Below are 138732 nucleotides of genomic sequence, written 5' to 3'. Positions count from 1 at the left end.
TAAAAGGCTAAAGGTGTGTCTAACAATTCCATTTGAATCTCTCTGGGACCTATTTTTTAGATGGCACCATTCTCATTCCTGAGCCATCTCACCATGAGGCAGATCAGGGGTAGGAAAGCCAAGCAACAAATGCTTTCCCTTTCTAACCTCCAAGTATGTTTGCCCGTGTCTCATTAGAACCCTCGTGTTTTCTGTCCTCATTATACTTGTTGTGACAATGACCCATGAACATGTCTAGTACTTTTTATAGCTCTGTGCTTTGGCTTACCCGATTATGAAAACCTTTTCCTCTCTTCCATCCTTTAGGGCTAAACTCAAAGTTTTCATGAAACAACCCAATCCTTAAAGTCCAGAGTATACAACGGGTATATCCGTTGGGCTCCCATTTTATGTAACTTTTACACATTTTACATCATCTTGTATTAACAGTTAATGGTTTCACAAATGCTTCTCTCTTAAGATTGAAGGGCAGTTAAGAGGACTTTTATATTTTTAATTTAATATTTTCTTGGCTGAGGGTGTTATAATTCACTAACTTGATAAAAAATGTTTATGAACCATCTCATTAGATCAACAAGTTACAGTTAACATACGTATCTGGACACACAGTACTTCCCTCTAAGCCAGCTCTCTCACGGGCGTGTGGCATACTCCAGCAGAGTACCTGAAGGTCCAGGTAGGGTGTAGAGCCAGTGGATGTACAAAAAATAGACGAGATAGAGAGTGGGGACAGGGCCATTCCAGGATACTTTTTCTTTGTGCTGGGTTCAGGTAGGTAGGTCAGTTACCAAACAAAGGATGATTTGAGAGGCTTTAAAAGTTTTCAATGGACAACTGACATTCACTACTATTAGTGGCTCATCCAATTCCACCTTTCCTCAAAAGGCAAAGAGGTCTGGGAGAGTAGCGTGGTTTTGCAACTCATCGGCCAGCTGAATGCAAACTGGTGAGTGCATAGAATAGTGCAATGAACCAGCAAATGCCTGGATGTTGGGTCACTGGGGTTTTCTGAGCAAGCAAAAGTGAAGAGAAAGATTAGAGCCCAGGAATGAAACACTAGGAGAGAAGGAGGTGTGCAAAGAGAAGTGAAGTATGACTAACTTCACAGGTTTGCCTGGCGCTGGCAGGACTCGAACCTGCAGCGGGATGACTGGTAGCAGAGAAAGAGGTATTTGCCACAGCATTGCCAGAATGCAGAGAGGGAATGTAGGGTTGCCATTAATTATGGCACAAGTTAGGGTAAGGGAGAGAAAGAAACCAACAAGAAATATCATCAGGGCATAAGAAGAAAATAGCCAACTGTGGAACAGCTGAGACCAGTGAAGCAATTCAGATATTCATCAGAGTGTAGACAGGGCATGAAGCAATCAGAAGGCAAAGGACAGAGGCAAGACTGGTCTGAAGAAAGGGGCCGTCTTGTGCCAGATGTTAGCCCTTCCTTCTTTACCTTCTAACATCTGTATCTTCCTGTCTTGGCTCTCCTCATGCTTCCATGCAGTCAGACGCCACCCATCTCAGTCTTAGAAGCAGATAGTCACACAAGACATGGGATCTCAACCTCTGATGCCAAACTGGGCCTGTGCCCCTACCCTCATCCCAAACCACATAAAAATGAAGGAATTATTTCATCTTTCTTTTTATTCTCAAAATATGGGAATACAAAAGTCCTAGGGGTATTGGACTGTGATGGCCCTTACGGGGGGCTCTCCTGCTTTGGAGGAGTCAGAACTGAGTCCCCAGGAATGTGAATGCATTACATCAGAAGGACAGCAGTAGCTACTGTGCCAAGTTCAACAGCCCAAGTCACACCCCCGCCATAGACACAGCAAGGGCCGGGCTCTAGCTCCTGAAGAAGAGGGTAGGGAACTGATAAATGATTTGAGGTAACGATAAAAAAAGCCTGCGCAGAATGGTCTGGTGGGAGAAATGCTGAAGGTGAAGGACAGGGATCTTCCTCTCCTTTCTCCTACTACTGAAGGACAGAGGCACGTGACCCCAGCAAGGGACCAAAGTAGACAGCAGCTACTTGGATCCCATTAGGGAAAGGCCAGATCACTCCAGCTCACAGGCTTTGGCAGGTGGTGGGATACTGGCCATAAGAACAGAGACAAACTGTTCCAACTTTTCTGCAGCTTGTCTTCCAGCCTCCAGTACTTCCTCATGATTGGCCTTCTCCTTGGTTTCATAATCCAAGACAACTTTGTTAGTGATGAGGGAGAAGCCAAAGACTCGAAGTCCACAGTGCCTTGCAACTATAACTTCTGGAACTGTGCTCATGCCTGATGAGGAGAGAGAGGAAATCAACCATCAGGATCCTCAAAGGACTATTTTCCTCACCCTCTGGCCTCATCTCCCTTCATTACCTCATTGACAATTTAGTATCTCAAAAAATCATCCAGAGAAGCAGCTAATTTCCTGTCTGGCTTGGGTTGTTCTGTATTGCTTCAGTGAGTGGGGCCTCAGAGGGCCTTACACATCACTTATAAACACTACGATTACTTCTCTATCTGCTTCTGGTTATTCTGAAGTCAATTCTAAGGATGAGGTTCCATCTTCCAGCCAGAGGTACACAAAGTGGTCTATAATACTATTTTTTTAGAATAATCTTTAGAAGTAGTCATGGAATCATGGATGGGTCATTAGCATTACGGCTGTTAAAGCCCGAGGTGCTGGGTGGGGAGGTTTAATGCTGACAAGACACCAAATCTCAACACCTTTCAAATCACTTTAACTCAATCTTCCCTTAAGTTAGATCCTCTCCCAATTCACCATTGAGGTCTATCATTTTTTACTCCTTTCCATCCCTATTTTTACCACGCCCCTCCCTCTTCGAGCCTCCAGCCAAAGTTCCCCTGCTCACCAACAGCATCTGCCCCCAGCTTCTGCAGCAGCCAACACTCTGCCACAGTCTCAAAGGAGGGGCCTGCCAGCATCACATAGGTGCCTTCCTTTAGCTCTCTCTGCTCCCCCATCTGTTTCCAGGCACTGTGAGCCTTCTGCCTCATATCCCGGTCATAGGCATTGGACATGGCAGGGAAACGAAGTCCGAACCTAGAGCACAGGTTAGAATCTCAGATTCCTGGAACCACATGAGCCCGCTCCTGATTTCCAGACAAATCCTTAAACCTTACCCAGCTATAAAAAAAATTACAAAGCAAGATACACACCTTTCATCATTGGGCCCCATAAGAGGATTCACACCACTGAAGCCAGGTAAGTTGATGTGATCACGGATTAGCATGATATCTCCGACCTCAAACTCAGGGTTGAGTCCTCCAGCTGCATTGGTGACCACTAGGGTGTCCACACCCATAAGGTAGAAGACCCTCACTGGGAATGTCACCTTACAAAGCACAAGACAAAAGACCATAAAGTGTTCTTAACAATGTCACCAACCCACTCACACAGATAGGCAAGATACAGATCAGGAAAGAAGAGAAAGGAAAGGCCTAAAACCTATCTAGCCCAGGAATCTAGGTAATAAAATAGGATTAAGAACTCTCTCCCCCTCCTTCCAGATCCATCCAGGCTTTGACCTGACTTACCTTCCAGATGGAGTAGCCTTCGTACATGTGGAATCTGCCCTGCATCACCACACAGGCCTTGCCATTCAGGAATCCAAACACCAGTCGACCAGCATGACCTGGCACTGTATGCAAAACAGAAAGGAGAAAGAATAGGGTGATGCCTTCATAGAATACATATCCACTGAGCGAGCACCCACTACCAGCCAACTCATTGCGCCCAACATGTGAGGATGTAATTAAGCCGAAGAAAACATTCTTCTCTCTGCTTTCAGAAAGCTGAAGTCTGGCAGAGACAGAAATAAATCAATCATAAGCCTACAAATAAGCATATAAATACATCTTGAGATTGGGGCTATGGGAGTAAGGATGTTCAATGTGAAGCATGCATGTAGCAGAGGAAAAGCAGGAGGGTTTTTTTTTTAAAGAAACTTCAAAAGGATAAGAAGGCCATACCACAAGAGAATGAAAGTGAGTAAAAAATAAGAGTAAGTGGGAAATAATGACTGCAGTAAATGTAGTCATTACATATTACTTTTCCAAAAATTTAAAAATTCTCAAAATGTCTTTTTTTTTTTTTTTTTTAAGATTTTATTTATTCATGGGGCGCCTGGGTGGCTCAGTGGGTTAAGCCTCTGCCTTCGGCTCAGGTCGTGATCTCAGGGTCCTGAGATCGAGCCCCACATCGGGCTCTCTGCTCAGCAGGGAGCCTGCTTCCCCCTCTATCTCTGCCTGCTGCTCTGCCTATTTGTGACCTCTCTCTCTCTGTCAAATGAATAAATAAAATCTTTATTTTATTTATTCATTTGACACAGAGAGACAGAGAGAGAGAGAGACAGCACAAGCAGGGGGAGCGGCAGGCAGAGGGAGAGGGAGAAGCAGGCTCCCAACTGAGCAAGGAGCCTGACGAGGGGCTCAATCCCAGGACCCTGGGATCATGACCTGAGCTGAAGGCAGACACTTAACTGAATGCGACACCCAGGTACCCCTCTTCTTATTTCTTACCCTAACTAAACCATGGTTTAATTGACTCTTAAAAGGGAGCTCATGGTATATTCTAGCTTCCTAAAGAGGCTACTGACCAGCAGGCAAATGGGCAGAGTTTGGAACCATCTAAGTCACCTCCATTATGACCCACAAAACCATCGTGTAGGAATACAGGCCCCTAATGGGGCCTGCAGGGATGTGGGAGTGCCAAATAACTCCCCACACAGACATAAGAACCACTATTACCATTTCCCTTCTCTGGCATTTCTCCTCTAATGGACTAGACCACCTAACCAAGAGGGAATGGGTGGTGTGAGAGAGGGACCAAAATCAAGAGGAAAAGTTGATGGATGGTCAGAGACAGAAGAGCTTATAAAAAAAAAGTAAAAAACATGCCAGTAATAGAGCAGAGATAACAGAGCTAGGAAAACGAAAGTATAAAAAAATAGGTTGATAAAGAAAAATGAATCCACTTATCACTTAGTATGGCACCCTTCTTGGGGTGGGAGGGGCAGGTGGAGCCAATGTCATTGCCATCTCCCTTAGAAAACTTTGCCCTTTGCCTTCCCTCTCTCTCTTTTTTTAAGGATTTATTTATTTGAGAGAGAGGGTGCACAGGGGGAGGGTCAGAGAGAGAGAGTCTTAAGCAGAATCCCCACTGAAAGTCAGCAGGATTCTGGGCTCCATCTCACAACTCTGAGATCAGACCTGAGCTGAAACCAGGAGTCAGAGTCAGAGTCTGGGTGGCTCTGAGCCACCCAGATGCCCTACCCTCCCCCTCTTTTTAATCTTTCTTTCCCCAACCCCCCATTCCCACCTCTATGCTCTGGTCTCCCAATCTTGCTTCATAGGGTCTGAAAAATACCTGTGCAAAGTCTTAACTCCTAGAGAAAAGGGGAAGGGAGACAGGAATTTAAAACATGAGTGAGGGGCACCTGGGTGGCTCAGTGGGTTCAAGCCTCCACCTTCTGCTCAGGTCATGATCCCAGGATCCTGGGATGGAGCCCCGCATCAGGCTCTCTGCTCAGTAGGGAGCCTGCTTCCCCTTCTCTCTCTACCTGCCTCTCTGCCTACTTGTGATCTCTGTCAAATAAATAAATAAAATCTTTAAAAATAATAATAATAAAATAAAATAAAACATGAGTAAACAAATCAATGGATATTAGTTATCTGAGAATTAATAAGTAAACCAAATAAACCACTCTTGCCCTTATTTTACCTGGTCTATCTGCCCTCCCCTCTTTTTCCCCCAGAGAACCGGCTAAGGTCACTAACCTAAAATTCATGAACCACAGGTAAAAACAGAGTTTCATAGGTAGTAAATGGAAAAATGTCAGTAAATTAAGAGGTTCAGCCAACATGGGAGAGTAGCAGTAGCAAAGGGAAGTGCATGGCCGCTCCAGGAGTTGCCCACAGTTGGGGGTGGGGGAGCTTAAACCCTGAAGGTTAATCCAGTTTATTACTTACAAGTAATAGAAACTTCCCAGCCTCATTTATTACTTTCATGAGCCTACTCTCAGTGTGAAAGGGGACGAGCAGGAGCAGATCGTGACTCCCAGGCATCTTGTAAAGTAGATGCGTCACCTTAGGTGTAATCTTTACCCACTCAAAATCCATCCCATGTTAGCAGTAAGGATTTGGGCATCACCCCGAATTGTTATTTTCCTTACTCATAAATTGAAGGCATGGCTTCCTCCCTTTTTAAGTAAACTCTTCCCCAACAGGGGATTCGAAGTCCTAACCCTGAGACCAAGAGTTGCATACTCTACCCATGAGCCCAACAAGTACTCCCTACCTGCCTCTTTTCTGAGGGGTAGGCTTAGAGTTTTCTAGCTGCTATTAAGATGCTGGATATGCCATCCTCAGACCCCACAGAGCTCCATGTGCATAGGGGACATCAGCTCCTTTCCCCTTCCAAAGGGTGAGTGTCAATCAGGTCTTGCGTATCCATGCATTATCTGTGTATTTTGTCTACAAGAACATGGCAGTCTGCGTGTTCATTTATTATTGGGCACCAGTGTGCACCTTATCCTGGGACAGGAGCTAGAGCTGGGGAGATTGGGAATGGTGGGGTTTCCTTGACTGTCCCTAGGAGTACTACTCTTTCCATTTAATCTGCAGACTGAAAAGAAATGAGAGGGGCTGTGCAGATGCAGTGACTACATAGTGTGTGGGAGTAAGGAGCATGGGAGTGAGATGCTGCAAAGCTTTATGAAATTCAGAATCATTACACCACTGGAAATATGTCATCATGTGGTACCATTGCCACACACCTGCCCTGTCTATTACAAAATTTCTTTTGGGGGGATTTCCTTCTAAAGTCCCTCTGATTCATGGTGGTCTCTTTCCACCACCACCCCCCCTTTTTTAAAGACAGAGAGAGAGAGCGCGCATGCACAAGCAGGGGGAGCAGCAAGCAGAGGAAGAAGCAGGCTCCCCACTGAGCAAGGAGCCTGATGCAAAACTCGATCCCAGGGATTATGACCTGAACCAAAGGCAGATGCTTAACCAACTGAGCCACCCAGGTGTTCCTCTTTTCCCCCTCTCTTAAACAAGCTGTCCTTAGTCAAATGCTGTAGAGGCCAAGCAGGTGCAGGCATGAAAGAAGCACGCCTTTCTCATCAGTATCCCTTGGTCCAATTCCTCCCCACCCCTTGCCAGCACCTGTACTTTGGGGAAAGTTTGGAATCTTGCTGTAGTCAAAGCTTTGGGTCTCCGTTAATTTATTGGCCAGATTCCCTAGCCCAGAGCCACAGATAATCGCCACTTGAGGTCGGTGCTTGGTTTGGCACAGAAGCCATTTACTCGTTTCCTGATAATCATCATACGTAAATCTAGGAGAAAAGGAAAATCAAGGTAAGTTTCTCTCCCAACCCAACACAGACTAAGGACTTTCCGTGCAAAAAGGCTGGGAGGTGTGCCAGGGTGGTAGGGGACACAGAAGCTAGACAAAGAACAGCCCCAGAGGGGGGGATCCTTGCTCTCAGGAAATACCACACTAAGTACCCACCCACTCCTCTTTCTGAATCAGACCCACCGAGAGAAAAGTCTGGCTGGAAACTCCCTCCTCATTCCAGAGCCTGGCAAAAGTTAATGATACTTGTGTTTCCACCTTGACCCCAAGCCCCAACTTCAGTTTTGCTACCCTTGGCAGGTTTAGTATCTCTCTCTACGGCAAAGATTTAGAGAGGAAGGGTTCATAGAGTCTACAGAGAAGTACAGTAAAATAATCAAATCAAGGAGGCTAAAATGGCTGGGTCTCAGGATTAAGACTTCTTTAGGGCAGTGACAAGCCCAATACAATCCTTCTATCCAATCTATCACTGAGGATACTCAAAATGTAATTAAGACTACCCTGTGGGCAGGGATAAAAGGCAATGGGAACACTCCTAATAAAAATCTATGTGCCAGGGACGCCTGGGTGGTTCAGTGGGTTAAAGCCTCTGCCTTCGGCTCAGGTCATGATCCCAGGGTCCTGGGATTGAGTCCTGCATTTGACTCTCTGCTCAGCAGGGAGCCTGCTTCCTCCTCTCTCTCTGGGTGCCTCTTTGCCTACTTGTGATCTCTGTCAAATAAATTAAAAAAAAAAAATCTATGTGCCAGTTATTTCCCCCACATCCATACTGCCTGGATACTCAGACCAACACAGATCCTGTTCAATGGAATTACAAAAGGTAATTTGCCACCAGCAACCAGATTAAGCACAAAAAAGCAGCTTTGGTTGTCAACAGCTCCAACAGAACTAAATGCCTCGTGTTTCTCAACAGCAGCTGGTTACAAATTCTGTAAGCCCACCCCTAGAGATCCGTAATTCTGGGGAGAGTCCCAAGGATCTGTATTTTTTACAGAAGTGTCTTAGGTAATTCTGATTCAAAAACCAGGTTTAGGAATTTATGGTCTAGAGGAATGCAAACTCAAACTGGATTCTAGTCTCAATTTTGCCTGTTTAAGCAAATAACCTGTGTTTCAAGTATAAAGCAAAGGAACGTCATCAGCTCCACCTGTCTTACAGGTGCAGTCTGAAAATGATTTAGAAACTTATCAGTAAGCTCCAAAGGCCTTACACTCCATAAATCAAGGTTCAGGACCACAGCACTTTCTCCCACTTTCCCCATCTGTGTTCTCCACCCAGCTCTCTCCCATCACCCTACTCTTCACCAAGGTTCTCTGCTCTTCAAAGACCTAACCATAGACACTTACTCAGAACCCATGCATACCCAAGAACCAACTGAGAATTCTTCTCACAATTCCAATCCAATTCTCAAACACCCAACTGGAAAAAAAAAAAAAACAAAGATGGGGTGGCAGGGGAGGGAGGGCTGCGACTGGGACTGAGATGTGACAGAGCTGAAGACAGCTAACCAAACCTTCAAAGGAAATCTTTTATTTAAAAGCAGAGGCTTTGAAACCAGATGACTCTACAGTTGAACAGTCTACTCTCAGGGTAGTAACTGGATAAAGGATGGGGGGTGGGGTGGATAATGAGGCTGGGGCCACAGGATGATGCAAAGAAGCAATGAAACGGTTCATCAAATAGAATCCCCAAGAGGTGCAAAAGAAATGAAAGTGAGAAGCCCTGGACATCTAGCATATCTAGCAACAGTTTATACAACTTCTTCATGGGCCATCAGTCCCCCAAGAACATCCTGGATCTCAGTGCATCCAAGAGCTACCGTGATCCCCAATGCTGGTGACTTGGAATGCAATTTCTGGGACCAAAGCAGAGTTTTCCAAGGTGCGAGGTGGGAGGAATGAGCAATCTTTTGCTCAGTTCAATAAGTAAGGATTTCCTTCTCTCCTTGGAAACTCCATCCCCAACTTACTTTAAAAAAAAAAAAAAAAAAAAAAAAGGGAGGTGGGGCGCGCGCCTGGATGGCTCAGTCGGTTAAGAGTCTCAATTCGGATCATGAGGCTCAGTCCATGAAGTCGGGGTCCTCTAATCTAGTCTCCCCGAGGGCTCCCTACTCAGCTCCTCCCAGTTCCTCTACCTCTCCCCTCTGCTCCTGCGCGCATTCTTTCTCTCAAATTTTAGAAGTCTTAAACTTTTTTTTTTAAGTAGGCGCCACGCCCAAGGTGGGGCTTGAACTCAGGACTCTTGAGATCAAGAGTCACAGAGTCTCTACCGCCTGAGCCAGTCAGGCGCCGGGACTCGAAGTTATTTTAATTGGATCTCCAATTTGAAGGGAAGGGAGGCGCTGTGTGGGACTTCAGGATCTCTCCTCTGAAAACGGTCAGCAAAAAAAAAAACCTCGCAGCTTTACCTAGACCCTACAACGCACACCTGTGAAAAGCACACGGGGTGGGAAGACCTCTTCCCGGTACGCGTGTCAGGGTGGCTGGGGGACAGGACGTATGCCCCCCTGACACTTGGATCTCAGTGCGCGCGCGCACACCCACACAAACACACCGGTTCCTTTCCCGAGTAGACTACACCGTATTTACACTTCACGGGTCCCCTTCATGCTCCTATGACGCCAGCCCTGCTCGATTCCTGCCACCCCAGTACTGCGCCGCGCGGCCGCGACACCTGGCTCCCCGCCAGGCCTCTCTGCATTTCCAGGGCACTCGTTCCCCCTCTTGGCCCGCTCGGGGCCCCGGTACCGGGCTTCCACATCTCGGGGACAGCAGTTTCCTCCTCCCAGATTCCCCGGGCCTGGTGTCCGTCTCACCGCTTCTCCATGGCGCCGCCGCCGCCGCCCTGTGGAAGAGACCGCCCTTGGCCTCTCGGATGCGGTCCGCGGAGCCGCTCGGCGTAGCGCTGAGCTGTACCGGCCGGGAGCGCTGTGCCCAGTCAATGCAGTTACTCGCAGCTGGCCCTCAGCCCAGCCCGGAGTCCCCAGCCAATGGCAGCCGAACACGCAAAGCCAGCCCCATCTCCATGGTGACACACCCAGATTCAATCGCCCGAGGTTGGGCTAACTACACTTAATCTGAGTTCTCCCTGCACGGAACCTGACCTCGCTCCACCCCACCCGCTGGAGGCTTCTAGCACTGCATCCCAGCCCCCACTTCCGTTTGCAAGGCCGAAGTTTCCCTTAAGCAAGCCTCTTCGGGAAGAGGGTTACAAGCCAGGTCACAAGCCGAAACCCTTTGTAACTCCATTCCGGGTTGTGTCTAGAGCGAACCGCGAGAAATTTGAAAAGACAAAAATTTAAACCTTATATCTTGCAACTACAGAATAAAATTAAGTGAGCCTGTATCTGAATTGGTTCAAAATTTGCAACGAGGATGCAAGGCAAACACAAATTTATTGGGGGTCTTAGGAATTGCAACTTGGGAGACTTGGATTTGGGAGGAAAACCAAATTGTGCTCCGCTGAAGGGAAAATGTTAAAAAAAGGGGGGGGGGGCGGGGAATTCCAAGAAGATTTACATAAATTGTTTTGCCAAACTAGGATTGTCTAAGAGAGTCTAATTTCCGTTGAATTTCCAGTTTGCTTTCCGAGGCTTCAAGAAGCCAAGATTGTTGCAGTTTGGCAACGAACTATATTTAAAGTTTATGCTCTGTGCAGAGATGGATCTACATAAGCCCCACTTCCCTAAAAGCTTCCTGGTTCCACTTTTCCTTAGAGTAGTGATTCCATTCCAGGTTTTCCACTTCGTATTTTTTCCCTTTTGACCAACATCTTTCCTTGGAAAGCATTGATGATCAGCCACTGGGTCATCTGTTACCCACCTAGCTCAGAACGTTCATTCCTAAAAGGTCATGCATGTCCCAAAGAGGAGGGAAAATGAAATGTTATAGATGATGAATGTCATGGAGAGTTTACAGTCACAGCAACAAAGAGGTTTTTAAGAAGCAAGTCTTAGACATTGTCCTCATCTTAAAAGTCCATGGAGTTAAAAAAAAAAAAAAAAAGTCCATGGAGTTGATTTGTCTTCAGGGATTGCCAATGGTTAGCTGTAGGTTGATCATTTTAAACCTCTGTGTGACCATAATTTTGACATCTTGAATGGCTAAACAACAGTGAGAAATACAAAGCATCATTGATTTAATTATAATTAAAAAGGAGCATGTAAGTATAATAATAAATATGATTATTTGTAATCCAGATCTTAGAAGGGCTCCAAGTCCTGTGGGGAGTCCACTGAAAAGGGGACTGAAAGAAAACTTTAAACTGACTTAGAGGACTGAAAAGAATTCTTTTAATGATGACAAGTTTAAGTATTTTGGTGGTTTTCAACTGAGCCTGTTTGTGAGGTGTTAAGCTAGGTGCAGCACGAAGTCGTGGGGATGGCACAGACTCCTTGAGCAGCCAGCAAGTAATCCAAAGCTCTTCTGTCATCTGGTACAACTCAAGCAAGGGAATCTAGAGATCACTGTGCTCTAATGGTCCTCACAGTGGATCTGGCTATTCTATTAACCATCCAGGACAGATTCCTAATCCTGACCTCATTTGTGGCAGGTCCTGCCAGAAAAAAAGATCATAAAATTCTAAGGAAATCCATACCTTCGTTAGGATTGTATCCTATAATACAGGATGTCCATAGCGATTGTCCAGAGTGATGATCTTCCTATTTGTAGAAGTCATCATCTGTGAGGTCTTTTTTTTTTTTTTTTTTTTTTTAATTTATTTGACAAACAGAGATCACGGCCAGGCAGAGAGGCAGGAAGGAAAGCAGGCTCCCTGCTGAGCAGAGAGCAGAGAGCCCTATGCGGGGCTCAATCCCAGAACCCTGGGATCATGACCTGAGCTGAAAGCAGAGGCTTTAACCCACTGTGCCACCCAGGCGCCCCATGGGAAGTTGTTTAATGGAAATCATTTAATGGAAAGAGCACTCTTGTGTCTTTAGGGCAGGAGAGATCCATGTAACCAACTGAAATACAGTGAAGGGAGAAACTAGATATTCTAGGAGACACTGTCCTGTCATTCTCTGACTATGATGAGGGAGCAGAAGGCAAGCTGAGGACAAAGCATAGGCTGACACCCCACAATGTACCTCTCCCCAAGTGGGATCTGTGTTCCTCAGGCACTCCTGGTTCCTGACTGCCCTAAAACTAAGGGAAGGAAAAAACAAATGGTTTTAATAGAGATCACCGTCTTGCAAGACATGAGTCTCCATCAGTTTACCAATGTCTTAGTGATTTACAAGAAAAAGAGCATTCTTATCAATAGCCTACCTCCCAGAGACCCATAACTCAGTTTCCTGGAGCCGTAACATCACCCTCCCTTCCTTGAGTGATGTGGGAAACCAGGACAGAAAGGAAAGTAAACAAAATTAAGTTTCTTCTTGATCTGCAGCCCATTGACAAGAACCTGATGGGCAGAGTATGACATTAATCCAGGAAATTCCCAACTGTCTTAAGGTTGATGACTTACTAGAAGAAAAAACAAGCCTAGCTTGACAGTAGCAAGGCCTTTAGCATCCCGAGAATCTTCTATAGCATATCAAAGTCCTTTTGGACACCTCCCCTTTTCCTTGCCTCCCCCAACTCCTAAGTATATGATCAACCATTCCTCACAACCCAGTGCAACAGCTCTTTCTGCCCACAGGTCCCGTCCCTGTGCTTTCATAAAATCACTTGTTTGCACCAAAGACATCTCAAGAATTGTTTCCTGGCCATTGGCTCCAGATTTCAATAATATTCAAAGACTACATCATCTAGGCAGTAAAATGTCCAAGGCTGACACTTGTAGGCATGGACAAATGCCTACATATATCCCATAGGATATGGGGAGCACAAAATATTTCTTTCTAAGTCTGATTATCTATAGACTCATCTGTAGGTATGGAGGGTAAGATAGGAGAAAACCAGGGGTCTGTTTTGTTCAAGCAGCCAGATGACTGCTTCTTTTGATAGCAGAGCTTAGTTGAAAGACTCTTTTGCAAAGGGGTGGCAGGTAATTCGTTATGAAATTTAAAACAGTGTTAGAGGGTGAGTTTATGGTTAGGTCAGTAAAATGAGATCTCCAACCACTATGAAGTTCAGCAGGGACTCCCCAGGTAGGAATAGCCTTTTTTTTTTTTTTTTTTTAAGATTTTATTTGTTTATTTGACAGAGAGAGATCACAAGTAGGCAGAGAGGCAGGCAGAGAGAGGGAGGGAGAAGCAGGCTCCACACTGAGCAGAGAACCAGACATGTGGCTTGATCCCAGGACCCAGGCATCATGACCTGAGCCGGAGGCAGACGTTTAACAACTGACCTACCAATGGACCCCTGATAATTTTTGGTAATGACTTCAAGTTGTATTGTTTACCTCATGAAACCATCTAATCGGTTTTCTAATGTGTCAAATCATGTACATATTGCAGGACATATCTCTATAGGCAATCAGGGAAAATTGTTAGAACCTATCCATAGATTTCACCTGGGGTCAAATTTACAATCTATTCTGTTCATTTCTTTCTAGTTTGCCAAACAAATTTGTCAACAAATTCAGGAGAAACGGATGTTGCAAGTGGTAAGTGATAGGATAGGGACTGACTTAAAGCAGCTGGGGTAGTAGCTGTATCAGCCAAATGATCTCCTTTGCTTTTCTCCATGTTTGTCTTAGAGTGTCATGGAATTTTAATGACCAAGAGATTTGGGCAGTTGGGTAGCACTTAAAGATCAAATATATCTTAAAAAATTTTTTTTCATTTTCTGTTCAGAAGTCAAGAAACCCCCTTTATTTCCAGATACCAGAACCATGAGTATACAAAAACCACGAGCAATACCAAACGCCTATCTACTATTGATATGATGTTAGCAGCTTTATTTTTACCTAGAAAATAGGCAGTAGGTATTGCCAGAGAGTTCTGCCTGCTGAGCAGAACTGGCCTCTGGTATGGGTTTAGCCTCAGTGGTTTCAGTTAAGGATATTACGGCATCACTGGCTCAGTAGTGACTGGTTTCACCTTTTAAGTAGGATCTGTCAGTAAACCACATTAATTCAGCATTCTTATTTTTTCTTTCTAAAAATTTTATTTATTTATTTATTTATTTATTTATTTGAGATTGAGAGAGTGAGCAGGGGAGGAGCAGCGGGAGAGGGACAAGCCGACTTGGCGCTGAGTGTAGAGCCTACTCGGGGCTCAATCTCACACCCCTGAGATCATGCCCTGAACTGAAATCAAGAGTCAGACACTTCACCAAACGAGCCCAAGCGCCCCTAATTCGGCATTCTTGAGAGGCACTTCCTGTTTATCAATTCAAGGGGTTAAAAGTTGGTTCCTCTGTGTTAAACGGTCATGAGAGTTTTCATCACCTGGCAGAGAAAGAATGGCAGGAAATCCTCTTGAGGTTTTTCATCAGGCTCAAATGTGGAAATATTTTCCTCTTTTGGGAAAAGATATGTGTGCCTCATGGGCCTCAAAGACATCTCATCCTAAAGGATGAATAGCTGCTGAGGTACTAAAATGAATTGTTGAGTCCCTTGGATGAAACCCGTCTGAAAAGGGACTGGTAATGATTTTAAAACAGTTATAGGTATATTAGAAACTCTCAGCACTTGAGTAGTTCCAGGACTCTGAGGAGGCGGATGGGGTTAAGGACAGACAGCGTTGCCCAGTGTCCACAAGCTTTGGTCACCTCATCTCCCACAGCGAAATCTATCTCCTCCAAAGGATTGACCTGGAGGGTGGCTTGTTTTCCTGGGAAAGATGCCGTGAAATTTGAGGGCTAACAATCTTGTCATAGCCTCTCGAGTTTGAAGCAGTTCATCCAATGCTGAGGCTTTTTGCAGTACTGGCAATCCCTTAAGGGGTGATTTGCCTGGAGGGTTTGGTAAGAAAGTTTAGTCAATTGCTGTAATTGCAGGCTGGTAACCTGGCTTGCTTATATTTGAGTATTTAGGGCTTGTGTGGGTTTCCTTTTGGTATCATTTTGAATAGCCCACCAGAGCTGCCTGGCAGTAATTAACTCGGTCATGAGGTTGGTTGCATAGCAGTGCAGTTAACTTCCAGTTTTTGATCTGAGTTGCAGGTTCCTCTTACAAACCTTCAATATAAGCAGAATTTAATGGGCTGGAAGAATGATGGTCAACTTTTTCAGTGCCATGTAGTGGTTTAAAAGATTTCTCAAATCTTTAAACAAACAAACAATTCATCAGATGTTTGGACACATTTTTGGATTTTTTTTTTTTCCAGTCAGTAGTATGGGAGAAATCACTAGGAAACTTTCTGTGGAGTCTTTAGCTAATTTTGAGGCTTCCTTCACGCCTAAGGCCTTTTTGTGGGGAAGTCCAATAAAGAATCTTTTTGCATCCATTCTCTGCCAAGTCTTTCATCTACTAACATGTGAAAGAGCTGATAAGAGAAAGAGAATCCTGGTGCACCTGGGTGGCTCAGTGGGTTAAGCCTCTGCCTTTGGCTCAGGTCATGATCTGCTGCCCCCCACCCCCCACCTGCCTCTCTGCCTTCTTGTGATCTCTCTCTCTCTCTCTATGTCAAATAAATAAATGAAATCTTAAAAAAAAAAAAAAGAAGCCTGGCTTATAAATTTGGACTATAATCAAGAATTCTCTAGCAAACCCAGTAGGGTTTTCTTTAGGGTTGGGGAACTGCTTGGTAATAGCTCCAAAAGAGTTCAGCTTTAGTCCTAGGAGAATGAGAGACCTGGGGCCCTAAGATGTCATCTCCTGGCTTAACTTTAAAAGGGGGTACATCATGGCAGGCCTGTACATCATGGGACATCTCTGTGGCTCAGTTGGGTAAGTGTCTGCCTTGGGCTCAGGTCATGATCCTCGAAGGAGTCCCACCTGGAGCACCCTGCTCAGGAGGAAGCCTGTTCCTCCCTCTGCCGACAGCTCTCTCTGCTTGTGCTCTCTCTCTCTCTCTCATTGACAAATAAGTAAAATCTTAAAAAGAAAAAGGGGGGGGTTCCCTCCTGAGGAGCCTCCAGATAATCATTACAGAAAGCAAGTTCAGCAGGCAAAGGGACAGGAATAGTGTATAGGTAAGCAGGGTGGAGCAGAGGGAGGGAGGGATGGAGCAGCAGAGGATTCTTCTAGTTTAGTCAATCTCCGAGATAATTCAGAATTTGCCTTAGTTTAGAACTACTATCCTAGAAAGAAGGAATTTTTTAGTCATTAACACGTTTTGAGGCCCTGAAATGCTAGTTAAAATTAACTTCCCATTCGGGTTGTTGTTTAGCCTTGTATCCTTTCTCTAATTGATTGCACAGATAAACTAATTTAGGAATCCTGAAGGAGCTCCGAGTTGGCCAATTAAATTTTAAATCATCCCAGGTAATCATTGTCCAGACAGATAGGAATTTGCAGGATGAGGGCCCATAATACTTATACTTAAAACCAGCACTATTTCCAGAACGGTGCCTAGCAGCCTTGCTTCAGAAAGCAAACTTCCCCTTTTCAAGAGAAACTGAGAACAACAGCGGGCCACAGAGGACACTCCAATAAAGCCAAACCTCAAACTTAAAAGTTCAGATTACAAGAGGACTCAGCAGACTCTGACTGGGACCACTGGGGAGTTAAAGGAGCAAGATGGACTCTGTACGTACCTTATTTGAATATACAGTAGAGACAGAGAAGGGAGGTGAGACACTCAGCAGGCCCACTTCTGACACCATGTAATGTCAAACAAAATTTGCAATGAACTTGCAAGGCAAACAAAAAATGTATTTGGGTAACCTCCCAGTATGATGTGAAAAGAATATTTCATCATTCTCTTGCTTTGTTTCCAAGTTTGGGATAATTTTTCTCAAGAGCCCTTTTTCATTCTCCCAACACATTCCCCCAGTTCAGACAATCACATGGCAAACAAACGTATAGAATATCGTGGATATATTCTCCACCTTCCCAGCCATCCTTTTCTTGACATATTCTTATCCAGGTTTATCCTTTAGGATGTGGCACCCAGAACCAAAAATTAAAAATCTCCACATATGCCTTGAACCATGAAGGCTACAGAATAATTCAGACTCCCATAATTTCAACACTATCTCAGCACAGCTCATAGAATGAACAAAGATCACATTAGTAGCCACATGGTATCTCATTGGCTTATGTTAAGCAACTGAAATCTTCAAAGTCTTCTCTATCTCGAATGCTCCTTTTGTAAAAATCTTTCAAAATGCTGAATTTACTCCTCCTGACACATAAAATTATTCCTCTTTTGTATTTTCTTCCACCTATGCATCCCTTTCTATTAGAACTCAGTTAATATTGAAACTCACCAGACTTCAAATATGTATTACCTCTGTTTGGTGAATATTGCATACACACACACACACACACACACACACACACACACACACACATATGTGTGTGTGAATAAACATTCTTTTTATTGTTTTATTGTTAAATCAGTCTGGGTGGGTTTTGTTTTTAAAGATTTTATTTATTTATTTATTTATTTATTTATTTATTTGACAGAGAGAGAGAGAGAGATCACAAGCAGGCAGGCAGACAGAGAGGGGGAAGCAGGCCCCCTGCCAAGCAGAGAGCCCAACACAGGGCTCAATCCCAGGACCCCGAGATCATGACCTGAGCCAAAGGAAGAGGCCCTACCCACTGAGCCACCCAGGTGCCCCTCTTACACATGTTTTATAAAACAAATTGATGGGATGTCTGGGTGGCTCAGTGGGTTAAGCCTCTGCCTTCGGCTCAGGTCATGATCCCAGGGTCTTGGGATCAAGTCCTGCTGGGCAAGGAGTCTGCTTCTCCCTCTACCCCTTGCTCATGCTGTCTCTTGCTATCTCTCTCTCTCTCTCTCTCATATAAATAAATAAAATCTTTCTTTTAAAAAAAGAAGCCCCAGCAAGCCAGCACATACAGTTGCTAGACATATGAGTAAGGCCATCTTAGACCATTCTGTTATTTCCAGTCACCCATTACATATTCATGAATGAGCCCAGGTGAGACCAGCAAAAGAACCATGCAGCCAACATGCAAAATAACAAGGAGAAAACACATATCACTTTGTTTGGGGGTTGTTCATTATTTGCAATAGACAGCTAAAGACAAGAAGTATTCCTTTCCTCCATGCCAGCAGGGACTTTTCCCACCTCTTTTATGGCCCTTCTCACAAATTACTGCCTTGCTTTATGAGTATGAATCTTCCCACCACTACAGATTGTAATGTCACTAAGGGCGAAACAATTTATTGGCCTTAGATTTCTCCTACAGGACTATACTCAGAACTGTAGGTATTAGATGATGAGTCCATTTGCAGATTAAGTAATGGCGCCTTGGAATTCAAGTCCCAAAGGAATTTATTATAAGGCAGTTTTCCTTGTGAGAGCACTTAGAAAACCACTGTCCTTCCTTAGTTCTGTTCCACACATATATGGATGGAGGTGAATCCGGCATTGAAAAGGATCTAAGCAGGACATATTCAGGGATTATTCCATCAGACCTCCCATCAAAGCCTCACATTCCTGTTCACAAGCATGTTCTGTTGGACATTCCTGTCCAACAGAACATGCTTCTTACTGGTTAACATTTACATCTCATCATGGGATGCATGGGTAGCTCAGTTGGTTAAAGTCTCTGCCTGCGGCTCAGGCATGATCCCAGGATCCTGGGATCCAGCCCCGCATCAGGCTTTCTGCTCAGCCGGGAGTCTGCTTCCTCCTCCCTCTCTCTCTCTCTCTCTCTCTCTCTGCCTGCCTCTCCGCCTACTTGTGATCTCTGTCAAATAAATAAATAAAATATTTAAATGGGATGCCTGGGTGGCTCAGTTGGTTAAGATGCTGCTTTCAGCTCAGGTCATGATCCCAGGGTCCTGGGATTGAGTCCTACATCGGGCTCCTTGTTCGCAGGGAACCTGCTTCTCTCTCTGCCTCTGCCTGCCACTCTGGCTTCTTGTGTGTGCTCTCTCTCACTCTCTCTCTCTCTCTCTCTGACAGATAAATAAATAAATAAATAAAATCTATAAATAAAATCTTTAAAAAAAGATGTGGTTCATATACACAATGGAATTTTACTCAGCCATCAGAAAGGATGAATACTCACCATTTGCATTGACATGGATAGAACTGGAGGGGGATTATGCTAAGCAAAGTAAGTCAAACAAAGAAAGACAATTATCATATGGTTTCACTCATATGTGGAACATAAGGAATAGTATGGAAGACCACAAGGGAAGCTGGGGGGAATCTGAATGGGAAGAAATTAGAGAGGCAGACAAACCATGAGAGACTCTGGACTCCAGGAAACAAACTGAGGGTTACAGAAAGGAGGGGGGTGGGGGGATGGGGTAACGGGGTGATGGGTATTAAGGAGGGCATCACGTGTTGTGATGAGCAGTTGCTGTTATATGCAACTAATGTATCGCTGAAAACTACATCAAAAACTAATATATGTTGGTTAACTGAATATAACAAAAAAATAAATAGATATCAAATATGACTTTGGTGAAGGTGGAGAGAGTCATAAAAGGACAGGTTTTGGAATGTAAGTATAACTAACATACAAATAATGAACACTGTTACACTGTAGAGTGAACACTTGGGTTTGTGTGCCAGAAACACTATAAAAGAGCAGCAGACTGGCCTGTCCCCCTGTAGAGCTCCAGTCCCTTCCCCATTTGAATCCAGATGTTCCTTAGTTCATTAGGTGTATGTGGGGCCTAGGTGGTGGGAGGATATCAGCATCTAAGTAGAACCTGCCCTGGGAAAGTTGTCTAACGATCAGAACCCAGGTGAAGTCTCCAGCTCCTGCAGCAGCCACAAGTGCTAGGACAGCAGCGATTCCTTTATCATCCCGTATTTGGGGTGGGTTGTACTTCCTTCAATGTTAGGCTCAGTGGAGAGGCTTCTGGCTAACCTGGCCATGGTCCTTGGAGTTGTCTTTTCAATTCCCTGTCACCTCCCAGATGTAAGGCAATTACCATTTGAGCTATGACCTGGGGAAACTCAGTGTGGTTACGTTCCTTGTGTGATAGAGACACAGCCATTCCAGCATGGTTTCAGTCAAGGATCCTCTACATTTAATAGATCTGAGCTAAAATTGCCCATCTGTCTCAATCAGATATTTACCATGACCATGAGCTGTTACTACCTTGTGTCTTTGTCTCCCAGTATTTCCTCATCCTATGACAATGGGGTCCTTCCCAACTGTACTTGCTTAATTAGAGGAAATTACTTTAGTAACACCTGAAACAAAGACTTTTATTCTATCATCCATCATTAATCCCAGAATAATAGTCAACTCATCCTACACTGACATAATTAAAGAAATCCTCCTAAACTATTCTTTACATAACAAGGGATCACTCACCTTGACTTCTGAACCTGCCCAACCTGAAACACCCAATCAAGTTGAAAGATGTGGGGGGATCCTGCTGTTTAGGTACCCATTTGGTAGAGCACTTTGGTAGGCTTGAAAATTGCAGGTGTCCCCTACTTTTTGCAAGTTCAAGTTATGCCACTTTGGTTTATGAAACACCTACATTAGTACAGGTATACCTCAGAAATATTGCAGGTTTAGTTCCAGACCATTGGAACAATGATAATACCACAATAGAGTGATTCAAGTGAGTTTTTTGGTTTCCCAATGTGTATAAAAGTTATGTTTACACAATATTATAGTCTATTAAGTGTGCAACAGCATATCTGAAAAAGTACTTACCTTGATTAAATACTGCTAAAAATGCTAACCATTAATTAAAAAATTAAACCCAAAGATATATATACCTTGTCATCAAAATCTACAAAAGAAAATACAGATGGACATAAAAATTTAAATGTAATATATTTTTGGAACAACACGGCATAGTTGGAGATAGAAAGTTATAATTCAAAGGAGGTAAAGCCAATGCAAACGTGCATTCAAGAAGGAGCATAAAGAAATGATTTAATGTTCCTAGGATCTGTTTCCACCTAACAAGTAACTGAGAAGGCAAAAGCCCTTGGTATACTGACGCAAGATATTTCAGTAATGAGGCTTAATCATTTGTTAATAAGTAGCTCATATGTTTGAAAATTTCATAATGTCATAATTTATTACTGTTGCTTTTGAAAGGATGGATTTCATGAGGCATCCAATTAAGAAATAAAATTTCCCACCTGGTAAGAAAAAGGCTAACTAATCATCTGAGCTTTCAGCAAGTTGTAATCACTAATTACAGATCACCACAACCAATATAATAATAATGGATAAATTTGCAATGTTGTATAATTACCAAAAGGTGACTCAGACACGAAGTGAAAAAATGCTGTGGGAAAAATGGCGCTGATAAATTTGCCTGACACCGGATTGCCACAATCTTCAGTTTGTAAAAAACCTCAATACCCGCGACGAGCATTAAAGCCAAGCACCCTAAAACTTGGTATGCCTGTAAATGTTTTCCCTAAGCGTAAGAAATCCGAAGAGCCTTTTTGCTTTAAAAAAAAAAAAAAAAAAAAGGAAAATAGCTTTCACTGTTCCGCCGCTGACTCCGGTGGAGGCAACACGTCTAGAAGGGAAAGTGGCACCACCCAGCTCCTTCCCTGGGAACTACACTCACCATGAAGCCACCATAGATTTGAATTGTCTTTGAAGCTCTGTGCTTTTTTTCTCTATGTATTTTGTTCATATCTTAGCAAGATGTGTCCTACTGTATCAGAAAAGCCTAAGAGATTATTTTGGGCGTTTGGGACCACTCAAAAAATTTTCCATAATAATTAATGATAATTGTTTCTTCCCTTTATTTACTTCAGCTTAGGAAAGATTTCATAAGACTTCTTTCGGAAACAGGTGTTTGGGGAAAGGGGACCTGTAGTCTTAATCAGCCATGCAAGCTGAGTATGGAGGAATACGGATGAACCGGAGAGTGAGTAGGATTGGCTCTATGTTTAAACGCCCGAGCTGCTCAGGAGCTTTTCCAGTACTTGTCAGAATAACCTCCATTAGCAGTATCCGGGTTGGGGCAAAGTTGTGACTAGTCTAAAAACGGTCTCATCTTGTCAGACAAAGTAATTAAAATATCCCTATACTTAATCGGGTCAAGAAATGGAGTAAAACATGAGATATCTTTGTAGTGGTAGATCCAGACTCATTAAAGAGGTAAATTCATAACAGGGATGAGGAGTGGGAAGGTGGAGTTTGCAAGACAGGTTCCTGGAGAAGCCAGGCTTGGGTTTGGTTCCAGAAGTGACTCCAGCGAGAAAGGCTTGGTAACCTTAACGTTTCAATCCATTTCGTACTGGTACATCTTTACTCCCAACTTTTTCCAGGTGTCTTTGCAGCCTGCGTAAGCACCACCGACCTCCCTCCTCTTGGAGCTCCGCCCCAGCTCTGACACTTTCACTGCCCGCTCCTTCAACCACGCCCCCGGCTTCTGGACCAAAGTTCGGACCAATACAGTTGCACCCCACGGGTCACAGGACCAGAGAGGCCAGCCAATGGGAGACCAACTGTAACCGCAAAGAGGAGATGTCTTTTAGTGGCATCTTTGGGCCAATAAGGAGCAATGATTCCGCGCCCACTGTGGGCGCGTAACAGAGGACGCGCGGCTTCCTGAAACACGTGACCAGCCCGCTGAAGCCGCCTAGCCCCACCTCCTGGTCTGGAGGTAACGCGATGGCCACGCTTCCAATGGCTCGCAGAGCCTCTCGTCACGTGCAGTTTTTGCAGGCCCAGCGGCCTCCGGGAGGTCATGTGACAGTTGACGTTGCCGCGGCGCTCCCCAATGGGAAAAAAAGAGCTGCCTTGGCAGGACCAAGAATTGATTTGTGGCCACGAATAACAGCACGGCCGGGGCGGGGATAGCCTATCACGTGCATGCGGGACGGAATCGGGCGGGGTGGGCCACTGGTTGCGGGGCGAGCTGGGCGCGAGGCGCGCAGGCGCCCTGGGGACCCGGTAGCGGCGGCGGCGGTGGCTGCGGAGACGGCAGCGGCGGAGAGAGCCGGATCCTTGGCCGAAGCAGGAGGCGGTGGCGGCGGCGGCCATGGCGGCAGACGGAGAGCGATCCCCGCTGCTCTCCGAGCCCATCGACGGTGGCGCCGGCGGCAACGGATTAGTGGGGCCGGGCGGGAGTGGGGCTGGGCCCGGGGGAGGCCTGACCCCTTCCGCACCACCTTACGGAGCCGGTAAACATGCCCCGCCCCAGGGTAAGCCGGGGCGGGTCCGAGGTGTTCCCGGGGGGTACTCTCGAGCAGAGGGAGGGGGCGGGGCCTGGGGCGGAGGCGGGGCCCCAGCGCCAGGTGCGGAGCAGTTGCACCTGTGACTGGGTGAAGCTGTCTTTTTCTTTCGCAATTGCTAAGGAGCTTGGGAAGGGAAGGGGCTTCTAGGGAAGCACGCATTATAAGCCCGCCGAGCTAGGTCAGCAGGGTTGCGGACGAAAAAGAGTTCCTTGACCCTTTGGAGCATCAGTGAGGTGCCTGCAAGTGATGCCACCCTCCTTTTTACTTTCCTCTTCAGCATTTCCCCCGTTCCCTGAGGGACACCCCGCCGTGTTGCCTGGGGAGGACCCGCCCCCCTACTCCCCTCTGACCAGCCCGGACAGTGGGAGTGCCCCTATGATCACCTGCCGAGTCTGCCAGTCTCTCATCAACGTGGAAGGCAAGATGCATCAGCATGTAGTCAAATGCGGCGTCTGCAATGAAGCCACTGTGAGTTATACATATCTATGAAATGGGCCCTGTTTCCTAGATCCGCTTTCTGATCCCTCGATTCTAGACCCTGACCTTCAGGTGTTAGCCAAGTGCTAGTCATGAAACCCCAGTTTCAGTTCCAGAAGTCTCACACTGTCAATTCCCCAGAAGCCACTCAACTGAAGATAATGTTTACCATCCTGTACCTTCATACCTGTCCTGGATACTTAAGCCTAGTTTTTATTTGTGAATCTCATGTTATAATTTCATCTGTCTGTCCTGGCTAAAATCTTATTTCTCTGATCTCTCCTCAGAAGGTGTTTTTGGAGGAAATGGAAGGGATTGGAATTAGAGGTTTGCTTACCGATATCCTCATTATTCTCTAGCCAATCAAGAATGCACCTCCAGGGAAAAAATATGTTCGTTGCCCCTGTAACTGTCTCCTTATCTGCAAAGTGACTTCCCAGCGGATTGCCTGCCCTCGGCCTTACTGGTAAGAGACATAAAGTGGAGAAGAGCATCAGTGGGAAAAATTGGAAAGCTGTAAAAAGGATGAATGTTTGCAGAGAACCTTGAGTTGAAAGAGCCTCATGTTTATTTAGAAAGAGGAAAATACTGCGGACTGTTGTATCTTTTAGAATATTATAGCCATCTTTCACATCTGACAATAAAAAGATTGGGGTGAAATGGTGTCTTATAGGAAATAGTCTAGTGAGCTGGGTGAATTATCATGAGATAAAAGAGAAATTAGAGATCTGAAGTTTAAATTGTGTTATTCCTCAAATCCCTGGGGATAGGGTTGGGGTGGTATGGGGTATAGTACACATACAGAGAAGTAGAGGAACTTAGGCCGGGAGTGGAGGGTGTGGAGGAGGGATAGTGTGGGGACCTTTAGGATTAAAAGTTATTTAAACGTAGTCATTTTCTTCTTTACAGCAAAAGAATCATCAACCTGGGGCCTGTGCATCCAGGACCTCTGAGTCCGGAACCACAACCTATGGGTGTCAGGGTTATCTGTGGACATTGCAAGAATACTTTCCTGGTGAGGAGGAATATTGGGAAGTCTTGGGAAGGAGGGGGAGAAACAGAAGTAATCATGAATGTATTTCTGAGTTATGATAATTAATCCTAAAAAGGCTTGTTCTGATTTCCCTTCTGTTCATTTCCTACCCTCCCCTGCCCCAAGGCCTTCATCAGACATGGCCCTGCTTCTATTAATTGGTTCTCCCCTTTTTGTTCTCCATAGTGGACAGAATTCACAGACCGAACCTTGGCCCGTTGCCCTCACTGCAGGAAAGTGTAAGTGATTGGAGTGGCATTGTTGAGTGAGTAATTGTTGACATATGTGGGAAAATCTGCAGGGCCTTTGCAAACATCCATTTGTTTGCCTCCCCACAGGTCATCTATTGGGCGCAGATATCCACGAAAGAGATGTATCTGCTGCTTCTTGCTTGGCTTACTCTTGGCCGTCACTGCCACTGGCCTTGCTGTGAGTAATCTTGATCCAGCCCCTCTCAGTCTTCAGCCTCATCTCCATAGCCTAAGATTTGGGAAATGGCTACCTTAAAAACAGTGAAAGATTAACTGAGGGGGTTTTGTTTTAATGTGTAGGTGAACTGAACTTGAACGTAATTGATAATCTTCATTGTTACTGTAGGAGTAAAAATCAGCCGTCTTCTTTATGCAGAAGATAGGGCAGTGGAGAATTGGGTTAGAGTTGTTGTAAAGAAACCTGGCTCACCTGTCAGAAAAACTGACAGATGTCTAGGATTGTATAACTTACGTACCTGCCTAGGGGAAGGGAGCGGAACAAGGCTAAGAAGGTCCCTGAAGATGGATACACATGGATAGGGAACCAGGGATTGAAACTCCCAGTCTGTTACTATGATTTCTAGAAAATGTTAAGAGATCAACAGTAACCCCATCTTCCTTCTTCATCAGTTTGGCACATGGAAGCATGCACGGAGATATGGAGGCATCTATGCAGCCTGGGCATTTGTCATCCTGTTGGCTGTGCTGTGTTTGGGCCGGGCCCTCTATTGGGCCTGTATGAAGGTCAGCCACCCTGTCCAGAACTTCTCCTGAGCTTCATGACAACCCACAGACTGTGCCTGGCCCCTCCCTGGTGGGGACAGTGACACTTCAAAGGGAACCGTGGTAAAAGGTTCCCTCGGCTTCTGTAAAGGGAGCCAAGCAGCTGCCTTCCTTTTCCCTGGGGAGAGGTAGGAAGGAACCAGGCCCTCACCTAGGTTTGGAGGGGTAGAGAAGACCACTGCTGGCCATCTGCTTTCCTCCAAGGGCTGCTGTATTTAGGGTAAAATAGACAGAATGTTGCCCCTAAACCTGGGTCCCAGAAGAGGGTTCTAGCCTTGTCCTTCCTAATATGCTCCCTGAGAGCCATTCCTGTCCCTTAAACATTCCAGGGCAGGGTGGGGGTGGGTAGCCCTGGGGGTTCCCTCCCTCTTGTGCACCATTAGGACCTTGCTGCTGCTATTGCACTTCACCAGGGGCTGGCTCTGGCCTCAGTACCCTCAGTCTCCTCTCCCCCCATTCCGTGTCCTGGGGGGTGGGGTCAGCCGCTGCTCTGTACAGAACCACAGGAACTGATGTGTATATAACTATTTAATGTGGGGTATATTCCCCTAGTCCTGTATTTCCCTTAATTCCTCCTTCCAACCTTACCCCCTAGTTGGAGTATTTAACTGGGCTGGGTAGGGTTGCTCTGTCTTGGGGGAGGCTAGGGATTCATCCTGTGCTTGTAAATAAATACGGTCATGACTACCCTTTTCTAGTTGTTTATCTTTATATGTAAAAAACGAGGGGAATTTGTAGCCCCACAAAGGGGTAGAATACAAAGACAGCAAGGCTGAAACTATGGCTCTTTATTTTCATGTGGACAGTTCAAAGGAAGTCATCAGTAGCTTTTTTTAATGTAAAAAAATTCGGAGGTTTAAAGAAAAGCATCAGTAGTAGGCTGGTTGAAGGATTTGTATTGTTAGAAGGGAAATACAGTGCACGTTTCTAGAGAGCAGTTTTTAAAGATGTTTTGGGGAGGTTAAGTTTTAAAGCTAAATTGGGGTAAGCCTTTCCCAGGTTTAAAGTAATTTAGGGATGGTGTCACAGTGCTAAGTATAGGGTGATAGGACAGTGGTCACTACCCAGGGCCTTGGAACGGATCTTGCTGTCACACAATGCAGGTAACAGAGAGTGAGACAACAAAAAGTAATCAAGGCGCCAACCGACATTTTTGGATCGAGCATTCATCATATAGGTCCAAAAGGTATAGGCATAGGCCGTGTTGGGGTAGAGGTGCCGGAAACTGTCAGCCAGTGGCACGGCCTGTAGTAATTCCCCAAAGCCTTGACGCTCTTGTGGAGTGAAGCCAGCATTCTTTTTGTTTCCCTTGGGGTTGCGAAGGTCGATTTCTTCATGAGCCACATTGAGGTCCCCACATAGCACAAGGGGCTTGCGGGAAGCTAAACCCTTCAGGAATTTGCGAAAGGCTTCATCCCAGCGCTGCCGGTACTCCAAGCGTACCAGACCTCGGCCTGCATTAGGTACATAGGCTGTTACCAGCACAAATGCATCAAATTCAGCCACGATCACTCGGCCTTCCTGATCATGTTCCTCTTCACCTACAGAAATGATGAAACAAAATCAGCATAAATAAGTGTAAGAAGGGGCCTCTGGGTAGCTCAGTTGTTAAGCATCCGCTTTCCCGCTTTCAGCTCAGGTCATGATCTCAGCATCCTGGGACTGAGCCCCATGTTGGGCTCCCTGCTCAGCAGGAAGCCTGCTTCTCCCTCTCTCACTCCCCCTGCTTGTGTTCCCTCTATTGCTGTCAAATAAACAAAATCTTAAAAAAAAAAGGTGTAAGAAAAGGAAAAGCAATTCACATTAGGGGCTGGAGTAGGGTATTAGCCGTTGGATTGTAAGAGCTCAAGGATTAGGAATGAACAGGGTCTCACCAATGCCATAGGAGACTTTCAGGGGGCACTGGCGGGAAAGCAGGCCCACACCACTGTACCCCTCCTTGTCTGAAGGAGCTGACCAGTACTGATGGGATAGTCCAGGTAACTCTTGAAGTTCAACTGGTAGTTTGTTCTCTGAACATTTGGTCTCTTGGAGGCAGAGGATATCTGGAGCTTCTTCCTTTACCCACTGTGAGTGAAATAAAAAATAGAAAAAGTACTATCAATTCAGACATTCACTGAAGACTCTGTGCCAAGTACTGGAACTACACTGCTTAGACACAATCACTATGCTTAAGAGTCTAATAAGAACATGGCACCTAGGTGGCTCAGTTAAACATCTGCCTTAAGCTCAGGTCATGATTTCAGGGTCCTGGGATGAGCCCAGGGTTGGGCTCCTTGCTCAGTGGCGCGTCTGCTTCTCCCTCTCCATTTGCCCCCCCAACCCTTTGTGCACTCTAATAAAATATTAAAAGAAAAAGTCTAGTAAGTCTAACAGCTAAATTCTATAACTGGCAACTAAAAGAAAAAATGAGTATTACATGCAACGCTGAAGAGACGGTATTTCTTTCATAGGCAATGGATAGCCAAGTTAAGATTTTTAGGCATATTTTTAAAATTTAAACTCCAGGCCACAGGTGGGGCTCCAACTCACGACGCCCCAAAATCAACCAGCGAGGCACTCCTAAACCGTAATTTAAATGGAAGACCTACTGGAGATGAAGTGAAGCAAGTCCAAAAACAAGGTGCATGGCAAAGAGATGAAGCCATTAATTAAAACTATAGAAATGGAGTTGAAAAATTGGGCATTTCTCAAAAATACAGTAGTTCTATAACTTGGTGAAGCTCCTCTTTTTAACTTTCACCAAAAAAAAAAAAAAATCTACACACAAAGGGAAAATAAAACTTACACGTTGGGACTAAAATGTTAAGGTGATTAAATCCCAAGATCGTTCAATACGAAAGACTGTCCCTTCCCCCTCCCTGAATTTCACTCACATCTAAACCTTTCTTCTTAATCCAGGCTCGAAGCCCATCCACATTCCAGGAGCAGATCTTGAGGGTGGCCGATTTACCATTGGGCGAGGTTTTCTGATCTGGGGGGTCCTCATACAAGACTGGCCCCTCTCCTGCCTCTTTTTCGTTTTTCTTTGCTCCCGCCTTACTTTTCTTGGCTTCTGGCTCTACAAAATAAGTAATACACTATGATAAAAAGTTGACAAAAGGCAACTTCGATCCGCTTTACTATAGACCCACTGAGAGTTGTTACGACTTTCTTACAATCTGCAAGAACACACTGAGTACGTTCCCACTTCCCGTTCACTGAAGGAATCAGAAACCCCCACGGCAGCCTCTAGGGATATGGGGCTCATTTCGTTCTCTTACCAATCTTGGGTTCTTCCCCGTCTTCTACCACGGCTCCCTTTTTCCCACGCTTCGGCATCACTGTAAGGAAAGCCTTTCTGAACCAGTACCACGTCGCCCACCGAAGCAGTATTTTTACCGTGTTCCCTGCAGACAGGAAGAGGTCGTGAAGTCAGCTAAGGTTTGGGAAAAGACTCCTCCCTGGGGCGTCCCCGCACTAGGTACCGCCTTTCAAACCAGATTATCTCTGAATCCTTTCCCCGCCTCCATGCACCACAGGCCCTTCAGCCCCTCACCCACAAGACTAGATCATTTCAGGATGCCTTGTGCAGTCCTCGTGAGATCCGCCCTCCGGCCAATCGAGGGCCTTAATTCAGGGTTTTGATTTAGGCTTGCGGATCAGAGTTCGGGAAGCCCCTCTGCTCGGCAAACAAGACCAACCCAGTATCTGACCTGCTCCGTTGCCAGCCTGGCTCCTCCTTACCCGAGCACAAAGAGTCTTGCACGCTGTGCCCCCACGTGGGTAAGGAGGATGGTCACGTGACCCGGGGAGCACCGCCTCAGGCAGAGGAGCGCGTGTGGCTGGTCGTCTGGGGCCATGTGACAGAGAGGCTCGGCCTTTCCCGCTCCCCGCCTCCAAGTCTCCCAGGGACTGAAGGCCCCAGCCTTTCATTCTTGGGCTGTTTATGGTGTGCCAGATGCACGACTCGTTCTACCATCCCGACCGAAGACTCCCCGTGCTGGGCAAGAGCGGGAAAAAAATCAGTGGAGATGTCTGGGCTGGACCACGGGAGAGAAGTAAAGGAATGGCTAGGAATGTAAGGAGCAGATGCCGGCTCAGCGTCCCTGGCAGTTAGGAGGACAGATCCTTGAAGGGGCCTTGATGGGTCGCCGGGACGACGGGGGTGGGGCTGGCGCGGGCGTGCGAGCCTTGGAGCCCTTTGGGGCCCGTCTCGGTGCGCGTTTCTGCCTGGCACCTGGCGTTTTGAGTCTCCCTGCGCGCTCCGGAATCCGCGGTCCGGCGCGGCCTGGTGAGGGCCCTGCGGCTCCTGTGGTAGCCAGCCCTGCCGGCGTTTTCTCTCAGTCTCCGCCATGCCGGCGGTGCTAGGGTTTGAAGGCAGCGCGAACAAGATTGGCGTGGGAGTGGTGCGGGATGGCGCGGTGCTGGCGAATCCGCGGCGGACTTACGTCACGCCTCCGGGCACCGGTGCGTGTGGCGGGGCGGGGGGGCGAGAGTTCGCCGCGCGCTGCTCGGCCGGGCAGCACCTACCGTCTGAGCGCTGTCTAGCAAAGTAGGGCGTGGGGCGCACTGTCCGCTTGTAGAGGTTTTTGCTCCGAATCTCTGAGATTATGTGACAGAATGAACATGACAGGCTGATGGTTAGAAGAGTCACAGGCACTTGGACCTGTATCTTCTGGGTTTCTTTTGCTTTCATTGAGTGTTTTTTATATACTAATCGTCAGCTGGGTGCTAGATACAAGAGTAGATATTAGGAACCGCTCTGGAGTTGGACCTAAGAACAAAACTTTGCAGTATGATGAACAGTATAATAGTGGCAATCAGAATTATCTAGAATGAGAAGGAGTGTAGAGACTTTCACCTTGGGTGTTAGACAGGAACAGTAATATTCGTGGTCAGTATTTGGTTTGGGGCTTGTGTTCCTGACTCTTTAAATGGAAATAATAATATCTGCATTATTGGGTCTTGAGAAATAAGTGAAACTACTAAACATGTTACAACTAACTCATCTAACAAATGTTATTTCTAAGTTATTATGTTGTAATTTTTAAAAGATTTTATTTATTTATGTGAGAGAGAGAAAGTGAGAGAGCATGAGAGGAGAGAAGGTCCGAGGGAGAAACAGACTTCCTGCAGAGTTGGGAGCCCTATGTGGGACTCGATTCCAGGACTCCAGGATCATGAACTGAGCCAAAGGCAGTTGCCTAAAGCCACCCAGGCGCCCCTCTTACATTGTATTTTATCCACCATCCCTTAAAACTCCTGCATATAAAGGAGAAGGAGACTGACTTGCATATACCTGCAAAGCCTCCCTGAAATGATGATGTTGTGATGGGTTACTTGTTAGAAAATACATATCTTGTGTTTAGTCGTCACTCCTTTAGGCATTTTGGCACCAGGATTACAAAGGTAAATAGCCAGTGCTTTACGATGCTCATGGTTAAACTAGGGAAACTACAAATAATTATAATGCTCTAATTGTTATATGTCTAATGTGGTATGTAGAGTATAAAGATGTGATTGTGCATGGGGTTTGTAGGGCCACAGAGAAGATCACCAAAGGGTGAAGTGAAAAGTAGCTTTCACTTGAATTGAGTCCTAAAGGCTGAGTAGAAGTTGGGTATGAAGAAGTGCATTTCTGGAGAGCTGGTCAGCCTAGCTGAACAGGCTAGAAAGAGTGTATCTGAAAACCTGGAAGACAAGATGCTTGAGGAGAGTGAAAGGGACTCTTCCTACACTGTGTAAATGTTCAAAACAAAACAAAAAAACCAGTCAGTTGTTTTGCCAGTAAAATGGGTTTATTTAGGAATAGTAGAGAATTGCAATTTGGATCAGGGAATCTATAGCAAAACCATAGGCAAGTCTACCTGCCTTTGCTGTAGAAAAACCCTGTGATCTCTGACCTGTGTCCGTCTCCTAGGATTCCTTCCGGGTGATACTGCTAGGCATCACCGAGCTGTTATCTTGGACCTGCTACAGGAGGCACTGACAGAGGCTGGATTAACCTCCCAGGATATTGATTGCATTGCCTACACCAAAGGTATAGCTGGGATAGTGGTTGACAATGGAAGAATATACCTGGAGCCTGGCTAGGTTAGAATAGCCTGCTGCTCTCCTTTCCTACCACCACTACCCCTACCTCACCTCTTGCATCCCTTACTTTCCCCAGCTCTGTTTTTCCCAGTATCCATAGGATTCTAACTCCCATTTCTGTCCCCCTAGGCCCTGGCATGGGTGCCCCACTGGTTTCTGTGGCTGTTGTGGCCCGCACTGTGGCCCAGCTGTGGAATAAGCCATTGCTGGGCGTGAACCACTGTATAGGCCACATTGAGATGGGCCGCCTTATCACCGGAGCCACCAGCCCAACTGTGCTGTATGTCAGTGGAGGAAACACACAGGTATTTGGAGTACTCTATCGTTCCCTCGTAATTTCTAAGGCACTGTGCCAGCAACTTTCATGTACTCAGTGTGGCACCTGCGAGAACAAAGCTGGACTCATCTGAACCTAAAATGTTATGCACTAGAAAACCCACAAGAAAGTTTGCAGTATTGCAGATTTGGACAGGATGATCACGATATTGGATGGCACTTATTTATTTAAAAGATTGTACTCATTTATTAGAGAGACGGAGAGAGAGCATGAGCAGGGGAGAGGGGGAAGCTGACGACTTCCCCCTGAACAGGTTGCTCAGTGTGGGGCTTGATCCAAGGACCTTGGGATCATGACCTGAGTGGAAAGCAGAAGCTTTAGTGACTGAGACACCCAGGCGCCCCTTACATGGTTTTTATATATGTGGTTATAAAGATAAGAAATTTCCAATTTAGAAAAAAAAGAATAGTAAATATTGAAGCCTTCAAAGTAATGAAAGGATTCTTTCTTTTGTTAATCTGAAGCTTATTTTTTCTCTATATCTTAGCAATTAAACCTAAGGGGCACTATGTGATTTGTTTCTTCACAATAATTTCATGTTTTGTTTTACTTTACTGGTAGTAAATAGAAGTTGTTAATTTAAGAGTGTGAAAACAGAAATAATTTAAAAAACATTTTATAAGTGGTAGAAGGCATTTTAAGTTTATAGGTGAAGCCAGAGTTGTTTGGAGTACCACGCAAGACCCTTTCCGGTTGTGATTGGAGAACTCTAGTCTTTCTTTCCCATGGAACACCTGACAGGGTTATTTTGAGAAAAAGTGATCATCCCCGGGGCGCCTGGGTGGCTCAGTGGTTTGGGCTGCTGCCTTCGGCTCGGGTCATGATCTCAGGGTCCTGGGATCGAGCCCCGCATCGGGCTCCCTGCTCCGCAGGAAGCCTGCTTCCCTCTCTCTCTCTCTCTCTCTGCCTGCCTCTCTGCCTACTTGTGATCTCTGTCTGTCAAATAAATAAATAAAATCTTAAAAAAAAAAAAAGTGATCATCCCCAGCTAATGAAAGGCTTAAAATTTTATTTTGTGACATAGTTATTTAGGATGAAGCACATATTCCTATAAAAATGATGTGGGAACTTTTATAGGTAGAGGACATATAGCTGGCAGGGGCCTGAAGGATGGCATACAAAATTAGGGACTTGGGGTATGCACAGTAGCAATGGAGGCTTGCAAGAGTTACTGAAGAGAAGCAGTGATGGTTTTCTCTTCTTCCCTCTTGAAATGTGTTAAGGTGGGAAAACAGGGAGATGATTGGGTAGGGAAGTAGACAACACAAGTAGAAAGGCAGAATTTTTTTTTCCCCTTTCCCTTTTGTGGCCAACCTTTTAACAGCAGATTACAATCTATATCAGAATGGAAGGAAATCCTTAGCAGCATCAGAAAGGGAAAGGACTTCTTATGGTCTTAAGGAGACACTGAATGTCAGAAATATACGTGTCAGTGGGTAGTAAATATTCTCTGGTAGAAGCTGGTCATATGTGAAGAATGAACATAAGTTGTTTGCCATGCTGAGTTGGGTGTGTTATTAGTGTGATCCAGTATAGGATTTTTGGAGGTTTTCAACTCTGCCTTTTGTGTTGTTTCCAAATAACACTGCCCTGGTAGAATAGTCTAGAAGGACTCTGGTTCCATGCCTCCAAGCCAGAAAGCCTGCTTAGTCCATAGTGTCAAGACTGCCTTTAAAGGATATATTGGGAACCTCCAAGCTAGAGAAATGTATTTGAAATGAGAATTGCTTCTACCCTGACCTAGGATGCCTTCTGTAGATTAGGAACCTGCTCTGGGAATCCTCAAGGTACCTATAAACTTCAGAGATAAGAGCTATGAGAAAGTACCTATTCAGGGTTTGGGTGAGTTCTTTTGTTCCATTTTTACTGGAAGCTGCAGCGGCCATGTTGATCCTCTGCTATGTTCTTCCCCAAAGCCAAATACTCCTCTTTACAGACTTGAGGTTTCATGGACATCCTCATCACCCTTAGGTGATTGCATATTCAGAACATCGTTACCGCATCTTTGGAGAAACCATCGATATTGCTGTGGGTAATTGTCTGGATCGTTTTGCTCGAGTGCTGAAGGTAAGCCACTGGGGCTAGAGAAAACATAAGGTATGGATAAATTTCTGGGGAGCCATGGAAATGGAAGTAGGAAATAGTGAATTAGTTTCTTATGCTTTTTGAATATCTGATTCCTTCCTCTTTTACCTTCTGCTAGATTTCCAATGACCCCAGTCCAGGCTACAATATTGAACAGATGGCAAAGCGGTAAGGGAACATAAGAGGGAGAAGGCTGACTGGTGGGTCTTCCGGGATTTCCCTCTACATACAGTAAGGAGGTTTGGGAGCACTTTGGAGGTTGAGCAGCCAGCTGACTAAAGCCTTCGTGCCTCATACGCTCACTCCCACACAGAGGCAAGAAGCTAGTTGAGCTGCCATATACTGTGAAGGGGATGGACGTTTCATTCTCGGGGATACTGTCTTTCATTGAGGTGAGTGTGGGACAAGTGAAGAGAGAGCACTGCCATGCTTTTTAATGAGGCGTATCTGTTTTGCTCACCATTGTATTTCCTGTCTATAGTGTAGTTCTGGTCTATATTAATGATGCTGACTAAATTCATTAAGCAAATATTTATTAAACATCTGTGTGCCAGGCACTGTTCCAGGCAGTAGCAGTACAGCATAGAGCAAAATAAAAATCTCTTTGTACTTGGCACTTACTTGTCTTGGGGGGTGGTAGTGACAAAGAAACAAGCGGGGGCGGAAGATAATAACACAATAAAACGGGTCAGATAATGATAAGCATTAGGGAGAAAGTTAAGCCGAGTAAGGGGTTGGGAGGGAAGGGGATGCCAGGGCAGACATTTGTGATTATTGAATCCCGAATAAATGCTGCCCATTCCATAGCTCAGTGCCAGTGAAAGGCAAAGAAAGGCGGTGTAGACATGCTGGTAAGTGGAATTGTAGTGAGACACAGTAATCCTCCAGGCGCACTAATTTTTGTTCTCATGTCATCCCCAAACCATACTTGATTTATTTATTTATTTATTTTCTTTAATTATAGGATGTAGCCCAGCGGATGCTGGCCACAGGCGAGTGTACTCCTGAGGATTTATGTTTCTCTCTGCAGGTAATGGGATAAAATGCCAGGAGATAAAGTTGGGTCTGGAGGAGCTTTTACGTAGTAGAACAGAACCAGGATCCCCTCTGTTGTTCTCACTTTATCTGTCCCCCACAGGAAACTGTGTTTGCAATGCTGGTAGAGATCACAGAGCGAGCCATGGCACATTGTGGCTCCCAGGAGGCCCTCATCGTGGGAGGTGTGGGGTGTATGTATCATTGAACTGTGCGCCTCTTTCCTGTTCTTGGACATTAGTGTCTTCCTCCTGCTAGTCTAAATCTCTTAAGGGTTTGGGAAAATTAGAAGTTTCTGCTTCCTAGCTTGTCCCCAAACCCCTACTTCATAATTGTAAGTAAACACACATGAGGTGTACAGCTTGACCATGCAGAAAGGGCTGCCTAACCCCTACCTCCTCACAGGTAATTTGAGGCTACAGGAAATGATGGAGACAATGTGCCAGGAACGTGGAGCCCGGCTTTTTGCCACAGATGAGAGGTAAAGGCCCTTTCCCTTTCTTGATTTTTTCTTTTTTTCCTCCAATTACTATGATTCTTCACCCTTGAATCCCAAATTTCATGTCTTTGTTCTTCCTAGATTCTGCATTGACAATGGAGCCATGATTGCCCAGGCTGGCTGGGAGATGTTTCGGGCAGGACACAGGACCCCCCTTAGTGATTCTGGGATCACGCAGAGGTGTGTATCCTCCTTGCAGGGGTAGATAGAATTATATGGGAGGCAGGCAAAAATCAGCAGGGAAGAGGGTCCAGAATCATGAGGGTAGAGAAGAATGGAAGCTTCTAAGGGATAGCTGTCCACCAGGTTTTCTGTTTTTTTTTTGTTTGTTTGTTTGTTTGTTTGTTTTTTTCCACAGGTATCGGACAGATGAAGTAGAAGTGACTTGGAGGGACTAACAAGGTTAACAGGATCAGAGTAGGTAGTGCCTAAGTGGAGCCTACGGGAACTTGGGCCTTAATCTCTGTCCTGACCTGAGTGTCCTGGCAAGGCTATGGACTCCTGTCTCCCATCGTTTGAACCTCAGGTTGACTCAGCAATAAACTGTTTTTGGTTTTGTATGTTGGTGATTGGCTTGTGTTAATCAAGAATGACACAGGGTTGGCACTGGATAAATTCTTGTTGGTGGGGGAATGGGTAGGGAGGTAAGGGTCAGAGCAGAGCCTTGGCCGACTGTTCAGGGCTGCTGCTTTGAAGTTAAAATGGAAGTTAAAAAAATTTAAAATGAAGTTAAAAAAAAATTTTTTAATATATATATATATATTTTTTTTTTAAAGATTTCATTTATTTGTTTGACAGAGAGAGATCACAAGTTAGTAGAGAGGTAGGCAGAGAGAGAGGAGGAAGCAGGCTCGCTGCTGAGCGGAGAGCCCGATGTGGGCCTCGATCCCAGGACCCTGAGACCATGAACCTGAGCTGAAGGCAGAGGCTTAACTCACTGAGCCACCCAGGCGCCCTGGAGGGGGCCATCTTAGGTGCTCTTCTAACATCCTCTTAATAATAATAGTATCATTACTAATACTATTTTAGTGTCCTGCTTCATGCCAACTGCTTTGTGTTTGTCATCTCATTTAAATTCTTTGAGGTAGGTTCTTAGGACTTGCCTTAAAATACCCGGGAGCCAGGTCTCATTTTGTACTAATTTGTAACTAAAGAGCAAAACTGTTCTCCATGCACTTACTCCTACATACTCCACACACTTCCAGGGGCAGGCCTGTAGGGGTGCCCTGGATCCCTCCCTCCCTGCCCCAGCTGCCAGAACTAATGTCATCGTGGGCTTTATCTTGTTTGTTAGTCACCATGAGAAGTCGCAAACTACCAAGGCACCTTCAGCTCTGCACTCTAATAACCATTACTTTCCACGCCTTTTTTTGTTTCTCCTGAAATCCTTTTGTGCTCTTTGGAACTAATAGCTGGTTGTTCGTAAAATTTCCTATATCCTCAAGCTCTCTTCTGAAAGTTCTCTTTACATTCCTGCTCAGAGCCCCAGTTTCTCCTGAGGACTCTGCTTCTCTTACCGCCTCTAGTGGTACTGTTTTCTCTCCCCCACATCCTTTGTACCACTGACACTGGAGGTGGTGGTGGGGGTGTCCTCATTTTTCCTCATTCTGTGTTGTCTGTTCCCTCTCATCCCTACCACACCTTAGCTTTGAAACACATGTCATTTATTAGACTAGACCATGCCACAGCTGCTCCTGTTAAATCTTGATTTTAGGTGTGCCTGGGTGGCTCAGTTCGTTAAGCATGTGCCTTCAGCTCAGGTTATGATCCCAGGGTCCTGGGATGGAGTCCCGAGGTGGGCTCCCTGCTCAGCGGGAAGTCTGCTTCTCCCTCTTCTTCTGTCCCTCCCCATTACTTGTGCTCTCCCTCTCTCTCAAATAAATACATAAAATCTTTAAAAAAAAAAAAAAACCCAGATCTCGATTTTAGTACCTATGTGGATCATCCTTCTAATGCTCTGGTCTCAGCTCTGTGCTGCTCCCATGATCTGTCCCTCTGCCCCTCCTGTAACCACTCATTCCCTTGGTCCTAGTCTAGACCTATAGCCCCACCATATCTCAATCTCAGACATCCCTTCTGTCTTTCCAGATCATTTCCTTTAGTGCACTGAGTCTAACAATTCATCTCTTTATCAGGCCCTGCAATCTTTTGATTTTCCTTTCCACTGACCTCATCCCCTGTGTGTCTTCATTCCCCTCCTGCTAAACTCCAGTTATGAGCACTTCACTACCAATGCCCTCACCTCTCTTGCCCTTCTTGCTTTTGTCACACTTCAACTCTTCACATACTTGATTCCTAGAGCCATGCAGCTGAAAGGGCTAGCGAAAAACAGCCAGGCTAACTCGTCTTGCTTTAAAGGCATCATCCCGAAACTTAGGCCACCTCACAGTATACCCTAGTCCTTTCACTTGCCTTCTTTCCAGTAACCATTTTATACCTTCTAGCCCCTCAAATCTGTGTCTCCCCTGATTTTCACTCTTTGGCTCCTATTTTAGTGAGAAGATAGAAACTATCAGAACATTCATGAGCTCCCACCACTACATCCAACCACCTTCCAGTATTTATTCCAATGTACTCTGCTTTCCCTTCTGTTCCTGTATTAGCAGTATACTGTTAATACCTGTTACTTTAGGGACGCCTGGGTGGCTCAGTGGGTTAAAGCCTCTGCCTTCGGCTAAAGTCATGATCCCAGGGCCCTGGGATTGAGCCCCACATCGGGCTCCCTGCTCGGCGGTGAGCCTGCTTCTCCTCTCTTTCTCTGCCTGCCTCTGCCTACTTGTGATCTCTGTCTGTCAAATAAATAAAATCTTTTTTAAAAAAATACTTGTTACTAAAAAAAAAAAAAAAAAAATACTTGTTACTATATACTCAGTTGGGATTGATTTTGCTCCCTGGAGGACTTGGTTGTCACAACTGGGAGACAGGGCTACTGGGTAGAGACCAGGGATGCTGCAAAATACCCTGCAATGTACAGAACAGCTCCTCACACAAAGAATTCTCTAGGCTAAAATGTCATTGAGAATCCATGCTGAAACAAACTGTCCATGCTCCTGTCCAACTACTTTGATGGTCCATCCCATCCTCTAGCCTTTCAGGACATCTCTCAGTTCTCTCTCGTTTTCTGTAGAGTCTGTATTTCCCTTTCATCCTAGAGCTTCCTCTCAGCACACAGTTATGCTTTCATTTTCCTCATCTGAAAACACATGATTGCCTCTTGCACCCATTTTCCCCTTTCAGTTGCTTCCCATTTTTCTGCTCCATTTTATAGCAAAACATCTTAAAAAGAGTTGTTTCCAGTTCCTCGCAACCAACTCCCTATGAAGAAGTCCACTCCACCAAGGCTGTCTTTTTGTTTGTTTTTGTTTTTTTATAAGATTGTATTTATTTGCAAGGGACAGGGAGAGAGAGGGAGCACGAGCACATACGTGTGTACTTGAGTTGGGGGAGGGGCAGAGGGAGAAGGAGAAGCAAACTCCCTGCTGAGCAGGGGCTCGATCCCAGGAACCAGAGATCATGACCTGAGCCAACCAGGCGTCCCCACCGTCCCCACCGATGGCTGTTTTGATGGTCACCAGTGACTTCACATAGCTAACTTTAATGGCCTATTCAGCTTCATCCCATGTAAGCTATCAGCAGCTTTTGACACTCCCTCCCAAGTAAAGAAGAAGCATTTTCTTTACTTGGCTTTAGGACACATTCTCTGGTTTGCCTCCTAGCTTACTGACTGCTCTTTGTTTGTCTCCTTTGATGGTTTCTGCTCATTTTCACAAGCTAGTAACTCTAGGGTTCAGTCCTTGGACTGCTTCTGTACACACATACCTTCAGTGATTTTGTCCAGTCTTCTGCATTAAAGCCATTTCAATGTGGGTGACTCCCAATTTTTTAGCCCCAACCTGAACTTCTGTTCTGAATATTTAGCTGCCAATTGGCGCCTGATACCTCAAATTTAACATCCACAAAACTGAACTTATTTTCCTCCCCATCTTCTTGCTGCTAACTTCAACAACCCCATCCTTCTAGTTCATATCAAAGTGCCCTGGTGTTACTTGGCACCTGTTTTTCATCTCCTCCAGTTCATCAAATCACACTGACTTTACGTTCAGAATATATCCAGAATCCTGTTTCTTCTTACTTCCATTGCTCCCACCGTAGACCAAGCCAGAATTCTCTGTCTCTGATGTGGCAGTAGCTGGTGTATCTGCTTCTACCACTGTCCACTTAAACTCCATTTTCAACACAGCAGCCACAGTGAATGGTATTACCATAAAAGCCAGATTATGTTACTCTGCTGCTCAAAACCCTCTGTGTCTTGCTGTATTGCAGTAAAAGCTAGAGTCCTTCAAAGGTCTGTTACACCTTCCAGATCTGCCCTGCATCTCCCCACTTACTTCTTTGACCTCATTTCCTGCTATTCACCTTGATCATTCTGTTCCAGCAATAGTGGCCTTTTTGTTTTTCCTTAAACAATGAAGATCTGCCAGCCCCTCAAGGGTCTTCATTCTTTTTTTTTTTTTTTTTAATGTATAGTGTATTACTTGCCCCAGGGGTACAGGTCTGTGAATCGTCAGGCTTACACATTTCACAGCACCCAACCACCCTCTCCATACCACCCTCCCCACCCCCAGCCAACCCTCAGTTTGTTCTGTGAGTCTCTTATGGTTTGTCTCCCTCCTGATCCCATCTTGTTTCATTTTTTCCTTCTCTACCCCCAAACCCCACACTTTGCCTCTCAAATTCCTCATATCAGGGAGATCATAAGATAATTGTCTTTCTCAGAGGACCTGGGTGGCTCAGTGGGTTAAAGCCTCTGCCTTTGGCTCAGGTCATGATCCCAGGGTCCTGGGATTGAGCCCGGGAACCTGCTTCCTCCTCTCCCTGCCTGCCTCTCTGCCTACTTGTGATCTCTGTCTGCCAAATAAATAAATAAAATCTTTTTTTAAAAAAAAAAGTTGTTTAAAAAAAAGATAATTGTCTTTGATTGATTTATTTTGCTCAACATAATACCCTCTAGTTCATCCACATTGTTGCAAATGGTAAGATTTCATTTCTTTTGATGGCTACATAGTATTCCATTGTGTATATATATCACATATCCATTCATCTGTTGATGGACATATAGGTTTTTTCTATAGTTTGGCTATTGTGGACATTGCTATTATAAATGTTCAGGTGCACGTGCCCTCAGGGTCTTCATTCTTGTTGCTCCCTCTGCTCAAGAACTCTTCCTCAGCTAGAGCTTGTTCCATTAGTCTCATAATCTTTAAGTCTTTGCTCTATGTTTTTTCTTTCTTTAGTGAGGACTTTCTGACAATCCTACTTAAAATTACACTCCTCCAGCACTTTTTAGCCCCCTTCCTGTTTTATTTCTCTTCATAGCACTTATCACCTTCTAATCTAATAGTTTTTTTAAAAAGATTTTATTTATTTATTTGACAGACATCACAAGTAGGCAGAGAGGTGGGCAGAGAGAGGGAAGCAGGCTCCCCACTGAGCAGAGAGTCGGATGCGGGGCTCAATCCCAGGACCCTGAGACCATGACCTGAGCCTAAGGCAGAAGCTTAACCCACTGAGCCTCCTAGGCACCCCTCACCTAATAGTTTTATTTGTGTTTGTTGTTTGACTCCTCCCGTTAGAATAGGAATTCCATTATCTTGTTTTATTCATTGCCGTGTAATCTCCCAGTACTTAGAATAGGGTGGACATTCAGTTAGCATTTGCTGAATGAATAAGTTGCTGTGGAGGTAAACCAGAGATAATCAAAGACTATCAAGTAAGACTTGGGCCAAAAGATAAAACAAATTGGGATTATATGCACTTGGGAAAAGAGTAAGTTACTGGTTACGTACTAAGTAGAAAGTGCTGATAAACACTTTTTTCATTGACAAGGAGCGACCCATAAATGGTTTGAAAATACACTGAGACATGGACATTTATAATCAGAAATTTGGGGGTAGAAGACAGAGTGTTTGGGATAGAGGTAGAAAGGTAAATTCTTCTCTATGAATATATTTGAGGACAAGAATGATCTCTGCCTCTCTAGGCTTGGGGAGTTAATTTGGTAAATGGGAATCAAGCATATTATTTTGTATTAGCCTCGGGTATTGTAAGTTTTTATTAATATTGTGGGATGGAATGGATCTCGGAGGGGGACCTTTTTTAGCCCTATAGACCCAGCTGGTTCTGCTTAGTAGGAGACTTCTTTAGGGAGCTTGGGCTCTTGGCTGAGGCTTCTTAAGATAGCCTCACAGTTTGTAAAACCAAGAGACTAAAATCATGGCTCCTTGAGTCCCGAATTGTGGACTTCTCCTAGCTCAGTCTCTCCCAAGTCTCCTAGTGGCAGTACAGGGTCAGTGTCTGCTGCTGATTTCCACAAGTGAAGACACTGGGGGATTGTCAGGCCCCTGGACAGCATCCAACTGAGTCATATATAGGTCCCCAGAGCAGGCTGACTAAAGGATCAGAGGTAGGCTCCTGTTACAGAAGGCAGTGTGAGAAAGGGAACCTGTTTCTCAGCTCACCTAGCCTTGAGACTAGCTCTGCCCTGGAGTATTTGCTCTGTGGTTTGGAGTTTCGCCAAACTCATGACTATGAGGGCCGCATCCTGGAAATGTTGTTGCAGGACTTCATGAAGATACATGCCACTCAGACTACACAATTAGGAAGAAAGCAGAGGACAGGTGAGCACCATGGTCAGTTCCTACTCTCAGACAGTTTCCCTATTTGCTGGCCCTGTTCCTGTATACCTACTTTGATTCACCTGTAAGTCCTGCTCAGAGGTGTGGCCTGAAGGAACAGGAATATTGAAAGAAGTACGTTTCAGTTTCCCCCTTTAGTGGTTCTTTTGCTTCTGCTTCTCTGGTATAAGATCACAATACCACTTTGTGATACCAATATCACAAAGGCTTCAAAAGCCTTTCAGCTGCAGAAAAAAGAAACCCCAAATTCAGCAAGGAACAGAGATCAGCTCCTCCCCACCCACTGGGGGATTTTAGAGAGGATTTTAGGGAGAAACCAAGAATATTGGGCTTTTCCATTTCACAGCGCAATGAGGGAAGCTGAGAACCCTGATTCCTGTGGTGTCTGCTTTGCCAGGGAGCATCCTTCCTCAAGGAGGCCTACTCTCTCTACCCTTCCCCTCCCGGATTTGGGAAAGCTGGTTTCCTTTTATGGCTAGAGCAGCAATTAGAAACTCAAAAGCCTGTAAGAATCAGACATATAAGAGCAAAGACTAAAGTACCAGGTGAGAACTGTGACAAACATAGGAATACCTGTCCTGTTCTGTGGGGCAGCAACTACTTGGCTCCAAGTGAGTGTGTCCCATGGGATGGAGGCCTCAAACTACCGTTTGCATGTTAAATATTGGCAATTAGTTTTAAAAATTGTAAATTCTGTATGATCTGAACTAAACTTGTACAGCTAAGCTCCAGTCCAGAGGCCACCAGTGTTCAACCCCTGGTCTAGAGACTCCCTCACCAGAAGTTCTTGACATGGTCCTGCACACTGTTCAAGCTTACTGAATAGGACAGAGCCATGTGATAGGTGCCCGCCTGGACTGAAGAGCTCCAGTTCACATCTGCTGAGGAAGGTGGGTTGCAGAATGACTAGAGGTGGGGCCTCATTTCTCAGGCAGGAGAGGAAATGAGTTACTGTTGGTAGTTCTGGATTTCTAAAGGGTGTCCACCTTGAGTTGTATCTCACTTCCTCATCCCCTTACCGGCCTGCTCACTTACCAGGTTTCTTGTAGAATGTATAGAGCAGGAGCAGAAGGATAAGCAACATAGCAATGAGTACTGCCCACCAAGTGAGAAGGAACATGAGCAGGCAAAGCAAAGCCCAGGAGGGAGAGCCAGGGATGGTACCGATGGAAGGAAGGACACCAGATTGCAGAGGGGAGTGAACGCCGCCTATCCTTTGTCCAAACCTCAGTGCCACCCACTCTTGTACCCCAAGGATGCTCCTCCAACTTTCCCAGGTCCTCCTAACCCAGGACCTGACCCCGTGATAACAAGTGCCCGTACTAACCAGGCAACCACCTAAGGGAGGCGTGGAGACAAAGTTGACAAGGGCATAGGAGCAGAGGAAAAGTTGGAGATGATAGGGGTGATGTTCAGATCAGTTTTGGGAGAGATGTAAGGTCAGGAGGTCAGTCTGCAAATGAATCATGGGTTTGAGGTTTAGAGAGACAAGGACATCAAATTCTGGCTTCCTTCCCTCATACTCCATTCCCTACTCGTCACCGCAACTTCATGCACACCACCACGGAGTTAGCAGACTTTTTTCCACTTTCAGAACTAAAGATAAAGAAAACAGGCGTGTCAGGGCCAAGCCCTAAAAGTCAGAGGTAGGGCAGTGAAGGGCAGGAGGGGACAGGTGATTAATGAAGGCCCGTATGGGAGTGGAGGAGGAGTACTCACCAATAAGAATAAATACTACAGCAATAAGGAATGTGAACAGATAGCCTCACATAGTTCATGGGTCCTGCCTTAGCCTTTCCCAAAAAAGCCAATGATTGGGTATAGTTTATTCTGGCAGAGCTACTTTAAGAGGGCACGGCAATCACTGGGGAACGGTCCCAGGAAGAGAGTGATTGCCCCCTTCTCCTTTCGAGAGGTAAGAGGGAGTGAGCAAAGAAGAAAGAGTTGAGGGAGCTTAGGGGTCTTAAGGGGAAGAAAGGATGGGAGTAGAGTGCAGTGAGACACCTGGTAAATGAGGGATGGGAAGATGGGAGGCAGATGGAAGAGAGTTATTCTCCCTAAACTTTGCCTTGATATACAGACAGACTTTGAATTTTTCTATACGAGCTTGGACTGTCTCTTAAACACTGGCCAACCACAATCATCACCTCTCTACATTGTCATCTAATTACTGGTTGCTGAGTTGGAACGCTCTTGTACTCCTCATCCTCCAAAAATTATGCTCTTAGGATAGCCCTAGATTCTACCTACATTTTCTCCTTTTTCCTCCAAGACCCTTGGTAAGATAACAACTAACCTGGAAGACTTCAGGGGTTGAAACAAAGCAGGAAAGGACAGAGGACAGAAGAGCATTGAAGATTAAGGGCAGTCATGAGAGGGACAGAGACAGACACCATCCATGCTCATGCCTGAGGAGAAGGGCAGGCAGAGGCAGAAATCAGTGCATTGCAAACGCAATGCATTCCCCTCATATTTTCACCTAGCTTTCCCAGAAGTTGCTTGACATACTAAATTTTATACTATCTTTGAAGGTTTTACCCCGTCCACATAAATCCCCTTAGGTCATCTTTGAAGGTTTTACCCCGTCCACATAAATCCCCTTAGGTCATTCTTGGTTTTTGAGCACCTACTCTGGCAGGCGATGGACTAAGTCAAGTTTCTCTCTCTCATCTCCTCCTTAGGTTCACTCACCTGATGGTGATTAGAGAGTGCATACAGGCAGGACCCTTGCTCTGCCTAACTGTGGAAATCCTAGCCACACTGGTATTCTGGCCCCAGGCAGCTCCCATCCGCACGCCCACGTCGGTCATATTTCCTGGAGCTTCTCCAGTCATACAGGAGCCTGGAAATGAGCCTGGGAACAGACATTCCTTTGTGGGGAGAGAACCACATCACAGAGCAGTAGGACTATGTAGGTACCATCAGTGCCAAAAGGGGGAATGGAAGCTTGTTTGAAGGTGCTGGGGTGGGGAGAATACCAAATTTTATTTTATTAATAAAAAAAAAGATTTTTATGTATTTTTTGAGAGAGAAGGAAAGGGCATACAAGGAGGGGGAGGGGCAGAGGGAGAAGCAGGCTTTCCGCTGAGCAGGGAGTCCCACAAAGGGCTTGATCCCGGAAGCCTGGGATCAAGACCCAAGCTGAAGACAGACACTCAACCGACTGAGCTATCCAGATGCCCCAGGAATACCAAATTTGATAATCAAAGACCACCACACAATTTTTTAGTGAAATGAGGGATGGGAAGAAATGGTGAAGGAAGGCGAGGGGCTACCTGTACATAAACTATTTTTAATGTGATTGATGAAGTCTCCTGCTCATTTCATCACTTATACCCTCAGCCCTCAGAGGCAGAAAGCAGGGCTCCAGGTCATTCTGCCCAGAAGGCTGGAGTGGAGGGCTTTACTGCTTGTGGCAGAGATCCCCAGGTAGGAAAGTGTGTTCACATGATGGCAAAGATAGCTGTCGCAGGGTCCTGGAAACAACAGTGGAAGCATTAGTGGTGAGAGAAGGGGTAGATGGTGAGTATGTCCCATGCCTTGGTGACCTCACCTTGAGGTCTCCAGAGATGCTGGTCCCTGTGAGTACCCCAGTGGCTAAAGAGAAAAAGATGGAAAACATGCCAAAGAAACTGCCCTCTGGACCTCACCACTGTGGGACCATATTTTCCAAGAAAACGCTATTTATGTAAAAGAACAGAGAAAAACTGGGGTTTTGAGGGGACAAGTCCCAGCTTCCCTACATAGTCCTACTGCTCTGTGATGTGGTTCTCTCCCCACAAAGGAATGTCTGTTCCCAGGCTCATTTCTGTCCCTGGGCTAATTTACAATCTTGCCTTATTTGTCCCAGCCTAAGTCACTGACAGTAAACTGGATACAGGTGTTATCTAGCCCAGACAGACGGAATCAGAACTCATGGGGTCTTTTCTGGGGAGATGTGGGCTAATGAGGTGCCCTGCTCGGGGGAGGTGACATTTTGAGGCATGCATTCCCTTTAATACATTTCTCAGCCAGCTTCTGGTTGTCTCACCTGGGCACCCAAGGAAGAAAGTGGCTGGTCAGGTGGGGTTTGTGGGGAGGAATGTTCTAGCAGATAGTTGATGAAAGAGAGGATTGCAGGGGGGCGCCTAGGTGGCTCAGTTGATTATGCGTCTGCCTAACACAGGGTCCTGGGACCCAGCAAGAGAGTCTGCTCCTCTGATTTCCAGCAGGGGAGTCTATCCTCCCATAGCCCCTTCTTGTGCTTTCTTTCAAAGTCAAATAAATAAATATTTTTTTAAAAAGAGGGGGATCAGGAAGATTGTTTGGAGGAATACCATGGGTGTTAAAAAAAAAAAAAAAAGGAGAAGTGAGTGGTAGGGAAGGAAGAGCTCCCACCCCCACCTCCTCACTCTCTTCTCCCATCCTCTTAAGTTCCGTTTCCCATTGACCTCTTCCCATAAAGGAGTCTGGCTAAATGGGTGTCCTTTTCCCTCTTGCATCAAATTTCAAAGTGTCCCTTCCATTACTAGAAGGGTGGATCTCAAGATTGTGAAAATCTGGGAGCTGGAAATGGCATTTCTCATCTGGTAGTCTTGTCTAGTGCTCATCCTAGCAGATCCCTAGAATACATCCTTATTTTTCCCTGAAAGAGTTGTCATATGGAGTCTGTTCCAGCAAATCTGTGCACTTTCAGGTTGGGTCCCTGAGAATCTGCTCTGCCAGCTACACACACACACACACACACACACACACACACTTCCAGATCTCCTCACATTTGGCCCTTTCCAGATCTGTCCAGCTCTTACAGCCATCCCCTCAGTTACTCTTACCCTCACCTTGACTCCGTGGCCATTGCCTTAGACCTCCACTCCACACTGCCCATTGCCAAGCATAGAAGGACTGTCAGGGTCACCAGGCCCACCAACACTAACTCATTTTCCAGATCTGTGTTAGGTAGCTGCACCCATGCTCCCGGAAGGGCAGAGACTTTATTGACTGATTTGATGCCTCCACCTGATTCTTAAAATGACTTGTCCAGGCTGGAGTCACAAAAAGTGCAGGCTGATGGTCAGCGGATTTGGGAAAAGGGCATATCAAAGAAGGGGATGAACATTACCTGGAGCAGGTTTGAAAAGATCTCTGTGAAAACTGCCTTGTTCATAGCCATGACTTGTTAGCCAAAGTGAAGGTGATCCAGATGGAACCGCCAAGTGCTGGCCCCAGGCTTCTTTAAATAGGAAATAGTGCCACCAGAGAGGAGAGAAAAGAGGAACAAGTCTGGTCTCACCCCTCCCTGATGTGAAAGCCATCCTATCACCGCTGTGTGAGGAACAGTCATGCTTTGCTCCCTGGTTGAGTCAGACTGGACAAATCTTTTTATTGGTCAGCTAATCCACCCCAGCAGCCACGCCCCAAACCCCCATCCTTATCTTCCAGGGAGAGGGGGAAAGAAGAGGCATTGCTTATTCCCTATATTTCTTCCCCATAAAGATACCTAGAACTGTAGCAAACCCCCAGATTTAGGGGTCTCAGAGTAAGAAAGAGGTGTTATCCTGGACAGAGGGAGCAGCTGTTGGTGTCCCACCCCAGTGAAAATGCTCATGGCCCCCCAGAACATTGGCTCCCCCCAGCAGCTGAGATCACTCCACCTTCCACTGTTGGGTCCTCATCCCAGGAATCTAGGTGAGGATTAGACTCACCCTGACTCTCTGAACACGGCAGGGTTCGGCTTCTCTTTCTCACCACTGACCCCACTTCTGGACAGGGAGGAAATCCTAAGCTGTGGGGTGGATCACCGGTGGTAGGTATCCCTGACTCCTTCCCCTTCACCTCTGCCCTGGGTGGATCCAGCCGGGTTATGTGTGCATTTCATGTCAGTACTATTCCCTCCAGAATCTCAGCTTTATCGTGCACAGGAAAACCAACAGCCAAACCCTAGAACTGACCCCAAACACATCCTTCGATTTTCTGGTCCCATGCTCCCGCAGGTCTGCGCAGACCTCCACACTCCTCCACCCCTTAGACCCGTCCGGTGAACGCAGCCTTTATAGCCTGGCTCACTCCCCCATCCCTGCATCCTCCTTGGCTTCTGAATTTGCCTCGCTCAGCGCAAGGACGTGACCTACAGGTGGAAGGGAGGAGGTCATCTCGGGACGAGCCCCGGGGGATTGGATGTCAGAGTTTGGGCGCCTGGAGCCCAGTCCCCAAGCCCGCCAGCACCGGCTATAATTAGTTGGGTGGGGCCGTTGACCTGGTTGCGGGGCAAGTTCCCTCTGCCATATGGTCCGAAGCTAAGAAGGTTTAAGTGAGAGGCAGGAGGAACGCTGGTTTCTCGGGAGGGTGACTATCGGGATGGGCTGGGGGCAAGCCGGGTGGGATACACTGAGGGTACTGAGTCCGTACACAGGCTCCTTGCACGCTTCGCTGCGCTTGGTGAATCCCAGGGTCGGACAGCATAGCCTAGGGGCGCGAGCCTTGGGATTGGGGATGGGGAGTGGGGTTTGAAGTAGGGAGAGGGACTGTCATGTTGCCGGTTGGAGGCAGGAGTTCCTCCGGCCTCTCTGGGTCCAGCTCTGAACCCCTCCTCTCTTTCCCTGCAGCAAAACAGCGAAACCGACCATGAGCGTCTCGGACTCCGCACATCATCCCTCCGACCCCGGGAGCGTCTCTCTTCCTGCCCAGAAGGACTTCCTCGGCCTCCCTTTACCCGACCGGAGAACCCCTTCCTGGCCTCCTTCCCCGGACGAGGATCCCGGTTTGCCCCCCTTTCCTCTGGAAGGGACTGTCCCCAGGCCTTTGGCCCCGGGGAACCTTCCATCTCCAGCCTTGTCCCTAGAGGAAGAAGAGGAGGAAGAGACTGAAGACGGAGACGACACAGTGGAGCCGGAGGGACTGCGCAGCGAGGAACACCCGAGTCAGTTTTTCGCGGAGGCACAGCGGCTTCGGGAGCAGAGGTTGTTGCTGGACGAAGAGGTGTCCGTTGCTGGGCGAGTATACGGGGTGCATCGGGTAATCTTGGCTGCGATTAGCAGCCTCTTCCGAGACAGGCTGCTGGGCGGCAGAGGTCCACAACCGCCCCTCAGCCTCAATGTGACCGCCAGGGCCTGGGAGGCCGTGCTGACCTTTGCCTATGAGGGGTTCCTGGGCCCTGCCCCGGGAGGAGATGTGCTGGTCGTGGCGGAGGCTCTGGGAGCACCCCGGGTGAAGGTCGCAGCCCAGTGGAGATGTGAAGGGGTTGGAAGTGCCAGGGAAGACGGAAAGCCGCCCAGCCAGGTGGAGGAGCTGAGGGAGAACCTGCGCAGTATTGAGCTCCTATACAAAGAGGGTGTCGGGTGTGACCTGGAGCTGGAAGCAGGCGGCTGTCGGCTGCGAGGTGAGGACCTGGGTGGCATTACATTACTGCAGGTGCAAATATGCAAGATGCAAATGTGCAAGATGTGGGTGGTTTGAACCCTACCACAGTGGTTTTGATCCCTGTTGCAGTCAGAATTTCCCTGGGGGTGGCCTTTGGTGCCTTTCCCGACCCACTGAGAGTGAGGCATGCGCAGCTGAGTTGTTTTCCTGGGAGCACTGACAAATTTAAGATGACCCTTCAACGTGTGGCTTTCCCTGTGCCCAGTAACAAGGGATTTCCAGCCAGCTGGCTGGTGTTAGGAGTATAGTCTAAGCCAGGAGAACAAGTAGAAAGTGATTGACTTAAACAGGGATTAACCAAAGGCCCTTCTTGGCATCTTCTATTTAGGACACAGGAAAGCCAGAGGAATATAGTGGGAAAACTCACTGTGTGTCCTCTCACCTAAGTGTGCTTGACACCATGGTAGACAGGAGTCCTACAGCTAACAACAAGATCTGGTTTTGTTTATCCACAATCTTAAGACTACTTTGAAGTTAACTGTGTTCATCACTAGGAAAGCTAAGGACAGTTGAATAAATTGAGTATTATTCAGATTCTACTAACTTAGTGAGGTACGGGGGTCCAGGAATTTTTACACACGTCCTCTCTTTTCATTCTTGCTTTAAACTAGTGAAGTAGGTATCATTATCCCTAGGTGCAGGGGGAAAGTGGTAAACTAAGAGATGATAACTGGTGAGAATAGGGATATTAGCTGATATTCAATAGCCCAGTCTGCTTTCACTAGGCCATGCATTCCCTTCTGTGCAACCAAACCAAAGACATATAGTATCTGACAAATGGGAATTAGAATGCAGGCACATACAAATTTGAAATTAAAAGGTATTGGTTCAGAGATTATCTGGTTCAGCTTTTATACCTTACTGAGAGACCAGACTTTAAGACAGGTCCAAAATCACAAAGTTACTGCTCATTGGAATGACTGGAACTCAAAGTGCTTCTGGGACTCTCAGAGGAAAAACCATCCAGTCTTAGCTTGGACTGCTGTAACAAAAATACCATAGACTGGGTGGTTTGACAATAGAAATTTATTTCTTAACAGTTCAGGAGCCTGAAAGTCCAAGATCAGGGTGCCCTTATGGTCATGTTCTGGTTAGGGCTCTCTTCCAGGTTTGCAGAGGGCCACCTTCTCACTGTATCCCCACCTGGTGGAGGGAGAGGTTATCTTGCTAATGTCTATTCTTATAAGGGTAGTAATCCCATTCATGAGGGTTCCACTCCCATACCTAATTACCTGCCAATGGCCCCACCTACAAATATCACCACACTGGGGACTATGGCTTCAACATATGATTTGGATGGGGGGGGGGCGAGATTCAATCCACAGCAGGTCTCTGTGTGCTTGTTATCATTTCTGATAGTAGTAACTGGAGGGGGGATTTACAATTTCATAGTTATAAAGTTTTCTCTAGGGTTTGGAATTTAAACGTACTTCTATCCCTGCCTTCATTTCCCTAAGAAACATTTCAACTTAATGGTGGAAACCTACCATGTAAAATTCTAGGGAATAATGATGAATAGGAGGGAGAATACAAGTGGCCATAACCCTTTCCCTGTGGCCCTGAGCTACAGGTTGGTTGACTATATGGGAACTGAAAAGGCTTACCTGCCTTGAGGAATGCAGATTTTCTCAAGCTGTCACTGATAATCACTTCTCAGGAAGCACTGAGGCACTACTGACTGCTTAAAAAGATAGTGGAAAGCCACATCAACATCACCTGTCCTTTGAGAGAGGCCAATGTGCCACAGTTGGTCAGAGCAGCTGGAGGTTTGTAAGCTTTTCTGGGAGTTCAGCCCTGTTACCTGCCTCAGAGCACTTCCAATAGCATTTCCCCCTTTTTTCTTATGAAGCATTTCAAACACATAGCAAATTAAGAAAATATTAATATGAGCACTCAAACACCCATCTCCCAGACTTAATAGTTAACATTTTTCTAAAAAGATTTTATTTATTTATTTGACAGACAGAGATCACAAGTAGGCATAGAGGCAGACGGGGTGGGGCGGGGAGCAGGCTCCCTGCTGAGCAGAGAGCCATATGCGGGACTCGATTCCAGGACCCCGGGATCATGACCTGAGTGGAAGGCAGAGGCTTTAACCCCCTGAGCCACCCAGATGCCCCTTATGATATTTGTTTCATCTCTTTATTTATCAGTGAAGTTTAAAGTAAATCTGACATTTTGCTAATAAATACTTGGGTCTATGTCTCTTTAAAAGAGGACATTACCATAATACCTTCCTTATGACTAATGAAGTGAATAATAATTCCTTAGTATTATCTAGTCCATGTTGAAATTTTCCCACTTGTCCAAAAAACGTCTTTTAGAGCTGGTTCTTTCAACCTAGGACCCCCTTGAGGATTATGCTGTGCTCAGATACATATCTCTTATGCTTCCTTTACTCTTGTGAGGACTTGACTTAGCTGAAAAAACAGGATTAGTTAGCTTGTAGAATGCTCCATTTTCTAGATGTGTATGTGTTTTCCATTATGGTTTTAACTTGTTCCTTTAGTCTCTCAATTTCCTATAAATTTGAATTGAGAGCTAGAGCTTCGATTAGATTTAGGTTAAATACTTTGGTCATGATACTCCATGCCAAATGCCAAATATCTTAAACTGAGTTGCATTAGGAAGCATATGAGTTTAGTGATTTAGTAGCTTTGGTTAACCGGATAGTTTGGTGTCACGGGGGCCATTCAGACAGGAAGGGTATGGATACCCGAGTATGCTCCTTGCAGCCTGACATCATTGCCATTGGGTGGTGAGATCAGCTCAGATCTTATCTGTTGGATAGAAAATAAATCACTTCCTTTCTGTAGGATTCAGTTTCCTTCTCTTAAAAGGAGCAACAGAACTGGATGATTTCGAAGGCTTCCAGTTTAAAATGTCATGATTCCATGAATTGTACTGACATGGGCAGGAGGTGTGCAGAGAAAAGCTGTAAATGGGAAACCTTAAGTAGGAGATGGCAGTTAGAGGAGGTTAGGTCACAGCCATTCCTGCACGTGGTACTATTTTCTAATTAAAACTGGAATAACAGAATAACTGAAGCCAGTGGCTTTTACGATGGCAAAGGAAAGAACTTTATTTTGCTCACAATACAAACTTATATAAATTTCACATTGGTCTTTGCAGTTTGTTTTTTGCCCCCTTTTAGCAAATGTTGTCTATAGCATCTACTCAACTTGATCCATCAAGGCTCTTTTTCTAATTGACCTAGATTAAAAAAAAAAAAAAAACACCACAAAACAAAAAACTAAAGCAATGTTTATCACAGTGTCTTTAGGCCACTCACATGAGAATCATGCAGGATGCTTGAAAATGTAAAGATACAAATTTCTAGGGTCTCCATGCAGACCTACTGAGTCAGAATCTTTGGGGGTTTTGGGGGTGGGTCCCTGAATCCTGCATTTTAATGAGCACCCCATGGTATTCTTTTGCACACCACAGTTTGGCCTGTGGCCTTGGGTGGTGGCCCCAAGTTGGGGGTGTGAAGCTGGGATCCTGCCTGGCAATTTGCAACACTCTGGATTCCCCTCTGCTTCTTCTTGCAGTGCACCGAGCAGCCCTGGCCTGTGGCAGTGAGTTCTTTGGCGCCATGCTCCTGAGTGGGATGAGGGAATCCCAGGGCACAGAGGTGTCTTTGCATACCATCTCTGCCCAGGACCTGAGACTCCTCGTCTCTTTCGCCTACTCTGGTGCCGTGCGGGCAAGGTGGCCAGGATTACTGAGAGCTGCCCAGGCTGCTCTGCAGTACCAGAGCTCTTCTTGCCTTGCTCTGTGCCAGAGAGCCTTGGCCCGGGGCCTCAGCCCCGCACGCTGCCTGGCACTGTTCCCCATAGCTGAAGCCCCTGGATTAGAGAGGCTTTGGAGCAAAGCCCGTCACTACCTCCTCACCCACCTGCCTGCTGTGGCTTTGTGCCCCACTTTCCCTTCTTTACCATCTGCCTGCCTGGCCGAGCTCCTGGATAGCGATGAACTACACGTGCAAGAGGAGTTTGAGGCCTTCATGGCTGCATGGCGTTGGTTAGCTGCCAACCCTGAGACCCAGGAGTCAGAGGCCAAGGCCCTCCTTCAATGTGTTCGCTTTGGCCGCATGTCCACCAGGGAGCTGCGGAGGGTACGGGCAGCTGGGCTGCCTCCAGCCCTGCCCCCTGACTTGCTGCATCAGCTCCTGGTGGAGGCTGCAGTTCCAGGTCAAGTGAGGCGGAGGGAGCCTGACCAGGCCCTGGTAGTGATTGGCGGAGATGGGCTCCAATCAGACATGGCCAGAAGACAGCCATCCCGAGGAGTGTGGTGGGCCCGAGCCTTCTGCTGCGGTACAGGATTGGTTCGAACTGTGGAGTGGGGACGGCTCCCTGCCCTGCCTGCCCCAGGGCGTTTCCGGCACGGAGCTGCGAGCCTGGCAGGAAGTGAACTCTATGTGTGTGGGGGACAGGATTTCTACAGTCATGCCAACACCCTGGCTTCAACTCTCAGGTATGGGCCCCATTGAAGAGCAGGCCTCAGGGTGGGCAGCTGAGGGAAGTTGTTGGCCCAGCCAACCATAGAGTCCTGGGGTCACTACTCTCACCTTTCATTACACTGTGTCCAGGTGGGACCCCAGTCAAGAGGACTGGGAGGCGAAGGCGCCTTTGTGCCAGGCTCGGAGCTTTTTTCCCCTGGTGGCCCTGGATGGACTACTCTATGCCCTGGGCGGCCGGAACGGTGATGTTGCTCTCGACTCTGTGGAGGCATATAACCCCGAGCTCAATGTCTGGAGGTGAGCAGGAAGGGGCTGTTTCTAGACATCAGGGAGGGACTAGGGGGCTTGGAGGGGAAGCCGAAGAGGATTTTCGCCTGATCAGGTGCCCTGTTTTCCCTCAGGCCAGCTCCTGCCCTTCCAGCACCATGCTTTGCCCACGCAGCCGCTGTTTTGGAGGGCCGACTGTACGTGAGCGGTGGCTGCAGCAGTGCTGACCAATACCTGTCCTCCTTGCTGCACTATGACCCCAAGCTGGAGAAGCCAGGGACACTTCTGAGCCCTATGGGCATACCTCGGGCTGGCCATGTCATGGCCGCTCTGGGGGGCCGGCTGTATGTAGCAGGTGGGCTAGGCAAGACAGGGGACCTACTGAGCTTTGAGACCTATGAGCCAAGGACTGATAGCTGGACTCATCTGGCACCTTTGCCCTCCCCCCATGTGGGGGCTGCAGGTGCAGCTCTGCAGGGGGAGCTCCTGGTGCTGGGGGGCTACAGCCACCGTACTTATGCCCTCTCCCACCTTATCCATGCTTACTGCCCTGGCCTGGGCCGCTGGCTCTGCCTGGGAACTCTGCCGAAGCCTCGGGCTGAGATGCCGGCCTGCATCCTGGAGCTGCCCACTGTGCAGCACATAGCTTTGGTTCCCACGCGGCACCAAACCAAACCTGCTGGGTGAGTGGGGAGCAGCAGGGGCTGAGGGGGTGGAGGAAGGGATCAGAAATATCATGAGAGAAGGACACAGATGATGGGGGGAGAAGGAGAAGGCTTTAATCACGATAGCATTTTATTCTAGCACAATGTTTTATAACTCACAGACTGCTTTTGTATATATGATCTCTGTTGAGCAAAAGGTAGCTCCAGAACTCCTGGAAAAAGGGGGAGGCAGCTGAATGCCTGGATAAGGTGAGGAGGCCCAGGAGCAGCTCTACAAGGTTTAGGGACCCTGACACAATTGTTGGTAGGGCAAGTGTATCTAGTGGGGAAGACAGTTAAGAAGTAGTCAGTGTGTAGGGGCCACGAGAGGACAGTCAGCAAAATGCTGATTCTGACCCATGGATCAAAATGAAAAATGTGGAAAGGCCACCCCTGAAAGAGTATGAGGAGTGTGGGGAAAAGGACTGTAATTGTCATGCTCTTCCCTTTTTTAGGACTTGCTCCTTTCTACTCTCCAATCCCCGGGACACCTAAACCCTCTTGGCAATATTCTTTCTCAGGTAACTTGCAGGTTCAGTCCAATGTTTCCTCAGCCCACACACTTCAGGCTGCCCCTAACAGCCTCTTGGCAACCTGGTGCTGCAAAGGAGCCTGAGTTGCCCAGGAGATGAGGCGGGAATGCTGCGTGTGGGGAAGAGGAGGATGCCCGGGCAAAGGAGCCAGGTGTCTATAGTGGGAAAGGGATGGAATGAGGTTTGAGGGGTGGGATGGAAAAAGCCAGAAGGCTGACTGGCTTCTTTCCTTCCTTTGAGGTGAGTTCAGGGATCAGGAGTGACAACAGGACAGTTGTGGTATGAGGTCCTAAGTTGTGAGAGGAGGTGGAAGAGAGGAAAAGTGAGAGACAAAGAGGACTCAGAAAAGTGGTTTCCCCCCTTTCTTTCTCTTTCCTCTTGAGTTTTTAAGATTCATTTCCCTTTTTTTGGCCAGGCAAAGTTAAGTCAGATGCTTTCTTTCTCCTTTCCTCTACCGTGCTCTTTCTTCCTTTCTTTTTCCTTTCCTTTTTTCTTTTCTTTCCTTTTCCTCCTTTCTTTTCTCTTCTCCCTTCTCGCACATAGTGATCAATCCCCTACTATGTGCCAGGCACTAAATGAGGCACAAGGACACAGAGATTGGAGAGCTCCTGACCAGCAGGTAGACTTGTGGGTGGACTTAGGAGTAGGGACACTTATCTCCTTCCTCTCTTCGCTCGCTCTTAGAGGTGTGAGAACTCAGACAACAGAGGAGTGAACTCTGCCCAGGAAAAGCTTCTGCTAAGGAAGTCGTCATCAAATGGGTGTAGTTTGGATTGGATTTTGAAGACTCCTTGGAAACTCACCAGTCAGAAAAGGGGAAAGGCACTCCAGTCAGAGAAAAGGAGCAGGTGGGACATGTAGCGCCCTGTGTCTCTCTAGCAAAGGGAATGCCAGTATTCCAGATGGTTCTTTGGAGGCTTCTGCTGCTGTTTCCAGCCCACCCTCTTCTCTGGAGCTTTTCTGAAGATAGTAGCTTGCACTTAATTATATATTCTCTCCATCCACATCTCTCCTAAGTCTTTCCTGTTTGGTATTTCCATTTCTGACCCCTGAGCAGCTCAGGGCAAAGAAGGGCCAGTTCTTTGTATAGGTCAGTTTTCTATTACCATTGTTCATTAAGATTCTCATGCTCCTAAGGGTGAGATAAAGGAGTCTCTCTTGTGCCTTTCTTCATCCTGGCCTGGAGGTGCTTGACATACTTTTTTTTTTTTTTTTTGAGGTTTCATTATTAAGTTCTTTTGCCCCCCTATATCTCTGGTTTGGAGCATAGATGAACATAAGGAGGGATAAGTAGGATATATATGAGAAAAGGGAAGAAAGACTGAAGAAACCAGAGAAGAAGGAAATTGAAGGTTCTGAGAAACTATGAGGATTGAGTTTTTAGGATGAACTTCTGTGAACATATTTTTTGTGGTTTGTAGGCAAAGGCAGACTAAAATAAAGGTTTCATAATTATTGAATGATTCTTGTCTCAGTTTTTCTATTATAAAAATCATGTAAAAGTCCCATGTAATTTGGCTTCTATCTCCACCACACTATTGAAACCACCTACCCTCATAGTCACCATGATCTACTTGTCACTTAATAATATAAGGCCATCCTCATTCTTCCTTATCTTTCTGCAGGATTGACTGGCTTGAAAATTGGCTCTTTCCTGAATATTTCTCCTCCCCTGGTTACAGAGAGCACACTCTCCTGGGCCTTATCTTACTTCTCCAATCCAAAGAGGCGGTAGAGGGGATATCTGGCTGGCTCAGTTGGAGTAACATGTGACTCTTGATCTTGGGGTTGTGAATTCAAGCCCCATGTTGAGTGTAGAGATTATTTAAACAAACAAACAAACAAACAAACAAATAACCTTCAAAAAATTATTAAAAAAAAAAAAAACCAAAGAGGTGGCAGAAAGCTATATTATCCAAAAGAGCATGGCTCCATTCCAGGAAGAGCTAACAGCCAAGGATCCAAAAGTATGTGGATAGGGGTAGTTAGTTACAGAAGTCTCTAGCTTTTGCTATTTAGGATTTTGTTTGTTTGTTTTTAAAGGTAGGCATCCCACCCAGATGTGTATGCAGCCTGATTCAGGGTTTGAACTCATGACCCTTAGCTCAGGAATTGGATACCTAACCAGCTGAGTCACCCAGGAACCCCCTCATTATTGGGTTTTGGGTTGAGGAAGGAGTGAGAAGAGAGAAGAAGGCCTCTGATTTGTAGCAGGACAGTGGTCAGTGGTCTACTCCTCACTGAGAAAGTCCTGATATAGGGCAGGTAACAGGTTGGGGCCCTAGCCAAGTGGTCTGAGATTCAGACCCCAGAAGGGAGGTGGAGTGAGAATCAGGAATGGGATGGAAAACACTCACACAGAGTGGTCAATCATGGGAATCCAGGGATTAAGCTATAGTTTGGTGAGTGTGTAGAGGCCCAGAACTCTTACCTTTGGTACATCAGATAATGAGGATTTTAGATATTCCCCTACTAGGTCCCTCCATACTCTTCTTTCAACCTTTGTGGGTAAGGATGAAATTTCTGTATTGCTCCTATCTTTTCAAGACTGACTCAGGACCTGGATAGGACTAGGCATGCAGGCTGATGTCTGGTATCAGTAAATACATTGGACTACCAGGATCCTTGGTCTCCTGTGCCTCATTCTAGGTTGTCCATGTTCTTCCTTTACCTTGCTTTATGTTCATTGTCTTTGAGAAATCTTCCCTCCCCTCCATGTAAAGTCATAATAACCAACCTGGGTTCTAGTCTGATTTTTTTTCCTGCCTTCCTCCCCTATACTTGGATGAACCACCGTCATGACTTCAGATTCATCAGGCTTTGTTGATACTATCAGTTTTGCCTTTGTCCTATACACAAAGCTTTGAAATCATTTAAGCTTGTTCTCCCCTTATCTTTCTTCTTTACTTGACTCATCATGTGATTCTGAGCTACTGAAATAGAAACCTAACTGGTTTCTTATCCCAATGTTTTATCTGTTAAAAACATTACATGTATTATGTCCTAGATACCTGGAAAGTTTAAGAGGAGAAAAAGTTTAAAATGAGAAAAAAAGGAGGGTGAAAGTTATGTGAAAATCCTAGCAGATACAAAACCAAGTATTCTTATTTGCCCAGAAAGAGCCAGGGCTGAAGAAGCCACAAGGCCAGAAAACTGGAAAACTGCCCAGCAAGATTGTTTAATGGAATAATAGAAAGAGGAGATTTTAGAGATCATGTCATTCAAACTTTTCTTTATAAAGTGCAGGAAGCCAAGGTATGTGGCACAGTCTAGGTAACGAGGAGGAAAGCTGTTTATGAGAGCAGTTTCCAGGTGACATATCTATACATAAGGACCAAGAGGCTGGCTTGGACAAGCATCACAGTTTGGGGTCTATAGGCAAGAAAGTCCAAACTACTCTTTCAGGGCCTAGACTGCATTCCAAATCTTAGCCAACCCCTGGGATCAAGGGGCTACATGTGGAAGAGTGTAAATGTATCATAGTTCTTGTTAATACAGGACCAAAAAAACACACACACACACACACGTATATACATATGCAGCGATATATGTGTATGTCACTAGCAGTGAGATTATAGTCTTTTTTCTCCCCGCCTACCTCTCTGCCTACTTGGGATTTCTGTCTGTCAAATAAATAAATAAAATCTTTTTAAAAAAACCCGAAACTTAGAGGAGTGACTTTATTTACCTAAGGTTATATTGTTTATAAATGTTAAGTGTGTATTCAAACTCAAGTAGAAGGAATTCAAGCCCATTTTCTATCTTTTTTAAGATTTTATTTATTTATTTGAGTGAGAGAGTGAGAGAGATAGAGAGTGCAAAGGGGAGGGGCAGAGGGAGAGAGAGAGAGAAGCAGACTCCCTGCTGATACAGGGCTCCATCCCTGGACCCTGAGATCGTGACCTGAACCTAACGCATATGCTTAACCAACTGAGCCACCGGTAGCCCAGATCCTGCTTTCTTTAATTATGTCACCTCTCCAATGTAGATCCGCCTCTCCAGAATGGTGGGTTTTATTTATGAAACCCATTACTGGATACTACAAATGGGAGCAATTAAAGGTATAAATGGCACTGGAGGCTTAGAGACATAGTTCTGAGGAGTCTGATATAAAAGTGCTGTAACACATACTAGTTGTGAATTTCAAAGAAGCTCAGCTAGAGCACAAAGCTCTTCCTTCCAGTAGTTTGTTTCATTTGCTAGGATGTATTGAGCCAGGGATTGTTGCGAGTATAGTATATCAGGTGAAACTTTTCAAACAGAGGACCTTGACTGGCCGTTTTACCTTATCAGCAATATCTGGTCTTAGTGCAGACTCAAGGACCAGTCTCTTACTCAGTTCAGGGTTTATGATATCACCTTACCTTATTTTCTTCTGCAGCCTAGGTCACACAGCTCATCAATAGCAGAGTAGAATTTAGACACAGATCTGTTGAACTCCAGAGTGCACATTTAGTTACTATACTATACCATCTCCACACCCATCTTAGAGTCTCTAATGTGGTGGCCAAGTATTCCACTCCTCCTGGGACTATCCTTATTCCCATATATGGTTTCATTATTCCCACAAGCCATTAAAAGATTCCCCCAAGTCCACTATTTTTCCATCCAAAGTTTACTATGAAATGCCCCAACCACCCAGAAGCAGAACTCAAGTCCTATGTGAGATCAGGTTTCCTGATCACGTTTTAAATATGATTACTCTTTGTTTGTTTGTTTTAGTATGATTACTCTTTGACATGAGTCTGTACTCCTCAGACAGGCCCCATCTTCCAAGACTTATGAACTGCTAACATCCTCTTTTAATGTGTGCATGAAAAAGGCCTCCAGGGGCACCTGGGTGTCTCAGTCAATTAGGTGTCTATCTTCGGCTCAGATCATAAACTTGGGGGCCTGGGATCGAGCTCAACCTCAGGTTCTCTGCTGAGTGGGAAATCCCTCAGTCACTCCCGTTGCCCATGTTCTCTCTCTCTCTCTCTCTCTCTCAAATAAACAAGTAAATAAAATTTAAAAAGAGAGAGAAAGAAAGAGGCCTCCAGGACAGCAGTTCATTTTAACATTTAAACAGTGGCATTCTGTAGGCAATAATGCTAAAGACTGTCAAAGCTAACAGATTACTGTGGTCAAGGTCTGGACTGGGAATCAAGGGACTTGTGTTCTAGTCCTAGCTCCTTCTCTTACTGACTGTTTCAACTGGGGCAGGTCATTCGAACCCTTTGGACTGTCAAGTGAGAAACTGAGTAGTTAGGAAAGTGTTAACAGCTCTTTTTCTCCAACTGCTAAAATGTGGCTAGCAAGCTACAGGCAGGATTGTCCAGCCCTGTTCAGAGCCTCCAGGATAACTGATTCACAGCATGGACTCCTTTTCTCAGGTGCTCACAAGGAGCAGTGCTATGGGACAATACTAAGTGCTAGATTACCTGGCCATAGCAATTTCTGTAGTGAATCTGGGTAAGTTTTTGTTAGAGCTGCATATCTAGAATGTGGCCACCCAAAATGGCCTCCGACCACTTGTGTAGTCTGTTCAAACACATGTTTGCTAATATGCAGGGAGCAGGTGTTGAAGTTACCTGTTAACTGAGTTTTAAAGGTTTTTTTTTTTTTTTAAGATTGTATTTATTTATTTGACAGACAGAGATCACAAGTAGGCAGAGAGAGAGGAGGAAGCAGGGTCCCCGCTAAGCAGAGAGCCCGATGCGGGGCTTGATCCCAGCACCCTGGGATCCTGACCTGAGCTGAAGACAGAGGCTTTAACCCACTGAGCCACCCAGATGCCCCCTGTTAACAGTTTTAGGCAGCATGGATTCTTTTGTTTTAATATTATGTAACAATGTCCCAAGACATTATGAAAGTTGATATTACATTTTTATACAAAAGGTAGAAGAAGGCAGAACAATATATTAAATCTATTCACTGTCTTCTGTTAAGACCTCTTCCCAATACCTCTCTGTGGGCTGAGAAACAAGGTCACTTCCCTGAACACAATGACTAGACTGATCCTAGGGCACAAGGGTGGAAAGGAGTTCTAAATCTAATAGATCACCACAGTGTCTCCTTGTATTTGTTGACTGTAACCCTGGGGCTATACAGCTATTAGGGAAACATGACTTCACTGCATACATCTCAGAGGTTGGTTTGGATGCTGATTAATCTGATATCAATGAAGAAATATTTGTTGAATGAATAATGAGGGAATGTAGCCATTTCTACAGATATGAGCCTCCTTGTCCAAGCAGAGATGCTTGCTACCTGGATTGACATGTACTTCAGCTAACCTACCTACCAGGATAAGCAATTCTACTGCAAGTCACTATTGCACAAACCAATGTATTAGGATGTGATTTAAGAGGTTAAGGAGGGTGGGTTGGCTACAATGTAATCTGATGTAAACTAACCTTAAATGTTGCAGGTCTAGAGTTCCAGTTATCTAATGATGCATAACAAACTACCCAAAACTTAGTGACTTAAGACAACAACTACTTTACCATTTTTTCTCATGATTTTATGTGTCATTGGTTTCACTTAAATTTAGGTAGGGTTTAGCTAGATGATTTTTCTGTTCTTTGTTCATTGATGGAGGTTACTTGGGTTGTATTCAGCTTGTCAGTGGGCTGGTCTGGAATGCCCAAGACAGCTAGGTTCACGTGTTTGGTGCCCTCATGGGAGTGGCTGGAAAACTAACTCAACTGAGATCATTAACTAAAGCTCCAGTACATGGCCTCTTCCGTGTGGTAGTCTAAGGGTAGTTGAACTTACTCGGCAGCCTCCAGAGGGAGGCTTCCAAGAGTCTTGGGTAGAAGGTGCAAAGTTTCTTTGACCTAGCCTCGAAAGTCCCAGAATGACACTTCTGCGCATATATTGGCCAAGAAAGTCACCAAGTCATCCCAGATTCAAGAAGTGAAAAATCAGACTCCATTTCTCAGTGACAGGAGAAGCAAAAAATTTGTGATCTACTTTATTATTATTTTTTTTTTGATCTACTTTAATCTGTCATACCTGATAAGGAAGACTAGACAAAGAGAGAGAGTTTACAGTCCCTTACAGGAAGGTGAAGGGAGGTGTTAGTAAATGTCAACAGGTCAGAGACCTGTTGTTTTGAGTTAGAGGGGTCAGAAAGAAAAATGCCCTAAAGTTCTTGCAATCTGCTGATGGGCTTCTGTAGCTTTCAGGTGGCCCAGAGGGCTACTTTGGGATGTCAGGTACTACTGAATAAGTGCTTGTCCATGTATCACAACTTGTATGATGTTTCGAAGTTGGTAGTAGTTAGACTGAACAGAAACACAAGCTGTAAGTCTAAAGGTAATTATTCACAAAGAAGAACAAATCCATTGAAACCAGTGGCCTTTACATTCCCAAGGTTCTCACTCATCTCAGCTTCCTATCTGAGGAGGCCTGCCCTTCCCAGTTCAAAGTCCTATCTCTCCAGGAAGTTGCTCAAAGTCCCTTCCCCACATAAACCTGTAGTTTGTTTCCTAGTGGAATATAGCATTTCTCATAATCTGCCTATTTGTTAAAAAGATTTTACTTATTTATTTGACATGGAGAGAGAGATCACAAGTAGGCAGAGAGGCAGGCAGAGAGAGAGGGGGAAGCAGGCTTCCTGCTGAGCAGAAAGCCTGATGCAGGGGGCTTGATCCCAGGACCCTGAGATCATGACCTGAGCAGAAGGCAGAGGCTTAACCCACTGTGCTACCCAGGCGCCCCATGCCTATTATTTTTTTTTATAAAAGCTTTTTTTAAATATTATTTTTATTAACATATAATGTATTATTTGCCCCAGGGGTACAGGTCTGTGAATCGTCAGGCTTACACATTTCATAGCACTCACCATAGCACATACCCTCCCCAATATTCATAACCCAACCACCCTATCCCTACTCCCCCATTTCCCAGCAACCCTCAGTTTGTTTTGTGAGATTAAGAGTCTCTTATGGGTTGTCTCCCTCCTGATCCTATCTTGTTTCATTTTTCCCTTCCCTACCCCCCACAACATCCCCCTGCCCTGACTCTCAAATTCCTCATATCAGAGAAATCGCATGATAATTATTTTTCCCTGATTGACTTATTTCATTTAGCATATTACCTTCTAGTTCCATCCATGTCATTGCAAATGGCAAGATTTCATTTCTTTTGATGGCTGCATAGTATTCCATTGTATATATATATATATATATATATATATATATATATATATATGAATGGATAAAGAAGATGTGATATATATATATCACATCTTCTTTATCCATTCATCTGTTGATGGACATCTAGGTTCTTTCCATAGTTTGGCTATTGTGGACATTGCTGCTATAAACATTTGGGTGCACATGCCCCTTCAGATCACAGTCTTTGTATCTTTAGGGTAAATACCCAGTAGCGATTGCTGGGTCATAGGATAGCTCTATTTACAACTTTTTGAGGAACCTCCATGTTGTTTTCCAGAATTCTGCGTAATTATTTTGTGACTTCTGCATATGTCTGTTTCCCTCATGAGATCATGACACCTTGAGAAGAATGCATGTTTTATATATTTTACATGCTATCATTTGCACTTGGTAGCTGCTTAACAGATTAGACAATTTTTTAATTGAAGTGTAGTTGATATATAATATTATAGCAGGTGTTTGTTGAATCAAAATGGGGGAGGACAAGAAGTGTGCAATAAAGCAGATAAGAAGAGATGAACAATTTTCATAGGTGGGAGGGCCCTTAATAAAGGTGTTTCAAAAGGCTCAGAGGATGGCACTCCTTCGCCCCAGAAAGGAATCAGTCTGGACACTACAATCTGAAGAAAGTTTGCTTCAACTCAAGAGGCTAATTTAGGAAAGCAAGACTCAATGGAACAAACATTGGCAATGTGCATTTATAACTGTCCACTGGAGAGAAAAACTACATTTGGACTTTGTAAACTTTTTGCTAGTCGAGAGATTTTCTCTGTTGCAAGGCAGAGATAATTCATCTAGCTCCCTCAAAATCCAGCTGAAATATCCTTATGGATTAGTCAGTGGCTCTCTCACTGGGACAGAATCAAGTTGGGCCCAATATATATGAATTATATATATGAAATTCAGGTGTCGCAGAGACTTTCCTTATTAAACTGCAGTAGGGTAGGTAGTTACTGTCTCTCTGTCTGGAGAATCACTCCAGACCAGTGTTTTTCAAAATGTGATCCCAGAATCAGAGATCAGAATCAACATTACTTGAACAATACTTGTTAGAAATGCAAATTCTTGGGTCCTATCCCAGATCTACTGAATCAGAAATTTTAAGGGGTGTGGAGAGTGGTGAGAAGCAATCCCAGTTTTAATCAGGTGTTATTAAACTTTAGCATATATCAAAATCTCCTGGAGAGCCTGTTAAAACACCACTTGCCAGATCTGGCCCCCAGGGTTTGGAAAAGCAGACGCCAGGGCCCACTCCACTTGTCAAGATTAGTGCTTCTCAAAGTTTAATGTGAGTGGGAATAATCTGGGAATCTTGTTAAATTATAGTTTGTGATTCATAGGTCAGGGGTGGAGGCTGAGAGTCTGTGTTTCTAGCAAGGTGATACTGATGATAGTGGTCAACAATTCCATAGTTTGATTAGCAAGACCCTGGGGCAGAAGTTCCCAAAACTTGCCTGTGTATTAGTATCATCTAGGGAGCTTCAAAAACTGCTGGGACCCAGGTCCGACTCAGAAGACTGTGATTTAACTGGTCTGGGGTGGGGCCAGGGTTATGGAATTTTTTTAAAAAGATTTTTAAAATATTTATTCACTTACTTATTTTAGAGAGAAAGAGAGACTGCGAGTCCTGAGCCAAAGGGAAGAGGGAGAGGGAGAGAGACAATCTCAAGTAGATTCCCTGCTGAGAGCAGAGCCTGCCAGTGGGCTGGATCTCACAACCCTGACTGAGATCATGACCTGAGCCAAAACCAAGAGTGGGAGACAACAAAGTGAGCCACCCAGGTGCCTCTGGGTTATGGACTTTTTAAAAGATCTCCAGTAGTTCCAGTGTTTAGGCTTTGCTGGCCTTAAATTTCTTTGTTGCGACAACTAACCAGAAAGTAAACTCTTGATCTTCCTAGTAAATCAGGAAGTAGGGGGCCCCGGTTGGTATTCTCCCTGCATCTGATGGGAGTTCTCTGATCTGAAGCTTCAAAGCTCATTGGACTAAGTTGGAAGGGCTTGCATATCCTGTTCTTTCACTGGTAGGGCAGATAGTTCCCATGGAGAGCTGCAGAGGAGGAGGCCTTGAGGTGGGACAATTATCTAAGGTATTCCCCTTATTCTAAGGGGAGCAGGCCTTAGAGATTTAGGCCTTCAGAAGGAAGTCATATGTGCACTCCACTCTTTTCATCTCTTATTTCCTTCTTCTCACTATGCCACCATTAGAGTCTCTTTGCAGGACCTCTTCTTTCTGGCTTCCCAGGGTTGTTTTTTTGTTTGTTTGTTTAGAGAGAGTGCGTGGGCATATGGAGGGCAGAACAAGCAGGGAGGGGCAGAGAGAGAATGTAAAGCAGGCCCAATGCCCAGTACAGAGCCTGTCCCAGGGCTCAACCTCATGACCCTGAGATCACGACCTGAGTGAAGTCAAGAGTTGGAGGTTTTATCTATTAAGCCACCCAGGCACCCCACGGGTTTCCTAGATCTGGTGTTCCTTCACCAAACTCCTCTCCTTCCCCTTGAGACAGACCTCCAATGAGCAGTAATGCACCTGGGGAGTGGATTCAGAAATTTGTGGAGGCTTTTTTCCCTCTCATAATTATTACAGTTATCCATAGACATTTAATGGGCAGGATTAATGGCTAGCCAAGATTGCTAGACATTCAGCAACTGTGCAGGGCCCTCCCACGTAATAAGCGACCCTGCATCACTGAAAACTTTGAATGATTTGCCAGTCACTCATGTAGTTGAAAACCCATTATAATTAAGATTTTATTTTATTTTAAATATAATCATAAGGCATTTTATATATGGTTTAATATATCCTGACCTTTCCAGGAATGCTACTACTATAAATATTATGGGATTATCACTACTTGTTTTGTTTGAAAATTTGCCAGAAATTATTTGGCATTTTGGAAATCATGCCACATCAGTACCTCTATTTTGGTATGTCTTTTTTTTTTTTTTTAATAAGATAGCATTTTTATTTTATTTATTTTTATTATTATTATTTTTTTAAAGATTTTATTTATTCATTTGACACAGAGAGATCACAAGTAGGCAGAGAGGCAGGCAAAGAGAGAGAGAGGAGGAAGCAGGCTCCCCGCGGAGCAGAGAACCCTATGCGGGACTCAATCCCAGGACCCTGAGATCATGACCTGAGCCGAAGGCAGCGGCTTAACCCACTGAGCCACCCAGGCGCCCAAGATAGCATTTTTAAAAAGGATCTTATTTATTGATTTCACAGAAATAAATTTATTTCACAGAAAAAGAGATATCACAAGTAGGCAGAGAGAAGGGGGGAAGCAGCCTCCCTGCTGAGCAGAGAGCCCCGTGCAGGTCTCAATCACAGGCCCCTAAGATCATGACCTGAGCTGAAGGTAGATGCTTAACCCACTGAGCCACCCAGCCACCCCTATTTATGGTATTTGAATCACCATCCTAACATACCCATTTTGTGCTGTATTTGTAGCTGTTACAGTCAAGGTAATTCTACATAGAGCTGCATGTATCTGAGGACCACATTGTCTTTTCGAATGTTGTGCCCAAATATTTATGTATTAAATGCACAGTATTTTATTTTTTTTAAACATATTTTATCTATTCATTTGAGAGAGAGAGAGCACAAGTAAGGGGAGAGGCAGAGGGAGAGGGAGAAGCAGAATTCTTGTTGAGCTGGGAGCGGCACTGATAGATGTGGGCTCAATCCTGCACCTGGAGATCATAATCTTGAGCTAAAGGCAGACGCTTACCCATCTGAGCGCACAGATGCCCCCACATAGTGTTTTATAATAAATCATCTTCCTTCTATTCTTTTATATCTCTTCAGACATTTTATAAATTTTTAAATTATGTGTGTAGGTAAAATACATTATTTATACATTGTAGTTCATAATGCCTACATAAATGTAGGCATAAAAATATCTATCTGTTTTAAGAACGGAGTGTTGGGACTGATAAGGCAGGTAGCTAGGGAATCATCTAAGGAAAGAAACTGGACTCTAGCTCAATAATTTGAGAAGACAGGATGTCCCCAAGTCGGAGCGAATGCTCAGGTGATTACCTGAGAACTAAGAGTACCTCCCTAACGAAGGGGTTATTTTCCAGAAGACAGATAATCTGTCTACCCAAGCTAAACACATTTCTCCTGCTACTATCTGTTTGGCTCTTCTCTTTATGAAGTGGCACTAGCATTACCATCCTAAAGGTCACTTGTCTCTTTCCAGAGCCTAGACCTACCTTCTGGGAAAAGTTCTGCTTAGCTTTTCAGGATAGCTCCAAATAGATTCTTTGTAATCCACGGATCTCTTCCAGGTGGACGCTGGCACGCTCTCAGCTCACTCTGCCTTAATTATTCCATATCTACACCTGCTAACAGGCCACTGCATTTCCCCAGGTTACAGGGAATTAGACTTTCTCTCACCTTTTATTTCCACTCTCACCAAGTAACTTTAGGAGGAAGGGTCCACCTATTTTTGACACCAAGAGAAAAGGAGCCCAGATAGGAAGAGAACATGCTAAAATCCCTCCCCAGAAGCCGAGTTTGAGGACACAACAGGAGAAAGGAGGAGGTGGGAGGGGGAGTGCGAGGGACGCGAGTGGGGCGGGGACTAAAGCCGGGTCCGGGAGAGGTTGCTGCGTCCTCTACGCGTTCCGGCCACCAGCCGGCGGCTCAGCTCCCCGTGGCCTTGTGCTCGCTCGCGGCAGCCGCCGCACCCGGCCCGGGCCGCGTCCACGCCCGAGCGCCGTCCCCTCCCCGTTCCCCGCTCGCTCCTCCTCCGGCTTCCACTCTTCCTACGGGCGGAGCCGAGAGTCCTGCCCGGCTTCCTGCTGCCGAGAACCGGCACGCTCCCCGTCAGCCAGCGTCTGCCAGCCCCGTGGGTTCCGGGGACGGTCCGGGTGCAGGTAGAAGCCAGCCGGGGCCTGGGGTCCGGGGCGCTGAGCTCGGCAGTGGGGAGCCGGACGCTCGGGAGAGCCGGGAGGTCCTGGCGCCGGCAGGGGGCCTTTGGCCGCCGCGTCCTCCGGCTGCTCGGGACGGGGCGTGGTTGTGAAAGGAAAAGTGGGGGAGCCGGCGGAGACTGTGGGGGTGGGGTGGCAGGGGATGGAAGCACTTGGAAAGAGACCCGGTGAGAATGAGTCACTCTGCTCTAGAGAAGCTGCCATTACAGAGCAGTAGATGGTGTGACCGTCGCTTCTAATACCGGGGTGTGCCGACGCAGGAGAGTATCAGCCCGCTTTAAAGCGGTACTAATGTGTTACCCCGGCAAGGTCTCCAAGATCTACTAAGTAGAGAATAGTGTGTAAAGTGTGGTCCTCTTGGTGTACTGCCAAAAAAAAAAAAAAAAAAAGAAGGGGGATGGGTGGGTGGGGGATAAATATGTATATGTGTAGGAAGTGTCTGAAATTGTCCATATAGAACAGTCAGCAGTGGTTATTTCTGGAGAATCCAACTGGAGATGGGATTTTTACTTTTCAGTTGTAGTCCAGCTGAGTCTCCCTTCACAAACAACTCCAGGGTGCAAAAATATTTAACTGTATTTTTCTGTTAGCTTAGTTTTTGTTGTAAGACTTTTTAAATTTTTTATTTAGTTTTTTTAAAGGGTTTATTTGTCGGGGCGGGGTGGGGGGGGGAGCAGGAGGAGCAGCAGGCAGAGGGAGAAGCAGGCTCCTGGCTGAGAGAGGAGGCTGACTGCGGGAAGCACTGGATCCCAGGACGGTGGGATCATGACCTGAACCAACTGAGCCACCCAGACATCCCTATTTTAAGACTTTTTATTTTGTTTTGATATATCTTGAGTCAGTTCTGAGATTTCCCACTCCTCTTCCTTATATAGTGCAAAGACATGAAGGAAGTCTACTAGGGCACAGAGGCCATCACTCTTGATGTAATTTGTTCACACTGATGTACTAATGTAGTGCACTAGTGTCTGGTGAGATAGCATTGTCTTTTCTAGTTATGGATTGTCAGTCTAATTAAGTCTTCTTGGAAGTATTCTGCAGTCCTGTCCCTAAGCTCTTGTGCCTTAAGTCAATCAAGTGATTGACTTAACAACATACTTATTCCTAAAATACTTAAATGTAAATAGGTGATAAGCACTTGTCCAATAAGTAAGTAAATACATTCCTCATGATAGAAATTTAAGCATTTTGCCAGGCAGAAGTTCTTAATTTGCGCTTAATGGGGGATTTTAAGAGATCCATGAATGGACTCCCTGAAAGTTCGAGTGCAAAATGGTATATACTCATCTTTTTCTTTGAAAAAGCTACACAGCTTTCACCAGATTCTCTAAAAGCCTCTAAATCCCTCTGACGAGGCATTTTAGAAATATTGGTGAACAAGGCAAAAAGGATCTCTGTCCTCAGGAACTTATAGTCTGGTGGGGGGAAAGACAAACAGACAACTACAAGGTAAGGAATGTGTTTTGTAATAGATCAGGTTTGCTGTTGTGAGAACATAGAGGCCACTATATTAGACGGGCTGGCTGTCAGCAAAGGCTCCTTGGAGGAACTGACTGTTAAACTGAGGCCTGCAGAATGGCAAGAAAGTAGAATTTGGACTGGTAAAGGAGGAGCTGGGAAAGGAAGTGCTCCTGGTAAAAGGAAGAGTATTATAGGCGTCTGCCTGTGTAAAGATCCAAAGTCAAAAGATACCTTGGCAATTCACAAACTTAAAAGAGTGTGTATGATTGCAGCTTAGATGGGAGTAGCACTAAGGGATGAGGCTGGGAGAGGATCAAAAGCCAGGTTATGTGTGTGATGCTGGCCATGCAGAGGAGTTCCTTGACCCTCAGGGAGTTTTATTTTAGTAAGGAGAAACCCGGAACAAGTAGGCAAGTAAGGAAACAAAATCATTTTTTATCATGGTAAAATAAGGCAATATAAATCATGGCTGTGGTATATCCTGAGGAACTCCTTTAAACAAATCTACATACTGTGTGAGAGTAGGGTTTCAACAAAGATGGTGGCAGGCAGAATGGAGAGAATTGGATAGATTTGAGAGACATTGAGGGAGTAGAACCAATAGGATTTGATAGTTTACTGGATGATAATAACATATATAATAACAATAGCTTCCATTTATTAAATACTTACTAATTACCAGGCACTGTTCTAAATGCTTAGTACATTTTTATTTATTCTTATAATAACTCTATGAGGTAGGCATTTATGTCAGTTTTGTAGATGAGGAAACTGAGGTACAGAGAGTTCAAGTAACCAACCCAAGTAGAGTCAGGGTCCCATCAGGATTCAAACTCAAGTCTATTTCACTCCATCTCTCTATAAGCAGAGAGGGGAAAGGAGATGGAATAGAGTTGAGAAAGAGTGGGAGAAAGATGATACATTTGGGTCTGGAGTTTTGGGTACCTTTGAGTCATCCAAGTGGAGATGTCCAGTAGGCAAATGGGTAAATGAATACGAAGCTCAGATGAGATCTAAGTCAGGGAATAATTTTGTGCATTTCCAGCACAGAAATGTTATTTGGAGGCTATCTTGGGAAAGTATGTAAGATTAGAATAGAATTCTAAGGGGCTTCAACATTCAAGCGATGGCGGGGAAAGAGCCTTCATGAAGAGAAGGTAAGAGATATAAGAGGAAAATCAAGACAGTGGCACCAAGACAGCCAAAGAGAAAAGAGGGTTTCAGTGAGAGAGTGAGCCACAGTGTCATATTCTGCTTGAGAGATGAAGTAAGATAAGGGCCAAGATGTGCTTGTTCTCATTGTAACAAGAATTCCATTGGTTAACCAAGGGGACAACCTTGGGGGAATGGGAGGGACAGAATGCCATTTAGTTGGTTGAACAGTGAGTAGGAGGCAAGGAAGTTGAGGCTGTTAAATATAGACATCTTGATCAAAATATTTGTTTTGGGCACCTTGGTGGCTCAGTGGGTTAAGCCTCTGCCTTCAGCTCAGGTCATGATCTCAGGGTCCTGGGATGGAGCCCGGCATCAGGCTCTCTGCTCAGGCGGGAGCCTGCTTCCCCCCTCCTCTCTCTGCCTGCCTCTCTGCCTACTTGTGATTTCTGTCTATCAAATAAATAAATAAAATCTTAAAAAAAATTTTTGTTTCTCTAGAGCTTAGAGTCTAGAGTCCAGATTACAAATATGATCCCTTAGTTGGGATTGCACTAATAGCCCTAGGGGCCTCCTTTACCCCTTTGTGAGGAGACATATCACTTTCATCTCCAGTACTTTTTTTTTTTTTTTTAAATTTCTCTGCTCTTCAGTTTCTGCCTTATCTTTCCCCTATTTCTCTCATTTAATGCTCCCTGAATTCTCTCTGTATAATATTTTCAGAATACATCCTTAGAATGAACCCATTCTTTGAAAAAGAAATATTGGTTGTTCCCTGCCTGTAGGTCACTGGGATTACCAGGAGGACTGTGGGAAAGACATACTCCGAGGGCAAACACACTCCAATGCAGCCAGGAGCTCATCACCTGTCTTTCTCTCCTTCTAGGCATATACTGGTTGGGGTCCAGCTATGGAGAAACTCCACCGGCATGCGTCTGCCCACCTGGACATTCTCTCCTTAGAAAACCGGAGCCTGGCCACCCTCCCCAACCTGCAACCCATGGAGAAACCACATGGGCATGTCTCTGCCCACGCAGATATCCTCTCCTTAGAAAACTGGTGCCTGGCCACACTTCCTGACCTGAAGATCATGGAGAAACCACGTGGGCATGTATCTGCCCACCCAGACATTCTCTCCTTAGAAAACCGGTGCCTGGCCACACTTCCTGACCTGAAGACTATGGAGAAACTACATGGGCATGTTTCTGTCCACCCAGACATCCTCTCGTTGGAGAATCGGTGCCTGGCCACGCTCCCTGTTCTAAAAAGTTCTATGTCTACCAGCCCCTTGCTCCACTGTCTCCAGAGAGCTCACCTGGTGCAAGCTGATGTGTGTAGTCTGAACATCAGCAGCTTCTCACTCTCTGAGCCTCCTAGGGCCCAGTGCCTCTCTGAGGGGCTAGCCTGTCTGAGCTGCCCCACAGCCTCGAAATCCATCTCTGCCACAGAGAAAGCTCCTGAAACAGCTTTGGTAATAGCTCCAGGCACTTGTCCATGCATGTCTTTTGGATGCTTTTGTCCCTAGCCTTGGTGCCTCAGTTTCCCCTCTGCTGCTCTGTGTCTGTGTACCTTATGTCCTCAGAGCGTCTTCCTGAGGGCCCCTTGACCCTCGGGCTGTCGTCTTCAGTGTCACTACTTTTACCGCATATCAAGTTCAGATATTCTGTACAATAGAGCTGGCCTTAGAAAGCCTCTGCTCAGGAGAACGGGCAGCGTGATATTGGAGTAGCAGCCAAGCAAGTGCTTCTGAGGTCTTATGTCCAGCAGGGAAGACATCTGCCATACCATGGCCCACTTCCCTATATGTACAGGTGTAAACATGTGTCCACTTGTACGCATCTATACACACACATTTAGCATACAAGGCAGAATCAGTAGATAAACACATATTTCTTCTGTATGGACTTGGGTATCAGACTGAGGCAGAGGCTATACTGTCTCTGCCAACAACAAGCCGTACAACCTTGGCCAAGACTTAACCTGTTGAAGCTTTGATTTCTTTCCCTTTAAAATATGAAAATCTGTCTCAGAGGGTCATTGTCAGGATTACTATTGCCGTCTTACATTTATTTAGGGCTTTGCAATTTGCAAAGAGCCATATATATATTACCCCATTTAATCTTCTAATGGCCCCATCAAATAGGTTGTAGGGAGTGAAGAAGCTGAGACTCAGAAGTTAAGCAGCTCACGGTTGCTGGGGGATTGATCTGGGACTTGGCCTTTTTTTTTTTTTTTTCCCTGAATCCAGCATATCTTAATAGTATCATAGGAGGTGTGTGTGAGGAGCCTTGGACTCCTCGGCTGTGGCATCAATAAGGAAATGAAAGCAGGGGAAGATCTCAGAGTGTCTGAGCAAAGGCTCAGAAGGTTGAATTGGGAAAGTTGGTGTGTGTGACAGTGAGGGGTCACTCTGTCAGCCAAGAGAGATGGATGCCCGGGTGTGAGGGGGAGGGAGAAGGAGTTTTGGTTCTGGAAGATAGATGTAGACTCCTCCTGTGCCTGGGATCTGCCTTCAGATCTGTCTGTGTTTGAGAGATCTGTCTTCGGATCTGTCTATGTGATTATCAACTGCCACTATCCCCAGGGCTCTGGTTCCTCTTCAGAAGAGAAATTGCCGGAAGAGAAGGAATGGGTAGAGGTTCAGATGCCTGTTTATAATCTAAGCTTGGGAGAGGAAGAGAAGGTGGAGGAGCCTGTCCTGAAGCTCACCACTGAGGACTCTGAATCTCATCCTGGGCCCACTGACCAGGCCCTTAAGGACAAGAAGGTAAAAGTTCCAGTGCTGGGGAGAGATTGATGATGGTGGAGGGAATGGTGTGAGGTGGTGTGGGAGGGGTGGTGACCAAGGGCCAAACCAGTTCCCCTCCACAGATGGCAGGGGAAGGATGGGGTATCACCCAGCTCTTATTTCTCATTCCCTAGTCACCTTTTCTAACCTCTCAGTTGGACAGACATCTTTCTGAAAGTGGGGGTCATTTCTCTCTGCTCTTGATTTCGTAAATCAGCCTGAGTGGGTGCTTGAGTTGGTCCTCATGATCTCTTTCATCCTTTCTCCCCTCTCTTTCTCAATTCTCAGATGGTCCTCATAAGCCTACTGTGCTCCTCTCTGACATCAGAAGCTGCAGCTGACATGACCTCGGGTACTCTCTTTGAAGTCTGTAGTGAACTTGCACCTTTGGAGCCTGAATTCATCCTTAAGGTACTGTGGTGTGAAGGAGTGGTTGGATGGGAACTGGAAGCTGGGAGGCAGGAACTGTGGCCATGGTGTGGGAGGGGAATGGTGGCCAGCTTTGTGGGAAGGGAGTAGGATCTCTGGGTGAGTCTGAGGGCTAGTCCCTGAGGTTCTTTGAGGAGTGGGGGGAAGATGAGATTGGGAAAGAGTATACTAGGGCTCATTTGTTTAGTAACTACACAGGCTAAGTACTCAAAACTAGGCCTTGAAGATCATGAAACTTGGATCTGGCTTTTAAGGAGCTTATGATATTATTAGGGAAGCAGAACATTCCCAAGTATTACATAAATGCAAATGGAGTAGTAGGCAGTGAATGTTTCAGAAGAAGAGAAACAGGGGAGGAGGGATGTTTTCTATGACCAGGTTGAGCACGGATTGACTGGGGGACAGGGTGGCCTGAAAATTACCCTGGGTAATTTTCAATGGCCCTTGGTGGTGGGAAGCCCTCTAAGTACCTGGTTGACTTGGAAGGTGATCAGTAGACTCAGAAGAAGCCATGCTGCAAAGGTGGATAAGGGCTAGAGTATGGAGGATGTAGCCTTCCAAGCCAGCAGGCTTGGGCTTTCTGTTTTATAGACATTGTGAAGTGTTCAGAAAAGGTTTTATGCAGGTGGATTAAGCAAGTGAGTTTGTTTGGAGCATGATGCTTTGGAACAAGTGGCTGAGATGCCAGCTCTCCCCACTCTGTGCCTCAGGCAGCTCTGTACGCCAGGCAGCAGCTGAACATCCGGACTGTGGCCAACAAAGTGTTGGCCATTGCTGCCTTCTTGCCGGTCTGCCGCCCCCACCTGCGACGCTATTTCTGTGCCATTGTCCAGCTGCCTTCTGATTGGATCCAGGTAGCCAAGTTCTACCAGGTATGTTCCCTGAGCTTTGGCTCTCACTGGTTCCCTCTCCCTTGCTTATCACATCCCTGCGGAAAATTCTCATCTAGTTCCACCTCCCCTCAGTTGTCCTCAGCTTTGCTTCCCAGATAGGACAGCTTCTCCCTGGATTGTGCTGGGTTGCCCAATAGAGAGAATATGACTGAGAAGAGATGGATCACAGTGGGAGAAAAATTGGTCTTATTCTGGACCTCGTGTTTACGATGCAGGAGATGAGAATCAGAGAAGTCTGCCAACTGGCCAGGACTGTAGAAATGATCACTCTAGAGCTGGGGCTGGAAGCCATCTTCTTCTTCTGTGCCCTCATTTATCCCTGTGAAGTGGTCTTGCCTTGTTGTAGAGGGTTGATCTGTGTCTCACTCCTGAGGGTCTTTCCTCTCTCACTGACAGAACCTGGCTGGAGGAGAGGAGGACAAGCTGGTGCCCCTGCCTGCCTGCCTGCGTGCTGCTATGACTGACAAATTTGCCCAGTTTGATGAGTACCAGCTGGCTAAGTACAACCCTCGGAAGCACCGGGCCAAGAGTCGCCCCCGCCCGCCTCCCCGGCCCCCAGTCAGTCCCTGCTCAGTCTGATCATTCACAGCCTAGGCCCCTTCTCTCTGGAAAAGGGGGGGTGGGCAGGAGGTCCAAGGAACCTGCTGACCCTGGGGGATCCCACACTAAGCCTCTGACATGTTCCTACCATATTAAAGGAATCAGAGAAAGGCAGAGGGAAGGGCTGAGTAGAGCTCAGGGGGCAGACAGGGCAGGGCTGTCTTGGCTGGCTTCCTTTTTGGCAGAGATGGACCTTTGGAACCATTGGAATGGATCTCTCCAAGGATGGGTTCCATTTCCCATTTTGAAATCGCTTCTCCTATCCCTACAGAAGACCGGGCGCCCATTTTCTGAGACACAAAAATACTGGCCGAGGTACCTGAGGCCTCTTAAAGATGAGCAGAAGAAGGTGAGTGCCTTGTTCTGGGGTTCCACATGTGCATGTAAAACCTTTTCTCAGCTAATATTTAGAAATGGAATTCTGTTTGGTTTAGAAATACTCAAGATGTGGTAGGCATATTCCAATTTCCAACTTCCTGGGGAGTTCTCAGTTGTGATTGTAGGGTCAGGTTTGAGAGCACTGGGAAAGGCTCCTTTTATTTCCCATGTTGCTTCCCTTACTATTTATGGACTGGTGGCATGTACAGCTGGGTAAGTGAGCTAACAGTGTATGAAATATGGGCACATGGGTGGCTCAGTTGGTTAAGCATCTGACTCTTGATTTTGACTCAGTTCATGATCGCGGGGTCATGGGATTGAGCCCTGCATGTTGGGCTTCTCACATATCAGGGAATCTTCTTGAGGTTCTCTCTCTCCACCCCCCACCATTCTCTCCCAAAGAAAGAAAGAAAGAAAGTATGAAACTTATAAAGTATATACTTTATAAAGTATAAAACTTCTGCAGGAAGTTTTAAAACCAAACCAAGCATTTTTGCATTTAATGACAAATAAAGCACTGCACTTTGTGGTTAAAAGCATAGAATCAGGAATTAGACCTAGGTTTGAATCCCCCCACCAGCACCACTCGCTGGTTATGCAAACTTTGCCAAATGACTTACCCTGTCTTACCTCTGTTTCCTCAGATATAAAATAGGGATAATAGCAGTGCCTCATTGGGTACTTCATTGGGTTCTTGTGAGGATTAAATCAGTCACTGAATTTAAAGTATTTCTTTTTTTTTTTTAAGATTTTATTTATTTTGGGGTTCCTGGATGGCTGGGTGGGTTGAGCCTCTGCCTTCAGCTTGGGTCATGGTCTCAAGGTCCCGAAATTGAGCCCCACATTGGGTTCTCTGCTCAGCAGGAGCCTGCTTCCTTCTCTCTCTCTCTGCTTGCCTCTCTGGCTACTTGTGATCTCTCTCTGTCAAATAAATGAATAAAATCTTTAAAAAAAGATTTTATTTATTTTGTGTGTGTGTGTGAGAGAGAGGTATTGAGAGAGAGACAGAGACAGAGACAGAGTACAAGTTGGGGACAGCAAGAGCTGCTGAGCAGGGAGCCTGATATGGGACTTAATCCTAGGACCCCAGGATCATGACTTGAGTCACCCAGGCACCCTGAATTTAAAATATTTCTCACAATACCTGGCACTGAGTAAGTGTTAGCTATCACCAACATCATCATCATTAAAATAGATTATTGGGAAAATATTATGGTGATTATTATAAGAGAAAACATTCTCAGTTGGTCAACTGATCTTTTCTCTTCATTCTAATAATATATCCCAATCTTAGCTCTTCTATTGTAGAAGACACCATAGAAAGGCAACTTTGTTCTGTTTTTCCACTCCCTGTGGCTTGTGTTTTCTAATGCCTCCATTTACCTCCTCCTCCAAGTCTCAGTGATTTAAATAAAAGCTGCTTTTTCCTTTCCCTCCCTCTGAGAAAGAGATGTTCTCTGTTCATTCCATCCCCATCTTGTTTTTCACAAGCCAGTTGTCCTGTGTTAACTATTGATAGTTCAATCTTGCGTACATGAAACACAGTGACCCCAAAGAGCTACAATGGTATGCTCACTGCAGAAGTTCTTGTTGCTGGTGACTTTTGCTGCCTCTTCCTACTCTTTGCCCAGATCTACATTGGGGGAAGAAATTACCTCGTAGGTTTAGGATGTCTGCAGTTCTTATTTCTGAAGCAAGTGACATGGTCATAGATTAAATGACTTCTGTGGGACTTGGGGGATATTTCCACAGTTTGAGGAGACCTACAGTGCAGTACCAGAGAAAAAGAAGCAGCCGAGGTTCACTCTCAAGAAGTTAGTGCAGCGACTGCACATCCGGGAGCCGGCTCAGCACGTCCAAGCCCTACTGGGCTACAGGTGAGAAGACACACCCTGAAAATACCATCCACATGGGTGACCCTGTGGCTTTTCAACCTCCATGGCCCTGTGCCTATAGTTCTGACCCCAGCCACATTAGTGGCAGGTGCAACTGACTAGCTTTGACTGACTGACTTTCTCTCTTCTGTGTTATTTTCTGCCGGCTTTGAAATGGTAAGATTTTCCTCTTCTGTTCCAGATATCCTTCCAGCCTACAAACGTTTTCTCGAAGTCGCCTTCCTGGGCCATGGGATTCTAGCAGAGCTGGGAAGCGGATGAAGCTCCCTCAGCCAGAAACCTGGGAGCGGGAGCTGAGCCTGCGAGGGAACAAAGCTTCTGTCTGGGAGGAGCTGATTGGTAGAGTAACCTTGACCATACAGTCCCATCCTCTTCCCCACTCACACCTCTACGTTTTGGACCCTGAGTTAACTTCTGTGGCATGATACAGTTATTCTCTTGCCTGGGGGTTGCATCACTGAAAGTGAGTGGGTTTGTGAGTTTTGCCATCGACCATGCCCAAGCGGACCAGTGGTGCCTGCTTTGACGGCACTGACTTCATAGGGAGGTCGTTATTCCAGATGTGGTTAGGTGATGCACAAGCCTTGATCAACACAGGACAAAGTGGTACCTTCTCTCTGATTTCACTTAGGTCATACTGGGTAAGTCATCTAATCAAGGTAGGATTGGCATATGGAGTATTGGAATCTCCGCAGGAACCCATATTTAGGACTTTGAGGTAATTTGCCCATACTGATAAAGAGAAAAAAAAAATTAAATCAGAAGGACCAAGTTATTTCAGTCTTCTGTTTGTCTCTTTTTGTTGCTGTTGTTAGTTTATTTTTAACTCTACAAGGCTCTTTCTAGTCTGTCTTAAGTTCTATTTCATCTTTGAAAATTTTAAGTTAGTATCTTTCTGTTGAAAGACATCTTGCTGTAGAATTTGTGACTGGGTTTTGGAGACTTCATATTTTGGGGCTTCAGAAGCCCGTCTTTTTTTTTTTTTTTTAAATCTATTTCTCTGCGAACTGCCATGTGCAGATTGTGCCCAGGGCAGCTCAAATTCTCAGCTGCTTATCTGTCATGGTTCTCACTGTGTGGTTGTCGCTGGGAGTATCGACATGAGAATCACATGGGCATTAAAACACATGCATACACACACACATGCCTGACAACCTCTTCCCCAATATTTGACACTTTGGGTGGAACAGGAGAAAGTTGCCTGGATGGCAGCCAGGATGTGTAGCTGATTCTGGTATGTCATCTGTTACTTCCTCTCTCTGCCCTTAAAAATTAAAACTGTGACATTTGTCTAGGCTCAGTCTAATGCCCATAGTCTAATCCTCTAGACTCCAGAGTTTTTTGATCATATATTGCAAAAAAACTTTTGTTTGACATCACAATATATGTATATATAATTTAAACAATTTTATATATGTACTAATGAATTATGTACTTGAGAGAATACATAAAATATATAAATCTAGATCTGAAAATGTGTATAAAAATATAAATATACTAATAAAATATAAGACAAAATGTAATTAGATATACAGACCCCTCCACCTGGGTGGCCCAGTGGGTTAGGCCTCTACCTTTGGCTTGGGTCATGAACTCAGGGTCCTGGGATGGAGCCCTGTTGGGCTCCCTGCTCAGCAGGGAGCCTGCTTCTCCCAACCCCCTGCCTGCCTCTCTGCCTAGTTGTGATTTCTCTTTCTGTCAAATAAATAAATAAAATCTTAAAAAAAAAAAAGAGATATACAGACCCCTCTTGGGAGACCACAAGGCTCATTAATAACTCAGTAACAGTTTTTCTTTTAAAGATTTTATTTATTTATGTGACAGAGAAAGAGAGAGCGCAAGCATGGGGAGCAGCAGGCAGAGGGAGAGAGAGAAGCAGACTCCCCATAGAGTAGGAGAAGCCCCATATGGGACTCGATCCCAGGATTCTGGGATCATGACCCGAGGCAAAGGCAGTCGCTTAACTGACTGAGCCACCCAGGTGCCCTCATTAGCAGTTTTTTTGAATGAAATCAGTGAACTTCTCAGTCTGAAGGATAAAGGTTAAATTTATTTTCTAGTATCATAAATATGATATTGGACTTAATTTCTTATTTAAATGATCTAGAAAGCCTCTCATACATAGCAACAGTTGAGAACAATTTATGAACTGACAAAGGATGTAATTGTTTATGAGTTCTCCCCCACCATTTGCATGGTGTGCACAACCTAATTCTTCTATACAGTTTGTGAATAGAATTATGACTCAAGAACCGCAGGACTTCCAGAAGGCTGGAAGCTTCTATCTTGTAATTCAAATGAGACTTAAATCACCTTAAAAAAAGACACCACCGGGGCGCCTGGGTGGCTCAGTGGGTTAAGCCTCTGCCTTCGGCTCAGGTCATGATCTCAGGGTCCTGGGATCAAGCCCCGCATCGGGCTCTCTTCTCAGCAGAGAGCCTGCTTCCTCCTCTCTCTCTGCTTGCCTCTCTGCCTACTTGTGATCTCTCTCTCTCTGTCAATAAATAAAATATTAAAAAAAAAAAAAAAGACACCACCACTCTCTTGACAGAAGCTGCTGCTAGTGCCTGGGAACGTGGCTGGGGGCTGACAGGCCATGTCTCTAAGGTGGTCCGAAAGCACCTCTGGGGGTACCCAAGAAAAATATCACACCTCAGACTTATGGTTTCCCTTGTCTAAAAGAAAGAAAGGAAAGGATTTTCCCAATATTTACCAAACAGATTGCGCCCCTGTGGTCACTCGGTCTGTGTGTAGTATGGTACATGGCACATATGAGAGTTCAGGTTTGTGGAGGAAGAATAGGGTTTCTCTAGTAGAAGGGCGTCCACAGAGCTCCTCACTCTCTTTTGGTTTCTGCATAATGACTTACCAAACTTATCTTTGAATTGTAAGTGGATTTAGAATTATTATTCAGTCTTAACCAAACTAACCATCTGAAGTAGACATAAGCCTTAAAGACGTTATTATCAAGAAACTATGACTTGAAAATGACACTAATATCACAGAACAAATGGACAATATGAAAGTAATAGGGGTGAAATTCTTTAGTGCAAATCTTCTTCACCTCTATTTCAATGAAAAATAACGACTATTTAATTAGATCTCACAAGAAGTTTGCCAGAAAACTTAAAAATTTCCAGGAAGATTATTTGAAATATGAATTTATATACATTATTATTAAAGGTGAACCTTACTTTAGCTTATGTTGTGCCTGGAAATATTAACCCGATGATTACACTACATGTATACAATTTATAAATAAATAAACTTACACTAGAAAATTTCATGTTTCACCACCTAAAATGTTTGGAAATCTTTACTCTAGATTAGAGAATATATTTTGCGTGGCTGGACCAGCAGACAAAGCAACAATAGGAGTTGTTTATTCAAACAGCTGTCTTGTAAACAATGTTATATAAATCTTGCACCACACTTTAGGCCAATCCTGTTTTCATCTTTCTAGATGTCTGAAACATTTTGAGTCGGGTAGATTGTATGTTAGTACCTCACTCTCTCCATTCTGCATTTTCTTTGTGGCCTCTGAACGTCTTACTCTGGTCTCTGACCTTCCTTATTCATCCTTTGTCTGCTTTCCTTACCCTGTGCCTGACTTTCCACAGACAATGGGAAGCTTCCCTTCATGGCCATGCTTCGGAATCTGTGCAACCTGCTGCGGGTTGGAATCAGTGCCCGCCACCACGAGCTTGTACTCCAGAGACTCCAGCATGAGGTATGTGGGGGGGCAGGGGGACTAGAGGTGGGTGCAGTGATGCTGCTGCTTCTTCCTCATGGCTGTGGAAGGTCCTGGCCACGAGCTATTTTATGTGGGCTATAAATAGGTATGGAGATATGGATAGGCTGGCAGAGACAGATCTGCTGTCTCTGCTGGCAGAGACAGTTCAAGTATAAGAACTTTCCTTGGATCACTGATTTACCAAGAAGAGGCACTTATATGATGTAACTGACTTCAGAGGGAGTCTGATATTAAAGAAATCAGCCTCCTTCCTTTACTTCTTCCCTCTTTTTTCTTTTTTTCTTCTTTTAAAGATTTTATTTGTCAGAGAGAGAAAGAGAGAGGGAAAACAAGCAGGGGCAGCAGCAGGCAGAAGGAGAAGCAGGCTCCTCATTGAGCAAGGAGCCTGATGCAGGACATGATCCTGGGTACGTGGGATCATGACCTGAGCCAAAAGCAGATGCTCAAGACTGAGCCACTCAGCCATCCCTCACTTCTTTCCTTCTTTTCATAGTCTACCTGACAGCTTTCTTTTTCTTTTATTCTTCTCCACTTTTTTCTGTATCTCTTCTGTAATATCCATTTTATCCTTCCTCATTTTCCCACAAATCTAAGACAGTGGTTATCTAGTACTCCTGGTCCCTGAGGACCCTGATTAATCCCACCCCCATTCTCCCTGATATGTTGCTCGTGACCCCTCCCTTGCTTTCCAGAATTCGGTGATCCACAGTCGGCAGTTCCCATTCAGATTCCTTAATGCCCATGATTCCATCAATAACCTTGAGGCTCGACTCAAAAGTAAAGGTATTATCTATCTTCCGAATCCTGTTTGTCTCCCGAGTCTGAGAGTAGATGAATTAGGAGCACTGGTATGTTTCAGCCTCTTGCCTTCCGGTCTCGGTATGTGGGGTGGGCAGAGTTCAGACACTTGCCAGCCCGAGGGTCAGGGCTTAGGGCAGGTATTGGTGGGAGGACAATAGGAGAGCACAGGCTGACTGACACTGACTCACTTACTTACCTGTTTACCACACAGCATTGCCACTCCCTTCCAATACAAAACTGATGTGTTCAATAATGACTAGAAATGCAAAAAAGAGCAAGAATTGGATGACCTATCGGAGGTATCCTTTCAACCCAAGTCGCCAGAACCTTCGGACAACAATGATGATACCCGTGATATATGAGCAGCTCAAGTGGGAAAAGCTGAAAATACAAAAGGCCAGGTATATGTGTGTGTGTGTGTGTGTGTGTGTGTGTGCGCGAGCGCCTGTGCATGCTATGCTCTCTGGGAGCAAAGGGTGGGCAACAAGAGGTACCATTACAGGGCTCGGGAGTCATCTGGGAACCCCAACTTTTATTCTGTGAAGATATGTTTGTCCCAGTGGCTCAGACTTGTCTGGTTCCAACTCTTTGCATGGCAAACCTTGGCTTTAATGTTGTCCTATGGAGAAATCATGAGAAAAAAACTATGTTGAGGCCTCCAATTTATTATCTGGGATTGTTTTATTGGTTTCTGGGGAGCTCTGTGAATCTGGGCAGCATTCTCCTTTCTCTGTCCTCTGCTCCTGTTCTGGTTCAGTTTCTTTTTCTTCTCCATGATATCTGTTTTCTCTCTCTCTCTTGTCCTGTCTTTATTTATTTATTTGTTTGTTAGTTTATACATGTAAAGATCATAACCACCGAGCAGGCTCAAAGTCAGACATAAAACCTGTTCTGTAAGGTTGTTGAAGTCCCGGCACTCTGCCCTTTAGATGCTTCAACAGGATCTTCATTCAAGACAAAGGCAGGGCTCATCTAACCTACTAGGGAATGCGTGGCTGAAGCCAGGGCAACTTAAAAGTCAAGTCTGGAGTCCAGTCCAAAAAACAAACATTCGCTGGCCATCTCAGTAGCCACAAGCCACACACAGCGAGTTGGAATTGAGATGTGCCAGATTTTGAGGACAGTATGAAAAAGGGTGTAAAATATCTCCTCTGTAACTTTTGTATTAATTTCATGTTAAAATGAACATAGTTTAATATGTTTAATCAAATGTCATATTGGGTTAATATCTCCGGTTTATTTTTACTTTCTTCCTACAGCTACTAAAAATTTTTAGTTACATGTGAAATTTAATTTTGTTTCATTAACTGTAACTTAATTCTATTGGATAGCACTGGTAGAGAATACTGAATTTTCTAGTTTAAAAACATTATTATAGGGGTACCCGGGTGGCTCAGTGGGTTAAGCCTCTGCCTTCAGCTCAGTTCTTGATCCCAGGGCACTGGGATGGAGCACCCCCCCCCCCATCGCATTGGGCTCTCTGCTCAGCAGGGGGCCTACCCCCCCCCCCCCCCCCGCCTCTGTCTGCCACTCGCCTACTTGTGATCTCTTTCTGGTCAAATAAATAGATAAAATGTTAAAAAAAATTATTATAAAAAAAGTTTTAAACATGCACACAAGTAATGAGAATATTATAATGGACTCTCATAAAACTGTTAGCCACATTCTGTAATTTATCTAGATTTTACCATAGTTCTTTTAGTGGTCCATTTCTTCTTTTTTCTGGGAAGGTGTTTTATGAACAAATGCCATATAATATAATTTTATTTCATCCTTTCCTATCTCCAGACATGTGTCTTTTAATACATTTTATTATGTAGTTAGAATGTCATTAATAAACCTAATAATTATAATAATTCCTTGGTATTATCTTTTATTATCTAGTCCATATTCAAATTTCCCAATCATCTCAAAATTATGATTTCACAATTTTATTCAAATCAGAATCCAAATAAGGCATACGCATTACATTTAACTATTAAGTCTCTTATATCTCTTTTAATATTTTCATTGTCTTCAGGCCATGGACTTACTATAGAAACTGGCTTCAGGGACCCTGCAGTGTGTCCCACTTTCTGGATTTGTCATCCTCCTCATGGTGTCTTCTAACTTTTTTCTCTTTTTCATGTGCTGAGGGTATTAACTCTAAAGGCTTACATAGATTTAAGATTCACTTTTTTTTCCTTGTAAGACTATTTCTCATAGGGGATTCTTTGTATCCTGTAAATGAGACCACCTTTTTTTTTTTTTTTTTTTTAACTGTTTTTTTTTTTTTTTAAGCCCTTATAATAAGATACAAGATCAGGGGACACCAAAGCTCTGGTGGTCCTACTCATAGTGATGCTACCCATGCCTTTGAGTGGTTATAGCCTGATTTCTTCTCTGTAAGTCGATGGTTCATGCTTTGGTAATCTTTGCCTGAACCCGTTGTTTCATTAGCCGCTCTAGAGTGGGAGTTTTCTATCATTCCCCATATTTATTAGCTGGAACTCTAAAAAGAACCTCTCCTATCAATTTAAACTATTCAGTTACCCTGAAGTAGAGATTCTACTAGAAAGGTGGGATGAATGGATGAATGTTTTCTTCTTTCCTCTTTAACTGCTGGTTTTCAGAATATGAGTTAGTATTTGTTCTTTAAAATACAATTAAAAGTATGTAGCAGTTAAATCTTGCCTCATGAAGTAGGTACGGATTTATGTGGGAAGTATGGCAAAGGATTTCAGAGAGTGGGTCTACAGATGACTCCCTTCTTCTGCCATGAGAAAGGTCAGTAGAGGCCCTTGGAATGGAAATGGGGAAGTTCTGCCCCAGTCTCCCCTGCCGGCAGTGGAGGCGAGCTGTGGCAGGGGCGGAAACACTCCTTGCTGGAGTGCCAAGTTCTTATCTTCCCATCTTCCTCAAAATGGCAAGTAGAGAAACCCCTGAGCCCTTCTGTTTGTGTCTTTTCTGTTGACAGATGGGGGAAGTATGATGGTGAAATGCTGGCTCGGTACCGGCAGGCCCTGGAGACAGCCGTGAACATCTCTGTGAAGCACAACCTGCCCCCGCTGCCTGGCCGCACCATCTTGGTCTATCTGACGGACATGGGGACGGAGGAGCTCTGTCGGAAGAGCAACTTGCAAGGGGTAAAAGAAAAAAAAAAAAAAGAGAGAGAGAGAAGAAAAAGAAAAAAATTAAAAGGTTGGGGGTTAGAAAAGGGGCTGGGGATCCTGAGAGGTATCCTGTTCCCAGACATGGTTTTCCCAAGGAAGTACTCAGACCGGAAATAAATGGCATGCATTTGCATCTCAGTATTGGACCCTGGTTCCTAGGGACAGTTCCTAGAATGTTGTCTAATGCCTGTTCCTGCATTATAATACTTCTGTTTTTCACATTTGGCTGGTACTTAATTCTCTCTAAATTTCTGTCACCAAAGTATGTCTCATTTTCATTTCCCTATATCCCAGTTTTCAATTTGGGCATGAATCCTGGTCCTTCTCCACCTTTCTCCCTGACCAGCTCTTCTTGAGAGCTGCTGAAGCTATCCCTTCCTAACTGGGGATTTTGTCCCTTTTCCCCAACCAGTGGAGTGTTTGACCTCCAGGGCTGGATGGGTAAAGGTAGGTTTCTAAATAAGGGAGCTGGGGAATCTGGCTGGCTTGGCTGGCTTAGTTGGTAGGGTATACAACTATGGATCTTAATGGTGGTGAGTTTGAGCCCTGTGTTAGACATGGAACTTACATTAAAAATGTGGGGGGTGGGGGGGGGTGGCCGTATCTCACTGTGATATTTGTCCAAGCAGCCCCCCATAAGCTATGTGCTGCTGCTGATTGGGATGATGATTGCACGGGCGGAGCAGGTGGATCTTTTATTCTGTGGAGGAGGCACTATGAGGACTGCTGTGCTTAAAGCAGAAGAAGGTATCCTGAAGACTGCCAGCATGCTCCAGGCTCAGGCCCAGGTCAGACACCCACCCCCACCAAGCAAAAATGCATGAATGGACACGGTCCTTGACACGGCCTGATAAATCAGGAAAGGCTTGGATATAGATAGTTCTGAAGACTTCCCAAGCAGAAAATGGTGTTTGTTGCTTACTGATGATCTCCCATGCCAACACGGAACATAAGACTCTTTTCTTCAGGATTTGGATGAAGAGGGTGAATGGTCCTTGCAGACTTTTGGGAAGTACCTGCTGTCCCTGGCTGCCCAAAGAGTCCCTGTGAGTCCCAGTCCCTGAGAAGCCCTCCCGCTCCTTCACTTTTCCCTCCACAACCGATGTCTCTAATTTCTCGAAGATTATCTTTCAAACTAAGTACGGTACCCACATCCACTCCCAGCTGGCTGTAGCACCCTATCCAGTGGTGTGTTGGTGAATGCTTAACACCCATCTCTCTGGAAAAAATTAGTCTTTGTTGATAGCATTTGCTAATTTCTATGGTGTAAATACTCCTATCACAGCTGATTTCAAGCTACCGACATGGTATCGGTGAGCAGAGTTGGGAAGTGATGCCCAGTAGTATAGCACTACATGGTATTTCTACAGTATAGATACAGTAGATGTAAATAAGACCAAGAGTAGATAATGGTAACATGTAGTAAAAGAATTAGGAAGTGATGAGTTTTGAGTATTTGTTGCCTTCATTTTTAATATAATTTAAGTTTATACAATTTAATGTTTAGTAGTGGCCATGTTTAACAACTGGCTCACAAAATTCTTAAAATTATTTTAAAATTTTGAAAAAAGATTTTACTTACTCATTATTCAGAGAGAGAGAGAGAGAGCACAAGCCGAATGGAGAGGTAGAGAGAGAAGGAGAAACAGATTCCCTGCTGAGCAGGACCCAGGACCCTGGATATCATGACCTGAGTCGGAGGCAGACAGTTAATGATCTGAGCCACCCAAGCACTTCTCTAAAAATTTATCGATCAGCTCTTGTGAGCCTGAATTAGCCAGCTCCAGCAGCCCTCCTCCCTTCCCCCCTTCTTCCTTATTCCATGTCAGGTTGTAGTGGCTTCCCCCAATCTCAGTGTTCTCTGGAGAAGCAATTTCCATTCCTGTCAGAGCTGTCCTAATCCCCTAATCCCCAGAAATCTTTTCTTTAGATATCCTGAGTTTATTAGCATTTCTTCTTCTGCCTCCTGATCCCAGCCCCTTCCTTTTCATCTTACAGGTGGACAGGGTCATCCTCTTTGGCAACACTATGTGTAACAGACTGGTAAATGAGGCCAAACAGCTTTTCTGGCAACATGTGAATTCCAAGTGCCTCTTCGTTTCTGTCCCCCTACAAAGGACATGTAACATGTAAGGATGCTCAAACTCCTTGTCCAGTGCCAGAAGATAGGTTCCCAGATTTCCTCTCTACCCCTACTGTAGTTTGGGACCCTCCCACTCACCAGGCACGTCCCTATCTCTGCCTAAGTACTAGAGCTTTCTCTGAAGTCTTCAGCCTGGCTCCATGCCCCAGCCTAGCACATAACCCTATTCAAAGTGCACAGCTGGGGTATCCATCCTAGAGAGCAGTGACTCTGTGCTCCTGGCACTGTTTCTGATGGCTAGTGACTGCTTCTTCCTTTGCCAGATTACCAGATTCGAATCCCAACAGCGTGACTCTCTCAGGCTACTCTGATGGGATACTGAAGTGAGTACTGAATGAGCACTGAAGGGGTTGGGGTTTTGTTAGAACATCTTTCCGAGATTACCTGGCTTCTACTCCCTTTACTTCTTTTTTTAAGCAATATAGAAGCTTATTGCTCTTCTGCAGCCATCCTGGTATAGTAGCAACAGTGTTAGAGGGGCTCAGTCACCTTTTACTGCTCCATCATCCTCAAATATTCTGCTTTCACCTCATGGCTCAAGACAGCTGCTCCAGCTCCAGCCCTCATCTTTGTGTTACATATAGGAGGCAGAAGGATAAAGGATGGGCAAGGTTGTACTGTTTGTTTTTAAGGGAACAACTCAAGAGTTGGTCATATTATTTCTATTCATTGTTTGTGGCCTCTTTTCATTCTTGATCCAGAGGAAATCTCATGCCAAGTTTATTTATAGAATCCAAATTTATAGAAATCTTTTTACTTTGTCTTTCTTTCCATGTTCTCTCACTTACTTGTTTTCTCCCCAACATTTTCCTTTATATGCCTCCACTGGCATCAACTGCTGTTAGGAGGACTCATGCCCATTCCTCCTTTTCCAGGTAGCTTTTATAGCTGATACAGAGCTGAAGAAGTTCTGGGATGGCCTTAATCTTTAACCTTAAATCTTCACCTTTACCAGCCCAATTGCTCCTGGCTCAAAGAAAGCCCGTGATAAACATGCATAGCACGAGGGCTAGAGCTGGGTTTCTTCTCTCTTCCTTTATCTGGGTGGTTCTGCATCCTGGTTATTTTAAGTCTACATTAACTGCTTATGGTTGTCTTCTTAAGGAGCTCTGGTTAATTAGGTGACCTTCCCTAGCTGTATCTTTGTCCCCTGCCCCCTTGGAAGATCTGATTCTGCCTCTGGTATTCACTCTTATTTATTTGGTCACATTTATGTCAGGTTCATTGCAGAGCGTGGAGCCTCCCGTCTTCTAGAACATGTGGGCCAAATGGACAAAATATTCAAGATTCCACCCCCCCCAGGAAAGACAGGGGACCTGTCTCTCCGGCCACTGGAAGAGAGCACTCTTCGCCACTTGGCTCTGATTTCCCAGCCTCGGTTGGTCTATGTTTCTATGCCTTTGTGAATTGGGAGAGGCAGTGGGCAGGTGGTTGCATTTCTGGATGTTGAGATGCTCCTGTTCTACTCACCAAGGTATGCTTCCTCTTTCCCAGGTAGGGATTCCTCTGCCAGAGGAAATTGTCACATTCTGAGCCAACTCTTCTCTCTACTGGGGAAGGGGGTCAGAGGGTGAGGCAGGCTCAGGTAGAGGGCTCAGGAGAAGAGGCTCTGGCTTTCTCATCACAGCTCGGCCAAATAGTAGCTTGAATCTTGGGCTACTTGTTTTTTTTCATTTCTTGATGCTTTAGCTTTTTGATTAGTAAAAGGGAGATAATGATTGTGCTTTCTTCACCGTGTTGTCACGAGCACACGGTAGGTGAATAGTAAGTGTCTAATGATCAGCTGACCAAGGAGGGTGTGTGAGAAATGGCAAGTAGGGTTTATGTTCCAGGGCTCTGAGGCCTACTGCACACCCCACCCCCTCCGCTGCTGCTGTCCATCAGACCTTATTTGTGCCAGCTTGTGCATTAGGGTGAGCCTAGCTAGACTGAGCCTAGGCCTCTGCTTACCCTCAGATGGTGCAGCATCCGGCTTTTCATTTCCTCCACTTTCCGGGACATGCATGGAGAGCGGGACCTGCTGCTACGGTCCATACTGCCAGCTCTGCAAGCCCGAGCAGCACCCCACCACATCAGCCTTCATGCCATCGACCTGCGCTGGGGCATCACGGAGGAAGAGACCCGTAGGAACAGGTGAGGGGGCCACAGGGAAGGGGAGCCAGGTCAGGGGTGAGGGGCTTGTGTGGTAGAACTGACGTGGGTAGGGTGGAGGTTGCAAGGAGGGCTGAGTCTTAGGGCAGGGGGAGCTCTTTGGATGCTAACAAGAGCAGCTTGCCTTGGCTTTGAGCCATGGTCCTGTCTTCCTATTTGTACCTGTATTCCCTGATCTGGTGCTTCCATAACCATGTCTGCAGACAACTGGAAGTGTGTCTGGGAGAGGTGGAGAATTCGCAGCTATTTGTGGGGATTCTGGGCTCTCGCTATGGCTACGTTCCTCCCAACTACAACCTCCCTGACCATCCTCACTTCCGCTGGGTAAGGCAGACAGCGGGGCTGGAGCAGGGTCTGGGGAGGAAATGGAGTTTGGGCAGGGGTGGAGAGAAACCCCAGGGTGTCAGGAACCTTGGGACTATGGCCAGGTATCTCCTTGAGAGTTGAAGTGAATCCCAGGCAGAAGACTTCACAAGTGGCCAAGTCCTAGATGAGGGGATTCCTTTGAGAAGTATCTTTCAGTTGGCCAAGGGATGTGAGAGGTAAGAGGGAAGGTCTGTCCAGGTTTTGCTATCAGAGTTGGGTTCTGATGTCCCTTTTGTCATTTACAGACTGTGTGAGTTTGTGGGACATGGCTTATCCTAATCCAACCTCCACTTCCCCATATATTAAAGAGGACTACTGGTGTCTATACTGCAGAGTTACTTTGAGAATTAGAAATCTGTTTTTTAAAAATGCTCAACACCTGACAGGCATTCAGTAAATGTTAGCTAGTCACTGTGTTTTATTGGCTTGTATCTGGCGGGAGGGAAGGAGGAACATTACTGAGATGCTGGAGCCCTGGGATCTTGGCAGGTCTCGGGGGATGGGTTAGTGTGACCTGGGACTGAAACCACCTGTCTTCTGCCCTCTCCCCTCAGGCCCAGCGGTACCCTCCAGGCCGCTCTGTGACAGAGATGGAGGTGATGCAGTTCCTGGACCGGGGCCTGCGCCTGCAGCCCTCTGCCCCGGCTCTCATCTACTTCCGGGATGCCAACTTCCTAAGGTACCTGCTGTTGTGTCTGGGGCTCAGCTCAGTGGCCATGTCTTCTCTCCCTGGCATTCAGAGTATAGGACGGGGGAGGCTGGAAAAGCGCATGGGGCTCGGATAGCTGGCCTCACAGCACCACATTAGCCTTGCCTCTGAAGCCAGGAGATTTCTGTTGGTTCCGTTATCAAAGGAACGAGACTAAGACAAAGTGAAAGTTATGCAAAGCCTTATTCTATGCCAAGCATTAGAAGGTAGACTGACTGGCCAGGGGAACGAGGCTGAGACAAAGTGAAAATTATGTAAAGTTTTATTCTATGTCAAGCATTAGAAGTCAGACTGACCAGCCAGGGCCTCCTCTGAAGAGAGTGAACACCCCTTGGTCTTACAGGCTAGTTTTATAGGGCACAACTGCAGACATCTACATATGTGGCTTTGGCTGACTGGATGTCTCCTACCTGTGTGTTTTAGTAATGGTTACCTGGAACTGATACTAGTAACTGCTGAAGCATTTATTAAACAACAAAATGGCTACCTAGGCAACATGGAGTCACTATGGCTAAGTAGGCCCAGGCAGGCCATAGGGGTTTAACAGGTTTTAACGTGGAATTGGCCCCAACAATCTCCACTTGGGGAGTTTCAGGGAACCACAGCCAGGTCTGATGGTTGGAGGTGAAGAGAGGCTGGGGTCTGAGTGTAGACCACTCTTGGGGTCTCTTTGGGGGTCAGCTCTGTACCAGATACATGGAAACCTGACTTTACTTCTGAGTCTGAAGAGGCTGCACATCGGATCTCAGAACTGAAAAGCTTCCTGAGCAGACGGGAAGGGCTTACCTGTCGCAGGTGAGCTGGGGGAGGTAGAGAGCCCCTGCAGGGAGAGATATGGGGAGGGGAACCAGGCCCTGTCTAACTCTGCTTGTGCTCGCTTTGCCCACAGTTACCCTTGTGAGTGGGGGGGTGTGGCAGCTGGCCGACCCTATGCTGGGGGGCTGGAAGAGTTTGGGCAGCTGGTTCTGCAGGACCTGTGGAATATGATCCAGAAGCTTTACATACAGGTGAGCAGGGGCACCTATGGCCAGGTGAGTGGACAAGGGAGTGGTCTGGGTAGTTCTGGATGGGAAGTAACTCGGTGGGGCTCTGTGAGTTTTCAGGCCTGGGGGTTCTAGGGCCATAGAAATATTGTCATTTATTGGCCCATGTGCCCTCAGCCTAGGGCCCAGCTGGAACAGCCAGTCTCCGTCCCAGATGATGACTTGGTCCAGGCCACCTTCCAGCAGCTGCAGAGCCCACCGAGTCCAGCCCGACCGCACCTTCTTCGGGACACAGTGAAGCAGCTAATGCTTCACCGAGAGAAGCTGAGTCTGGTGACTGGGCAGTCAGGACAGGGCAAGACGGCCTTCCTGGTACATAGTCTCAGAGCCCTGGGCAGGAGGAAAGGGGTGCTGTGTGGGCAAAGGAAGTGGGCCACAGGGAGTTGTGCGTGGAAAACATAACCATGTTTTCTCTTTGCTTTCCATGCAGGCATCTCTTGTGTCAGCCCTGCAGGCTCCCAGTGGGGCCAAGGTGGTCCCCTTAGTCTTCTTCCACTTTTCAGGGGCCCGCCCAGACCAGGGTCTTGCCCTCACCCTGCTCAGACGCCTCTGTGCCTATCTGCATAGCCAACTGCAAAAGCCAAGCAGCCTCCCCACCACCTACCGGTGTGTATCCCCCATTAGCCCAGCCTCTTGATGCCATATGACACTACCAGTATGTCTTCCTCTCCTGCTGACCCTAGTCCTTACCCTGCACACACAGGGGCCTAGTATGGGAGCTCCAGCAGAGGCTGCTGCCTGAGTATGCTCAGTCCCTGAAAAGTGGCCAAGCCCTGGTGCTGATCATCGATGGGGCTGACAGGCTGGTGGGTCAGCATGGGCAGCCAGTCTCAGACTGGATCCCAAAGACCCTTCCCCCGGTGAGTGTGAGAAGGAAGTGGGGTGGGATGCAGTAGTGGGGAAGGGAGCTCTCCAACATTGTCCTGTTCTTTTTCTTTCCACCTCCTTTCCCTTTTGCCCAAATATCACAGAGGGTGCACCTGGTACTGAGCGTGTCTACTGATGCGGTCCTGGTGGAGACCCTTGAGCAGAGCCAAGGTGCCCATGTGGTGGCCCTGGGGCCCCTGGAGCCATCTGCCCGGGCCCGGCTGGTGAGAGAAGAGCTGGCTCTGTACGGGAAACGGCTGGAGGAGTCACCTTTTAACAACCAGGTTGGATGTAGGCCAGGGGTGGTGGGGGTGAGGACCCCGTGCAGCCTGCTCCTTGGTTTCTGAAGGAGCTCTGTGCCAGTGGAAGCTGTCAATAACTGGGAATCCTTATAATACCAGCCAGCCTTTTCCCCCTGGTGAATGGCCTCCCGGGGCCTGTCCTGATGAGGGAAGGAGTAAGGCTGTGGTTATTGGGTGCGCTAGGCTGAACCATTGGGGGCTTTCCGGAAAGAGGGTCTGGCATAGCACCGGAGGGCAGGGATGGCTGTGTTCTGAGGTGAGGCCATCAGGTGATGCCTGCTGGGGACTCTCAGAGGAGGCACAGCCCTGCTGTCTGCTCCCTGCACTGAGTCCCCTTTGTCTCGTCAGATGCGGCTGCTGCTGGTGAAGCGGGGGTCCTCTCTGCCGCTCTACCTGCGCTTGGTCACCGAACATCTGAGGCTCTACACGCTCTATGAGCAGGTTGGCTGGGGGCGTAAACCCTCACTGCTCATCTTTTCAGTCCTAATCCACTTCCCATTCTTTCATTTGGCTCCTTTCACCCCTGTCCCTCTACTTTTCCTGCCCTCATCCTGTGCCGCCTTGGGGTGGATCTCCCCCATGCTTTCTCTTTTTTTTCTCATCCTTTTCCACAGTTCCTCCTGCTGCCCACTCCCCTCCTTACAATGAAAGCTGCCTCTTCTCCTCCCCCCACTGTCTGAAGCCCAGTCTCCCTCTTCTCCCAGGTGTCTGAGAGACTCCGGACCCTGCCCTCCACTGTCCCGCTGCTGCTGCAGCACATCCTGGGCACCCTGGAGCAAGAACATGGCCCCGACATCCTTCCCCAAGCCTTGGCCACCCTTGAAGCCACATGTAGTGGTCAGTGGTTGGGGTTGCGTGGGAGACGGAATGCGCAGGGGTTAGATGGCATTGGCTCAGTTGGGGTCTCAGTGAGTGGTATGAGGAGGACCGGGTGCCATGGCATGGGTACACTCTGTGGTTTGGTGGGAGCTTCAGAGATCTGGGGTTTTTAGGTCTGACCGTGGACCAGTTGCATGGAGTGCTGAGTGCATGGCGGATACTTCCCAGGGGTGCTGAGAGCTGGGAAGAAGCAGTGGCTGCTGGCAACAGTGGGGACCCCTACCCCATGGGCCCATTTGTCTACCTCGTCCAGAGTCTGCGCAGGTACAGCTGCCCCTACTTGGACTCCCACCAATCTCCTGTGCCTTCCTGTCTTTGAGCCCGGGCCCCGTGTGAGCCTTTCTTCATTCCACCCTTCCCTGGATATAGCCCCTGACACCTGTCTCCCAGGCTCCAAATGGGCTGCTTCTTAATTTACCACTCTATGGGATGGGCACGGGAGCCCACAGCTATGCCAGGTGCTCACTGACAGACCTCCTCCCCTCCTCTCCTGCCCTCTCTCCCTCACATGAGAACAGTCTGCTAGGGGAGGGCCCTCTCGAGCGTGCTGGTGCCCGGCTCTGCCTCCCTGCCGGGCCCCTGAGGACAGCAGCTAAATGTCGATATGGGAAGAGACGGGGGCTGGAGAAGACAGCACACGTCCTCATCGCAGGTGATTTCGGCCTGAACTGGCCCAAACTGACCCCGGGAGACTGAGGGTGGGGCCGATGCCTGGAAGCCAGGACCACCCACTGGTGCTCCCATTCGGCTAGCGCCCTCACCTGCCACCCCAGTGGGTGGATGGCTTTTGCTGGGACCTGTGCCATGCAATCTTTGGAGCTGCTTCAGGACCGAGCTTGTCTCACTGTCTACTCTGACCCACACCTGCAGCTCAGCTCTGGAAGACCTGTGACCCTGATGCCTCAGGCACCTTCCGAAGTTGCCTTCCTGAGGCCCTGGCAGATCTGCCTTACCACCTGGTAAGTCTCCAGATCCCATAGGCACCTTCTCCCAGGCAACTGCTTTGACTATTCTGAGACCCACTCCCCCTTGACCACCACTACCGCCACCCCTCTCTACCTTTCTCCATCCAGTTTTCCTGCCCTCTTCCTCCATGTCCTTTGTCCCAGCTCCTAGGTCGAGGTCCTGGCTGCACAGAATCTAAAACTAGATTCTTCCTTCTCACCTGCCTCTTCACATCCTAACGAGTCCCATCCAATCTTCCCAGCTCCAGAGCGGGAACCGTGGCCTTCTTGCAAAATTCCTCACCAATCTCCATGTGGTGGCTGCACACCTGGAACTGGGTCTGGTTTCTCGGCTCCTGGAGGCCCATGCCCTCTACGGTAAGATAAGTCAGTGGCTTCTCTGAGATACGGGCCTCCTTGGTGTGTTCACAGGGGGTGTGCTGGGGGTGGGGGGCGGGAGGTATAATGCAAAGAACAGTTAAATTTCTATGCTAGGCCGAAAAGGCCAAGAGGGTAAGGAGGTGATTTTCAGGGGATCTTCTGCCCCGGTCTCTTAGACCAAAGGTTCTCAAACTTTATTTAACAGGCCTAAAATTACCTGGAAATGTTGTTCAAATTATAGATCTCTGGGTTCCTGGATTCTGGTTCCCTAGGTCCAGAGTGGGGCCTAAGGCTTTGTACTTTTAACGGGTCTTCCTGATGTAGGGCCAGAAGGCTTCAAGACTTAACATTTTGACACATCATATGACTATATTTGGTACTGGGGTTAATGGGGCTATGGGCTGGCTCCCCAGTGATGCTCCGCATCTTTCCCACAGCTTCCTCAGTCCCTGAAGATGAGCAAAGTCTTCCTGAGGCTGAGACTGCCATGTTTCACACGTTCCTGAGGCAGCAAGCTCCTGTCCTCAGCCAGTACCCCCTGCTCCTGCCCCAGCAGGCAGCCAACCAGCCCCTGGACTCACCTCTTTGCCACCAGGCCCCACAGCTTTTCCAGCGATGGCGCCCCCAGCACACGCTACGATGGCTTAATAAACCCCACACTGTGGAGGGCCAGCAGAAGTAAGGTCCATGGCCCCGGGTACTGGGAAGCCTATCAGAGAGCAAGCCACAGCCCTTTCTGAAACTAGAGAAGAAAGACAGACCAGAGTCACAAAGGAGGAGGGGACTCAGGCACAGGAATGCAAGTGTGAATTCCTGGCCCCTTCCTTCTCTGAAATCCTGGTTTCCTCCCTTTCTTCCCACTCTTTATCTAGCTCCAGCCTATCTCTGGCAGTTTCCTCATCCCCCACAGCGGTGGCCCTCTCCCCCAGTGGGCAAAGAGCTGCTGTTGGCACTGGTAACGGGATGGTTTACTTGTTGGACCTGAGAACCTGGAAGGTATGACACTCAAGGTGGGCAGAGTTTGCCTCTAGAAAAAGCCTCACAAACTGTCCTGAAGACCTCAGCAAGCCAGCCCCGTCTGTTATCACCCTGTTTGATTCAGCAACTTGCGTTTCCTTCACATAAAATCAAAGGCTTGGTATTAAATCAGTCACACCTGCCAAATATTTGCTGCATACCTTTCCATTCAGGGCTGTACTAAGGCTGTACTGTACTAAGCATCTCCAGGTACATACCTGTCTTTGCCTACCAAATGGCCATTTTGTTGAAAGAGAAGACATACAAGGTGGAAAGGAACCAAAACATAACTGAATAATATAGACAAGAGCTGAGTGAGTTGGATACCTCCGGGAGAACATGGGACAGGCAAGAGTACACATTCCAGTTGAGTAAAAGGCACAGGGGAGAATGTTTCCAGGAAACTTCTGGGAATGATTGCAGCAGAGGGTGCTTGAAGGAAGGTAACAGCAGATTAGGCTGAAGTGGGTCCCACAGCCATAGCAACTCCCTTTCTCTGCCTCCCACCCATATCAGCTCCCACTGCCATATATGTATATATGTGTGCATACATACACAAACCCCTCAGAATCTTCTGTGACTTGGGGATGCATATGGGGTTGGGCATAGGGGAGATGTGGCACCACTTGAACCGAGGCTTGGCCCACATCTGGAGTGGGGCCCAAAGCTCCTGATGTGGGGCCAGAGGGCCACCCTTTCTCTATCCCTTCTTGCCTTGGCCTCCTTTTTGGTTGGAGCTTGGAGTGGCTGGACACTGGGGGTCAGGGTAATGTTCTGAGCATGCTTCCCTGCTTGTTCTCATAGGAGGAGAAGTCTTTGGTGAGCGGCTGTGATGGGGTCTCCTCTTGCTCATTCCTCTCGGATGGTGCCCTCTTTCTTACTGCCTTTGATGGGCTTCTGGAGCTCTGGGACCTGCAACAAGGTTGTCGGTAAGGGACCCCTCCCCCATGTCTTGGAGTGAGAGTCTTCCCTGCTTGTCAGAAGCCCTCAGGGCAGGGGAAAGAGGAGGGAGGCCAGGGGCCCAGAAGCCTAACTTTGTCTCCCTGGGCTAGGGTGCTCCAGACCAGTGCTCACCAGTATCAAATCACTGGCTGCTGCCTAAGCCCAGACCGCCGGCTGCTGGCCACCGTGTGTCTAGGGGGATGCCTAAAGGTAATGACCAAGGGGCAGTGGTAGTCAAAGTGGCCCTAAATGCAAGTCATCCCCACAAGTTGTTCTCTTAGTGTGGCTTGGCCTGGGGGAGGCTTTTCCTGGTGCCTGGGGGAGGCTGAGGGCAGGGGGCTGGACAAGATGGCCTCTGGGCTTGAGAGGCTTAGGTATCTGTACTAGGCACCTAGTTTTCTCCCTTTCTTTCTCCTTCAGCTGTGGGACACAGTCCGTGGGCAGCTGGCCTTCCAGCACACGTGTCCCCGGCCTCTGAACTGCGTTGCTTTCCACCCAGAGGGGCAGGTGATGGCTGTGGGCAGCTGGGCTGGCAGCTTCAGCTTCTTCCATGTGGACGGGCTCAAAGCTGCCAAGGTGAGAATTCCTGCGAGGCTCTGGGGCAGGAAGGCCAAGAGGGCAGGAGTGGAAGATACGGGATTATGGACATCCACATTTTGTTTCACTTTGGGCTTGTTTTGAGGGCAGGTCCCCACATTTCTGTTTCTACTTCCTTGGGTAGGAACTGGGAGCCCCAGGAGCCTCTGTCCGTACCTTGGTGTTCAATGCGCCTGGGCGGGTTGTGGCTGTGGGTCGGCTGGACAGCACGGTAGAACTGTGGTCCTGGCATGAGGGGGCACGGCTAGCTGTCTTCCCGGCCCACCACGGCATTGTGGCTGCTGCCCTCTTCCTGCGCGCTGGGCGCCAGTTACTGACAGCCGGAGAGGATGGCAAGGTCAGGTGGCAGAGGCTGGTGGTGGGTTAGGAGGAGGGGGGAGGGCAGGGGTATTTGGGTGAGGGTGGAGCCTTTGTTGGGGACACTGTGGAGGGGCTTCGCTGGTGCAAGCTACAGGGAGAGGGATGCAGTGTATGCATGGGCTGCTTTCTGAGAAGAGAGGGGAGCCCTTGAGGGAGGAGGAGGACTTTAATGGGGGTGGCTCTTGCTCTAGGGGTAGAAGTGTTGTATCTTTAAGTCCTGTTCTTGGCCCTCAGGTTCAGGTGTGGTCTGGATCTCTGGGTCAGCCCCGGGGGTGCCTGGGTTCCCTTTCTCTCTCTCCTGCCCTCTCTGTGGCTCTCAGCCCAGATGGTGATCAGGTGGCCGTTGGGTACCGAGCAGATGGCATCAGGATCTACAAAATCGCTTCAGGTGCTGAAGAGAGAGGGGATGGGGTGTTTGAGCCTTTGGAAAGAACCTCCCCACCCTGAATTCCCTTTCCCAGTGTCTCACTCTGCTTTTTCCTCATACTCTAGGTTCCCAGGGGGCTCAGTGTCAGGCAGTAGATGTGGCAGTGTCTGCACTGGTCTGGCTAAGCCCTGAGGTGTTGGTGAGTGGTGCAGAAGATGGGTCCCTGCAAGGCTGGACTCTGAAAGGAGGTTCCCTTCAGTCCCTCTGGTTCTTATCCAGGTACCAGAAGCCCGTGTTGGGGCTGGCCACCTCCAAAGAACTCTTGGCTTCTGCCTCAGGTACTGCTGGGCATTGGGCAGCTTCCTTTCAAATATGCTTGTGCCTTCCCTCAATTTATATGTGTATGTGTATAGGAAACACACACACACGCACACATATAATTATCTTTAAAACTTTCAAAGTACTTGTAAATGCACTTCTCTTGCATCATCAATCTACACTGTTTCTTCTTGTTTTCTAACCCTGATTCTGGGACCTCTGTTAATTGCTGGAATCCTCTGAGTTTCTGCCCAGGGGTCTCAGACTTTGCTGTGTATGGGGATGGGTTTCCCTTAGGAGGAGGAGAGAGATGTTGAGGTGGAAATGCAGAATGGTCTTAGTCCTCTCCAGGTAGGAGACTTGGTCCAAGTGATAGTGGAAGAGGAGAAGAGGAGGGTCCGAGGTGTAGCACGGAGTTGGGGAGCTGAAGAGCCAGAGCTAGGAGTGCCTGGTGTTCCTGTCTTGTAACCTCATACAATGACTGACCCTTGTCACTCGGGTACTCCATAGCCTGTGACTCACTGCCATTGGACATCACCCTCACCCAGCATGCTTGCCTTTGTCTTTGGGATCCTGTCTCACGTCCTCTTTCAGGGAATCTTTCTTTCTCCCTCTTTCCAATGCAGAAGATTTCACAGTGCGGCTCTGGCCAAGGCAGTTGCTGACACTGGCACAGACAGCAGAAGACTTTCCCCGTGACACTGAGCTCCGGAAACATGAGGGTCCTGTGAGCTGTTGTAGCTTCAGCACCGATGGAGGCAGGCTGGCTACCGGGGGCAGGGACCGGGTGAGCCGCGGGCTCCCTCCTTGAGCCCACAGCCCCTCTGAGTCTTGGACTCCTCAACAGTCCATTTCCCATGGCTCCCGAGGCATTTTGCTTTACCACACCCCTAGGCCACCTCTTTCTACCACCCCTTCCCTAATATTCCCTACTCCTTTAAACTTTCTTGCCGGAAATGGCCCTGATGTTCCTACCTCCCTCCTCTGGTCCTGACTGCTCCCTGTCTTGGGACCTATCCAGAATCTCTTCTGCTGGGATGTGCGGATGCCCAGAGCCCCTGTTCTGATTTGCTCCTTCTCTGCCTGTCACCGTGACTGGGTCACTGGCTGTGCCTGGACCAGAGACAACCTACTGGTAAGGGAAGGGGTGGGGGTGGGGCAGAGCCCAGCAGGGTTCCTGGGGGAGGACCACATGGCCCAAGTCATCCTGCTTCCAACACCTGTTTATAATAATAGTAATAGCTGACATTTATTGAGCAAGTATGTGCCAGGAATTGAACTAAGCTCTTTATACATCTTGCCTCATTTAGTCTTTACAACTCCGTGTGAAGTAGACAGTACTACTATCTCTATTTCACAGATGAGGATCTTGAGCTCAGATAGATTAAAGAACATTTTCAAGGCCGTATAAGTGATGAGGCTGAGGCACTAATCATAAGAGAGCCCTGATTCTTAATAAGAACACAGAACTGTCTCCCCAAAGGCTTAGGGTACCTATCCCTGCAGTGAGAGGATACTGCTGTATTTTCTTCGGTCCTAAGGCAAAAAACAAAAACAAAAACAAACCCCTAAGATTATGCACTTAAGGTTGGTGAAGCCTAGTTTTCCCATGCACAGTTCCCACACTTGTTCTCAGGAACAGATGAGAAAGGAGTGAGAATCAGTTGACTAGAATTGTCACAGACTGCTCTCTGCCCCTGCCTGCTGGGCAGCTGCATCTTTCCTTGGTATTGAAGGCTGTTCACCTTTGTCTGGTTTGTTGACTGACAGTTTGTGAATAACAGGGACAACAGCCACTATGCATTCAGTGTTCAGTACGTACTAGGCAGCCCTTCGTGTAGGTGCAGGTACATCAGCCCCGCAGCAGCCACAGCAAATAGTGACACTGTTACTATCCTCGTTGACTGGATGACAATCCCAAGGCGCAGAGAGATGAACTTGCCACAGGTCACAAAGTAAAGGATGGTGGAGCTTGGAACTGAACCCAGCACAGCCAATGTTCTTAATCACCAACCTTAATGCCCACCCCACCCTGTGCCCGCGTTGTCAGTGTACAAAAATGCTGGAGGCATGCTGCTAATCCCACTTCTCTGACCTCTGACTGTGCAGGTCTCCTGCTCCAGTGATGGCTCTGTGGGGCTGTGGGACCCAGGACAGCAACAGCAGCTTGGCCACTTCCTAGGTCATCAGAGTGCCGTGAGCGCCGTGGTGGCCGCGGTGAGGAGGTGGCAGAAAACTCACTCGGGGCCCTGGGAAGGCTAAGGAGGCTTTGGGAGATGGGTGCATTGGGTATCTAATCTCAAAGGCAAAAGAAGTATAAAGAATGAGATACTCGGGCCTGAATTAGAGCAGGATGAGGGTATTGAGATGGAGGGTTGGTGTGAGGGGAGGAAGAGGGCAGCTCAGTGTCTGAACTGTGTGCAGGATTGCAGTCCTGAGCCACCCAGCCTGTGTCCCCAAGTTCTCCACACTCTTGGACATCTCGTAGGCCTTTAGTCCTCAGCCCTCACCTCTGTGGTAGGAGGCATACTCCTCTTGTCCTGCTCGGTGCGATTCTGGTCTGATCCTGTGCTCTGGAATAGGAAGAACATGTGGTGTCTGTGGGCCGAGATGGAACACTGAAAGTGTGGGACCATCAGGGTGTGGAGCTGACGAGCATCCCTGCTCACTCAGGACCTATCAGCCACTGTGCCGCTGCCCTCGAGCCCCGGGCAGGTAAGGAAATGCCAGTTCCCTTTTCCTCCCTTCCCCCCTGCTTTCCCCCTTCTTCTGACTTCATCTCTGTGCCTTCTCAGTTGGGCAGCCTGGGTCAGAGCTTCTAGTGGTGACTGTTGGACTGGATGGGGCCACACGGTTGTGGCATCCGCTCTTGGTGAGTTCCCTGAAAGGACTGGGGTGGATGGAGTGGAGAGGGCAGAGTAGGACAACTATGACGCTGAGCCCCTGCTTTCCCACCTCCGTCCTTTCCTCCTAGGTGTTTCAGACACACACCCTCCTGGGACACAGTGGCCCAATCAGTGCAGCTGCAGTTTCAGACACCTCAGGCCTCCTGTTGACCACCTCAGAGGATGGTTCTGTACGGCTCTGGCAGGTACCCGAGGAAGCAGGTGAGAAGGCATGGAGAGAGGCAGTATATAGAGGGGTGTGTTAGTGGGACCATGAAGGTCAAGGGTGGCCTGATATCTCCTTGTGTCCTAGGAGTGGTTCAACTTCTAATGCATCACCTACTTCCTTCTCCAGATGACACATACACACCCAGGAGTCCTGTAGCCATCACTGCTGTGGCCTGGGCCCCCGATGGTTCTGTGGCAGTATCTGGGAATCGAACTGGGGAACTAACTCTGTGGCATGAAGCTAAGGCTGTGGCCACAGCACAGGTGAATTGGATCAACCTTGGTGCTTGTCTGTGTGACTTCTGCCCCAGCTGTACATGTACTGGTGTGCGTAGGTGGCTGGGAGGGAATGAGGGTTAACCCTGGCTCTTCGGGAATACTGAGATGAACATGTCATGCTCCCCAGGCTCCAGGCCACATCAATGCTCTGGTGTGGTACTCGGCACGTACCTTGATTGTTCTCAGTGCTAATGAAAAGGTCAGTGAGTGGCACGTGGACCTGCAGGAGGGTTCAACATCCAGAAATTTCAGGTGAGATGGGGCAGCTGGGTCAATGTGATATGTCGATGGTCTCCTTATAGATTTTGTGCAAATCACTCCACCCCTACTTCTGAACTAGGTCAATAGGATGTTAGTAAGTGGGAAAAAGTCCTTGGGAAATTGTTTTGGTTTCCCTTCATGTCAACTTAAATAGTTATCAGTGTCTACTTTAGGCTAAGCTCTGAGCCAGGCTGTGTGAACCAGATTGAAATTACCTTTTAATTTAGGAAGCACAGTAGAGGAATATGCACTGAAGTCAATCACCGGCAACAGGCAGAGTGATTAGTGCTATAAGGAAGAGATCTATAATTCCCAGAATTTGAGAAATTTATAGTTTACAAAAGAGTTGCTATTTGAGGTTGGGCTTTAAGGGTGAGTAGGAGTTCTCTGGATCCTTAAGGGAAGGAAATGGTGTTTCAGTAGTATTAACAAAAGGCAAGGAGGCATGAGAGTGCATGGTATATTCTGGCACAGCTCAGATGTTGGGTTCTTGGGGAGAGTGGTGGTGGGGGGTTTGGGGAATTGGATTGAAAAGATAAACTGGGGGAAGGCTGTAGAGGGCACAGTGTCAAGGATTTTGAGAATAGTTAGCTGCAGTTTAGGAAGAGGACTCCAGTGGCATTATGGAAGATGGGTAGTAGTAGAGAGATACTACGGGCAGAGAGGCCACCTTCACAGCAGTTGCTCTAGTCCAGGGAAGACATAGTGTGGGCCCCGAGAAGGATGAGAAGGAGGGATAGAGATTTAGGCAGGTATTGGCAAGTAGAATCCACAGTGCTTATTAATCAGTTGGAGGTCAGGAGGGAAGGAAGAGACAAGAAGCCAAGAGATGCCTCATTTGAGCAGGTGAGGGGATGGTGATGATGAATACTGATATAAGAAAAACAGAGGAAGAGAATTTGTAGGGAAGGTAATTGATTGCGTTCTGTACTTCTCTCCTGAGGAATTCATGGGGAGCCAAGGAGCCTGAGAGAGGTGGACTAAAATAGGGTCTCTCTTTGTCCTTGTACCTTTTTTGAGTTGCAGTCTTCACCTGAACCGAGTTCTGCAGGAGGACTTAGGGTTCCTGACAGGTGTGGCCCTAGCTCCAGACGGTCACTCCCTCATCTTGGCCGATGCGGGTTTGCGGTTACAGTGCATGAAACCAGGGGAGGCTCCTTCTGAAATCTGGTAGGATTCAAAAAGCTGTTTCCGCTCAGGCTACAGAAAAAGGAAAAGTGGGTTAGTGGTTACCCTGAACTTGGGTCTAACTTAGAACAAAACCCTGGGGTCTTACAGAGAGGATGGATGTTCATGGGTTCAGCCTCTTTCTTTCTTATAAACCAGGAGCTGCCGCTATTCGGAAGGTGCTATGTTGTTGTCCACCCATCTGGACTATGGTGTGTTTGTCCTGCAGTCAGTGGAAACTAGAGGCCTTTATCTCTTAGTAAGTCTGATTTGAGTGTGTTAAAACATTTGTCCACGACCAACACTTTTAAAACCTTGGGGCCATGGTTGAGGATAAGAGGAGGGTAAAGGCATTGGTTCCAAATTCCCTTCTCTTCCTTCAACTGGAGTGGCTCTACTTCAGAGCATTCTATAGTGGGTTTCAGCTTCCCTGTAATATTTTACTGATACAAAAAAGGATTCCAGTGTTAAAAAAAAAAAATCACAGGGAACCATCAATGTAGGAGTTTTCTTAATTGCTTTTTTTCTCATGTCTCTCTTGTCTTGTCACTGTGAGTACTAGTGTCTGGAACAATACAGACATATCTCATAGACATGACATCGGGTGAAAGAAGTCAGACACAAAAGAGTACATACTACATGCTTTCATTCACATAAAGTTAAAGAACAAATGGAACTAATTTATGGTGACAAAACTCAGAATATTGTTAGCTCTGGTATTGACTGGGAAGGGTCACGAAGGCAAGTTTCTAGGGTGACGGAAATGTTCTACATGTTGACTTTGGCAGTGATTGCACGGATGTATACATATGCAGAAGTTCCTTGAGATGTACATTTAAGATTCGTGCACTTAGGGATGCCTGGCTGGCTCAGTTGGTTAAGGCTCTGCCTTCGGCTGTGGTCATGATCCTGGGATCCTGGGATGGAGTCCTTGGCTCCTTGCTCAGTGGGGAGCCTGCTTCTTTCTCTGCCTGCTGCTCCCACTGCTTGTGTGTTTTCTCTCTCTGTCTTGCTCTCACACAATAAATAAATAAAATCTTAAAAAAAAAAAAAGCGTTCACGCTCTTTACGATGTCTAAATCACAGTTAAGAAAGTCCTGACCAGGCATGCCTGAGTGGCTCAGTCAGTGAACCTGCTGACTTCGGTTCAGGTCATGATCCCAGGATCCTGCGATCAATTCCCGAATTGGGCTTCTTCTCCAGAGGAGAGTCTGCTTCTCTCTCTCCCTCTGCCTGCCACTCTGCCTGCTTGTGCTCTCTCTCTGACAAATAAGTAAATAAAATCTTAAAAAAAAAAAAAAAGTGCTGACCAGCCCAGAGCCTAAAACAGTTGCTTTGGCTATATAGTGTCAACTGCTATGAGTAGGCTGAACAAAATGAGCCATCCTTTCACAGAGGCAAAAGGAGTCAGGAGAGTTTCAAGAGAGCCTCGAGTTTGAGCCAAACCTGGAGAATCCTACTGGGACCTACGTGTTGGTAACCCAAGCCAAACCGGAATCTGGTGAGTGGGATGGGAGGACCCACAGGTCTGGAGATGCCTTGTAGGTGACGCTGGGTCCTATGAAGCCAGAAACCTAGCTCTAACCTCTGTCCTTGAAATGGCAGAGTCCTCATTTTTGTGTGCCAGCTCTGATGGGTTGCTGTGGAAACTCGCCAAGTGCACCCCCGAAGGAGAATGGGAGACAAGCAACCTCTGGCAGAAAACGGAAATGCCTGAAACCCCAATTCCAGAGACGGCCCCATCTGTGCAAGACAGCAGCACAGATAGCTGGTCCCCACCCTCACAGCTGAGGACTCAGCAGCGTAGAAAGGTGAGTTAGAGGCATGGGTCACAAATAGAGGGGAAGAGGCCTTCTGTCTGACAGGTGGATGCTTCCTTGACAAAGGAAGACCCACTGAAAGCTCAGCACATCACTTCTCCTTCCCCTCCAAGATTCACTCGGGCTCGGTCACAGCCCTCCATGTCCTGCCTGGGTTGCTGGTGACAGCTTCAAAGGACAGAGATGTTAAGCTGTGGGAGAGACCCAGTATGCAGCTGGTAAGTGTGTATGTGTGCAAGGAGGGCTCAAAGAATGTCACAGAGGGCAAACTTGGGCAAAGAATGTACAAAAGATCAAAATTCTGTTTTCTTCTATCCTTGCTATCATGTGCAACTAACCTATTTCTAAATAAAAGGCATTAATGTGAGAGAAAAATGAGTTAGTAAGGAGGCCCTAGGCTTGTAAACTTCACCTCCCCATATTTTGTTTCCCTTTGTAGCTGGGTCTGTTCCAGTGTGAAGCGGCTGTCAGCTGCCTGGAACCTTGGCTGGGCCCCGACTCTACCCTGAAGCTTGCAGTGGGAGACACACTGGGCAACGTGTACTTTCTCTCCTGGGAGTAAAGATGCCCCACCCACTTGTGCTTGAGATGCAAAGCCGGAAGACACTAAGTGGCTCCTTTCTTGATTCAATTTTTTAAATAAAGTGTCAGAAAATCTCCAGTGCAATCTGCCTGTGTTCTGATGTGGATGTGGATCAGAGGAATATGGATGTCCTCATGTTTCTTTTCTGATTTAACATTAGTCCTTACTAAAACTGCAAGAAAGGGAACCAGTTCTTTCATAGATATTCTTTGAAATCAGGCTTTAGAAGTCTTGTGTCACTTGCTCGTCCAAGGGTCCTGAGATGCCGTTCCTGGCGGGGGAAGGAATGAGTGATGTTGGCCGGCAATTAGTTTGAACAGAGAGCTGAAGACATCTCACTTAGTCAAGAAAGATTAAGAAAAGGAGGAGTGAGTTGAAAGTGCCCCCCCAGTCAGGGCGTTTAGAGAGAACATTAAGTTCCTCCCACAGAAGCAGCCTCTTCTGTGCGGAACTGACTGCCCAGATAAGAAGTGAGAAGCTAGGGCGCTGAGTGGAATGGGACTCCTGGCTTTCACAGCCACTGACTAGGCAGCAGCAGCCACTTGACCTGCACATGTTTGTCAGTAATAGTAATTTGCATTCTTGGAAGAAACCCCAAAAGTGTAGCTCTCAAATTGAAGTTCGTGAAGATTAAAACAAATGGAGAGATGGAACAATCCTACCCATGGACTCACCATGGACTGTGATCCTTTTAAGTTCTAAAACCTTGTTTTCCTATAGTTTTATCTTATGGGAGAGGAAGTTTCCTGAGACTCTAAGAGTTAGGGAAAAGTTCAAGGTCTTCTATGTCCCAAAGCTCAAGGACTCGTATATGAGAAGCCAGGCTTACAAGATTTTGTTCTAAGTTGGTAGGGTTTTCTCAGAGAACTACCACTGCACTCTGATTAGAAATGAGTTTTGACGGGTGCCTGGGTGGCTCAGTTGGTTAAGCGACTCTCTTTAGCTCAGGTCATGATCCCGGAGTACCTGGGATCAAGCCCCATATTGAGCTCCCAGCTCCATGGGAGTCTGCTTCTCGTTCTGACCTCCCCTCTCATGCTCACTCTCACTCTCTCTCTCTCAAATAAATAAATAAAATCTTAAAAAAAAAAAAAGAGAGAGAGAGAAAGAAATGAATTTTGAGGAACTGGGGAGTTGAGGGGTATTGAGTTTTGTTCTTACTTTGCCCTGATTCCAGGTTTTCGTGGACAGATCATCTGAGAGACTTTCCCCTTATTTCTACTAGTGCCCCATGGTCTCCCTCAGCTGGAGGATAAAGATATAAGAAATTCCATCAACTGATGTTTTAATCATGGGTCATGCTTCTATCTTCTCTCATGTGTCTCATGCAAGGGCTCTAAAAGTACCTTCTAGACCACCTCCTCCACATACCTTGTGACCAGAATCCAAATTAAGGTTATTTGAAATTTATGATTTATAATACTACCCAGAAATGCTACAGAGAACCATGGCACAGCATCATCCTGAAAGTTGCTGGTTTCAGTCTTTTGCTTTTTGCTCTACTGAGAGCATGGGCCAAGGACAGGAGGAAGCCCTAGACGTCTGTGTTCCAAGCTCTAAAAATTCTACAAAAGCACCCCATCTAAGGCTGGAGGATGGGGATGGAAAAAGTTAAGAAAAGGCTAACTTGACCTTTGCTCAATAGACTCAGCCTTGTTGGCCAGGCCCGCCTGAGGTATTTTTGTCTTTCTTACCTTATAGGTGTACAGCAAGGTCATAGTATAATTGCTGTGAGTGACAATAAGAGACTCTGGGTAACTGTAAACATGTGCCCAAGGGAGTTGAAGGGAAAATTAATTTAGGTAATTTATTTTATTTTGTTTTATTTTTAAGATTTTATTTATTTATTTATTTGACACTGAGACAGAGACGGCAAGAGAGGGAACACAAGCAGGGGGAGTGATAGAGGGAGAAGCAGGCTTCCCTCTGAGCAGGGAGCCCAATACAAAGCTCAATCCCAGGACCCTGGGATCATGACCTGAGAGCTGAGGGCAGCTGCTTAAGGACTGAGCCACCCAGGTGCCCCTAATTTAGATAGTTTAAACATTTTGAGTTTTTTTTATTTGTTTGTTTTTAAAGATTTTATTGTATTTATTTGACAAGAGATAAGAGTCAGAGAGCACAGTTGTGGGGGAGTCCAGGGATGGCAGAGGGAGAGGGAGAAGCAGGCTCTTCGCTGAGCAGGGAGCCCCAAATGGGGCTTAATCCCAGGACCCTGGGATCATGAAGTGAGCCAAAGGCAGATGCTCAACTGACTGAACCACCCAGGTGTTCCAATTTTGATCACTTTATTTTTCTTTTACTGTTATTTTTCCATTCTCTGTTAGAAGCAAGTCATTAAACCCAGCCCCCACTTAAAAGGAGAGAGACTAAACCTCCTGGAGGGAGAATTACCAAAGAATTTATGCTCCTATTTTAAAATCACCATAGTAATCAGTAAATCTTGAAGTAGGTTTTTTGAAACTATGAAAGTTATCCTGTTCCACTAATTTTAGCATCCGTCCGTTGATCCTGACTATAGCAATTATTACTGTGATTTTTTTTTTTTTTAAGAGAGAGTGTGTTGGGGGCGTTTGGGGGAGGGTGCAGGGGGACAGTGGCAGAGGGAGAAGGAGAGAGAAAATTCCAAGTAGGCTTTTGAGCTGAAATCAAGAGTCAGATGCTCAACTGACTGAACCACTCAGCACCCCATTTCCAATGATGTTCTATTTCCCTCGAGCCTTCTATATTAATTGAAATCCTTTTGGAAGGATTATTTATCATTTCTTTCCAGAATGTATGGAGTCATTCCAGTATGTATGGAGTCATTCATCTATTTCAATCTTTCTGTGGGTTTTTCATAGATGTCCTTTATCAGGTTGAAGCTCCCTTCCATTCTTTGCTAAATGTTTATCATGAAAGGGTGCTAGATTTAGCCACATGCCTTTTCTGCATCTAATAAGATAGTCATATGACTTTTGTCCTACATATGTCCTAAGATAGTCATATGATTTTCATATATTGAACCAACCTCACATTCCTTTAATAAATCTCTTGTCATGGTGTAGAATTCTTTTTACTTTACTGGTTTAGGCTTGGTAGCATTTTATTGTACATCTGTATTTTTTTTTTTTAATTTATTTATTTGACAGAGATCCAAGTAGGTAGAGAGGCAGGCAGAGAGAGAGGAAGCAGGTTCCCCCCTGAGCAGAAAGCCAGATGCAGGGCTCCATCCCAGAACCTTCCAGAACCCCAGGATCATGACCCAAGCTGAAGGCAGAGGCTTTAACCCATTGAGCCACCCAGGTACCCCACATATCTGTATTCTTAAAGGACATTGGTCTAGAGTTTTCTTTCCTGGTGGTATCTTTACCAGATTTTGGTTTCATATTGCCTCATGGAATGAGGTGTGAAGTATTCTCTTCTACTTTTTAGAGAAGTGTGTATAGTCTAGTTTTAACAGCAGCACAGTATTTCAGTGAGTATGTTTAACTAGTTCCTTATCTAGGGATCTTTTGCATATGACAATGCTGCACTGACTTCATCTATACAAACAAGTACGTCTGTAGTTTTTAGGTCAAAGGGTATGTATATTTTAAACTTAAATAGATATTGGTAATCTGGTCTCTAAAAAGTTACAGGCTACTGTTTTCATTTAAATAACCTTTACTGTTATCTCAGTAAGTATGTGTTATGTGTGTGTAAGTGTGTGTGTGTGCATGTATCTATGTACATATATTTGTGTTCATAAACATATCTGTTTATGAATAATCAGGAAGTCTTTGGTCTGACGTGGACTTTGGTACTTCTTAGGTGGAGGAGGCAGCTCAAAACTCATTCTAATTCCTCTCCTTTCCTCCCTGAGATGTATTTAGACTTAAGAGACAAGTCCTCTAAGTGCTTGCAGATTTTTGGACATCTGCTGAGTCCTAGGATAAGTGGTGGGAGACCTGGTCTGCAGTTGTTTCAACCACCCCCCTTTTTTTTTTAAAGATTTTTTTTTACTTATTTGAGAGAGAGACAGTGAGAGAGAGCATGAGAAGGGAGAAGCTTAGAGGGAGAAGCAGATTCCCTGTGGAGCTGGGAGCCCAATGAAGGACTAAATCCCAGGAGATCGGGGATCATGACCTGAGCCAAAGGCAGTTGCTGAACCAACTGGGCCATCCAGGTGCCGTCTCTACCCTTCTAATAGTAATACCCAACAAACTCCACGTTGCAGAAAAATTTACTTAAATGGGGAAAAGCATCAGTCACCATTAGTGTCCTTCAAGGCACAGAGGTTATTCTGCTGTTAGGAACAGGATCCTGAGTAACTTGCAGCTAGCTATGGGATACATAGAGCAATGTGTACTTCCTGTCCTGAAGATGAAGAAGTATGAACATGAGAAGAAAATACGTGGTTGGAGAAATAAAGCCCAAAGAAGCCAGTGGTAGATTTGTGCCATTTTTATTACATAAAAGATCAGAAAATTCAAGAGTACAACACTGCTTATTTTCTTGTTTGAAGATCAGACCTTATCTAGTTTATTTAATATTCACCACAGCTGCAGGAAATTAAACCGAACCTTTAGCAGGTATCGCATACGGACCTGGTTGGGGTTATAGACAATAAATTCATTGTAGTTGAGGGTATAACCGTCTGGATTCAGAACTCCTGTGTCACTTGCTGGTCCTAAGGGTACCATACTCCCATTCCTGCCAAATGAAAAAAAAAGCGTGTCAATATCTGCCTCTGAGAAGCTGGAATATAGAAAGTAGAGAGTCTTTTTTTTTTTTTTTTAATATTTATTTATTTGATAGAGATCACAGATAGGCAGAGAGACAGGCATAGAGAGAGAGGGGGAAGCAGGCTTCCTGCTGAGCAGAGAGCTCGATGTGGGGCTTGATCCCAGGACCCTGAGATCATGACCTGAGTGAAGGCAGAGGCTTAACCCACTGAGCCACCCAGGCACCCCGAAAGTAGAGTCTTATTTGGCCAAAAGAAGTCTTCTGGCTTTACAGGCTCTGAGTACTCACAGGGTGATGAAGGAGGCAGGACTGGGAGCCATCTTGCCTAGTCCCTTGGTGCTATGTTTGCCCTGAAGTAATCTTTCTGCCTCAGGATTGGCCTCTAATAGCTCATTACACTGACCTAAAGCGACCTGCAGAGCAAAAAGATCTTTGAACACCCACATCTTCCTGAGAACTGGATGGCTCTAAGTCCAAACAGAAAATCCCATCACTACTTTCTTCCCCTCCTCCTGCACAGGAATGGAATGGAAATTGCCCTTGGATCCCCTTTCAAGTTCTCCCAGGTGAACCTCTTGGTTCGGAATCAAACTTTTCTCTCTGGAAAAACAGGAACTAATAATAAACTAGAGATCATAAATATGTTCATCTCACCTCTGATAAAAGCAGTAGTCCAGTATCCTTCACTCGAGAAGCAAAGCAGTAATTGGCACTCTTAGAAGACATGTCGGCAAAGTAGATTCCTTTCCCAAACTGAAATATATAAACAAACTTGAAGGTCAGCTGCTTAACCCACTGTGTTAGCAAGAAGGCCTGTACCACTGACCCTGTGCTTCATGATCTTAAACACAATATAGACCTTTCTCCATTTCCCTTTGCAATTCTTTTCCAGAGAAGCAGGTGTATTCATGAGTCTCTGCTTTCTGAGGGGGTAGAAAGGATATCTTTAGGAATTTAAAGAAAGAGGGACATAGTAAGAAATGTTATGGTGTGAAAAAAGAAAAAAAAGTCAGGGTTATCAGTGAGCTGGTTTACTTCTTGGGAAGGGTACTATGGAATCCTAATCTAGAAGAAAAAAGGGAGGGGGGGAAAGGACTAAGAAAATTATTGTATCCTTTACCCTTGTGCCTCCTTCCAGGATTCTACTCACCATGTAACCTGTGATGGGAGCCTCAGGTGGGGCAATTCGAAGCCCATGGCTCAGGATTCCCACCCAGTTACTAAGTCTGGAACCATGCCATAGCAGCATCCTAGAGAACAAGTATTATTATTGTACTCTGTTGCTCTCCAGCAGAGATAGGCCATAAGGATAAAAAAGCCATTTTCTCACATTTTCCAGAAGTTCCATAACTGCACTTCTGGCAAAGCAATGTCTTCCCAAACCCAAAGCTAAACTGAGACCTGTTATGAAGGTCCTCTCTGAAGGCTTCTTTCTCACCCTCCTTCTCCACTTCAAAGACATCCAGCAAGGTCATGGTATAGTCCCTGTGTGTGGGAGCATGAGTAGACTGCAGGTACTGGGAAATCACCTGTGAGAAGAAATGAAAGAAATGGCTCGTGTGGACTCTACAAGAGACCAGACCAAACTGAAGAACCTCAGGGCTTCTGGTAAAAATCAGAGACTTTCTGCTCCCTAATGGCCTCACAAGACAGTTTACCTAATTCCTGGTAAACTGAAGTGCTCGCTTCGGCAGCACATATACTAAAATCCTGGTAAACTGGGGACGCCTGGCTCAGTTGGTTAGGCAGCTGCCTTCGGCTCAGGTCATGATCCCAGCGTCCTGGGATCGAGTCCCATATCGGGCTCCTTGCTCCGCAGGGAGCCTGCTTCTCCCTCTGACTCTGCCTTCTACTCTGTCTGCCTGTGCTCGCTCTCGCTCACTCTCTCTGACAAATAAATAAAATCTTTTAAAAAAAAAATTTAAATCCTGGTAAACTGAAATTCTGCTCTATACAAAAGTTTGCTCTTGGACAACCCTCTTGGGTCCCCTCCTTTGGGAGCTTAGTATTATCACTCAATAAACCATGCTTGCTGCTCTCCAAAAAAAAAAAAAAAAAAAAAGTTTATTCTTAACCAGAGTGGTCACAGAACAATGGGGTAAGGAGCATGAGTCTTACAAGTAGGAAAATAAATGATCATTTTTCTTACTTTGAACTCATAACTTTCATGGTCTAGAGGGTGCAGGGCACAATGCAGTTTTCTATAGTGTTGGTCCAATGGGTGTTCTGGGCTTTGCAGCTCTGTCTTCACCAGCTTAATGGCAATTTCAATGTCTCCCAAAGCCTGACAAGATGAGATATAGGATCAATGTGTAGGGACTTGGAACCACAGAGTAATACTTCCCAATTCACATGTCTCACCTCTAGTAATTGTACTTTGTCTGACAGTTCTTTCTCTGTTCGGATTAATGGAGGGGTACGGAGTCTAAGGACAGAGATATAATCCATAATCAGTTCCCTGAGGGTGGCCAAAGGCATATGACTAAAAGTAACAGACTAAAGATAAAACACACACACTGTATAGATTCTGACATCTGGAACTAGAAATGAAATTATTTTTTATGGGTTCCCTTAATACATTTCAGATGTACAGCTTTGTAATTTTAAAGTCATCACTGCAAGTTCAGTTACTATCCCTCACCTTATAGCAGCCCCCTTCACCCATTTCACCCACCCCCAACCCCTTTCCTCTGTCTGTTCTTTGTATCTATGAATTTTTTTTTTTTTTTAGAATCTACATGAATTAAGTCATATGGTATTTGTTTTTCTCTGTTGGCTTATTTTGCTTAGCATAATACCATCAAGATCCATCCAACCATGTGCAAATGGCAAGATTTCCCTTTTTTTATAACTGAGTAGTATTCCATTGTATATATATACCACTTCTTCTTTATCCATTCATCTGTAATGAACACACAGGTTGTTTCCATATCTTGGCTATTGTAAATGATGCTGCAGTGAACACAGGGATGCATTATCTTTTTGAATTCGTGTCTTCATATTTTTCAGATAAATATCCGGAAGTGGTATGGTGGGGTCATATGGTAGTTCCACTCTTAATTCTTTAAAGAATCTCCATACTGTTTCCTATAGTGGCTGTGCTAATTTACAGTTCTATCAGTAGTATACAAGAGTTCCTTTTCCTCCACAACCTCTCCAACCCTTGTTACTTCTTGTTAGCGATAATACCCAAATCTTATTTTTTAAATAAGATATATCAACATCAAAAAGTAACAGCTTGGAGATAGTCTAGAAACAGAAGTAGACCTGCAGGCCACTCAGGGTTATTTTTAGGTCATAGAGTGCTATAAAGAAAGAAAAGAATAAAAACAGAAAAAGTACCAGAATATAGAATCAACAAAGATAAAATGTATTTTCTATACCTACTGTCATTTGAATAGGGAATAGGGAGTTTCACACCTGAAGCTATTTTACTTGTTGGCTGGATATCTAGGCCTACTTTTCTTGGTAATTTCTACTCGGTCAGAAAATATGGTTATAATCAGGACAGGAGATGGCATCCCAAACTTGTAAGTGGACTACACAGGCTATCTATAAATCATTTTGGCTCTGTATCTATCTAAGATGATCATTTCATTAGAAATGAGAGTAAAAAGATTATAGTTACTGTTGAGTGATGTAGATGGATATAGGTAGGTAGAAGACCAAAGAGAAGTGTAACAGCACAGGCCTTACCCAAAGTCATGTGGGATCCTGGTGTAGAATTCATTGCAAGCTTCCATGAGAGCTCGTCCATGCTGACCAGCCCGAATACAGTCCTCAATCTTCTTTAGAGACTGGTAGCCTGCCTTGATTTGTGCCACTGTCAGCTTCCCTGCAGGCCCATCCAGAGATCATCAGAACTCACAACTAGGGTCCTATCCTGAAAACAGTATTCATGTGCCTAATCGACAAAGACTCCCACCTTTCAGCTCTCAAAACAGCGTCTCTTACCCAACACTATCTCTCACCCCAGATCTCCTTTCTTTCATTCACAGTATCGACAAGCTTTAAATCATGAAGGTGATGAAATATCCTATTAAAGGAACTAGGAAATACAAAGAGAGAATGTGGGATAGAATCTGAAGTCCTAAAAAAAAAAAAAAGAATCTGAAGTCCTACCCAGTGGGGCTTTCTTGGTGTCGTATTTCATTTCTACCATCGTTTCTTCCATGGCTTGGACATTACAAATCAACTCTATCAGCTCCTGCACACGAAGATCTAGCTGTGATTCTGGTTTCAAAGGGGATTTAAGAGAGTCCCCTTTTGATTCTTCTTCACTCTACAATGGAAAAAAAGAGAATTACAAAATCCAGAAGGATCTATTTTAAGGTCCCTGCAAGGGCTGGCTCTACAGTACCCCTGGCAGGTGAACACCAATCAGCTTCTGCTTGAACACAGGCTCATCCCATTTTTAACCTGGTTAGAGTACTTGATGTGATTCTACCTTCTATTCTTCCCTATGCCTCCCACAGTTAAACTCCCAGAACAAGTCTAAAAGGCTCCCCTAGGGACGCCTGGGTGGCTCAGTTGGTTAAGCGGCTGCCTTCAGCTCAGGTCATGATCCCAGCGTCCTGGGATCGAGTCCCACATCGGGCTCCTTGCTCCGCAGGGAGCCTGCTTCTCCCTCTGACTCTTCCTTCCACTCTGTCTGCCTGTACTTGCTCTCATTCACTCTCTCTCTGACAAATAAATAAATAAAATCTTTAAAAAAAAACCAAAACAACAACAACAAAAAAAAACATTTAAAAGGCTCCCCTAATGAGTTGTTATGTTTAAGTATGTTATGACATCCATTAGGTCTCAGATCTTCTCATCTTAAAAAGACTTAAGATTTTTACATTTCTCAGATACTGTGGCAGTTTTCAGCATCCTGGTTCCAACTCAACTTGTTGAAATTAATTTTTTTAAATGTGGTGTATAACCAGAAGTGAAGACAACTTTAAATGCTATTTCATGGTGTGACTATATATTACTCCTCTCTCAATCCATACATTAAACTTCTGGAAATAGGACAAAAGATTTTAAAAGAACCGTATTAAATAACGAGACTAGAAAGCATATTCTATCTTTAATCTACGGTCCTTTCAAGATTACAAAGATCCGTGAAAGTTACCCCTGAGGGAACTGTTTCCTTTGCTTAGGGGGGAAATAGCAAGACTCAGGATATCCTGATCTGTTCTAGTCTGGGACCTGATCTAAGCCATTCTGCTAGACTTCACCTTGGTTCAGAGGAAGCAGTTTTCTCCCCAAATGTACAGCTGGAGTTTACCTGTGTATTGGTGGTATAGTCCATTTCTAGCATATCATATTTTCCAGGCACCTTCTCAAACTTCTCACGGTCCTCCCAATTGTTTTTTGTTTTGTCAAGGAATCTGTGGGATCCACAATGGTGAGAAAAGTCTTATAAAAAAATCTTACAAGTAAGAAAACTCTTACTACTAGGAATGGGCTTATAATTGTTTCCTTAGAACATCTCCAAACCATTTCTTTTTTTTCCTCCCAACTATTTCTTACAACTCTTATATCTGAATTCCCAAAAATCCTGGATTCTAAATTAGGACCCTAAATGAAAAAAAGAAAAAAAGGCTCTAGAGTCAATGGGAATAAAAAATGGAAAAAAAGGACTCTTGAGTTTCCCAAAGGCCCCAAAATACCACAAAAGCCTTTGAGATTTTAGACAAAAGATCCCTTTCTGAGTTCTTTCTCTGAAAGATTCCCAGAGACCAGAAAGTTCTGTCTCTATATCATAGTGAAAGAATTTTTAAAGCTCTAACTGAATATTCGCATCCTACCCACTTTTCCCAAATTTCCTTAATTGTTGGTCATATGCTAAATATATTAGATTCTTCTGTTTTTTAGTTAATTTCTTTTTTTTAAATACTTTTTTTTTTTTAAGATTTTATTATTTATTTGACACAGAGAGAGAGATCACAAGTAGGCAGAGAGGCTGGCGGAGAGAGAGGGGAGGAAGCAGGCTCCCTGTGGAGCAGAGAGCCTGATGCGGGGCTCGATCCCAGAACCCTGGGACCATGACCTGAGCCGAAGGCAGAGGCTTGAACCCACGGAGCCACCCAGGCGCCCCTATTTTTAGTTAATTTCAAGGTTCCAGGTGATGTAATCACTAACTAAGGATGCAGTTTGGTTTTCTATTCATAGAATGTCACAGTGGAAACACATTAACATTGAGGCCAAATCACACTTCTTATAAATTCTTAAAGAAGATACATGGAAGAAAAAGAATGGTATTTTTTGATACTCATTTCTTAGAACTCACTTCTTCTGAAAGATTTCCTTGGCTTTGTTGAGGTCCCCTGAGCAAGCCACCAAGCTGTGCTGCCCCATTTTCCCAACTGCAAAATAAATTCCACACATAAGATGGTTTCCTGCCTCCCAATCCAAGAAGAATTTTCTCAAAGTCTCCCCACTTAAGCATCTGACAAATAGGCAGGAAGGGGAGAGGGAAAGGTGAATGGGTCAAGCGGACTAATCCTGTTGGTATTAGTTACCTGCTAACTGCCACAGTTCCTGAACAGCATTAGCAGACCAAGTGCAGGACACTTCCCTGCCTCAACAGGCTGCTCTTAGTTTTTCCAGTGGGAACTTGTTAATGAAGATGTTTGCAATTTCCCTTTTGCGAGCCCCTCCTAGGTTATAAAGCCTCCTTTCCACCAATTTAAACCCAGAGGATCTTCTGGTTACTCACTAAGCTGTCTCTGGCTTTCTAAATGACAAATGAGAAAACCAATAAGAGTTATTACCTCGGCCCCATCTCATCCAAACGCTGAAGTGCCTCTGGGCATCATCTTCTAACAGCTGAATCAAATAGTACTTGTTGTTGTTGAACTGAAGATTGGTCTATGATAAGAGAAACACATGAACATGAGACAGGTTTACAAATGGAAGCCACATAAATTGATGTCTTCCTTGGTCACAGGTACTAGTAACTGCTGTAAGGAAAAAGCTACTATAAGGCTAATATCAGGGACTTAAGAATTAAAGATCTGGGCATTGAGACATGCTCATCTGTAATTACCAAGAAAAAAATTCCCATACATAGAACAGCTCCTTCCCTTACCTGATTTAGCATGACATCATAGACATCATTCCCTTCACAGTACACATGGGCCTAGAGAGAGAAGGAAAACATTGACATTAGTGTAGTCTCAGTACTCATGAGAGCCTTAGTAATGCTCTAAATTTTCTTCTGTCTCAAGGTGTCATTCTCCAGCACCACCAAAATCTACCTTCCAGGAAAGAACTGCAAAAGCATGTTCTTTTACATATAACCTATTATTCCTATAATAAAAACATGTTGGCTTTTTTTTGTAATTACAGAAAAACAAATGATTCTAACACTTAAAGGAAACTTGCTCCAGAGTAAGCCTTTCTTCTGTATTCTTCAAATCCTTTTCACATTCGTAACTCATGCCATACCGCAGCACAGTTTCTCATGAGAACAAAGATGTTTCATCCTTGATAATGGTATAATTTGCTACCTGAGAAAGAGAATGAGGTGCGGAAAGCTGATGATAACCCCAGAAGTTAAAAAAACATCCTGATTATTAACCACAAACTCCAGCACCCCCATCTCTTAATCTTTGAGAAAATTAATCATTAGTAGCGTTTTGGAGGATTCCTAAAATGAATACTAGTAGCGTTCCAGACAGGAATCCCAGTAGCAAAAGAACAACTGCTCTCTGAGAAATTGATGGGCAAAGGAATCTCTCACCTTTCCCACCTTGGCTGTGCACTCAGGATCCACAGGAGCTTTGCCCTTTAACAGCAAGGTCTTCACGGACTCTGAGGGAGGAGATATATACTACAGCTACTTGTATGGGAATCAAAAATAACTATCATGTCATAATGAACTTTGCCCATCTTAAGCAATCCTGATCTGTCCAGGTCTCAATCTGTCTAAATTACATGAAACTGAAGATTCCAAGAAAGGAGATTCGTATTATGGTATGCCCAAAGGATAGAAAATTAATGATATCTTTAAGAAAGGAAGAAGTAAGATTTGAAAGAACAAGGCATCCTTTGTCCTCACCCCTCCCACAGGCAATCCTGCTAGTCCATGTCCTCTTTGGCCTACCACTTGAAGCTGACCTTGCTTGTCTTCTGTTTTGTTATTATTGGCCTCTCCTCCATTCACAGGCTCCTTTTTCACCCCCTGCCTCTGGCATCTTCGAGTTTTCTTTGCAGGCAGAGGGTCTTCTATAGCTGTGTTGCCATTATGAACTCGTCCAGCTTCATCTAATGCTACAGAGGCCATGTGCATAAAAAGGCAAAGAACCAAAAGAAAGAATGAGTATCCAATGAACACAATCCTACTTTGAAAAAAACATCATCTTTTTAAAGAAAAGGCTTAAGATGGTTTTGTAAATTTACAAAGAAATAGTAACTGCCATACCACTGTTCTTGGCAATAGTCTGAGAAATCACATCCTAATTTGCTATTCTAGCCAAATTAAAATAAAATAAGATAAAATAAGATGGAGCCCCAGGGCTCTTGTGAGCTCATAGCTTGAGGCATGAGTGTCATATAGACTATCTCTGTTTACTTGCATCCCCAAACTTTACCAATACCTATCTTCAAACTACCCAACGTGGTATGAGATAATGGCTAACAGAGTGCTCTGGAATCTGTCTCTAGTTTAGAGCCTAGCTGGGTCTCTTCCAGCTGTGGAAACTTGTAGAATTTACTTCACCTCTTTGTACCTCAGTTGCCCCGACTGTAAAATCCAGAGGAGGGCAACAATAGCACCTAATTTGTAGGATGGACCTACACAATTGTAGGATGGATGCACATAAGAACATAACACAGAGTGTAATACTCCTCAATACTAAGACCTGAATTTTACTATCTTTGAAACTGGGCTGCATCTTACAATGGATGACATATAAACAATGAATCACGTTTTAACTGGAAGCATTTTTTTTCCCTTTCTTAGTGATACATAAAATGATGCATCTTAATAAATATTATTAATAAATAAATATTATTAATAAGCAAATACTTTCAATTAGATGACATTAAGTATTTAAAATAGTGCTGGCACTGTGTTAGTTACTACAGGTCCACAAGCTCTTATACACAATTCTGTAATCCGAAAAGCTCTGAAAACTGAAGTTTAAAAAGTTCAGCACCTAAACTAGCGTGATAGCCAAGGACGGGTCAGGGTACGACGGAAGGGGTGGAGCTAGAGCAGAGGGCCCCGCTCCTCTTCAGACTCCCCACCCCCCAGTATTCGCCCCCTACACTGTGCACCGAACCTTCGACCCCGTTGCTGCGCGTCCCCCGCCGTCTGGCAGCCATGAAGCCTGAACGTTCCTGTCAGCAAACCCGCCCCTGGAAATACCCGCTTGGAGTCACAGGGCGGGAACACAGCGCGCGTGCGTGCGTGCTGAGAAAGACGCGTGCATCGGACAGGGGCGGTACTCTCCACGATATTTGCATGTTGCTACGCGTTGTGGGAAGTCACCATAATTGTAAAAGGTCTTTAGATTCGGGAGCCTTATAAATGCTCGGTGGGGCCACCCTTTCCCATAGGGCGGAGGGAAGCTCATCGGTGGGGCCACGAGCTGAGTGCCTTGTGTCACTCTACCCCATGTCCCCTGGGAAGGTCTGAGACTAGGGCCATAGAGCGGCCCTAACAGGGTCCTCCCTGATTTCGGGGAGGTGAGTTCCCAGAGAACGGGGCTCCGCGCGAGGGCAGACTGGGCAGGAGATGCCATGGACCCAACCCCCTGCGGAAGGGCCTGGCGGATGCCTCCTTAGCCGGAGCTTGGAACAGACTCACGGCCAGCAAAGTGAGTTCAATGGCTGAGGTGAGGTACCCTGGCTGGGGGGCCTCATAACCTAATTCAGACTACTCTCCCCCGCCCCTTTTTGAAGAAAAGCAGAGTATGAGGAAGGAGGGGCGGGGCAGAGTATGAGGAAGGAGGAGCCGGGTGGGGCGGAAAGGAAATGTGATGATTTTGGGTCAGGAGTGGGGCCAAGCACTGAACAAGCTTAACAAGTCTCCATTTGGACCTTGAGGTAAGGAAGGGGGTTTCTTAAGACAAAAGTCACTGATTATAAGAGAAAAGATTGATACACTTGATTTCCTGGAATTAAAGAGCTTTGTTCTCAAAATATAAAAACCAAAATTCTTATTGTTTGTATGTGGTTTGGTTGTGAATAAGAAACTACAAAATACAAATTTTTAACTCATTACAGAAGTTTAACAAGGCTGATAGAAAATAACACGTAAGAATAAATTGCATCTTTACAAGAGCTTCAAATAGAAATAGAATTTTTAAGAAATAATAACATTTACTATAACATCAAAGTCTATCAGATACTTGGAAATAAATCTGACAAAATATAGGTGCTCAGCAAATGTTTGCTGGATTGAATTGGTTAATTTCTTTCCTTGGTAAGTCAACGTTTGTTGCATCTAATTTAATTATGACACAAATAAGCTAGACTGGTCTAAAAGACGTTAATTTGGAGATAGGAAAATGTGACAAAAATGGAACATTTGTTAAAAATAATTATCAAAGCTTTGGGTACTAGACAGAGTTAAGTGCTTTAACATGTATGTCATTTAATCTCAAATTGATAATACCTAGAATTTATTTGCTGATTACTATGCTATGAGCGTTACAAACATGATTTAATTCTCACAACAACCCCATAGGATAAGTATTATTATTGTCCCCATTTTATGGCTAAGGAAGCTGAGCTTTCGAAAAATTCAAGTAATTTATTCAAGCTCACATAGTATATTAGTTTACTAGGGCTGCCATAACTGTCATAGACCGGGTGGCTCAAACAACAGAAATTTATTTTCTCAACTCTGGAAGCTAGAAATCTAAGACAAGGATGTCTACAATGTAGGATTCTTCTTCTTTTTAATTTTTAATTAAAGAAAGATTTACTTATGTATTTACTTACTTGAGAGAGGAGAGAGAGCCAATGTGAGCAGGGAGAGCAGCAGAGGGAGAAGGAGAAGCAGACTCCTTGCTGAGAGTGGGGCTTCTGGTCTGATATGGGCTCCATTCCAGGACCCTGGGATCATGACCTGAGCTGAAGTCAGACCCTTAACCTATTGGTCCTGGGTAGTTTTAGAACCTGGGTGGACCTTATTGGACCTGGGTAGTTTTAGAACCTGGGTGGTCTTAGAACAACCTTGGTTTCTTCTAAGGCTTGTCTCCTTGGATTGTAAATGGCTGTCTTCTTACCTGTCTTCCTTCTGTGTTTGTCTATGTCCCAGTCTGGTTATAAGGACATGTAATATTGGATGAGGGCCTACTCAAATCACCTGCTTTGCCTTAATTACTTCTTTAAAAGCCCTACCTCCAAATACAGTCACATTTTGAACTCCTGAGGGGTTAAAACATAACTTTTTTTGTTGGGCATACACAATTCAGCCCATGACACACAGTTCAGAAGAGGCAGGACAGGTTTAGGTTATACCAAAATTTGTTTTTATCTACTAAGCTATTATATTTGTCAAGTTTCTTGGTAGTAATTATCATCCCACCCATATTCTTTAAAATTTATTTTTATTTTTTCTTCTCTTTATTTAGTTTTTTTTAAATGGTGGTCAGAGTGAAAATTACTGAAATATATTTTGAAGATACAATTTTCTGTAGTCAGATACAAAGTAAACATAACTAAAATAGTATTAAAACATATTATCCATAACCAGAAGAAACCAGAAGAAACAAAGGTATGGTGAATGAGAGTTTTCTTAGGTCTTAAGCAAAGCAAGAAAAGGGGGAAATACCTTATTTGACTATATATTCTTAAAAAAGAAAATGAGGGACGCCTTCATGGCTCAGTTGGTTAAGCCTCTGCCTTTGGGTCAAGTCATGATCCCTGGGTCCTAGGATCCTCAGTATTGAGCTCCCTGCTCAGCAGGGAGTTTGCTTCTCCCTTTGTCTCTCCCCCTGCTCCTTCATTCTCTCTCTCTCTTTCAAATAAATGGGTAAAGTCTGAAAGAGAGAGAGAGAGAGAGAGAGAGAGAAAGAAAGAAAGCAAGAAAGAAAGGAAGAAAAGCAAAGATTTTTAGCAAATGCCCAGTGGAAAGCTACAAAGTGTTCAAAAGTTGAATTCAATGTACTTAACATGTAAAGGGCTATCCCAAAGTCCTAAGAGAAACCAAATCTTCTGTACATAACTAGACAAATGATACAAATAAACCGTTTGCAAATTTGATAAGCAAGGACATGGAAAAATTGTTCAGGTTCACTAGTATAACAATGTGAGCTATTAGTGTTAGTATTCCACAGGATAACTGGCCTACTCACTTCAGTAAGTTTATTCTTATAAGAAAAGAATAATAACAGTAACAACAGAGATTGGCACTGTTCTAGATTAAAAGAGATTAAAAATCCTTTTGGGGGCGCCTGGGTGGCTCAGTGGGTTAAAAGCCTCTGCCTTCGGCTTGGGTTATGATCCCAGGATCTTGGGATCGATCCCCGCATCGGGCTTTCTCTCTGCTTGGCAGGGAGCCTGCTTCTCTCTCTCTCTCTGCCTGCCTTTCTGCCTACTTGTGATCTCTCTCTCTGTGTCAAATAAATAAATAAAATCTTAAAAAATAAATCCTTTTGGTAGCAGGAGGGTATATAGATATGAACTGAGTATTAGATAGTCTTAGGGGATTATTTATTAGATGTGGCAATGGTACTGTAGTTACGATTTTTTTTAAAAGTTTCTTTAAAAAAAGCATGCTATAATATTTAGGGGCGAAATGTCATGACATCTGTAATTTGCTTAGAAATACTTCAGCCAAAATAATCAAAGGAAGACAGTTGCTAAATCTCGGTAACCAATGTCTAGATGTCCATTATATTCCTTTCTCTAGTATACTGTGTGCTTAAAATTGCCATAATGCATTGAAGATATATTAAGGAAAAACTGATGATTTAGTCAAAATAAGTGTAACTAAAGAGAAGAGTTAACTGCAAATCCAGACTTCATATCCTGCTAAGTGAAAATTTTAGGTAGTGTTACTGATTATAATGTGATATCCCTAAGATTTATTTACATTTTCTATCATACCATATAGGTACAGGAAACAGACTAATCAAGCTAAATGTAAAAGGTATATAATTTCTGGGAAAGTCTATATGTTTCAAAAAGTACAGTGTATGAAAAATGGATTTATGATATCCAAGAATAAATAAGTAGGCCTTTAGAAATATAAAGGGACTCTTCTTAAGGACCAGTTTCGGTTTGTATCCCCTTGGACTGAGCAACTAGCTTCAGTGCTCTGGTAAGAATCATTTAGTTCATACATAAAATCTTGCAAATCTCAAATAGCTGAAACAATCTAGAAATACATATGATTTTATTTTCTTTATTTGGGTTCTAAGAAGGTGCAGAAATAGTATCTAAAAAAATGTCTAAATTCCTAGAATATATAAAATACGTGGGGAGAAATAGCAGGAACAGAAGACAAATGAAGAGGAAGAGAGAGGAAGAAGAAAAGAAAGGGGAAAAGAAGGGGTAAAAAAATTTAAAAACTGGTGGAGCCCGGGTGGTGCAGTTGGTTAAGCACTTGACTCTTCGTTTTGGTTCAGATCATGATCAGCGTCAGGTTGGTGGGCCTGGTGTGGGGCTCTGCCCTCAGCGTGGAGTCTGCTTAGAATTTCTCTCTTTCTGTCCCTCTGCCCCTCCCCACTGTGTGCTCTCTCTCTCTAACACTCAATAAATAAATTAATTTAAAAATTGTAATAATCATATTTACAGAATGTAAATGTGAGTTTGCTGTTTGGTCTTATAATCACTATGATATTTTTTGTATGTTTTCCATGTATATCCCAGCAATATTCATATTGCTCTGGCCTCATAAATTTGTTCAACTTTTGGGAAACAAAACAGTAGCCAAGTTTCAGAAGACCTCCAGAGCCTGACCAATGGGGACGAGAAAGAGAAGAGGAGTTAGCATGGGTACTGATGGGATAAGGTGGGAAGGGAAAGGTATTAAAGGTCCAGAGAAGGAAGGAACAAGCTGAAAAGCCTGGAGAAGAAGGATTGTGATTAAGGCAAAGGGATCTACTATTTATCCCAAGGGTCTCAAGGTCAGGGACTGTATGCAAGAAGATGAGGCCTATGGAAGAATGGAACTGGGGAAGAGAGGAAGAGAAATATTAGATGCACAAGAGGGATGAACAGAGTAGCTGCCACAGGAGGTGATTAGACAGGGGATGAGAAAGGTTTCTGAAGAAGGGTGATTTGCAGGGAGATTTGTTTCCTTTCTTTCACTCTTTTTGCTTTTGTTTATAATGGTAACATCAAGAATTGGCGATAATGGGCTAAATCTGTGATACCATCTAATCCTTGTATCATTTGGTAACCAAAGACTTGTAACTGACATGGATTCTTCCATGAATTCAGAGTGTGTGTGGAGGGTGGGGAGCTAGTTGTTTTTCAATGCCTTGCTAAGAACAACATGCCCCTCCCTTCCCCCCAAATTATCCAAAAATATTTAGGGCTTTGGGAAGGGGCAGCTCATCCAGTTCATCCCAAAACACAGAGTCTGGTGTGTTCTCTACTCTATTGCTTTTCACTCACTTGGTGTCGCCACACTATCTTCTGGTGCTAGAATGATGATGTTGTTCAAGTAGATCATTGCATAGGTCAGTATGGTTGTTTGAAGGTGGCTGATCCTACTTGTTTCGTGCTAAGTGTGGCCCAAAATGTTCTACTTAGAGCAACTCAGGGCTTCACATTTTTTAGCATTGTCTTGTAGAATCAGCTGATTTCAGCATCTGCAACTTGATGGGTCCTGGACCCAGATTCTTTCTTCATTCCCCTCTCCAGGAACCCACTTTAGAGATTGGGTCATCTTTCCTTTTTAGCCCTTAAAATGTACAGGATCTCCTTTCTGCCTTTGTATATCATCTTGGTATTCCAAAGACCTTTACTAAAGTAGTTTTTCCCACAATGATTTCAGAGAGCCCTATACTCATCTTTCTGGGGTTCCAAAATGATCCATTCATATATGTTACTGGAGAAGAAGAAAATCTGCAATGTAACCTTGCCCACTGTTAAGAAGCAGGAAATTATGGGCAAGTATAGGTCTGTAATCACAACATTTAGGAGAAAAAACTAACTTCCATTGATTTACTTGTATCTAGAAAGAATTGTATAATGTGTAGACAAATAGAAGTGTATAAGTAAACTCACAAGCAGTTACTTTTTCATCTCCTCTCTGTATAAGAATGAGGAATGAGCAAGGAAGAAAGGAGAACATGAATTGAGCATGTACTATGACCAGTCATTATGCTAGACTCTCCCATATTTCTATCTATGTTAGGGTGGTAGGTATTACTCTCCCCCATGGTGCAGGGGAGAAAATTGAGTCTCAGAGAGTTTAAGAAATTTATTCCAGATCATGCAACTAGGAAGTATCTTGCAAACTATCACAACTTACGTGAAATGTCCTAAAATATTTTAGGACAGCACCTTGAAATAGAGATTTTCTTTTACTCTTTCTCTCTCTCTCTCTGTTTCTTTCTTTCTTTCTTTTTTTAAATAGGGATTTTCATTTGCTACTCTAAGGCAACCTTCTTAGGGTCCCTGGCAGGGTCTGAAAATTAACCTTACAAAGAGATTAATGGGGGGGGGGGGAGACAAATTTTATTGAATTTTTAACTTACACAGGAGCTTTCACAAGAGAATGAAGACCAGAAGAAGTGACCAGGGCAGGAAGAGTTTATACTTTTAGACTAAGAAACAGTAAATTTGTGAAGAATTGAGAAAAGACAAAGGAGTTTGAACTAGTGGTAGTAACTGGCCAAAAATGCCAAGAAGATAAGGCTTAGTTTAGTAAGGTTTATACAGCTAAATTTTACTTCAAAACCTAAACCCTTAACCACACCCATCTTTTGTTCACTAGGCTCCTTAACTGGAACATTACCCTGAAGGTAAGTTCTAATTTAAGTGGATCTAGACTGTTAATAATGAAACCTGTTACCTTGCATAAATTAACCATTTTAAGGTCAGAAAATTTAGGAAATGATCCTAAAGGAATGAAAATTGTTTACAGTAGGGCCATCTAAGCAAGAATGTGTATATACAGCTTGAATTAGCCTGTGTTTGCTTGTGTTAAGTACCTTGTGTTAAGTACCTTGTGTTAAGTTACCTCAAAAGGAAACTTGGTTTAAAAAAATTCAATCTAAAAATAGGGCAAGTAGCATCACTGTTCCATGAGACAAATAGGTGAAGGAAGGGGTTGCCTCATTCCCGTACCCTTTAAGGTAAAGGAGAAGGGAAACTGCTTTTAATTTATCAGCCAATCAGACTCTGAGGCCACTTCTGAAAACTGCTTCCTGTCTCTACACTTACTCTCTCAGTTTTGGTGGTGGGCTGGTGAGTGTGCACTTAATTTTGCTCCCTAACTGTTTTGAATTTCTCTTCCATTTGAACCTTGTATCCTGATGGCAGGCCTTTATTTCAAGCAAGTGTTGGACTATGTGTGAGTCACAAGGGCATTAATTCGGCTGTGTGGAGATTGAGGGAAGGCAGGGAAATGCTCTGTCTTGTTTCCACGTGGCCCTCTGCAGCACTGGGTCTGCCTTCCTTCCCTGAGACCCGGTGACCCAGAAACAATAGACTCTGCTTCATGTATCGAGGGCCTGTGTTCTTGGAAAACGCCTGGATTCATTTTGCTTGGAGGGAAAGGTATTGTTATCCCAACACGCTGTTCTACTTAACATCTCTTGGGGTGAGAGGGTAGATCTTGGGAGGAGTTTCAGACCAATACACTATAACTCTCTTATTCTGCAGGGCCCAGGTCCTTGCTGGGATTGAGGGAGATGTAGCAAACATTGTCTTTGCCCTGGTCTTTGCTCAGAGCATTCCAGCTTTCTTAGTGAGCCTAGGCAGCAACCTCTGAAGTTGATGACTTTAGTGAGCCCTAAGAGGAGCTCCCAATTTTAATGTGGCCACTGCAGTGAGGGTACCCTAAAAAGCCCAAGATACACTAAAGAAAAATCAGGGGTCTTAGCTCAGGACAAGCCTATCAAATACTAGCACCACAGGTTACTCCTCCAGGGACCTTGGGTGAGTCAGTGAACCATGACTAGGCTCCCCTTTGGAAAATCAAAATGTAGGAAGGCTGGTATTATAATAAATGTAAGATACCTTCTAGAAGTAAGCACTACATTTATTTTGGATATCTTTCTTCTTATAAAAACGTTTTGCCTCGTAACGTTCCCATTTTCCTCCTTGATCTATATCAGTTTGAATATAATGTAGGTGTTCATTATTCTTCCAGATACAAGATGTGAAAGAAATAATGTGGAATGAAATGTGGTAATAGATGGTTGTAAACTTCTCATAATCCTTATAATTCTCAAGTTTTATTGTTATGTTATTTTTTGAAAATAATAAGTTCACATGGTTCAAAATTTTAGTATATGTGCTGCCGAAGCGAGCACCACATGGTTCAAAATTAAAAAGGGATCAAAGTATGTATCATGAAGTCTCCTAGGCCACCTAATTCCCCTCCCCAGTAATAGCATTAACAGTTTCTTTTGTATCCTTTGTGAGGTATTTTATGTAAGTATAATCAAATACATGTATTTCACCCTCCTGTCTTCTGTACATTCTCTACCAGTTATCTACCTTTTCCCACTTAGGATTTTCAAATGAGTAAATAAAGAATATCCATATTCTTTTTTTTTTTTTTTTTTTTTTTGCAAAGATTTTATTTATTTGATGGAGAGAGAGCACAAGCACAGGGAGCGGGAGCAGGAGAGGGAGAAGCAGGCTCCCCACAGAGCAGACAGCCTGATGCAGGGCCTGATCCCGGACCCTGGGATCATGAGCTTAGCCAAAGGCAGAGGCTTAACCGAATAAGCCATCCAGGTGGACCCATCCCCATTCTTTATAATGGTTATACAGTAATCTAATGTATGTACATACCGTAATTTATTTAACCTTTATTGGTCAACATTTAGGTAGTTTACAATCTTGTTGTTTTCCCCCAACATATGTGTGTATGAGTCATTTGTCACATATTACATTCAGGTGGGTTTTGATATATTTATAAGGACTAAACATGCAGTGTTTCCTGTTACTTATATTTATTTTGTACACAGTGATGACTAGAAACCAACCAACACCATAAATGTCTTGATTGAGCAATAAAGGACTCCCCACTTTTATTTTCTATATGCTCTCAGAGGTTAAAACAATCACTATTTCTAAAGTAGCTGACAGTGAGTGGGAAACAAAACTTGGAATCTGTTCTGATAGCAGCGTCTTACAGAGCTATCCCTGAAAGAGAGCCATGACAAGTGACAGGTCTGCTTTTACTTCCTAGATGAAGTTTTGTGTTGTTTTCCTTTTGTTTCAGGTTGAAGACAGAATCCATGGAGGAAGGAAGGCCTGGGTCTTCAGACCCCTGGGTGCCAGTCCGGAAGTGGCACTGTGAAAGCATCTGTAACATCTGCTATAGATGCCCTAACGATCAAGTAGGCTGGGATTTGGACATTCTCAGTAGGAATGGTTAAAGGCTGATGGGATCATAAAGCAAGTACTTGAACTTTGACTAAGATAGGCTTTAAGTGTTCTCTCTGTCTCACCCATGCCTATCTGTCATTTCTATTTAAAAAAGAATAGGTTCTTTGAATTCCTGTTGTATCCTATAATGCTAGACACAGAGTGGGCACTGAGTAATTGGCATGGAACAGGGTAAAACTGAGCAGTGGTAGTAATCTTAAAGCAGAAGCATCAAATGATTTGGTATTATCAATTTGGAGTTTGTATCAGGTCTTCATGAAGCATCTGTTCACATCTGTAAAAGGTACCTTTTGGCCATGAGCACCAGCACTTGGCAGCATTTACTTCTCACAGGGAACAAAATGAGTGGGTCATTGATAGTTTATGAAGTATTTACAAAATATTTGCTTAAGCTCCCTAAATGCTCAGTAAATATGAAGTGGCCTTCACATGGTACAGTGACATTTCCTGAAGCATAGCTAGAATCCTTCAGGGAGCATCTCATCCTAGGAGAGGGGTCATGTGTTTAATATCAGGATTTGTGTCCTAAACTTTAGGTTATGTGCCAAGGATACAGAGACCAGAACTGTTACAATCTAGGTTTGTGAGAATAGAGAAGTTGCACCTTTAGGTGTATATATAATTATTCTCTTGTAGGGAATACTTGGATCATGGGATTTTGAGGGAGACAGTGTTAAAGCTTTAGAAACCTTGCACTTCAATGCTTATTTCGTCTCTATTTCCTTGGTTAATCTAATATGCTACTCCTCTGAAAACATTTTGCATAATTAAAACAGTATTCAACTCTAGGACAGGAGTTAAAATAACACTTTGATCGCATATCTCAGGTACTTAAAACACCTCAGTCTCTTTCTGACCTACTGAGCCTCCAGAGCATTCTCTATATGTGCCAAAGCAAACCAACCATCTTCTGTAGCTCTGCTTCTTATTTCATGTAGGAAGTGGTATGGTGAAGTGAAAATTGGGATTATTGACAGAACTGGATTTAAATCCTAGCTCTTAATAGCTGGGTGACCTTAGAAAATTTATTTAACTCCTCTGAGTCTCAGATTTCCATGTAAATACAAGATTGTAAAGTTTGAGTGAAGTGATTTGTACAGTTCTTGATAGAAATTAGGAATTTTTAAGAATGATAGCTACTGTTTCCTTTCTGTCAGTATATTTTAGTTATACTCATCCTTTAAGGTACTGTTGTCCAACAGAACTTTGTGTGATCTATATTGTTCTGTATCGTGGCCATTAGCCACATGTGACTACTGTGGGAAATGTTCTATATTGTTCAATATTGTGCCCCTTAGCCACATGTGACTACTGATTGAGCAATTACAATGTGCCTGACTGAGGAAGTTAGGTTTTTTTTTTAAAGACTTTATTTATTTATTTGACAGATAGAGATCACAAGTAGGCAGAGAGAGAGGAGGAAGCAGGCTTCCTGCTGAGCAGAGAGCCCCATATGGAGCTCAATCCCTGGGATCACAACCCAAGCCAAAGGCAGAGGCTTTAACCCACTTAGCCACCCAGGTGCCCCAGGAAGTTAGTTTTTAACTTAATTTTAATTTTAATGAATGAATGAATGTGGTGTTACCTATAGGACAGTACAATTTTTTTTTCTTGTGATGAGAACTTTTAAGATCTCTCTTAGCAACTTTAAACTATACAATATGGTATTATTTTAAGTACAATTTTAAGGCTCATTCAAGACCTGTACCTTTTTTCTTCATGAAGACATCTGTGACCAGTGGTTCTTATTCTTAGCGTTGCTTGCTCTACTGCATGGACACTAATATTCATGAATCTTGTCTTTCTAGCTAGATTATATCTGAGGTTATAGCTTTTTAAATCTTCACATTGATGCATGAAAAGGAACATGGTAAAGATATAATTGTAATATTTTTAGTAGTAAGTTTTAAATTATCATTAAATGCAATATAAGAAACTTTCTAGTTAGTAATCTGGTGAACATGGAATAGTCTGAAGTTTGCCTGCAGTGATGAATTTTGTGTTCGGCCTGTTTCACCTAGAAGTTAGATTACACCAAATGTTGGAAGAGGAAATTATACTTTTTCTTATATTGCCATCTTGTGGCCACGTTGGGCTCTGAATGATGCTACAATTTTGCTTTGTCAGAGGAAGGTTTTCTTTAGTTGATTGTGATTAATTTTTACCAAGAGTAAAGGCTAAATACAATCAATGTTGGATGAAATGAAATTGAAACACGCTTTGAAAAAAAATGTTAACTATTTTGGATTACTTTCTCATTTTTATAAAAGTAGACTACACTCCCAAAGTGATGCTTGAACTCAGAACCTTGAGGTAGAGTTTCATGTTCTACCAACTGAGCCAGCAGGGGCCTCAGGCCTCAGATTACCTTCTTATTTATCTTATGGGTTACCTTTTTTTTTTTAAAGGATTTTGTGAATTTAGTGACTGGTTACAAGGGTTTTCTGTAGTTACACACCATATGGACTTGGAGAGGTTGCAGTATCCCATGCCTTTTATGCCCCATATTGCTGAATTTTCCCCATGGCTGTCAAGCTCTGGTTGCAGCCAGCACACAGCTCCTTCCTTTTTCCATACCTGTTCTCTTGTTGTGAGACTGTTGACTTGTATCCTTTCAGAGTGTGGTTAGTCTTATTGTACTGTTTTACCCAAACTTTTAAATTAATCAGTTAATCAATTTTTTAAAAGATTTTATTTATTCATTTAAGAGAGAGAACACAAGCAGGGGTGAGGGGACACAGGGAGAGGGAGAAGCAAACTCCCCACTGGGCAGTGAGCCCAATGTGGGCTCAATCTCAGGACCCAGGGATCACGACCTGAGCTGGAGGCAGACACCTAACTGGCTGAGCCATCCAGGTGCCCCCAAACTTTTTTTTTTTTTTTTAAAGATTTAAAGATTTTATTTATTTGTCAAAGACAGAGCACAAGAATGGGGAGAGGCAGGCAGAGGGAGAAGCAGGCTCCTCGTTGAGCAAGGAGCCTGTTGTGGGACTCTATCCCAGGACTGTGGGATTATGACCTGAGCCAAAGGCAGACGCTTAACCAACTGAGCCACCCAGGTGTCCCAAAACTTTAAATTCATACAAAAGTTGATCTTGTGTAAGAGTCCTGCCCTAATGTGATACTGAGATTGGGCATTTCATGATGCTCTCCGAATAGATGGGTCAATTTATATTACTGACTAGAAGTTAATATACAGAATGAAGTTTTCCTTGAGGTTAATTTTCCTTGAGGCTATAGGGGTGTGACTTGGGAGTAGGCTGGTGTGCATTCAAGTCATTTATTTACTTGCTTACTTTTTATTTTCCAGAGATGATACATCTGGAAAGTTGGTATTCAGGTAGTTGGTAGATCGTGTAGTTCAACTAATTTCTAGATAGAAGCTGATTCTTTTGATACCAGAGGTAAGTGTAAAAGAAAACTATTTTTACTTTGTTTGGATTTTTAATCTCCTCCTAAGTTTTGGGGCCCCATGTTCTTAGTAGCTAGAATTTGGTAGTTTGAAAAAACCTTAGTTCTTATGTTAAGAGGGTTTGCTTGGTTTAAAGATGAGGAGCTGGTGGTGGTTCGCCCTTCATAAGTCATTTACAGTTTGCTATGATGAAATGCATCTTAAGTCCGTATTTCAGCTGATCACCCTGATTAAACACATGCTCTGAGAGACTAAAGCTAGGGCAAATACCTGGAGTTGAATTCTGCTTCTTGGAATTCTTACTGGATTCTAGCCTCCAGTCCCAGGTAGTTCTTAAATCTTTGAATTACAGATCTGACACTACAACACTTTGTTGTGCTTTGATCTTTTGTGGTATCTTCTTGAGATAGGCAGAACTAGGGTCAAGAATCCTTAATCTAAACATTCAAACACTACAGAAAAAACACTGATAACTGGTTTAATTCTGTCAACCATTTTACTCGGCAGTTTTAAACTTATCACTATTTTCTTAATTTATATGTAAGATCAAGAGAATCTCAAATGATACATTATATGTTAAAAAAAAAGATTAAGAGAATCCCAAAGTTGGTTAAGTCAATTTTGCCAAGATCATAAAATGTGACACTATATGGACATATAAAAGTTATGATACAGGTTTATCTTTCTTGAAATGTTAGGGTATTCATGATATATTAATAACAAGTTATAGAGCAATATGTGTAACCCTTTTTATGCTTAAATATTTTCTTTTTTAAGATTTTAAAATTTTATTCATTTGACAGATAGAGATCACCAGTAGGCAGAGAGGCAGGCAGAGAGAGAGGGAGGAGGAAGCAGGCTCTCTGCTGAGCAGAGAGCCCAATGCAGGGTTGGGTCCTAGGACCCTGAGATCATGACCCAAGCTGAAGGCAGAGAGGCCTAACTCACTGAGCCACCCAGGCACTCTGCTTAAACATTTTCATATACTTATGTTTACTTCAGAAATTATCTGAAAGGATATATTCAAATACCAGGGGTTATTGTTTCCTATAGAATTGTATTCTAAGGGTGATCTTGTTAACTTTTATTTTCTGACTTTACTATATTCAGGTATTGTATAATTGAACCTACGCAGAACAGGCTTCTATCCTTTACCTGTGCCTGCATGTTTCAGCAGAGAATGGGGTACATATGAGGCAGGAAATATAGGAAATAATAATTCAAATAATTCAGTAATTCGTAGTAATTCAAAGTAACATCAGCACTTTTAAATAATAATTCAAAGTAACATCAGCACTTGAAGTAGGTTTTAGTTTTGGCTATGTCTTTTGCAGAAATGAAGTTTCAGGAGACTGAAACTAGATCTGAGTCTCACTTCTTTTCCCAGGATGGAATTCTTGGGTGCTCTAAGTCCTGGATATACAATAGATGATGACAACATTTTTCTGTTATGGTAAGGCTTCTCTGAAATCAAGAAACTTTGACATATATATGAATCTTTGAAAATTCAGCTTTATGACTTCATGGCCAGCTGCTATGTTGCTACAGAAAATTTTGTTTTTTAAAAAAGTCAATTAAGGATGTTGAGAGGTAGCATAATATAATAGTTACACATGGTTTCTGGAGTCAGACAGGGTTCAGACCCATCTTTTGTCACGTAATCAGTTATGTAAACTTGGCAAGTTTCTTAACATCTCTGGGTCTTAGTACCCTTATATCTTAGAAGATGAGAATAATAGTACTGGATTCAGAAGAATAGTACTTGACTTTGAAGATTACATAATAAATGCATGGGCTTAGAACATTGTTTAAGCATATGGTAATCACTTAAAAATGTGAGCTGTTTTATCTTCAAAGTCCTGTGCAGTTTTTGCTTACATGCATCTTTCTGCCAGTTGGTCTATACCTCATTATGTTTATCTTCAGCACACAAAACTCAATTGCATTCTAGAATTAGGCAAAGTATAGTGATAAGGACTATAGGGTATATCTCTATATAACTGCCCCAGTAACATTTTATTTAGTTGATTGATCTTGTTTTGGTACCAATTTATTTATCATCTTATTCCTCATTTTGTCTATCTAGCTGGCTCTTCCAGCTCTTAGTTGACCTAAAAATTTAGACGTAGTGATTCCTATTAAGAGCAACTTGATAGCTTTATTTTTATTTTTATTTTTTTTAAAGATTTTATATATTTATTTGACAGACAGAGATCACAAGTAGGCAGAGAGGCAGGCAGAGAGAGAGAGAGGGAGGAGGAAGCAGGCTCCCTGCTGAGCAGAGAGCCCGACGTGGGACTCGATCCCAGGACCCTAAGATCATGACCCAAGCCGAAGGCAGCGGCTTAACCCACTGAACCCACTGAGCCACACAGGTGCCCCAATAGCTTTATTTTTATAAATGTTCCTTAAAGCATTTATTAAAATGGTTGGAGATAAATTTTGATGGCTGTTCCTCTCACTGCTTGGAGCTTTTGGTAGTGGGATTTTATTCCATCATATATCAAAGCTGACTTGTCTTCACTCAGGGCACCATGGGGATGCGTTGGCCATCCATTAGTGTCTTCTGATTTTTGCGGAGTCAAACAATTATGAAGCAGGTGGTGATAGATTAAGAATGTACCTGTGATTGAAAAATAAAACTGATATGAAAACATGAGGATGTAGTTTTTAGAAATCCCTTTGACCACAAAAGTGTTTGAATAGCACTGACCTAGGACTATGAAAGAAAGAGGTCTAGTAATTGATTCTAAGAGTAACTGAAACATTATGCTCTGAAATCATTAAATTTTAAGTGGTTTAATTAGTTTTCTACTGATGAGTTTCTACTGATCAGTTTTCTACTGAGTAGCTGTTTATATATTTCAGGTTAGCATTAAAAATGTCTTTTTCTTTCCAGCATGAAGGTAGATGATTTTCAAATTAAAGATGGAACATGACTTTTCTCACCAGAAATGCCTTATAGAATCAACTTGCACAAATGTAAGAGACACCAAAGGAAAGAGTGAAATACTTGCTTTTATCATTCTTAGATTCTTTGCTAGATTATAAACTCCATGAAAGTGGGAAAGCTTCCTTATCTGTAATGCCTGGCCCAGAATAGATACTGAAAAATACATGAAGTGATTTGAAACCTCCATTAATTTTTTTTTTTTTTAGTTTTTTATTTATTTATTTAATTCTCAGAGAGAGGGAGAGAGCACAAGCAGGGGGAGTGGCAGGCAGAGTAGGCAGAGGGAGAAGCAGGCTCCCTACCAAGCAAGAAGCGCGACGTAAGACTTGATTCCAGGACCCTGGGATCACAACCTGAACCGAAGGCAGCTGCTTAACCAACAGAACCCCCCAGGTGTCCGCAAAAATCTTTTTAAGTCCTTGGAAAATGGCAACCATTTTAATGGCATTTCAGCAAGATATTTATTTATATGTAATAATTGGGACTTCAATTTTCACTCTGACTCTGATGGAAATTATATGTATAGGTACATTAAACTATCTGAGTACCACGGAGTCTACTTAAAACACTTAGTATTTGGGGAGCCTGGATGGCTCAGTTGGTAAAGCCTATGACTCTTGATCTTAGGGTTGTGAGTTCAAGCCCCACCTTGGGTATAAAGATTATTTAAAAAATAAAATCTTAAAAAAAATTAAACTCTTGATACTTAATTATGATGCCTGACCCATTAAGAGTCAATGAAGAATGGCTACCAAAACAATCTGGCTATGTGAGGAATAATATAAAATGTGAGAAAGATTTCATTTTATAAAAGCTGAGTGATGTTCATTCTTCACACATTTTTTGTATGCTTAATATTTAATAATAAAAAATAAAAAATTTTTAAAAAGCTCTTTTTTGGTCGTTGGGTCTTTGTGTTTCAGCCTTGATTGAGTTCAGTAGTCTCATCCCCAGGAGCCCTCTAGAAAAGAGCCAGTGAAGGGTTTGTCTATGCCATAACAGAAGAGTACACAGTGCCACTGAGAAGCAGGCTAGTTCAGGTCCTGGTGTTCCAGATTACTGCGATATTAAGACTTTGTAGCACCCTGCGCCCATTTATTCTATCTGCCAAAACATGTTGGCAAAAAAAAAAGTATACATACATACGTAACATATACATACTACATACACATATATATATGTTATTCCTACAAACTTCTGGCCAAATGGGTTGGAAATTTGTAATTGAGTTAGTGGGAAAATTGTGTGGGGAACACTAAGGTTTCAGGAATCAGTTGTCTTAATGAAGAAGTAGAAGAGATCATATTGCAGTACAAAGGTAAGTTAGATCACAAAATTAGGTTCTGGCTAAATTTGAATGCTTTATGTTTTCTAACTTTGAGATTGTATTCTTTTGTTGTACTACATTTGGCATTGTTAAAAATCAGAAAATGCAGAAAAGGCTCAGATAGCCAAAATAGATGTGAGGAGTTTGCACATGAAACCCCAATTTTGTTTGAATCCAATTTGTACCACTGGAATTAAGTTACCACTCTAAACTTTCAAGACATTTTAGGAAATGTATGCAGAGGTCAAGATGACCTTTTCTAATTACTGTGAACAAGCAAGCAGTAAGTAGACCAAAAACTAGCACAAAATTGTTTAATTAGGATAGGTTTTTGTCTGAAGAAGAACGGGTTAGAAATTCACTACCCAGAAAAAGGTTTGCAGGGCTTTGGTATCCATTGTGTTGCTGATTCATTGGATTGTGTCTTACTAATTCACAATGGGGTCACATCATCTGGACAGGTGGCTGGCCACAAAAGACAGCATTAAGGCTTGTATTCTGAGAACCCTTCAAGCCCTTCTCAGTTTAGTTTCAATATGGATTCTAATGAACTCATATAGATTGAGCAGAAAATCACACAGTTTACAAAGAACAGAAAAGAAAGTGACAGGTAATAGCATTAGGGTAAAACAGGCATAAA

General features: G+C 44.9%; 7 protein-coding genes and 1 long non-coding RNA gene across 18 annotated transcripts; 5 read left to right on the top strand and 3 right to left on the bottom strand.

The window, feature by feature from the left end:
- Positions 1 to 1620: 1620 nt before the first annotated feature.
- PNP (purine nucleoside phosphorylase) lies at positions 1621 to 12201 on the bottom strand. Its single transcript, XM_082736840.1, has 7 exons — positions 11962 to 12201; positions 10181 to 11467; positions 7176 to 7345; positions 3546 to 3649; positions 3168 to 3343; positions 2861 to 3051; positions 1621 to 2279 (listed from the first exon to the last, which is right to left on the bottom strand). The coding sequence occupies exons 2-7, from the start codon at positions 10189 to 10191 to the stop codon at positions 2053 to 2055; spliced, it is 879 nt and encodes a 292-aa protein (XP_082592966.1). The 5' UTR covers positions 10192 to 11467; positions 11962 to 12201; the 3' UTR covers positions 1621 to 2052.
- Positions 12202 to 13866: 1665 nt separating this feature from the next.
- Positions 13867 to 26753, top strand: PIP4P1 (phosphatidylinositol-4,5-bisphosphate 4-phosphatase 1). Of its 4 annotated transcripts, XM_082736842.1 has the most exons (9): positions 13867 to 13918; positions 22115 to 22207; positions 22659 to 23468; positions 23800 to 23990; positions 24359 to 24465; positions 24909 to 25014; positions 25219 to 25271; positions 25371 to 25461; positions 25914 to 26753. In XM_082736842.1, exons 3-9 carry the CDS (start codon positions 23327 to 23329, stop codon positions 26055 to 26057), a joined length of 834 nt encoding a protein of 277 aa, XP_082592968.1. In that variant the 5' UTR covers positions 13867 to 13918; positions 22115 to 22207; positions 22659 to 23326; the 3' UTR covers positions 26058 to 26753. The 4 variants fall into 4 exon arrangements, with proteins under 4 accessions (XP_082592968.1, XP_082592967.1, XP_082592970.1 ...); XM_082736841.1 differs by lacking the exons at positions 13867 to 13918; positions 22115 to 22207 and having other exon boundaries at positions 23007 to 23489; XM_082736844.1 differs by lacking the exons at positions 13867 to 13918; positions 22115 to 22207; positions 24909 to 25014 and having other exon boundaries at positions 23007 to 23468.
- Positions 26754 to 26839: 86 nt separating this feature from the next.
- On the bottom strand, positions 26840 to 29981 carry APEX1 (apurinic/apyrimidinic endodeoxyribonuclease 1). 5 transcript variants are annotated; one of them, XM_082736760.1, is made up of 5 exons: positions 29793 to 29981; positions 29330 to 29455; positions 28943 to 29127; positions 27941 to 28133; positions 26840 to 27607 (listed from the first exon to the last, which is right to left on the bottom strand). In XM_082736760.1, exons 2-5 carry the CDS (start codon positions 29385 to 29387, stop codon positions 27090 to 27092), a joined length of 954 nt encoding a protein of 317 aa, XP_082592886.1. In that variant the 5' UTR covers positions 29388 to 29455; positions 29793 to 29981; the 3' UTR covers positions 26840 to 27089. The 5 variants fall into 5 exon arrangements, with proteins under 5 accessions (XP_082592886.1, XP_082592884.1, XP_082592883.1 ...); XM_082736758.1 differs by having other exon boundaries at positions 29762 to 29914; XM_082736757.1 differs by lacking the exon at positions 29793 to 29981 and adding an exon at positions 29750 to 29772.
- Positions 29982 to 30384: 403 nt separating this feature from the next.
- OSGEP (O-sialoglycoprotein endopeptidase) lies at positions 30385 to 36657 on the top strand. The gene is made up of 11 exons (XM_082736770.1): positions 30385 to 30515; positions 31969 to 32088; positions 32271 to 32446; positions 34450 to 34545; positions 34682 to 34731; positions 34877 to 34955; positions 35528 to 35593; positions 35702 to 35792; positions 36004 to 36079; positions 36179 to 36277; positions 36456 to 36657. The coding sequence occupies exons 1-11, from the start codon at positions 30401 to 30403 to the stop codon at positions 36493 to 36495; spliced, it is 1008 nt and encodes a 335-aa protein (XP_082592896.1). The 5' UTR covers positions 30385 to 30400; the 3' UTR covers positions 36496 to 36657.
- Positions 36658 to 48939: 12282 nt separating this feature from the next.
- KLHL33 (kelch like family member 33) lies at positions 48940 to 57613 on the top strand. Its single transcript, XM_082736744.1, has 5 exons — positions 48940 to 49113; positions 49374 to 50146; positions 53739 to 54663; positions 54779 to 54946; positions 55051 to 57613. Exons 2-5 carry the CDS (start codon positions 49393 to 49395, stop codon positions 55601 to 55603), a joined length of 2400 nt encoding a protein of 799 aa, XP_082592870.1. The 5' UTR covers positions 48940 to 49113; positions 49374 to 49392; the 3' UTR covers positions 55604 to 57613.
- Positions 50125 to 107252, top strand: TEP1 (telomerase associated protein 1). 2 transcript variants are annotated; one of them, XM_082736738.1, is made up of 55 exons: positions 50125 to 50146; positions 72756 to 73340; positions 74454 to 74636; positions 74946 to 75068; positions 75797 to 75958; positions 76376 to 76537; positions 76851 to 76928; positions 78710 to 78834; positions 79034 to 79191; positions 82473 to 82582; positions 83299 to 83389; positions 83619 to 83808; positions 86364 to 86532; positions 87189 to 87347; positions 87528 to 87605; positions 88558 to 88688; positions 88966 to 89025; positions 89922 to 90080; positions 90659 to 90835; positions 91057 to 91177; positions 91774 to 91898; positions 92610 to 92723; positions 92818 to 92935; positions 93089 to 93283; positions 93402 to 93577; positions 93675 to 93831; positions 93943 to 94122; positions 94489 to 94581; positions 94845 to 94977; positions 95133 to 95283; positions 95538 to 95671; positions 95890 to 95978; positions 96227 to 96341; positions 96782 to 97022; positions 97217 to 97340; positions 98166 to 98290; positions 98414 to 98513; positions 98724 to 98879; positions 99025 to 99237; positions 99495 to 99648; positions 99753 to 99965; positions 100572 to 100732; positions 100967 to 101080; positions 102055 to 102162; positions 102528 to 102660; positions 102741 to 102817; positions 102920 to 103052; positions 103186 to 103322; positions 103465 to 103589; positions 104625 to 104768; positions 104925 to 105024; positions 106161 to 106266; positions 106371 to 106576; positions 106699 to 106803; positions 107025 to 107252. In XM_082736738.1, the coding sequence occupies exons 2-55, from the start codon at positions 72780 to 72782 to the stop codon at positions 107145 to 107147; spliced, it is 7875 nt and encodes a 2624-aa protein (XP_082592864.1). In that variant the 5' UTR covers positions 50125 to 50146; positions 72756 to 72779; the 3' UTR covers positions 107148 to 107252. The 2 variants fall into 2 exon arrangements, with proteins under 2 accessions (XP_082592864.1, XP_082592863.1); XM_082736737.1 differs by lacking the exon at positions 50125 to 50146 and adding an exon at positions 68897 to 69202.
- A 4326-nt stretch (positions 107253 to 111578) lies between these two features.
- PARP2 (poly(ADP-ribose) polymerase 2) lies at positions 111579 to 121296 on the bottom strand. Of its 3 annotated transcripts, none has more exons than XM_082736745.1 (16): positions 121151 to 121296; positions 119985 to 120137; positions 119608 to 119678; positions 118954 to 119004; positions 118637 to 118733; positions 118153 to 118228; positions 117148 to 117250; positions 115998 to 116157; positions 115572 to 115710; positions 114237 to 114300; positions 114025 to 114159; positions 113277 to 113404; positions 113026 to 113125; positions 112530 to 112628; positions 112164 to 112288; positions 111579 to 111842 (listed from the first exon to the last, which is right to left on the bottom strand). In XM_082736745.1, the coding sequence occupies exons 1-16, from the start codon at positions 121191 to 121193 to the stop codon at positions 111683 to 111685; spliced, it is 1704 nt and encodes a 567-aa protein (XP_082592871.1). In that variant the 5' UTR covers positions 121194 to 121296; the 3' UTR covers positions 111579 to 111682. The 3 variants fall into 3 exon arrangements, with proteins under 3 accessions (XP_082592871.1, XP_082592872.1, XP_082592873.1); XM_082736746.1 differs by having other exon boundaries at positions 121025 to 121206; XM_082736747.1 differs by lacking the exons at positions 119608 to 119678; positions 119985 to 120137; positions 121151 to 121296 and adding an exon at positions 119233 to 119552.
- Positions 121297 to 130238: 8942 nt separating this feature from the next.
- Positions 130239 to 135265, top strand: LOC309867816. The gene is made up of 3 exons (XR_014313332.1): positions 130239 to 130409; positions 133711 to 133804; positions 135200 to 135265. It is a non-coding gene; the product is annotated as an uncharacterized lncRNA (long non-coding RNA).
- Positions 135266 to 138732: the final 3467 nt, after the last annotated feature.

The sequence above is a fragment of the Mustela nivalis genome (assembly GCF_964662115.1).
Source record: "Mustela nivalis genome assembly, chromosome: 6".
Taxonomy (NCBI): Eukaryota; Metazoa; Chordata; class Mammalia; order Carnivora; family Mustelidae; genus Mustela; species Mustela nivalis.
This window is presented reverse-complemented; position numbering and strand designations above follow the sequence as displayed.

Excerpts from the sequence above, each read along its gene's own strand:
- APEX1 (XM_082736760.1), bottom strand. The coding sequence starts at position 29,387 with ATGCCGAAGCGTGGGAAAAAGGGAGCCGTGGTAGAAGACGGGGAAGAA. Across the intron at positions 29,128-29,329 it reads CGGGGAAGAACCCAAGATTG|AGCCAGAAGCCAAGAAAAGT; the intron begins GTAAGAGAACGA and ends CTTATTTTGTAG. Across the intron at positions 27,608-27,940 it reads GAAAGTCTCCTATGGCATTG|GTGAAGAGGAACATGATCAG; the intron begins GTGAGACCCTGT and ends TCATTTCTGTAG.
- OSGEP (XM_082736770.1), top strand. The coding sequence starts at position 30,401 with ATGCCGGCGGTGCTAGGGTTTGAAGGCAGCGCGAACAAGATTGGCGTG. Across the intron at positions 34,956-35,527 it reads GGATACTGTCTTTCATTGAG|GATGTAGCCCAGCGGATGCT; the intron begins GTGAGTGTGGGA and ends CTTTAATTATAG. Across the intron at positions 36,278-36,455 it reads GATTCTGGGATCACGCAGAG|GTATCGGACAGATGAAGTAG; the intron begins GTGTGTATCCTC and ends TTTTTTCCACAG.
- PNP (XM_082736840.1), bottom strand. Across the intron at positions 3,650-7,175 it reads AAACTTTCCCCAAAGTACAG|TGCCAGGTCATGCTGGTCGA; the intron begins GTGCTGGCAAGG and ends TTTTGCATACAG. Across the intron at positions 2,280-2,860 it reads GCTGGGGGCAGATGCTGTTG|GCATGAGCACAGTTCCAGAA; the intron begins GTGAGCAGGGGA and ends TCTCCTCATCAG.
- PARP2 (XM_082736745.1), bottom strand. The coding sequence starts at position 121,193 with ATGGCTGCCAGACGGCGGGGGACGCGCAGCAACGGGGTCGAAG. Across the intron at positions 116,158-117,147 it reads ACTATACCACCAATACACAG|AGTGAAGAAGAATCAAAAGG; the intron begins GTAAACTCCAGC and ends TTTCCATTGTAG. Across the intron at positions 114,160-114,236 it reads ACAAAGTACAATTACTAGAG|GCTTTGGGAGACATTGAAAT; the intron begins GTGAGACATGTG and ends TCATCTTGTCAG.
- KLHL33 (XM_082736744.1), top strand. The coding sequence starts at position 49,393 with ATGAGCGTCTCGGACTCCGCACATCATCCCTCCGACCCCGGGAGCGTC. Across the intron at positions 54,664-54,778 it reads ACCCTGGCTTCAACTCTCAG|GTGGGACCCCAGTCAAGAGG; the intron begins GTATGGGCCCCA and ends CACTGTGTCCAG. Across the intron at positions 54,947-55,050 it reads CCCGAGCTCAATGTCTGGAG|GCCAGCTCCTGCCCTTCCAG; the intron begins GTGAGCAGGAAG and ends GTTTTCCCTCAG.
- TEP1 (XM_082736738.1), top strand. The coding sequence starts at position 72,780 with ATGGAGAAACTCCACCGGCATGCGTCTGCCCACCTGGACATTCTCTCC. Across the intron at positions 83,390-83,618 it reads GGCTCGACTCAAAAGTAAAG|CATTGCCACTCCCTTCCAAT; the intron begins GTATTATCTATC and ends TTTACCACACAG. Across the intron at positions 90,836-91,056 it reads GAAGAGACCCGTAGGAACAG|ACAACTGGAAGTGTGTCTGG; the intron begins GTGAGGGGGCCA and ends CCATGTCTGCAG.
- PIP4P1 (XM_082736841.1), top strand. The coding sequence starts at position 23,327 with ATGGCGGCAGACGGAGAGCGATCCCCGCTGCTCTCCGAGCCCATCGAC. Across the intron at positions 24,466-24,908 it reads GCCTGCCCTCGGCCTTACTG|CAAAAGAATCATCAACCTGG; the intron begins GTAAGAGACATA and ends TCTTCTTTACAG. Across the intron at positions 25,272-25,370 it reads TGCCCTCACTGCAGGAAAGT|GTCATCTATTGGGCGCAGAT; the intron begins GTAAGTGATTGG and ends GCCTCCCCACAG.